The sequence below is a fragment of the Balaenoptera musculus genome, chromosome 19 (genome assembly GCF_009873245.2).
Source record: "Balaenoptera musculus isolate JJ_BM4_2016_0621 chromosome 19, mBalMus1.pri.v3, whole genome shotgun sequence".
NCBI classification, from domain to species: Eukaryota; Metazoa; Chordata; class Mammalia; order Artiodactyla; family Balaenopteridae; genus Balaenoptera; species Balaenoptera musculus.
The window spans coordinates 58,630,621-58,773,407 of record NC_045803.1 but is presented as its reverse complement, the minus strand read 5'-3'; the positions used below and the strand labels follow the sequence as shown (position 1 = coordinate 58,773,407).

The 142,787-nt window shown below is 48.4% G+C and overlaps 2 protein-coding genes across 3 annotated transcripts; one reads left to right on the top strand and one right to left on the bottom strand.

Moving 5' to 3' along the window:
- The first annotated feature begins 63,843 nt into the window (after positions 1-63,843).
- On the top strand, positions 63,844-122,848 carry ZCCHC14 (zinc finger CCHC-type containing 14). 2 transcript variants are annotated; one of them, XM_036832553.1, is made up of 13 exons: positions 63,844-64,462; positions 89,244-89,367; positions 96,468-96,541; positions 107,541-107,612; positions 110,286-110,395; positions 111,151-111,245; positions 111,327-111,381; positions 112,419-112,698; positions 114,183-114,274; positions 114,581-114,708; positions 115,967-116,107; positions 116,192-117,655; positions 118,805-122,848. In XM_036832553.1, the coding sequence occupies exons 1-13, from the start codon at positions 63,899-63,901 to the stop codon at positions 118,858-118,860; spliced, it is 3,255 nt and encodes a 1,084-aa protein (XP_036688448.1). In that variant the 5' UTR covers positions 63,844-63,898; the 3' UTR covers positions 118,861-122,848. The 2 variants fall into 2 exon arrangements, with proteins under 2 accessions (XP_036688448.1, XP_036688449.1); XM_036832554.1 differs by lacking the exon at positions 115,967-116,107.
- A 1,133-nt stretch (positions 122,849-123,981) lies between these two features.
- On the bottom strand, positions 123,982-138,203 carry MAP1LC3B (microtubule associated protein 1 light chain 3 beta). The gene is made up of 4 exons (XM_036834421.1): positions 138,050-138,203; positions 130,384-130,439; positions 126,769-126,875; positions 123,982-125,814 (listed from the first exon to the last, which is right to left on the bottom strand). The coding sequence occupies exons 1-4, from the start codon at positions 138,087-138,089 to the stop codon at positions 125,640-125,642; spliced, it is 378 nt and encodes a 125-aa protein (XP_036690316.1). The 5' UTR covers positions 138,090-138,203; the 3' UTR covers positions 123,982-125,639.
- Positions 138,204-142,787: the final 4,584 nt, after the last annotated feature.

Below are 142,787 nucleotides of genomic sequence, written 5' to 3'. Positions count from 1 at the left end.
CCTGTAAATGGGTCCTACTATTATCCTCATTTTGCAGATGAAGGAACTGAGGCTCAGAGAGGAAAGCGGTTTTCGTAAAACCACACATGTGGTAGATGGTGAGGCCGGGATGCCAAGCCAGACAGCCTGACTCCACAGCCCACACTCCGAGCCTCTAAGGCTTGTATCTGAAGATGTAAACAAGCCTCTTTTCCCTTCTGAGCCACACAGCGGAGTGACGCCTCCACCCACCACTTTTCCTTTTGTTCCGGCTCCTTTGCAGCCTAGGTGCGTATCTAGAGTGTATCTGGTCTGCATGTTCACTTTACAGTCGGGATAAGAGACTCCAGGGAGAGAACTGACTCCCCCAAGCTCACACGGCCTGAAGTGACAGGTGTGGGTCCGGACCCGCCTGGACCCTGAGGACCCAGACGGGAGGCGAGACCCCACGTGTCCTCCAAATTGCAGAACCGTCACCAAGAGCCTGCGCGAGCTCCTGTGTCCTTTCTCCGACAGCCACCAGGAGAGAGTGAGCCTCTGCCCGCAGCGTGCTGGGCCGTGTCCACTCCCCACGGCACCTCCCGCCTGACCATTCATTCTTCCGAGGGTGGTTTCCTTTTCTCCCTACTGCAAGCTTTGGTGGGAAAGAAAAAGGCTAGAGACCAAAACGCTGGGAGCGGCGCGCCCCGCAAGCAGAGGAGCTTATCACCTCCTCCCTGGCTTCTGGCCTCAAACGCTTGCTCCGGGCGGGTGGGGTCACGGGACCAGAGGAGGACGTCGCCTGTGGTGACCGCTGCCTGCGCTCCCCCCACTTGGCTGACAGACAGGCTGGCCTTGGCCAGAAATTATATGTTTTGAAGCTGTTCCTGAACCAGAAGCCCCAGGACTCTGCCTTTTTTGTGGTTAATGTTTGAATTCTCCTTGCAATTCCTTGAATTCTCCTAGCTTTTCTTTTTCCCCTTTGATTTTTTAAAAATATGTTTCATTATGGAATATATATTTGCTGTAGAAAAATGAGAAAATATAAATAAGCATAAGAAGATTTTAAAACATCCCAATTCCACTATATGGCGAGGAAATGAACCAACTTGATCTGGCACAAGGATGACCCTCACAGGCAAGAAGCCGGGCCCTCTCAGGTGCCCTGACTGACCTGTGAATTAGAAGCCAGGAGGGCGGCCAGCCTGGAGGAGGTGCCGGGCCTGGAAGGGAGGCTGGGCCTCTGCCTGCTTGGACTCTACACGGTGTTTGCACCTGTGAAAAGGCCCCAGGGTGTGCGTGTACGATGCACATGTAGGTCCAACACCACCTTTACTAAATACTTGCCCTTTCTATTCCCAAGGGATCACCACTATTAACATTTTGGGGCGTTTCCTTGCGGACATTTTCCCATGCATATACGCAATTTTACCCATAGATTTGCTAAATCTATGTTAATTTTCTGGCTAAATTTATGTTATTTTTTGTGTCCTTTTTTATTGCTTCCCTCCAGTCCCCTTATAAGGACCCATATCATTTGAGGTCATTTCAGAACAAGGAGGTTATCACGACCGTGTCCCCAGCACAGTGCCAGGCACACAGTAGGTGCACCGTGGAGGGATAGGGTGGGCGGGGGGAGGGGGAAGGGGCCAGGGAGGGGAAAAGCATGGGGCAAAAACATAAAACACATCGTGCGACCCATGTTGGGTCCTAATTGTAAGAAACTGCAGTCTAACACAACATAGTAAAGCAAATATACCCCAATAAAAATTAAGTACACAGCAGAAACTAACACAACACTGTAAAGCAATTATACTCCAATAAAGATGTTTAAAAAAATTACATAAAGATATCATTGGCGCATTGGAGAAATTTGAACACGACGTGGTTATTGATGATATTAAGGAAATACTAATCATTGTGTTATGTGTCCTAATGGTACAATGGGCACTTCTTTTTTTTTAACATCTTTATCAGAGAGCATACTAACATACTTAGGTGTGGCATGACGAAATGTCTGGAATTTGTTTTGAAATTTTTTGGGGAAAAAAAAAAAGCGGCAAGTAGCTAAAACAAGATTGGCAAAATGTTGAAATTGGGAGATGGCTCTATGGGGGGTTATTATGGTATTCTTTCTACTTTTGTGTATGATTCAGATGGTCCATAATAAAAAGTGGAAACTAATTTTTCCAAAAAAAAAAAAAAAAAGCATTGGTCAATACATTTTGGAGATCTACTGCATGACATGGTGCCTATAGTCAACAATTCTGTTTGGGCACATTAAAATTTGTTAAGAGGGTAGATTTCATGTTAAGTGCTCTTGCCACCAAAAACCCCCAAACCAAAAAACAATGACAAAGGGGCATGAGGAAACTTCTGGAGGTGATGGGTGGGTATGTCTATTACTTGATTGCAGTGATGATTTCATGGGTGTATGCAGATGTCCAAACTCATCAAATTGTATACACTAAATATATGCAGGTTTTTGTATATCAATTATACCTCGATAAAGTTGTTTTTTAAAAAAAGAGCAAGTGGCAGAGCTAGAAAAGAAAAGCAACATTGGCACAACCACTAGGGTGAGTCGACTCAGCCAAGGGCACCCAATCCAACAGACCAATGCCCTTCCTCATAGCAAACAATTTTATACCCCCATTGCTGTCCTGAAATGAAACTCGTAGAATCCTGAACAATATTTTCAACGCCACATAATGCCCCAGCTGTAATATGCAGCAGCTCTAGAAGGAATAGACATAAACATAAAATAACAGGTTTTTCAACGTGTCCATGCTCAGCCCAGCCTCCCTGGACCTCAGCTGCTTGCACTGGCGCACAGGCTCATGTGAGCACAACAGTGACAGATGGCACCTGACCCGGGTGTGACAGTGGGACCCACCTGCCAGTCACATGGCTTTCCAAAGTGGCGGAAACCTCTTGGCAAAGTTCTGAACCTGACGCAGTGTCCCCTCCATTTGCAAAACGGCTGCATTCCTGCCAACGGTGCAAACTCGTGCAAAACCATGCTTCCCACTGGTGTGTAAAATAGAGTTTGGTCCTAAACAAGCACAGTTACAAACAGGTTTTTCACCTGCATGACTGTCCCAGAGGATGTCCTAGAACCAGGTGAGATGTCAGAAACTGCTCCGGTGGTGTGTCTGAGATCCCTGCCCACACCCTTAAGTGCAGGTGGCACCCTATCACTGTGACAAACGACTTCCTTCCAGAAACTTCCAACTCGGCCTCTAGGGGAGGCAGTGCCCACTCTGCTGGGCAGTCCGCCAGGACTCAGGGGAGCCGGCTTGGATGCATCCCACGAATGGCCCACTTTTTGCCTTTCCCGGGAATGATGGCAGCCTCGAAGCAGGAGTGGGTGGGGACCACAGCGGTGACCAAGACTAGGGTCCCCCATGTGGCAGGGGCAGAGAACCAGGTGGAGCAGGCTTCTCAGGGGTGTTTTCCCAGGCGGGGAGGCAAGTGGGGACGCGGAGTGGGGCAATGCCAGGGGCTGGCAGAGGAAGGCGGAGCTCTGGAATGAGACTGCAGTGAGATCTGGGCGGCCCCACCTCGGCCTGGGTGTGCTGGTCACTGTGATCGATTGGAGGCAGGGGAGGGCAGAGGGCAGAGGGCAGAGGCCACGGCAAGGACTCACAGGTCTCGTGGGTCAGGCAGGAAAACGCCAGAGAGACCTCAGAGCGCCACTCGTCTAAATCTTTTTTTTTTTAATTAATTAAATTATTTGTTTATTTTTTTCTGCATTGGGTCTTCGTTGCTGCGCGCAGGCTTTCTCTAGTTGTGGCAAGCAAGGGCTACTCTTCGTTGCAGTGTGTGGGCTTCTCATTGCGGTGGCTTCTCCTGTTGTGGAGCACGGGCTCTAGGCGCGTGGGCTTCAGTAGTTGTGGCTTGCGGGCTTCAATAGTTGTGGCACGCGGGCTTCAGTAGTTGTGGCACGCGGGATCTAGAGCGCAGGCTCAGTAGTTGTGGTACATGGGCTTAGTTGCTCTGCGGTATGTGGGATCTTCCCAGACCAGGGCTTGAACCCGTGTCCCCTGCATTGGCAGGTGGATTCCCAACCACTGCACTCCCAGGGAGGCCCCCACTCATCTAAATCTTGAACTGAGCCATTACTGTGGGATAAGAAGGCAGTGCGGCCCCCACTCTGGGTCTCCCCCTGACAAATGACCTGGACCAGGGCTCCCCAGGCCGTCCCCCTAGCCCTGCCTCATCTGCCTTCTTCCCACAGGGGCCACTCTGCCCGCGACCGCTGCTGGTGTGCAGTGATCCTGTCCTCAGGCTTGAGGGGCCGCTTACCAAGCGGCTGGCTGTCCCCGGAGTCTGCAAAGCGGCTCATCACTCCAGGAGCAAACGACCTCCTCAAGGCCCTGCGTGTAAGTCAGAGGATAGAGGCCATGCTACCTCTGGCCTTCAGGCATGGGGAGCCAGACCCGCCCACCGCTGGGCTCTGTTTCCCGATGGCCTTGGTCACTCGTGACAACGCACGCCCCGGAGGGAGAGGCTCTCTGAGCACAGGGGAGACCCCTGCCCGCCGCCGCGCAGGCCTCACCTGCCAGGTGCGGAAGAGGAGGGGGTGGGGAGGAGCAGTGAGTTTTCCTTTGATGGCTTTGGCTGTGAACTCTCCCTGAGCAAGTCTGGGTTGGTGCTGAGAAGTGAATGGATGTCCCGTTATCAGGAAAGGGCCTTCAGGGAAGCGGGAGGGCCAGACGGGAGGCTGTGGGGTCCTTCCCGCGGATGCTCAGCTCACCCTGACTTTCTACTTCGCCCTCCACCGCATCCAGAGGTGGGCTGCTGCCTCGGCGACACGGCCTCTGCGGTGGCGGTGCGGCCTCTGTGGCCACCACTTCTGAGTAAGACTTTAATATTTTTCATTGAGAAAATAAGCAAATGAATGAATCACTCACTCACACGTATTTGTTAAATGCCCAGAGCTAAAAGCTGAGCGAATGAGAGAGAGGAAAAGCGCCTCCTGGTCGGAGCAAACCCCTGGGCTGGTCGGATTTGGAAACTCTGGGTCCCCACCAGCTGTCCCTTCTCCCTCCTCGCCACTGGGAGGCCCAAGGGCTCTGCGGACGCCGGTCTCCAGGAACTAGGCATTCCTCTGCTCCGGAATATAAACACATTCTACTCAGCCTCCGGGATAGCACGGGATTTCTTTATATATTTTGGATATTAACCCCTTATGAGACATCATTTGCAAATATCTTCTCCCATTCAGTAGGCGGCCCTTTTGTTCTGCTGATGGTTCCCTTTGCTGTGCAAAAGCTTTTTAGTTTAATGTGATCCCATTTGTTTATTGTTGCTTTCGTGGCCCTTGCCTGAGGAGACAGTCAAAAAAGTGTTGCTAAGGCCGATGTCAAAGATCGTACTGCTTATGTTTTCTTTTAGGAGTTTTATGATTTCAGGTCTTACATTTAACTCTTTAATCTATATGAGTCTGATAATATATAAAGAAAATATAGAAAGTCCAAAATATATAAACAACTCATGTGACTCAATATCAAAGAAACAAACAATCCAATTAAAAAATGGACAGAAGATCTGAACAGATATTTTTCCAATGAGGACATACAAAACAGGCACGTGAAAAGATGCTCAACATCATTAATTACCAGGGAATACAAATCAAAACCCCAGTGAGATATCATCTCACACCTGTCAGAGTGGCTATTATCAAAAAGACAGCAAATAAGTGTTGGTGAGGATGTGGAGAAAAGGGAACCCTCGTGCACTATTGGTGGGAAGGTAAATTGGAGCAGCCACTATGGAAAACAGTACAGATATTCCTCAAAAAATTAACAGTAGAACTACCATGGGATCCAGCAATTCGACTTCTGGGTATTTATCCAAAGAAAATGAAAGCACTAACTGGCAAAGACATACACACTCCCTTGTTTGTTGCAGCGCTATTCACAGTAGCAAAGGTATGGAAGCAACCTAAGTGTCCATCAATGGGTGAATGGATACAGAAGATATGGCATATATATACAATGGAATATTACTCAGCCTTAAAAAAAGAATGAAATCTTGACATCTGCGACAACGTGGATGGACCTGGAGGTATTATGCTAAGTGAAATATGCCAGAGAGAGAAAGACAAATACTGTATGATTTCACTTATATGTAGAACCCAAACAACAAAGCAAATGAGCAAACAAAATAAAACAGAAACAGACTCATAGACACAGAGAATAAACTAGTGGTTGCCAGAGGAGAGGGGGGTGGGGGAAGGGGTGAAATGGGTGAAGGGGATTAAAAGGCACAAAATTCCAGCTATAAAATAAATAAGTCACGGGAACGTAATATCCAGCCGAGTGTTGTAATAATGCTATAATAACTTTGTATGGTGACAGATGGTAACTGGACTTATTGTGGTGACCATCTCAAAATGTATGTAATCATTATGTTGTACACCTGAAACTAATGTAATATTGTAAGTCAATTATACTTTAATTTTAAAAGTCTACTAATAAAAATATGTTTAAAAAGTTAATCAAAGGAAACAACCCAAATGTCCATCAACTTGCAAATAGATAAACACCGTATGTCCCTACAACGCACTATTATCCAGCCACAGAAAGGAATAAAGGGCTGACACAGGCTATAACATGGATGGACCTTGAAAACATGCTGCGTGAAAACAGCCAGACACAGAAGATCACATATTGTCTGATTGCATTGATATGGGCTGTCCAGAGGGGGTAAATCCTTAGAGACAGAAAGCAGATTTATGGTTGCCAAGAGCTGGGAAAGGGGAAATAGGGAATGACTGCTAAAGGGAACAGGGTTTCTTTTGGGGGTGATGAAAATGTTCTGGAATTAGATGGTGGTGATGGTGTAACAATGCTGAGAATGTACTAAATGCCACTGAATTGTACACTTTAAAAGAGTTCAGTGGTGGATTTTATGTCAACAAGAGTGGTGGTATCAAGAGGCTGGCCCGGTATAAACAGAGCTGGAATCTCGAATGAACATGGCCCTGTAAACCACACCTCAGTATGTATTTTGAGTACTTGCTATGTGCCAAGATCTAGGATGAGCCCTCTTCCTACGAGATCTCATTGCATTTTCAAAACCGTCTAGGAAGCATTATCACCCCCATTTTACAGATGAGGAATTGGATGCCCCAAGAGGCCGGGCTTCCTGTCCGGTTGAGGGTGGCAGAATGGGGCTTAAGCGGTTCTGTCTAAGGCCACACTCGTAGGCAGGTAGGCGGCTGCCTCTCCCGGGCTGTGCGAGGAGCCACTACCTGAGATCTAGGCAAAGGCGGGCCGAGGTTCCTCACTCGCAGTCGGCCGGATGGGACTGGCAGGTAGGATGTTCATGGTGGAGAGAAGAGGAGGGATGTGTGGCTGGTTTAATCCTCACCGGGGAGCAGGGGCGGGGAATCACCACCTCCCCTCCCCAAGCATCCACTCTCTGGCAGGGCTGGAACTCAGAGTGGTGACACAGCCCCTAAGGCCCCAGCCTGCCCATCGGTTAAAGGGGAGTAGCAATGCCAGACCTTCAAGTATGTTGTGAGCCTGCACCAGACAACGCAGGTGCGAGGCTCAGCCAGAGAACAAGGCTGTCTGCCAGGATGGAGGCTCCTCCCGGACAGCTGTGTGACCTTGACAGAGATTTCATGTCCTGGGCTTCACTTCCTTGTCCGTGAAATGGACTACTGACACTTTGTGGGTGGTGATACCCCGCCCCCGCCCCCACCCCCCCGTGAGGATTAAACAGAACCTAACGTAGATAAAGGGAATGGTGCCCAGCCCATAGCGGGTGCTCAGCAAGCCGCATCTGGGTGTGGCTCTGTAACTGAGCCAGGGACCCGACTGTCTGAAAACCACCTGGCGCTTGTCTCAGACGGCAGGTTGCTGGGCCCCTCTGACCCACTGGCTCCTCCTCTGTGGGTGGGGGAGCCCAGGAACCGCGTGTGAAGCATATCTGTTTCCAGGTGGCAGATCTGGGAACCCTGGCTCATCACGGAGGGGTGACAAAGGACCCTGTGCACGCAGACAGGGCTGTGCCTTCTCTGCACGGGCATTGCAGGCCCGGAGCTCAGCTTCCTGGGCTGAGTAAGCTGGACGGCAGCTGGGCTCTCCACCACCAACAAAAATGGCCTGATAATGAGCTACCTCATTACCTCGAAGACTGTCACTCCCCTCAGCCACCATCTGCCACCTCACCTGTCACCTGGCATGTCCCCATCCCAGGCTGCCTTGAGCCTGCTCCCTCCATATTGTGCCTGCATCCTGCTCCCGTGGGGGGCCGAGGCCCAGGCTGTGCACATCCTCAAGAAGTGTTGGAGCTGTCTGTTTGTCCTAGACAAGTAACAGCAATCCCTAGCACATAATTTAAAAGGCACATGGGGTGCCAGCCCTGTCTCCGTGCCTCCCTTCCTTTTTCCTACCAGAGCTGCAACTTTGCCCAGGGCATCAAGGTCCGGGCTGAAAACGCCTGTGGCCCAGCCCTCCCTGCAGGTGTGGGCCCAGCACTGCCGATGGCACATGGGTGTCAGGGAGGGGCTTCTGGAAAAGCCCTTCCCACTCAGCTGGTGTCTGCCCTCCGTCCCGCCTGAAGGCCAGGATGTTGGCAGTGCAGCCGCCGTCTTGTGGCCACGAGGATAGGAGCTGGGTGAGGTCACTGTTGCCAGTGTGGAGCTGCTGCTCCAGCCAGGACGCCTGTGTCTGGATGCCTCAGGGCCCCAGGACGAAACACGCTTATTCCACGGTCTGAGTCTGGTTCTGTCCCCTGCAGCACGTGCAGTTCCCAACAGGCTCGGGGATACAATGAGAACAAAGCGAGGAGTCTCCTTCTCAGCCCTGCCCCAGCACCCAGCTTCCCTGGAGGCAGCAGCTGACCAGATTCTTGAGGTCTTCCCAGGAACATGGATGCACATACAAGCACCGTGATCACAGGTGGTTCTTTTTCCCCAAGCGGCAGCGGGGAACTCGCTGCTCTGTATGTGTCCACTCTGCAGGAAAGCTCAGCCTCCCCCAGGGACGGAGTGCGACGTCACAGGGGTGGTGCATGCATCCTTCATTGTGTGCTGTGACTTGGGGTGGCGTCACCACTCCCCCACTGATGGACACTAGGCTGTTTCAAATCCTTCCAGGCACATGCTTTGTCAGTGATCTCTAAAGATACTGTTTGCCCAGATGGTTAAGACAGTGATGGAGACACAGCGGTGGCCCCGTGAAAACCAGGCCTGCGGGACGGCTGTCAAGGAGGGCGAATTTATGTCTGCCTTCTCCATCCGGTCAACGGCCTGGCTCCGCCCCCAGACCTGGCCCCGCCCACGGTCTCCACCCCAGGCTACATGGCACCGCCCCCAGAAAGCATGGTCCCACCTCCAGGATGCCTGGCTCCACCCCCTAGGAGGTCTGGTTTCATCCCAGGAGGCCTGGCCCCACCCCCAGAAGGCCTGGCTCCGCCCTTAGGAAGTCTGCCTCACCCTCAGGAGACCTGGCCCCATCCCTGGCTTTTTCCTTTTTCTTAGTACCTGCGTCCCTGCTGCCTTCCTCCTACCCAGCCCCTCCTCTGGACATCACCACTGGGACCAGCCCTCACCATCTAGTTCCCGGGCTGCTGCAACTGCCTTCCGCCAGCCTCCCAGTCCCCTCCCTGCCCCTTTCTCACCCCCAATAGATGTGTTCACCCCCTGCTTAAAACCCTTCGGGGGGCTTGTTGCCTCCAGGGGCAAGGACCGCCCCCAGACTAGTCTCTTCTGCATCGAGAGCACCCTGCCAAGCCCCGCCACGCCTCTGCTCTTGCAAACCACGGCTCTCCTCTCCGCGGAAAATCCTTCCTTCAACCTCAGGTCGGGTGTCAGCCCCTTGCCCGCCCAGCGAGACCTGGGCACTCTCCTTTGCTGCGGCCGCCCCCGCCGACTTTCATCCCAGTTCTACTGGCTGCCGTGCCCCGTGCCTGCCGCACGTTGCTGTGCTTCTCCCGGCGCCTCTCGCTCGATCCTCAGTCCGCCTCGGGAGGTCTGGCTACAATTGCTCCTGTCTGACACGAGAGCAAACAGGGCTGTGTGTGTTAGTGTCCCCTGGGCTCCACACATGGGTTTGTCGATTGAAAGAAGGCACAAATGAGTGGGGCAAAGAGAAATAGAAGAGGCAAGATAATCCCCAGTTTCCATAGCAACAGAAAGGATGCAGCACTATGCGGGGTGGGGGGGCAGGGAACATCCTGGGAGCAGGATAAATCATGGAATTTCAAGACAGAAGGGACCTTCAAGGTCCTCTAGTCCAGGAGTTCTCAACTGGGGGCGAGTTTCCCCTGGGGGACGTTTGGCAATGGCTGGAGGCATTTTTGGTTGCTATTCTGGTTGGGTGGGAGGTGCTACTGGCATCCAGTGGACAGAGACCAGGGATGCTGCAAAGCATCCAGCAGTGCACAGGGCGCCCCACGGCAGGTATCCAGCCCAGAACATCAACAGCGCCAAGGCTGAGAAACCCTGATGTAGTTCAGCCCCTGTTGTGGGTTTGAATCCTCTCTCTGGCATCCTCCCACCCCCTCCAGAGCCGTTTCAGTCTTTGCTTAACCGCAGTGATGGGGGGCTCGCTACCTCTAAGAGCAGCTGGTCCAAGGTGATGAGCTTTGCGTCAGAACCAGAGGTAGCAGGACATCTAGGGGGAGAATTTGCACATATGTCTCCATAGCAGAAAAGCACCACTCAGCTCACGCTGAAGCCTGAGAGAAACGAGCCTCCAGTGAGCTAAGACACCAGCTCCTGTCTGTCCTCAGGTTTTCCATGGAAGAGGGTCTGCCAGGAACCAGGGGTCTGGGTGGGAATTAAGAGGGTCCTGCTGGTCCCTGGCTCAGGATCTCTCAGCCTGCGGCTGCAGGGTGAAAGTGGGGAGAAGCAAGGGGGAGGCAGGACTTGGTCATCTGCATATCCAGAAGTAAGATTAAGTTTCTGAAATATTAAAGCCTTGTTAATGATATTCATGTTGAAGTATTTAGGAAGAAATGTACATACCCTGAAATACAGAAAAGTAAGATGCATGGATGGAAGGCTGGGTGGATGGATGAGTGGATAGATGGATGGACAGACGGGGAATGGATGGATGGATGCACAGATATGTGTGAGCAAGTACAGAACACTTCTATTAAAAGTTTGATTAAATCATGTTACAGACGAGGAAACCAAGGGTTCAAAAGATTAGAGACATTACTCAAGGTCATCCAGTAAATTGTGGGGCCCAGGATTTGAACCCAGGTTAGTCTGGCCCAGAGCTGTGCTCTGTCCACCCTGTAGGACTCATCCCTTCCTCGGGAGGGCATCAAGGGGCACAGCCGCCCCAGGGTTTCTGCAGGAGAGGAGCCCTGGCAGCACCCTGACCAGAACGGGGGTGGTTCCCAGGGAGTCTGTCTATAGGGATAACGGGGTGGGGGCTGGTTAAAAGCTGTAAGTTTCCCTGAGGCACCCTTGGCGCTCCCCTGAGTGGGAGCTCACTTAGATGCTGAAATAGAGCAGTGAACTAAAGAGGCAATCCCTGCCTCGAAGAACTGGCAATTTTCCTCCTCCTCATTGTCACCATTTTCCAGGCATGCTCTAAAGCATGTTCTTAGCCTTTTTTTGTGCCATAGACCCTTTTGGCATTCTGGTGAAAGCTATGGATCCCTGTTCAGAATAATGTTTTAAAAGCACAAACTAAAATGCATAGGGTATAAGCAAAACAGTTATATAAGTGTAAAAGTATCATTTTAGATTGAGATCTAGTGATGTGTATTTCTTTATTAGCACATTAAATAACAAGCTCTAATATGACTGTCCCTCCTTCTGGGGGTGGGCCCTTGGGGGGCCACCAGCAGCTGCGGGATGGTACGTTCTGGTGCACGGGTCCAGTGCGTGAGCACTGGGGTCAGACGGACCTGGGCTTGAATCCTGATCCACTATTCACAAGCAGAACCTTGAGTAATGACGTCACCCTGCCCGTCCTCGGTTCTCTCATCTGTAAAGTGGGGATAAGGTTGGAGGTGAGGATGGTGTTGCTCTGAGATGCCTGCCCTGACTCTGGCTGATATAACCCCACCTGAGGTCTACTCCCACTGAGTCTGGGGCCTGTGTGCATCAGGGAAAGGTTGGTGAAAACAAGGATGTAATTTTTTCTTCCTGTCTAAGTTCATCGACCTCTGAAGTCCCTCCATGAGCCCCATGGGAGCCCATGGGCATTTGCCCTTGGCTGCGGCTGGCAGGGACTCTGGGCCCACCCTGTCCTCCCTGAGCAGTGGGAATTTTTTAACCTCTTGAGCCCCAGTGGCAGTGAGCAAGCATGTCGAGGCTGTCAGAGGGCCATGGCCTCTGCACCTCAAGCCTGCACCCCCCACCCGCCGGCCTGGAAACCCTTGGGCCTAAAGGTTGAGGTTTTGCTTTTTATTCCTCCTGGAAGGGAAACAAGGCCAGCCCTGAGCCAGGGACAGCCCTGTGAGGGTCACGCAGACCTTGAGCCCGCAGCCGGGCTCCCCTCTGGGCAGCTGGAGAGGAGCAAGGCGGTTTCTGTGCCTGGCATGTCCCTGGGCCCAGCCAGCCAGGAAGGCCACTCAGGGCCAGACCCCTCAGGTCACCAGCCATCCCAGCTGTGTTCCTGAAAGTCTTGGCAGGATGGGAAAGCGCCGGCCGGCCAGGAAGCAGAGACATCACCCAGCTGTGAGTAACCAGCTGCCGCGGCTGGGAGTTGGGGGCGGGTGGTGCAGCCTGAGGCCGCTGGCAGGTCTCCGTGGGTGGAAAGGGACTCTGCCCACGCAGCAGCCCAGCCACTCCTCCCCCCGGGGCAGAGTGGAGAAGTGAGGGCATTTCACGTCAGGGGCAAAGGCAGGGCAGCGGCATCCAGCAAGCACTGTGCCCTGGCCCGGGAGAAGCCCTTGCAGGAGACGGCAAGCATCATCTCGGGAGTCAGGCTCCAGGAGCCAAACCTGCTCTGCAGGAGGCCCTGGGAAGGAATGCTGGCTGCAGTTCACAGTAGAGGCCTCTGTGGCCCATCCTACAGAACCGTCTAGACCTGACCTGACCCCTCCTGTCACCTGGAAATGGAGTCCAGCTCCCTTCCTTGCCGCTGACCATCCCTGTCCTCTTTTAAAAGCCCGTTTGGGGGCTTCCCTGGTGGCGCAGTGGTTGAGAATCTGCCTGCCAGTGCAGGGGACACGGGTTCAAGCCCTGGTCTGGGAAGATCCCACATGCCGCGGAGCAGCTAGGCCCGTGAGCCACAATTACTGAGCCTGCGCGTCTGGAGCCTGTGCTCCGCAACAAGAGAGGCCGCGATAGTGAGAGGCCCGCGCACCGCGATGAAGAGTAGCCCCTGCTCGCCGCAATTAGAGAAAGCCCTCGCACAGAAACGAAGACCCAACACAACCAAAAATAAATAAATAAATAAAAATTAAAAAAAAAAAAAAAAGCCCGTTTGGTTAATTCTGGGGTATGGATCTTAAAGAAAACCTGAGCGTAGAGGAAGGGCAGAGCAGCCCCTCCCACACGGCCCCGACGGGGAAGCCCCAGGGGCCTCGTCTCCCCAGGCGGGCAGCTCTGTCTGCCGGGTTGCGGGCACACATGTGGGCAGCCGACCCTCCTCATCCACTTCACAGTGTGTCAGTAAGCAACTGGCCACGCTATTTCGTAATCCTGGTAAACACCGCTTTTCTTTGCAACATTTATTTATGCATTTATTGCAAAATTGCCATCTTTCTGGTTTTAAGAATAGTACATACTTGTTGCAAAATATTCAGAGACCAAAAAGTGTGATGAGGAGAGAGAAGATAAAAAGATCACCCTCAACCCCAATGCCTGGGGTTGTCACCGTTACCTCTGGATGCTCACTTGGCCAGATTGTGATTTAAAAAAAAAAACCTCGAGCTTCCCTGGTGGCGCAGTGGTTGAGAATCTGCCTGCCAATGCAGGGGACACGGGTTCAAACCCTGGTCTGGGAAGATCCCACGTGCCGCGGAGCGGCTGGGCCCATGAGCCACAATTACTGAGCCTGCGCGTCTGGAGCCTGTGCTCCACAACAAGAGAGGCTGCAATAGTGAGAGGCTCACGCACCGCGATGAAGAGTGGTCCCCGCTTGCCACAACTAGAGAAAGCCCTTGCACAGAAACGAAGACCCAACACAGCCATAAATTAAAAAAAAAAAAAAAAAAGATAAAGGGGCCATGTTTATCAGTTAAAATTTGTTTAAAAAAAAAAAACCTCTATATATCAATATATTTGTTCACTTACAAACTTAAGATCATACCTACATATGTGCTTGCTATTATATATATATATTTTTCATTATATACACACAGGTATTCACATATATACATATATTCATACGATGTTTTTTATTTCATTTTATAGTCTTACACCTCCACTGAGATTAGGAGAGCAAGGACACTGAAATCTACTGTATTTAGAATTTTTGAAAGTACACATATACCTTTCTTTGCGGGGTGGGGGTCGTGTTGGGTCTTCTTTGCTGCGTGCAGGCTTTCTCTAGTTGCGGCGAGCAGGGGCTACTCTTCGTTGCGGTGCGCAGGCTTCTCATTGCGGTGGCTTCTCTTGTTGCGGAGCACAGGCTCTAGGGTGCACGGGCTCAGTAGTTGTAGCACGTGGGCTTCAGTATTTGTGGCACGTGGGCTTAGTAGTCGTGGCGCACGGGCTTAGTTGCTTGTGGCACGTGGGATCTTCCCGGACCAGGGCTCGAACCCGTGTCCCTGCATTGGCAGGCGGATTCTTAAGCACTGCACCACCAGGGAAGTCCCCACATATACGTTTTTAAATGCGGTGGCCATATTTCTAACATGACTGCCGTTCCCCTGGCCCCTCCACAGCCGGCTCTGTCTGGGCAGGGGCTGCATTCCCGCCTGGAGGCCTGGGGGGCTAACAGCTACCCTGACCCAGACCAGGGTTGCTTCTGTTTCCCATGTGAATCTCCTTTAATCCCACCAGCACCTTTTACATTGTCCCTTCACTAAATTCCTTGAACTTGCTCATCTGTTTCTGACCCTAAAACTGTATTCCACTCTGTTCTATCCAAGTTCAGCAGTTTATTCAACCAAGTCTCTGTTCGGTGACAGTGGTTTCCAATTTTTCACAATAATTGTGAAACTCTGGCACACTTTCCAAGTATGTCTTTGAGATGAATTCGGGGAAGTGAAATTGCTGGATCATAGGACAGGCCCCTTTTAATATTTCTAACCCTCTTTTCTGATGATCCCATGATGTTTCATCTGGGGAAGGCAGCATCATTTATTTTGCCAGCTCCTATGATGGGACATGTCAGTTGTTTCCAGTATTTTCTATGGTAACTAACATCGAGAGGAACATCTTCATGCACAAAGCACCTTGTGTATCTGGGACTGTGCTCTTGCCTGCCTTGCCTGAGAATCTGAATCGGGTACAGAGAAGATGTACAGGGACCTTTGGGCCCATGTTTCATTTAAAACAGCCATACCCACCAAGTTGAAGTTTGAGTGAGTGACAAATCTAACAAGAATCACAGCTTTATTTTGAGAGGGCTATGTGTCCACTCACATCCAGGCTGTAGCACTCCCATTAGGAGGCAGCTCACGGAGTCCCATGGAAATACCTAACCTGAAAATAAAGCAACAAAAATCTAACCTCAACCTTCTCTCATAACCAGGGCTTCAGCTCCTTATTCCTCCTACAAATGGAAGCAAATACTTCAGGCTGCAGGGGATGCTCCAGAGGGCTGGATGGGGCAGGCCCACAATGCGGAGGGAGACCTCGGCCCCGCTGTCTCCTTTTGGCACCCTTGTCCTCAGGCCCCCAGGCCCTCTGTGCTCCCCTGCCTGCACTTGCTGTTGTGGTCCTTGTGAGTGAATTTTAAGGCAGGGAGCACTGAAAAGCGTAGCCTCTGAAGCTGGATTTCTAACCTGCGTTGCCAGAAAACCACACAATCCGATGTGTGCCTTGCATCCCACCCTATTTCAGAGATCTTCCAGGTGTATTCAAGGCCTCCGAAGCTCTCATGTTCCACCCGGGAAACTCACAGCATCTGTTCATGTGTTTCCAACACTCTTCCAGTGGAACCTCTGTTTTCCCTTAAATACCTGAGTTTTAACCCCAAAAGAGCACGGGAACTTCAGGAGTCTTTTGAGGGTGAATCTTACACATGGACGGGCTTTCTCCTCGCTGCTCTCCAGTGAAACCCTCTCTGTCTGAGTGAGGGCCCAGCCAGAGCCAAATGCTCTGACCCTCCCACCTGACCCTCCCCCAGCTTCCCCACTCCGGGGCCGGTCACTGCCCAGTGGAAACCAAGGAGTTGGCCGTCTCTTGTCTGTTCCCTCGTCCACCATTTTGAGAAGCATTTGATACTTACAGTAGCTATGGGGCATTTACTGAGCGCCTGCTATGCACGTGCTTCAGTGTCTGGTTCTGTCCTTACAACAGCATGACGAGCTGTGTGTAACCAGCCCCTTTGACGGATGAAAACACTGAGCTCAGAGGTAAAGTCCCCTGCTCACACTTATAAGGCGCAGAGGCAGGATTCCTGACCATGCCTCATCCTGGAGCACGGCGCAGGCGTGTCCTCAGAGCACACACGGGGCCAGGGAGGGAGAAGGACACACGGGACATGTGTACACAAAGCGCTGGCCAAGCGGTCTGCCCCTGAACAGAGAGCTGTGCTGAGTCTGGGGAGGAACCACCTCCCCACGCGTGGCCACTGCCCAGCAGGGCTCAGAGGACAGGCGGCCAGGCAGCCAGCCTGCCCCAGGGCTGCTGTGGGCCGGGTGCTGGGCCAGGCCTGCCCCCTTCCTGCTCCGGTGCACGCCCTCTGCACCAGCTTCCTGGGCTACCATGACAAAGGACCACAAACCACGGGGCTTAAAACAACAGAAATCTACTCTCCCACATTCTGGGGCCAGAAGCCTGAGATCGAGGTGTGGGCAGGGCCGCAGTCTCTCTGGAGGCTCCAGGGGAGGGTCCTTCCTGCCCCTCCCAGCTCCTGGTGCTGCTGGCCATCCTTGGTGCTCCTTGGCTTGTGGACGCATCCCTCCACTCTCTGCCTTGGTGTGTGTGTGTCTCTGTGTCTTTTCTTATAAGGACATTTGACGTTGGATTTGGGGCTCACCCTATGCCAGCATGCCCTCATCTTAACTTGAGGACATTTGCAAAGACCCTATTTCCAAGTAAGGCCACATCCATAAGTAATGGGGTTAGAACTCAAACACATCTTTGGGGGGACACAATTTCATGGACACTGTGCTGGGTGTGGGATGAGGGCAATGCTTCAGGGCCAGGCACTTCCCATCAGGCATACACCTGTCCCCTCTCAGGGACGCCAACTCCAGAGGGAGGCCCCAGCACAGAACAAGGGCCATGAACACGTGGCACCCACAGCAACAAACCCCCTGGTGTGGAAGGAAGATCCTGGGAGTAGGAAAACCTGCAGAGGTAGGAAGGAGAACTCAGGCCTCAGTGTCCCCAGCTTGCATACAGGGGGTTGGGAGGGGGACCCCCCCCCCCGACCCTGCTGCAAACTGCCTGGTGCCGCCACCTGCTGGACGGCAGGGGTAGTGCATGGGTGGGAACATTCCAGAAAAAGCTCTTGGCCGTGAGGTCCTCACCCCTGGGCCCCCGTCACTGTCACTGGGTTCCTCCCTCGAAGGCACAACCCCTAGGGCGACCAGAGACCTCGTTCCTCATGTGTTCCCCATTCCTGGCCTGGTGACAGGAGGGCGGCGAGGGGAGCAGAGACCTTGATGGTGACCCCGAAGTCACCTGACTCCTTCTCTTGCTGACGGAAGCTTCCAGGCTGCTTCTACTACAAGGTATTCCACTGTGAACGTTCGTGCGTCTCTACACGTTTGTGAGCATTTCCTGCGGCTGCACTTGAAAGGTCCCTGTGGGGTCTCCGGCAGGCGTGGCCTCTGCTCCTGGACACTGCACACGGGGACCTTCTCCGCAGCAAAGGACCAGCCGCCTGTGCTCTCATCCTTGGCAGCACCTGGTGTGCACGGGTTCTTTGAGTTTTGCCAACCTGCCAGCAAGGAGAGGGCCCTGCTGTGACTGGTGTGCATGCCCTGCTGCCTGGCCGGGGCCCGTGTTTTGCCCACCAGGCACGTCTCTCCTCTTCCACTTGCCTGTTCATTTTGACGTCAAAGTCAACAATCTTTTCTTCTACAGTTTGTGCTTTGGGGATTTTGTTAAAGAAATCTTTCCCAGGATTTCCCTGGTAGTGCAGGCAATCTGTCTGCCAATGCAGGGGACACGGGTTTGATCCCTGGTCCGGGAAGATCCCACATGCCGCAAAGCAACTAAGCCCATTCGCCAGAACTACTAAGCCTGTGCTCTAGAGCCTGTGAGCCACAACTACTGAGCCCATGTGCCACAACTACTGAAGCCTGTGCGCCTAGAGCCCGAGCTCCACAACAAGAGAAGCCACCGCAATGAGAAGCCCGCGCACCACAACGTAGAGTAGCCCCCGCTTGCCACAACTAGAGAAAGCCTGCACGCAGCAACGAAGACCCAACGCAGCCAAAAATAAAAATAAGTAAATTTATTAAAAAAAGAAAGAAATCCTTCCTTACTTTAATGTCATAAAGATACGGCTTTTTCCCACAAAAGTTTAATGCGTTTTGCTTTTTGCCATTATATACCTTTCTGCTGCCAAAAGCCAACCTGCTGTTAAAGAATCATCAGAGACAGTGTCCCCCACTTGGTCCCACCTGGCGTCCTGCCCTCTCACTGGTCCCTTCTCCTCTCTGCACCCTGGCTCTCCTCACTTCCCCTGCCTGGCCCACACCCCCCCAACTCTAAATTGTCCTCAGCCGATGGTGCAGAACAATTCCGCTCTCCCCAGGCCCCTGCCGCCCCCTGCTCCTGCGCGCTGTTGAAGAGCCCTGACTGACGCAGCAGCTCTGATACTTGCTCACCGTGTGATCTCGGCCACGTTTCTCAGCCTGCCACACCCACCTGCCACAGAGCTTGACAGGAATGCCCAGCCACGAATGCCTGCTCCGCCTTCAGCCTCCACACCGGAACCACGCCGCACCCTATGCGCCCTGTTCCTGCCCCAGGAGCTGGCCTGTGCTTTCAGCGGAAGGGGACACCCTTGCTCTCTGGCCTCTGGCTGCCCCCGGGGGCCTTGGTGCAGTCAGCATGAAGGTGCAGAGTGAGGGCTGCATGTTCAGTCTCTGGATCCCTTCCTGTAGGACTGCCTCGGGCCGGAGTGTCCCTGGAAGGTCAAGGCTGTGGGCTCCACACACTTCCCGCTCCCGGTTCCAGCAATGCCCGCCTTCATACTCCAAGGCCCAGCAATGGTAGCAGCTCTGCAGCTTTACTGCATCATTTACTGCATTATTCCTGCTGGCCCCCTGCCTGCCCACACCTCTGGGAATCACACCCCATCAGTGCCCTCCTCAGGTTACCCTGATGTGAGTGTGCCGTGCATCTCCTGACGGACAGACCAAGGGCCACCCTTTCTCCTTCAGAACCCCCTGAGGCCCATTAATCGAGATAGGAACCCCTGTAAAAGTCAGGAAGGCCCTGGCAGGCAAATGCGCTAGCAGGTCCCAGCGATGATCGATTTCACTGCTGAGGACTGTGTCTGGGTCAGATCACTGTTCTCCTCGAGATGAGATGTCATAAAGATTTACGATGATGGTCGGCACACTCGAGGGCCAACCTTGCTGCCGGAAAGTCAAACCGTCCCCATGTCTCCCCTGGCTCTGCCCTGAGCTCTGATGGAAGCAGCAAGGTGGAGGGAGGGGGTGGGAAGGCGAGGCGAGGCCCAGGTTTTCCCAAGCACTTTATCAAGGTCAAGGGAGGCAGCCTCCTCCCTTCCCACCCCTCCTGCTGAAAGTTAAATTCCATCAGAGAGAGGAGACAGCTGCCAATAAGGGACAGAGGGCGGCAGCGGGAAGGGCAGGTGCTTTGAAGTCAGACCCGCCTGTGCCCAGTGCCCATTTGCTAGTTGGGCGTCCGGGGCAGGTCCCTCGGCAATTCCAGAGTGAGGACAGCAATACCTCAGTATAGAACCGTTGAGAAGATTACAGAAGTGAACGGGAAACATTCCAGCTACAGCAAGTTCTCTGTTACGATTGGCTCTTGTAGCCACAGTTGGGAGCATTCGAATGATTAACACGAAAAAAGAACTGCTAAACATGTTCTTTGAATATAAGAAAAACGTGCATCAACGTTGAAGCTAATGACCATTGGCCTCTATTGCTTTGCCATCCAGATGAGGACACTGAGGCCCAGAGAAGGTGAGTGGCTTGACTGAGGTCACACAGCAGTAGCAGAACCAGGTCTGGAACCCAGGCCTCCTGAATGTGTTTTCACAACCTCGGGCTGTGGCAGACACATCCTAGGGTGGCCCCCTCCCCTGGAGTGTGGGCAGGACCTGTGACTGCTTCCAACCATGAGAATATGGGATGTTACTCTCACGGTTACGTTTCATTATACAAGAGTCTGTCTTAGCAGAGGGAGTGAGAGAGAAGGAAAGAGCCAGGCTATGAACTGCCATGGGGAGGGCCCAAGAGCAGCCTCCAGCTGACACCCAGGGACAAAGCGGGGCCCTTGGTCCTTTAGCCACGAGGAAATAAATCCTGCCGACAACCAGAGCAAGCTGGGAAGCTGAGCCCTCCCAGTCAAGCCTCTGAATGAGCACGCAGCCCGGCTGACACCTTGATTACAGCCCATGAGACCCTGAGCAGAGGCCCGGCCCCTGAGCCTGGACTCCTGACCCTCAGAAACTGCAAGACAGTACTGGGGGTTGTTTCCGGCTGCTAAGTTTGCGACAATTTATTATGCAGCACAGGAAACTAACACACACATGATCCCTCTGAGTCCTCCTGAACCATGAGAAAACACCCCCTTTTCCTACGTACAGTGGGTGGCCAGACCCTTCACCCCCCTTGGCTCGCTCAAGGATGTACTGAGCACCTGGGCTCTGGGCGGGCCGCGTCTGTGCCAGGTACTACGCTCTGCCCATCTCTCTCTCGGGCGGAGACCTCTGGCTTCCAACAGGCACGTGGCTGCCCGTAGTCAACACTGCACCTCCCGGCAGGGGGATGCAGCCATGTGAGCGAGTTCTGGCCAGGGACCTGCGAGGAGGGGAGGTGTGAAGCTTCTGAACCATGTCCTTGAAGACCAGGGCCCACCTTCCCTCCCTCCCTCCCTCCCTGCCGGCTGGAACGCAGCCCACGTGAGCCCACTAGGTACGCACTGTGTGCCTGATTGACTGTGTGTCCACCAGCCGGGCCACCCTTCTGGACTGGAGAGCTCGTACCCGCTCTTCTGGGACACAGCCTTTCCAGAAATACCCTCAGCTGAAGACAGCTGCCTTGCCTGGAGCCATACCCACTCTGGTCCAAGTGGGGACACAAAGGCCCAGCCCCTCGCTTTGCTTAGGACACCCCTGAAGGGCCACCCAGCCTCGGAGCTCCCCGTGGGGTGAGGCCTGTGGAGGCTGCATCACAGTGAGGGTCTCCCTTGGCCAGGCAGCACCGCCGGGACCCTCCTCCTGCAGATCTCCACCGGGGGACCCGACGTGTACCCGGAGAAAGGCAGCACCACAGGACAGGGGAGCCACAGGTGAGAAGGTGCCTGTACCAAGTCAGCTTGACCTTGACGTGAAAGAGACAGAAACACTTCCGGCTCTGCTATTTTGGTTTTCTTTGCTAGGGCACTGCAGTCGATACCTTAATTAATATGCCAGGCTGCACGGATGCACGGGCAGCCCAAAAGGACTGAGCCCCTATAAGCACAGGGCGCCCTTTAAACTTCCGCCACCCAGAAGGCCATGCCTTTTTAAACTTAGTCCAGATAGGGGTACCTTTCTTCTGATTTGCACAGACACCCCACGGACTGGCTCAGGTCCCACCTCCTGTGTGGGCTTGATGACTCTCTCGGGAGAAGACAATGAGGGTCCCTTCCTGCCAAAGGCGAGATCCACACGGGATTGGGAACGCAGTACAAACGGGTGGCCAAGGAAGAGTCGGAAATCCTTATGAGGAACTTCTTACAGAAACGCCTCTGGTCCGCGAAACACGTGGCTTCCGCAGGACCACACGGCCCCTTCCTGAGCTCCAGCCTCCACGTGCAGGGTGATTTACGGACCACACGAGGCAGGCCTAGGTGGGAAGCGGCAGCAAGTGATTACGAGGCTGTTAAGAGACCTCGGGTAATGTGATCTCTGCCAGCACTTACAAGGATTTTCTGCTTATCTCCCAGGCCTTGGACTTTAGTATCAAATGTCAGAATCAATTACCAAGTAATTACCAATGAACGTATTTTACGCCGACTCCATAAACAGATAAACAAGACGACCTGAGGACCAGAGTGATTTTGGCAGCAGGGCTCGGCATACAGCAAGGCTGGGCAGTGCAGCAGGCAGCCTTTTCCTGAGAATCTGCCGTGAGAATGCAGGGCCACTCCACTGATGGAAACTGGGCCCACAGGTCCGATGCTCCTGCTGGGGGCCAGGCCTCCAGGGCCCCTCACACTGTCTTGTTCACGGGGGCGCTCCATAAACGGATGATGACTTGGTCATTTATGGTCCCTAAACTAGGTAAGTGCCTTTGCATCTTGCTTTCCAGCTGCTGAGAAGCCGCCAGTCTGAACCACAGACAACGGAAGCAGCTTCGGTTTCAGCAGCGGGGCGGATACCGTCAGGATCCGCCAGGGATCTCTGGAGCCCTTGGTACCGTCTCCGTGTACCCAGAGTGCGGGTGCGCCCACACCTCCAGCAGCTGGCACCTGCGCTATGTCAGGACAACTGCCTTGGCTCTTGCAGGTCACCTGCCCGCATGAGCGAGACGCCTGCGATTTATATCACTCCAGGCAGCCCTTCACCGAGACGGTGGGCTTGGGCAGGAGTGTGAAAACCTGCTCCCTAGACATCCTCGCGTGGCCTCCGTCCCTCATGTCCAGATTCCCTCACTCCCTGTCACTTCAAAACAAATCGTCATGGTAGGTTCTGCTTCTGGGCAACCTGTCCCAGGAAACAGATCTGGGTAAACGATTCCTTAGTCATCCACACAAAGGAAACGGCACAGCTGTGGTTGGAAAAAGGAGGGAGAAGCAGCTACTGCTCCGGGGACACCTTTAGAATCGACTGTTAGATATACACACCACTATAGATAAAACACATAACCAACAAGGACCTACTGTGTAGCACAGGGAACTCTACTCAGTATTTTGTAATAACCTATAAGGGAAAAGAATCTAAAAGGGAATATATATATTATGCTATACATGTGGAATATATATATAACTGAATCACTGTGCTATACATCTGAAACTAACACAATACTGTACATCAACTATACTTCAATTAAAAAAAAGTACATGCATTTAGAGTAGAAAAAAAAAAAGAACAGACTGTTAACAGTAGATGTGGTATCCTTGTTTTCTGAAGGGGGAAGGATAAGAACGTGTATTATATACATGCTTGCATCTCCATCAAGAGGAAATACATGGGGACTTCGCTGGCGGTCCAGTGGTTAAGAATCCATCTTGCTGTGCAGGGGATGCCGGTTCGATCCCTGGTCAGGGAACTAAAATCCAACATGCTGCGGGGCAACTAAGCCTGTGCGCCACGACTAGAGAGAAGCCCGCGCACCACAACGAGACATCCCGTAGGCCACAACTAAGACCCAACGCAGCAAAAAATAAATAAATATTTAAAAATTTTAAAAAAAGAAGGAAATACATGAAAGTAATGAAAGCAGATACTCAGGGTGCAGGAAGTCACAAGCCCTCTGCATGTTTAGACTGCCGATTCCACCAATCCAGAAAATTAAACACAATTCCTGGGTCCCACCCTCCAGGGAGCCTGACGCAGCTGGCCTGGGGTGAGGAGCCAGGGTCTTGAGACGCTCCTGGCCTGACCGCAGCTCAGCCAGGCTTGCGGACGTCGTTCTGGGTGGTTTCCTCAAGACGTCTGATGAAACCCAACAGGCAGCCAGGTGGTGCTGCTTCTGGGACACGAGCCAGCCCCCATGGGACGTGCGACGGAAAACCTCCTCTCATTCCCGGGTGACCCCTGATGACACCTGCGAGCCGGGCTGCGGGGTAGACGTCAGCCGCCTTCGCCTGGCGCCCGCTCCTCATCCCGTTGCCACAGCAACAGCAGACACAATGGTTTCCGTGGAGTTCGGGTCTATAAATAATGTCTAGATCAGTCGTTGGGGTGGGAACGGGTGGACTCCGCAGGGTGGTTCGTGGTGACCAGCAGGCCAGGTCACTGTCCACCAGAAGCGTGGCCCTCGGGGAAGCGAGGTCCGTCTTAAACCTGACTCTGTCCAGTGGTAAGGGCGGTCTCCTCCGATCCTGCAGCCATTTCTGCTTCAGAGAACGGAGCTGGGAGTGTTCCATCTCTGTGAATCTGACCTGCGTGCACCCGAGCTGGCTACGCTGGGCCAGGGCTGGGCGGGCAGGTGGGCTGCAAGTCCCTTCTGGGGACTCGGAGACCGAGGAGGGTGCGGAGGGGCTGTTTCTGTGCTGGCGAAGACGGTGCCTATTTCACGTCTTGGTCTTGCTGGGTGAGCTCTGGCAGGATGGAAGGGCTGGGGTCTGAGGATCCGGATCCCAGTCTATCTGGCTCCCCTGGTGCAGGCAGAGATTCTGTCCGTGTCCTAAGGATAGCTTTTTGTGTTTTTTAATATCAGTGTTTCCAGGGAAGGCTCACATTCCCAATCCAAGGGTGAAGGAGGTGATCTGTGGTGAAGTCATTTGAAAATCAAGCCGATGGACGCCGTTGCTCTCTGACGAGGGTGAGTTCTCTGGTGGGAGGCCCGCAGGGCCCCTGGCACGTGGCGCGCTGCAAGGTGTCGGGAGAAGGGCTGGGCATTGCTCTGACACATGGTGGGCGGGCATGGGAGTGGGGCAGCCCCTTTGGAAGGCAGTGAAACGACAGTTCTCAGCACTGACAGGGCGGGTCCCTCCGTGCAGCCGTCCTGCCTCTAGGGGTTCTTTCTGACCAACGCCTGGCTTGTGTGTGCCGAGGCATATTGCATAGGCGTGCGAGGAGCCACGTTCATGCGGCTGTGTTTACTATAGCAAAGACGGGGACTGATGTCTGCCGGGAGGGTGGCTGGATGCATATGGCTTGGCACCCACATACCAACAACGAGCACACAGTCAGACAAAAAGAAGTGCTGGGTTGTCTGAACCGATGCACAACAGTCTCTAAGATAAACTGATGACAAAGAGCAAGATGTATAGATGCTCCTGCTTCTGTAAGAAATGTATGATGCACCGCAAACACGCACGTACACGTGTGTATACATGTACATGGGATACATATACATACACATATCTATGCGTGAACGGATGTGGATAGAGACTATTTCTGAAAACATACACAAGAACCAGATGACTTTGCTTAGCTCTGTGAAGGCGGGTCTGGCGCCCTGAAGAGGTAGGCTGGAGGGAGACTTACTTTCATTGCACACTTTTCTGTAGGGTTTGGGTTTGGTTTCATCATCTGCATACATTAATTTTTCAGTTAAAAACAGATGAGTGGACTCATGCCGTGGAGCCCACATGTCACAACTAGAGAGTAGAGAGCCTGCGCGCCGCAATGGAGACCCAGCGCAGCCAAAAAAAACAGATAAATGGAGGAAAAGGAAGGGAGAACGAGGAAACAAGGCAGGAGGAAGGGAGAGAGCCAGGAACGGAGGCTGGAACCTTCTCTTCTTCTAATCCTAGCGCTGCCAAGGTCAGAGGACGCAGGGACCCGGCAGAGGCAATGGAAATGCAAACCAGATTCCGGAGTGTTTTGCTCCAATGCTGCACCAACTCCTGGGAAACCCGTGAATTTGTTTTCCCGACCCAAAGGAAGGCAGGGGTTTCAAATTCTCCGAGAAGCAGCCCCCAGGGGGAAGCTTCACTGACCCTCAGCCCAGCTGCTGTCCGCCTCGTGGGCAACTGAGAAAAGGGGGAAAATGCATGAGAAGGAGCTGGGAAATAAGTTTCTCACATTTCCAAATGAATCCAGATCTCGTGCAATTGGGCCTCAAGACTCGTATCTGCAGAGGGTCGCTGTGCTAATGGTGGGGGGAGGCTGGCGCCGGTGGTGAAGGTCAAAGGGCGTCCCCCCTTAAACAGAGTGGTGGCCTGCGTGTGACATAGAGTCTCAAACAAAAAAAATGGTTTTTCGTCTCAAGGGAAGAAGACGGGAACTGCGGGCTGGGGAGTGTGGGTGTTGGTGTGGTGACTTTGACCTCCTGAATATAAGAACTCGATGTCATCAGCTATGGTGTCAGGCTCAGCAGGTGGGGTGACCTTGACTTGGGAGCCTGTGTGAGGAGGGCTGTAAGCAGGTCTTCAGTGTTTCCCCACAGTTGACTTGAGCAGTTTCTCAAACACCAAGATCATGTTTGGAAAATGCAGACACTGGGCACCCCAACGCATATATATGAAAGAAGGTCTGTTAAAAGTATGGGAAGAAACTATTATCATTTCAACTTCAGTTCACCTCATCCTTTTAAAGTTTCTCTTTGGTGTTTGATGATGTGCATTAAATGGCAGCAGCAGAGTACAGATGCAGGCTTTATACATAATCATAATAATACCTAGCTGGGACTTCCCTGTTGGCCCAGTGGTGAAGAATCCGCCTTCCAATGCAGGGGACGCGGGTTCGATCCCTGGTCAGGGAACTAACATCCCACGTGCCGAGGGGCAAGCCCGCACGTCGCAACTACTGAGCCCGTGCGCCTCAATGAGAGAGTCCGTGTGCTGCAAACTACAGAGCCCACGCGCTCTGGAGCCTGTGTGCTACAACTAGAGAGAGAAAACCCCGCACACCACAACTAGAGAGAAGTCCGAGCGCCACAATGAGAGATCCTGCATGCCTCAGCTAAGACCCGCCGCAGCCAAAAAAAAAAAAGAGAATAAATATTTAAAAATAAATAAATAAAAAGGAAGCACTTAATTTGACCTTTGATTTAAAAATAATACTAATAATAGCTAGCCCTCGTACTGCCTGTGTGCCACAACCCTGCTCCAAGCTCCTTACGGGTATTCATTCATTTACTCCTCACAGCTCTGCAAGGTACCGTTACCTCCTGCTATGGACTGAATTGTGTCTCCCCCACCAGATTCACAAGCTGATGTCCTGACCCCAAGCATGGCTGCATTTGGAACAAGGAAGTAATAAAGAGGAAATGAGGTCCTAAGGGTGGGGCCCTGGTCCCACTGGATTAGTGAGATCCCATAGGATTAGCTGGCCTCTCTCCCCTCCATGTGAGGACACAGAGAGAAGGCAGCCGTCTGCAAGCCGGAAGGAGAGTCTTCTCCAGACACCGAATCACTAGAACCTTGACCTTGGGCCTCTGGCTTCCAGAACGTTAAGACAATGTCTGTGGTTTAAACCACCGAGTCTGTGCCTGTCTGTTGAGGCCCCCACAGGAAACTACCACCCGTCTCATGCAGGTGAGGAGGTGGAGGTGTGGGGAAGTTAAAGAGTCTGGACAAGGCGGCACGGCCAGGAGGTGGGACCAGGGCTTGAATCCAGGTGTTTGGCTGCAAAGCCCAGGCCTTTCATTACGTATGTTAGGCCATGCTCTTTTTTTTTTTTTTTTTTTAACTTGTATTGGAATATGTTTGAAAAAGTCTGGAATCTACCAGATTAGAAAGAAAGGGTGAGAGTCTGGCAGAGAGGACAACAGCCCCCAATGATCTCCATGTCCTAATCCTCAGAAGCTGTATTTACCTTACCTGGCAGAAGAAACTTTGCAGATGTGATTAAGTTAAGGATGCTGAGAGGAGGAGATTACCCTGGAGTATCCAAGTGGGCCCTACGTGCAATGGCAGTGTCCTTATGGGAGGGAGGCAGGAGGTCAGAGAGGAGAGAAGATGCCGGGCCCCTGGCCTTGAAGACAGGAGAAGCTGCGAGCCAGGGATGCGGCACCTCTAGAGGCTGGAAAAAGCAAGAGGACGGGTTTGCTTCTAGAGCCTCCCGAAGGAATGCAGCCTGCAGACCATTTTAGACTTCTGACCTCAGATGATACACTTGTGCTGTTTCAAGTCACCAAGTTTGTGGTGATTTGTGACAACAGCAGTAGGAAACGGTACAGAGGAAAAAACTGCGGATTTGGGGGGTAAATTATCGAAGGAGATGATACGGTTGGCGAGCTGAGATGCAGTGGTGATGCTGTGTGACTTCTGATCTCGGTCCCGAGAGACCCTGCCGTGCCCACTCTCACCCCCTGGAGGCCGCCAAGATGCCCAACCTGTCCACCGAGGATGAGGCCACGCGGAGCAGAGAAGAGCCACGCCAGCTGCACTCACAGTTGGCACCGACCGCGGAACAGCCCTGCTCCCCACCCTCCCATGCCTTCCCTCCAACCAGCTGGAACCACAGAGCTACGCCTGGGCTCCGACCCACCCACATTCCTGAACCAGCTCTGTCCTTGGGCAGAACCTCTCCTGGGGACCAGCGGCTCTGTGATGGGCTCAGCTCGTGCAGATAGAACCCTGTGCCTCTCACCTGTCATGCGCCCTGTTGCTCTGTTTGTACCCTGGGCTCTTAGATCTTAATTTTCAATGACTGGACATTACCTTGCTAAACTCTTTTTTCATTCCTAATAATTTTTTCTGTAGATTCTAGTTTTTCAGTGTAGTCATATTATCTGAGAGGCAATGATAGTTTTGTTCCTTCCCTTCCAGCCCTGATAAATATTACTTTTCCTATTTTCCTATGCTGGTAGCTCCTCCAATACAATGTTAAACAGAAGCAAAGAGACACCCATCCTTGCCTTGTTCCTGATTTTAAAGACACTATTTTGGGCTTCCCTGGTGGTGCAGTGATTAAGAATCCGCCTGCCAATGCAGGGGACACGGGTTCGAGCCCTGGTCCAGGAAGATCCCACATGCCGCGAGGCAACTAAGCCCATGCACCCCAACTACTGAGCCTGTGTTCTAGAGCCCAAGAGTCACAACTACTGAGCCTGTGAGCCACAACTACTGAAGCCCACGTGCCTAGGGCCCATGCTCTGCAACAATGAGAAGCCCACACACCGCAACGAAGAGTAGCCCCCGCTCGCCAGAACTAGAGAAAGCCTGCGCGCAGCAATAAAGACCCAACAAAGCCAAAAATAAATAAATTTTTTAAAAATGTAAGAAAAAAAACAAAACTATTTTGTGCACCATTAAGAATTATATGGGGCTTCCCTGGTGGCACAGTGGTTGAGAATCTGCCTGCCAATGCAGGGGACACGGGTTCGAGCCCTGGTCTGGGAAGATCCCACATGCCACGGAGCAACTAGGCCCGTGAGCCACAATTACTGAGCCTGCGCGTCTGGAGCCTGTGCTCCGCAACAAGAGAGGCCGCGATAGTGAGAGGCCCGCGCACCGCGATGAAGACTGGCCCCCACTTGCCGCAACTAGAGAAAGCCCTCGCACAGAAACGAAGACCCAACACAGCCATAAGTAAATAAATAAATAAATAAAAATTTAAAAAAAAATTATATGTACTGTAACATTTTGGTAGATAGGCTTAAGATATTAAGAAAATTTAATTTTGTTCTTTTTAAAAAAATTTATTTAATTTTTCGCTGCTTTGGGTCTTCGTTGCTGTGCGCGGGCTTTCTCTAGTTGCGGCGAGTGGGGGCTACTCGTCGTTGCGGTGCGCGGGCTTCTCATTGTGGTGGCTTCTCCTGTTGCGGAGCATGGGCTCTAGGCGCATGGGCTTCAGTAGCTGTGGCACACGGGCCTAGCTGCTCCGCAGCATGTGAGATCTTCCAGGACCAGGGCTCGAACCCGTGTCCCCTGCACTGGCAGGCGGATTCCTAACCACTGCACCACCAGGGAAGCCCTTAATTTTGTTCTTAATCTTTCAAGACTTCTTATAATAAAAGGATGCTGAGTTTTAGCCATTGCTCTTTCTGCATCTGTGTGAATGATGGAACGGTTTTTCTCCTTTGACCTGTTAATGTGATGAATGACATTTATAGATTCTCTAATGTTATATCACTCCTGTATTCCTGGCATAAATTTACATTTGTCATGATACATTATTTTTTTATATATTGAAGATTGGGTTTGCTAATATTATGTGTAAGATTTTAGGGTCTATTTTTACGGGTGATTTTGACCTATAACTTTCTGTTCTCACACTACTCTCGTCAGGTTTCACATCAAGATTATACGGGCCCTACAGAATGAGTCTGGAACTATTTCTTTTTTTTGTATTTCTTGGAAGAGTTTTGTGAGACTAGACTGAGAGACTTTAAATATTTGGTAGCACTCTTCCGTAAAACTCACTGGGACTGGTGTTTTCTTTGTGGGAAGATTTTAAATTACTGTTCAATTTCATTATTGGTTGTAGAACTGTTCAGACTTTCTGTTTCTTTGGGGACCAGTTTTAGTCAATTACATTTTTTCCTAAGAATTTTCCTGTTTCTCTGCCACTCCTTGAATTGGAAAAATCCTTACCTGCTCCCCCGAGGTTTCTACCTTGTAAATCTTAGGCAGATCACTCTGAATTTGCCCTCATCTCTGAAATTCCAGCCTTCTCCTATGTTGGCATCTGTATCAGTACTGTTTGGGCTGCAGGTAGTAGAATATGTGACCAAAAATGGCTTAAACAGCAAAGTATTTTTACCAATGCTTGTGAGCAGTCCAAAGGCAGGCAGTTCCAGGGCTGGTCCAGCGGCACAATGATGTCACTGGGGACCCAAACTCTCTCTTCCTGCTCCTCCCATCCTCAGCACATTGGCCTGCTTTTTACATGATCACTGCTGTAGTTCCAGGCATCCGTGTGTGGACATGAAAGCTCCCAGGAATAGGGACATCTCATACTTTGCATCACTTTTTAAAAAAAATTTAACTATAGTTGAGTTACAATACTGTGTTAGTTTCAGGTGTACAGCTTCAGATTCTTTTCCATTATAGGTTATTACAAGATACTGAATATAGTTCTCTGTGCTATACAGTAAATCCTTGTTGTTTATCTGTTTTATTTATACAGTAGTGTGTATCTGTTAATCCCAAACTCCTAATTTATCCCTCTCTTCTCCTTTCCCCTTTGGCAACCATAAGTTTGTTTTCTATGTCTTTGAGTCTGCTTCAGTTTTGTAAATAAGTTGATTTGTAATTTTTTTTAGATTCCACACATAAGTGATAGCATATAATATTTGTCTTTCTCTGACTTACTTAGTATGATAATCTCTAGGTCCATCCATGTTGCTGCAAATGGCATTATTTCATTTCTTATGACTGAGTAGTATTCCATTGTGTGTGTGTGTGTGTGTATTTATACCACATCTTCTTTATCCATTCATTTGTTGATGGACATTTAGGTTGCTTCCAAGTCTTGGCTACTGTAAATAGTGCTGCAATGAACATTGGGGTGCATGTGTCTCTCTGAAGTAGAGTTTTCTCTGGATATATGCCCAGGAGTGGAATTGCAGGATCATATGATAACTCTATTTTTAGTTTTTTAAGGAATCTTCATACTGTTCTCCATAGTCGCTACACCAGTTTACATTCCCACCAACAGTGTATGAGGGTTCCCTTTTCTCCACACCCTCTCCAGCATTTATTATTTGTAGACTTTTTGATGATGGCCATTCTGACCAGTGTGAGGTGATACCTCATTGCAGTTTTGTTTTTCTCTAATAATTAGCAATGTTGAGCATCTTTTCATGTGCCTGTTGGCCATCTGTATATCTTCTCTGGAGAAATGTCTATTTAGGTCTTCATTTTTGGATTAAGTTTTGCATTCCTTTTTACTGGGGAGGAAAGCTTTCCCAGAAGTACACCTCACACACCCAACAGACCTTCCCCCAGGTGCTGTTGGCTGTGCTGGGCTCCAGGGAAATTCTGGGGCGGTGAGGATGTGGAGTTCTCACCCTCTGTAGTGGGTGGCAGCCCTGCAGGAGTGGGCAGGGCTGGAGTGCAGAAAACCACGTCAGCTCCAGCACCTTAGGGTTTAAGCCCTGATTGTCCCATCTGACTCCCTCCTGATCTCTCTGGCCTGTTGCCACCCAGGCCAGCTTGACAGAAAGTACTAGAACCTGTGGTGTGCTTGTTAATGTTAATAGCAGGCTCTCAGGTTGGGGGAAGCCCTGATTTGAAGGTTTGATTTCCAGGGTGTAAATACTCCCATTTTGGTTGATTTCAAGCTATCAACATGACATCATTGACTACAGAGCTGGGAGGAGACTCGCAAGGCAGGCTCTCACGAGCCAGCACAAGCCAGCTCCCACGCAGCCCAGACCAGAACCCACTAAATCCTGTTAATTAAGGCATCAAGGGACTTCCTTTGTGCCTCAGTGGTTAAGAATCCACCTGCCAATGCAGGGGACACGGGTTTGAGCCTTGGTCCGGGAAGATCCCACATGCCGCGGAGCAACTAAGCCCGTGCGCCACAACTACTGAGCCTGCACTCTAGAGCCCACGAGCCACAACTACTGAGCCCGCATGCCACAACTACTGAAGCCCACGTGCCTAGAGCCCATTCTCTGCAACAAGAGAAGCTACCGCAATGAGAAGCTCGCGCACCGCAACAAAGACCCAACGCAGCTAAATTAATTAATTAATTTAAAATAAAGGCATTACACAGGCTAGCTGGGATGATGGAGAGAGGGTTGATGTACAAACACTATCCTGATTCCTCATGACCATCCACTTGCATAGTGAGGAAACTGAAATTCAGAGAGGCTAAGGCACACAGTGACTTATGTGGAATCAGAAGCCAAATCCAGCCTGTCTTGTTCATGTCCTTTCATTCAAAACAAGGCCCAGATGCAGAATAGATTCCATTAGCTCTCATTCCGCACCTACGATGTGCCAGGGGCTGGCCGGTGCCCTAAAAGTGGAGCATTACTCATAACGCCAAAAAGTGGGAAAAAACCAAATGTCCATCAATGGAAAAATGAATAAGTAAACTGCGGTCCATCCAAACAGTGGAATATTATTTCTCCATCGAAAGGAATGAAGTCCTGCTACATGCTACGGTATAGATGAGCCTCGAAAACATCATGCTAAGCGAAAGCAGTTACTCACAGAGGACCATATTATATAATTCCACTTATGTGAATGTCCAGAATGGGCAAATCTCCAGTGACAGGGTTGCCAGGGCCTGAAGGGAGGAGGGAACGGGGAGTGATCGCTAACGGGTAGGGGCTTCTTTTTGGGGCTGATAAAAATGTTCTGGAACTAGGTAGTGATGAGGGTTGCCTAACTCTGTGAATATCCTACAAAGCACTGAATTGTAAAACAAAACAACAACAACAACAACAAAAGTGGAGAATTAATTGAAAAGGGATTTTCTTTGCTCTCCTCTCCCCCAGGCTGAGGCCTTCGTATAAATGTCTCATCATCATTGAGCAGGACTTTTCAGGTCACCATGTACTGTGCTAAGTGAGCATTTTATATGCATCTTTCTTATTAAGTACTCTCAACCACCTGATAATGGGGTCGTATTACTAACCCTATATTTACAGATGAGAAAACTAAGGCTCAGAGAGCAATTAAGCAACTGGCCGAGAGCACACAGTCAGTTGACGGCAGAGCCAGGACTTGGATGCAGGTCCATCTGACCCCAAAGCATGTGCTCTAAACCCTCCGCTGTCAAGTGAGGTCCAGGTCACTGGAGGCTTCCTTTTCCTCCCTCCAGGATGCAAGGTCAGGTGACTCTGCAGCTCGTAGGGCTACTTAGCCTAGAAGCTTCTGTCTTCCAGTCCCCACCCTCCCTCAGCAGGTGAGAGCTGGGGCTGGGAGGGCAGGCAGCCCTGCGCTAAGGCAACAGGGTCCCCGTGCTGTGCATCAACCTCCCCGCCTCAGTGCTCAGTTCTGTGGCTGCACAGCTGTGTGACACACACAGGCCCCTTGCATCTCTCAGCCTCATTCTGTTTACCTTAAAAATGGAGGGGCCCTGAAAATCTGGGGTCCTCAACAGGGACAGTGCTGCCCCCTAGGGGGTGTTCTGAAAATTCGCAGGCATTCCACAAGTGGCACAGTCCCCCAAAATGAAGAATTCCTCCAATCCCTCCACTTTGCGATGTCCCACCAGACCTTCATGTAAATGAAAAGTCCTCTGGTAATTTACGGGTCTAGAACCAGCTCTGTTTTCTGTTTATGTGTCTTTAGCAGAGCTGGAATATACATTGAAAGCTCTGGGAAGGCAACTATAATATCATGTGGTCAAGGGCAGATGGTCATTTCCTCTGTTCAGAGCTTGACTGAAAGTTGTTCACCATTTTGGAAAATCCCATCACCAGCAGCGATGGCTTCACGGTGTCTGAGCCTCCATAAGATGCACCTGTGTCACTGTGATTCCCTCTCTGGGCCAAGCGTCTACCACTTCACTGTGTCATCCAGGATGCTCAGACCTGAACGTTTACCTTTTGAAATCCACATTGTTTTATTTTAAATGACTTTTCCTTTATGTTGCAGTTAGGGCATTATATTAATTATTATTATTATTTTTTTTTTGCAATTGGTGTGTAGGTAGGTTACAATTTCTACGAATTTCATTTCGGAATAAGAAAAGGAGCGTTACAAAATATCTGTTATCTTCTTTAAAAGGTGTTAATTAGGGCTGATAGAGGTCTGGGAACCACTGAGCTACATCATTTCTGCAGATCCCTTCCAGATTTTAAATAATTAAACCTGACCTCCGAAAACTTTTTCCATAATCCTAATGAAACCAAGTGCACAGTGCCTTTAAAATAATCCCAAAAGCATCATTGCACCACGGTGGCCCAAGGGCAGCCAGCGGCTGATTTCAACAAGCTGGGCCTGTGGACTCTTAAGAGGCTGCCTTCTGACCCTGGTAGAAAAACCACCTGGCTTGTAACATGACACTTGCCTTGTTTATTTCCTTTTCACCTCAAAAAAAAGAGAAAAGTCGACACCCCAAACGAAAAATCTTCCTTATGCCATCTCTTTGTGTTTTGACAAGTTCAGTGCTTACCTAGAACGTTTTACTGAAGGGGAGAAAATAAGTGGAGCGCTGAGGAAGTCTATGGTAACAAATTTTGATGTGCTTGAGTGAGGTCACGCCATGTGACATTCCTTCCTGTTAATTATTTCTCCCAGGCTTATCTTCCCTCATCTTCTCGAACTTATTATATTTTAACGGCAGCTAGCGGAACGGTTGGGGCACTGCCTTCCCCATCTGTGTGGAACAGAATGTCCAAAACGGTCGGAATCAGGGATGCTGCATGGAACTGGCAGATGTGCCAGGGAGTGAAAAAACGGCAAAAAAAAAAGAGCAGCATCACGCAAAGCCAGAGAGGGAACAGACTGCAGTGAGGGATGTTCTGCATTGAACAGTGCCCCGCAGAGAGTCACATCCCCCTCAAACCTCAGAACACGCCCTGACGCGTAAAGAACAGGGTCTTCGCAGGTATCCAGGTAGGTTATGAGGAGGTCATCTAGCATTAGGGTGGGCCCTCTTCTTGTAAAGAAAGGACAGGATCCAGAGAGACACAGAGGGGAAGGCCACGTGACAACGGAGGCAGAGGCTGGAGTGATGTACCACCGGAAGAGGCAGGAAGGACCCGCCTCTCGAGCCTCCCGAGGGAGCACGCACCTGCCCACACCTTGATTTCAGACTTCTGGCTTCTGGAACGGTGAGAGAATACATTTCTATTCTCTTAAGCCCTCCAGTTTGTGGCAGTTTGTTATGGCAGCCCCAGGGCTTATGAAGGAAAAACTGAGAAGGTAAGTGTTAGGGACTGAATGTTTGTGTCCTGCCCAAAATTCGTATGTTGAAACTCTACCCCTAATATGATGGTATTAGGAGGTGGAGCCTTTGGGAGGCGATTAGGATTAGTGGAGGGCTCGGGGTGGAGCCCCCATGAATGGGATCAGGGTCCTTCTAGGGAGCTGGCTGCCCGGGCTCTGCTCTCTGACACGTGAGGATACAATGAGAAGTTGGCAGCCCACGACCCGGAAGAGGGCTCTCACCAGAACCCGACCACGCTGCACCCTGATCTCGGACTCCAGCCTCCAGAGCCGTGAGAAATACATTTCTGCTGTCTACAAGCCCCCCCCTACCCCCCCAGTTCATGGTATTTTGTTATAGCATCTTAAGCTAAGACAGTAAGTGAGCTGGTCCCCACCCCTTCCCACATAACCCCCATCCCCACCATGCAGCCATCAGTTGCAAAATTGATTTTAAAATCAGTGGTGCGTGGGATGAAGGACCTGCCTGTCTCCTGTCTTGACGACAGCTGGGTGGTTTATACTCTCTGAGCCCTGGGTATTATTTTAGCCCCTGCAGAATGAGCCACTTCCTTCTACCTTCTGAAGACCCTGGCATTTATTGAGTTCTTACTATGATCCTGGAACTATTCAAGTGGAAAACATCAGTGTAAACATTCTATATATTCTATTTATAATTCTATTAATAAATATGTATATTCCATATTTTATCCTCAAAACAATTATATTTCATTGAATATTAGACACTACTAGTTGTAAGAGAGACCATTATGTTATACACTATTAAGAATGAAAAAAAATGGGAATTCCCTGGCAGTCCAGTGGTTAGGACTCCACACTTCCACTGCAGGGGGCAGGGGTTCCAACCCTGGTCAGGGAACTAAGATCCTGCAAGCTGTGCAGTGCAGCCAAAACAAAAAAAGAAAAAAAAAAAGAACGATAAAAACTGTCATTACTTGTAAACACATCCCAACGTGTGCATCTTAGAATCAATGAAATATAGTTTTATCATCATCCCTATTTTATGGGTAAGAAAATTGAGGCTAACATCACTTCGCTATTAAAGGGTAGAACCGAGATAAAATCCTCTGGAAGCTTGCTTGGGGCCTGAGCTCTTAATCAGTGTACACACTGCCTCTCTCATTAGGAATACCGCTTCGAGTGTTTTAGGCCAAGACTGCTGGTTATCACCCAATACCCATTCTCCCCTTTCTTTCTTTAGCAATACAACCCTTGAGTTTCAGTGGGCACATGGTTGCCGGCTAGAAACTACATTTCCCAGCAACCCTTGCAGCTAGATGTGGCCATGTGACTAAGTTCTGGCCAATGGGATGTAAGCAGAAGAGAGGGCTAACACTTCTGGGCCAGTCCTTACAAGGAGGAAGCGGCACCCTGCGTCTTCTCTTCCCTTCTTGCCCTGGCTGGAATGCAGATGTGCTGGCAGGAGCTGGAGCAGCCATCTTAGATCTGAAGATGGAAGTCACATATTGGGGTTGGCAGAACACCAAGATCTTATATTTATAAGAGCAGCTAGAATTGCCACATGGGCCTTATTTGCTTAATCTTGGGCAATTGTGAGAGAAAAAAAGAAACTCCTATTTCCTTTAAACCACTGTTATTTTGGCCTTTGTTACAGCAGCCAAGATGTAATCCTAATTAAAACACACTATTACATGCCAGATACTGCCCTGGAGGCTCAGTTCCTCCCCTCCAAGAGTACAAGCTCATTCAGTGAGAATGCATATAAAACACCCAATGCAATGCTGGGCACAGAATATTAGTTCCTCACACAGACAAGGGTAACTCAGGCATTAGTTGCCTGCATATCTTGACATTCTCCTGTTTTCTCCAAATCCTACCCATGCATGGCAGGAAAAACAACATGAACGTTATTTTTCTGGGTTCCTTTTCCCAACTCCCCATCACCTCTGCCTTAACAAATCAAACATTTTCTTGATTGGTAGAGCAATTCACAAGTCAGCTTGGACCTGCCTTTACAGGCTAGAATGGTTCCTCCTTCATCTAACAGCTCCATCCCCATTTTCCTTGCTGGGGTCCTGACCAGCTTGGCTATCTCTGTCCCCACTCTTCACCAGGCCAGACCATGACTCATGGTCCAGCCTAACCAGCCAGAGTTTTCCATCCCTTTGGCCACAAGAAGTGGTTTAGAGATAAGACTCACCCATGCTAAACTGATCTGCATCTTTACTAAGAACTGATGATGTGGATGTTGGGAGAATGAAGATCTATCTCCTCAACAAACATTTTCAGCTGTAGGGATCACGAAATCTATCGCAGTTGCTAAGGCTGTATAACAAATTACCCCAAAACCTAGGGACAGAAAACAGACATATACTATGCTTACAGATTCTGTGGGCCAGGCCAAGACAAGGGCACGGTGTAGATAACCTTTCTGCTCTACACTGTCTGGGGCCTCAGCTGGAAGACCCCAAAGCTGGAGGTTGATGCTGGCTGTCAGCAAAGGGCCTCTGTTCCTCTTCAAGTGGGCCGTCTCTCTGCACAGGCCAGCTTGGGCTTCCTTATAGCATGGTTGCTGGCTTCCAAGTGTCCAGAAAGAGAACAGGCCAGGCAGCAGCTGTATGCCTTTTAAGACCTAGCCTTGGAAGCTACCTAACATCATTTCTACAATTTTCTATTTGTTGAGGCGGTTCCAAAGGGCATTCAAGGTCAAGAGGAAAGAACATAAACCCTCCCTATCTTTTTAAAAAATTTTATTTATTTATTTTTGGCTGAGTTGGGTCTTCGTTGCTCCACGCGGGCTTTCTCTAGTTGTGGTGAGTGGGGGCTACTCTTCGTTGTGGTGCACGGGCTTCTCATTGTGGTGGCTTCTCTTGTTGCAGAGCACGGCCTCTAGAGTGCAGGCTCAGTAGTTGTGGGTCGCGGGCTCTAGAACGCAGGCTTAGTAGTTGCCGCACATGGGCTTAGTTGCTCCGCGGCATGTGGGATCTTCCCGGACCAGGATTCGAACCCGTGCCCCCTGCATTGGCAGGCGGATTCTTAACCACTGCGCCACCAGGAAAGCCCAAACCCTCCCTTTTGTTGGGAGTATGTCGACATTACATTTTAGAAGAGCATGTGGGATGGGACACATGTAGATGTGGCCAAATTTGGAATATACAACCTGACACAGAAACCTAGAGTTACCATCACCCTTCGTCAAACAAATGAGGGTATCTACAAAATGAGGCCAACACACAGAAGAAAGCAGAACAAAGAGAAGGAAAGACACCATTTGAGCCCCTGGATACAGCTGTACCCGAAGCTAGGCACACCTATAGATTCTGTTCTCCACTTAGTGAACCAATAAATATTATTTTTACTCTAGAGATTTGGGTTGAATGTCTGTCATTCGCAGCGAAAAGAGTCCTGAGTAACACAAGGTCACTAAGATGCTCGGGTAAGCCAGGACTCCAGCAGTTAGCAGCACGAAGCACTAGCTGGGGCTCTGGAATGCCACGTTTTCCTCTGCTCTTGGCTAACCAGAATCCCGAGGCCAGCATCCCCGGTATGATTTGCCACTTTTGAAGGCAAGAACTGATGACAGTGAGTTTTTTGTGTGGCTTGGTTTTAAGCAGCCAGAATGTTCCCTTCTGCCACGAGGACAGTACAGGGTAGCATTTGGGAAGTGCTACAAAAACGACCCAGATCAAGGTGAGAGGCAGCACAAGGGAGAGCGACCCTGCGGCCTGGAACATTCCTCCAGCCTGGGTCCCAGAGGGAGATGCCGGGCCTTGGAATGAGAATAACAGCCATCATCTCTAGGATCTGTTGTGTGCCAGACTTCGGCGTTTGCACACCCTACCCCTCATCTTTACAGTAACCTTGCAGGGGAGGTCTTATCTTCACGTTACAAAGGAGGAAACTGACGTGGAGACAAGCTAGGCAACTTGCTCAAGATCCACACCAGGAAGCTGTGATGGCAGCGTGGTTTTCTGACTGCAGAGCCCGAATTCTTTCACACGCCAAGTTAGTGGGCTGGGAGGAACACGGTGCAGGGCATGGGGGGGGGGCGGTGGCCTTCCGGGTGAGGTGATAATGGGTGGGGAGGGGGTAGGGATGGGTGAGATGTCTGGTGTGTCTGGAGCCCGAAAGGCGGGACTCGTCATGGCAGCGGACGCCGACGGGGTGGGCTTGCTGGTGGTCGGAGAGGCAGGGCCTGGAATCTTGCCAAGGCCGTGCTTCTGTGGCCTCTGCAGACTGAGGCCACCCTGAGCAGGATGCCGGCAGCTGGTTAGTGGCTGCGCACCGGCTCGTGCTGGCCAGCCTCCCCATTTGGAGCTTGGCTGGGTAGGCAGAAATGAGTCACACCCGGGTCCTGCCTGAGCCCCCCTCCCTCTGCCTGGGGCACAGCCTGCCCGCCAATCCCAAATAAGCAACGCCCAGGGGTCAGGATCCAGGAGGGCAGGCAGCCCTGGAATAAGCACTCCCTTTGCCGGAAGGACCTGCTGGCTTTGGATTTCTTTGGGGACCTGTGCTGGTCCCACCGCACCATGTCAGGGGTCTGAGCTCAGGGCTGGCTGTGCCTCCAATGAGCCACATGACCCTGGGCAAGTCCCCTCCCCTCTGACTTCCCGATTGTAAAATGGAGCAAATTGAGCGCCCCCTGCCCCCAGGCTGCTTGTTAACCGTGCCTCTCCCACATCCCTGGTGCTGTGCCTCTCCTCTCTCTCCTGTAATCTGCTGTCCATCTTTCCTCTCTGTTCTGTAAACTAGCTCACCTCCTTCCAGTAACCCCCTCCCCCAACCACTTCTGTTGCTTGCAACCCCAAAACCCTGGCTGCAAGTGACCAGGCTGGGCCTCACACCCTGCCTGTGAGCCCGCCCCACACAACCGCCGACATTCCAAAGGGGACAGGCGTCCTCCCGTCAAAGAGCCTGCGGTACAAAGTGCTTTATCAGCTTCTCGTGGCGGCCCAGGGCCCACCCAGCCTCCAGAGCCAGCAGCAGGATCCGTGGGGGCGGGGGGAGGGACCCAACAGTGGAAGCGTGGCCAAGAAGCACCCTTAGAGTCTGAGCAGAGCTTTCCAGAAGCGGGGTGTGGCCTCCTGTGTCAGAGCTGCTGGGGAAGGCAAGGCAGGATGTGATTAATGTCGGCAGTGGGTGTGACAGCCCGCCAACCCCAGCCCCATTGTTAGCACAGCACACAGGCAGCGCCCCCTTGCCCACCCCTGCACGGTGTCAATCCCCTCTCCTCCCTTCCCATGTACAAATCCACAGAGCCAGGCGCTTAAGAATAGCATCCTACCCAAGACGCAGGCATGAGCCAGAACTCCAGAAAAGGAGAAAGCATCTCCGCTCTTGCCTCGGAGCATGTGGGCTCCCCAGTCTGCGCCTGGCGCTGGCGGGGGCCGCGCTCGGTTTGCACCTTCTGTTCCACGGGAAGGGAAAGCCCGTGCGGTAAGCTCCCAGCCTAAAGCCGGTGCCTCGATTCACCAGGGCAGATGTGCGCTGGGCATCATGTCTGCACATCTGGGGCGCCTCCCCACGGTGCCCGGGGGGCTGACCTGAAGAACTGTGCCCCCCTTCCTCACCAGCAGGGAGCCCTGGCATGAGATTGGAGGGAGGAAGGAAGGAGAAGGGGGCCGTTACTTATCTCCCACCTTCCTCCCTACAAGGTCACCACAGGGTGGCTGTGCCCTTGACCTCTCCACCCACCTCGTCCCACTGGGTCAGCGACCCACCAGACTGTACTTCCTGCCATACGTTTTCTTTGGCAGCGTTGTTGATGATAGTTAAAAAGAAAAAAAAAAAAAGGAAGGAGCTGAAATGTCCAAAATTAGAAGTGGGTTACGTTAATTATGGCAAAGGCACCCAAGAATACTATATGGTTTTTAAGAAGTGTTTTTCTGAAAGCGCCGTTATTTTGAGTCTGAGATACCATCATTCCATACGTGTAACACCCATTTCATAACCCCCTTTTCAGGGGAAAAAGAGAAAGAGAAGAAATAGCTGGCATGTTTCTTTTGACATTGATTCTAAAACACATCTTTATTTCAGAAACATCAAAGTGTGGGAAAATATGCAATATGGTAAAATGTAATGATTTGGAGAAAATGTTCTCGATATATTTTTAAGTTTAAAAAAAGTGGGTTAAGAAACATCATGCCTGGAATTAAGAAAAGTTAGCCTGTATATATGTATGTAAGCTGTACTCATTCCACAGTGAGCTGAGTCTATGAAATACACATGCATAGAAAATAGACTGGAAATCAACTATATTTCAATGAAAAAAAAAAAAGAAAGAAAATAGACTGAACGGCAACCTAACCACAGGCCAGCAGTGTTTGCTTCCAGAGCATGGGGTCACGAGTGCTTTTGGTTTTCTTCTTTGACATTTTTTGTGTTTTGCCACTTTCCGATTTTATAATCAGACAACTGAAATAACACTAGCTACCCCTTGTGACCTCCTTTCCACGTGTCTGCACTTACCTATACTGAACGCTTTATTACGATGACCACATTCAGGTGTCGGAACCACCCATTGTGGTGAGAATGCTTGTTATTGCCATTTTGCAGATTAGAAAACTGAGGCTCAGAAGGATGGAGTAATTTTCCCAAGGCCACACAGCTCTTCAGTGGTGGAGCCAGGATTCAAACCCTGGTCGATGTGATTCCAGAACTGAGGCCCTTAACCATTATGTGATCAGCACGAACCTTGCCAAGAGCCCTGCTTCTTCACGCAAGAGGGCACCTAAGGACGGGAAGGGATGCCGAGATGTCGACCACAGAGAGGGCCCCTCACATTGCCTAAAGGCTGAAAGCTGGAGTTGAGGACCAGTCTCTTTGGTCTGAGACATCAGTGAGTTTTGTGACATGAAACGACCATGATTGAGCCAAGAAAGCCAGTGTCTCCAGCCCCGCTAACAGCCTCTCTTGGAGGCATTGTTGGCCGAGGTAGAACAAAGGAAACGGATATTCCCAGAGTGCCACGCTAGGACGCTTTGGCAAGCCCCCCTGCACCCCTCCTGTGGTTTCTGCTTGTTCTGCTAAAAGGTGCTCTTCCGCTTCCTCAAGAGATGAACATTCCCAACACCACTTTTTCTCAGCTGGGGGGCCAAGGGAGCAGCTGGGAGACCTCCAAGCGGGGACAGCGTGTTTGTTTTCTGGAACTCGGCTGAGAATCTTTTCTCCAGGAGACCCCAGGAACTTGTTCCAAACAAACGAAACGGCTGCTGGGGAACCTGGTAGCCAGGAACCCAGGGAGGCCAGCGCAGCCCTGGGGAGCAGGACAGGGTCAGCAGAGGCTGGTGTTGCTGGTACTGGACATCACTGCTCTGCGTGTCCATGGCAACAACTGGGGGTGGGGGGTGCGGGCAGGATTGTCCCATCGTCCAGATGAGGAAAGCAGAGGCTCAGAGAGGTGACGTGACGGTCCCGTGGCCAGAACCCAGCCTGAGCTCAGACCGATGTTTTCCCAACTCTTGCCAACCTCCCTTGGGTCTCGGGCTTATCTGGGAATATGGTGAAAGTTATGGACCCTTTGCGGTAAAAAGTGGGTACAGGTATTTACATGAAAATGTTGTGTATAATTTCAGGGAGGTCAAGTTCTCCTTGAAAGTCTTGGGTAAGAGTCCCTACCAACCATCCAAATGCATATGTCTCCACACTCCATCTCCAAGCCAGGCATGGGCTCTGGGTGAAGGGGGAGAGGGACACTGGTCTCCACTTCCTGCCCCAGCCTTGAAGGGGAGAAAGATCCACAACTGTGTTTTCTCTGTAAGGTCCTGTGCACTTAGGACTGGCACCCACGTACGGTAGGGGAGCCAGAGCCGTCCCCCCATTTCTGGCTGTTAGATGCTCTAGCCTCCCTGCCACCCAACCCTCACTCTGCTGAGAAGTAAGAACAACACGGAGTGGGGAAGGGGCTCCTTAGTCCAGTTCTAATAAATCAGTAAACAAACAAACAAACAGACAAAATCCTCTAGCAAACACCTTCTCTGTACAGCAGGCTCTCCCCAACAATAAAAAACACATCTAGGCCCTCACAATTAGCCTGTAGCCATCCCCGTTACAGAATTCTCGATTACATAGTGCATAAAGCTAAAATGTTTCCTACAATCAGTCACTGTTTGATATGGGGTTTTGGTTTCCGTTTTTGTTTTGACAGCTAATAGACATGAATTCTTTAGGGCAAAAACTTTCCAGCACAATATACGTGTGTTTTAAAATTTATGAATTATACACATGCGCCTCTGTTCTCATATTTTATGCAAAAATCATAAGACCCATATCAACAGGGAAATTTGGGGGGCGTGGCACGTACCGTGTGGCTTGTGGGACTGACCAGGGATTGAACCCTGGCGAGTCCTAACCATTGGACCACCAGGGAATTCCCTCAACAGGGAATTTTTTAAGGGCTGAGTAAAAGGTGAAATGATGTTTTTTAATGTCCTGCTAATTGTCAGCTTCTATCATCACTGACTCAAGGCAGAAAGATGCCTTTGGGTGAGGATTTTTGCCAATGATCATGGGTTTTTGAATATGTGTTTCAAATAGACTTCTTGATCATCTGGAATCTGGGGCTGTCTTTGAGGTCAGATTGGATGATCGTCTTTGTTTTCTCCATGGGACAGGTCTGATAAAGAGCTTGGGCAGGAATAGGACAGCTGCCTCTGCCGCTTTCTGGCTCTCACTTGTGTTCAAGTTTCGTAGTATTTGCTTCAATCCTCAGTTTCTTTGCAGGAATCTTTCTAAGGCACGTGTTTAATTTAGTTAGGACTAGACGAGGTGGGTATAGAACCTGCAAATCCACTTTGCGAAGCCAACATGTCACAACTTTATGTTGCAGTAGGCTAAGAGCTAGCAAACCAGCCAACGGGACTTTGTGGGGGAATTCTCGCTCTTCCCAAAGGATACGCGTTGGGAGATGGGTGAGGAGTGACCACGTGCAGCATCACCCCTCCGGGGGCCGAGCCTGTGTTGCCCTCTGCTACTGCATGTTACCTCTCTGCCTCTCCAGCCTTCCACACCTGTTCCACCAGTGCCCTGTGTTGAATTCTCCTGCCAAAAGAGCTGGGGTGGTCTGTTTTCCTGTCTGGACTCTCGTGGATACAGAGGGCCAATGTCAATCCGGAGCCAGATCTCTTAGTCTTCAGAAGTGACCTAGGATCTCTTCCTGGTGCTCAGCAGATGGTTTCACCCCAGGAGGGTGGTCACCGCCTGCAGCATTGAGCACACTGCCCTTTTTTTTTTTTTTTGATGTGGACCGTTTTTAAAGTCTTTACTAAATTTGTTACAGTATTGCTTCTGTCTTACGTTTTGGTTTTTTGGCAGCAAGACATGTGGGATCTTAGCTCCCCGACCAGGGATCGAACCCTCACCCCCTACATTGGAAGGCGAAGTCTTAACCACTGGACGGCCAGGGAAGTCCCGAGCACATTGCACTTTTAATGCACGTGTTTTAAACTTGTAAGACTAATTTCAGGGACTTCCCTGGCGGTCCAGTGGGTAAGACTCCACACTCCCAATTCAGGGGCCCAGGTTCGATCACTGGTCGGGGAACTAGATCGCACATGCATGCTGCAACTAAGACACGGCACAGCCTAAATAAATAAAAAAATAATAAATATTTTTAAAAAGACTAATTTCAGACTTCTGACCTCCAGAACTGTAAGATAATAAACACATGTTAAGGTACCAAGCAGCCAGAGGGAGCTGGTACACTCACCCGGAAGGAAACAAATCCATGGAATGTTTCTTTCGGAGTTCCCTGGACAAAGCGAGGAAGCTCACGAGACTTTGAAGTCTGCCTTCATAGGAAAATTTAAACTCTCATTTCAGAGTATGCCAAGATGTCAGGTGACTACCGGCTCAATTCACTTCATTTGAATCCAACTCGGCCACACCCAAGTGTGGTAAGAAATTGGCCCATAGTTTATAAAACTCAACAGTTTCATGTAGGAGCCCTGATTCATCCCAAGTTTTACTGGCCCGAGTCCAGTGATAATGGCACTCGTGGCTGCTGCTCCTGGGTGCCAGCCATTTGTCAAGTTTCAGTATCCTTGGTCCCTGAGCTACATAGCAGCCCTGCAATGCGGCGCCCCATTACACAGATAAGAAAACTGCGGTACAGAGGGAATAAGTGGCACGCCCAAAGCCAAGTTAGGAAAGACAGAACCCAAGTTTCCAAAGCTCTGGGCTTTCCCAGCTGTCCCGCTTCTGACGTCGCTAACTGTTCATGAACCCAGATGGCAGGAAGAAGGTCTTAGCCCCGATCAGCTCAGGACCAAGGCAGGGCACAGCCCGTTTCCATGCTAGTGACGTGCAGCGCCGTGCGAGTGTCGAGTGAGAGATGAGGACAAGGAGCCTGTTGCCGAGGCGCCCACTCCCCCCTTAGCCAGGGCAGCGGACCATAGATGGGTTAGACAGCAAGTCCAGGGATGCTCCAGCCTCATGACGCACAGCCACTCGAACCTCCTCCCTCGTCAAACTTCCCAGGGATGCTAATGAGTGATGCAGGCAGACACAACAACTTCCTTCCCAGTCCTAGCATGGCGCTCATTCGGAGAACTAGCTGAGGGCTGGACAAGGAGGAAGGAAGCGCGAGAGGCTGCAGAGTCCATCTCCAGAGAAGTGGAGGTGATTAAGCTGGCAGACTTGACCTTCACACAATGTTGGAATGAGCTATGGGATTATCTGGGGCTAGACTGTATCTGCCCAGCTATAAGAATAATGATTACGGAGCACCCACACACTCACAAGCTGGCTCTAATGGAGTATGATGGTCACTGTGATTATGACCGTAAAAAAGGTAATAACAGCCCTGTAATGATATAAGCCCTTCCCTATCCAACCTTGCCACCTCGTGTAAAGCACCAGTGTAGTCTGGTGGAGAGAGATTTGGGGCCAGACAGATCTGCATTAGAAATCTGGCATACAGTATACCAGATGTGACCTCCTGCAAGTTATATAACCTCTGTGAGCCCCAGTGTCCTCATTTGCAAGCAGAGCCCTGACATTGTTCTGGCTTCCACACTCTCTGCACATCCATGGGCTTCAGGAGAGGCTGGCTCCAGCCCCAGAAGGCATATCCTGATTGGTCAAGGTCACCATGATGACTCTCTTCCTCTTGTCTGTGATTAATTTAAGCATGGGCATATGATACAACCTAAGTTAAGGGGCTTCAGTAAAAGATTTTTGTTTTGTTTGTTTTTATTTTTTTGCCCTTAAAATTGTTACACAAAGAAAGATAATCTTTCTTCTTCTTCTGGATGCCAGATGTGATGCCTGGAACAGCTGCAGCCACTTGTGAGCATGAGGAGAGCCAAACTAAGGTCAAGGCTGACACACTGAGGAGGGCAGAAGCAGCTTGGGTCCTCAACGGTGTCCTTGAGCCAATACATTCACCAACTCTAGAATCTTCACACCTCAGGACTTTTTGACAATGAATTTCTTTTTCGTTTAAGCCCCTTTGAGTTGGATTTTCCAGTACATGTAGTCAAGAGCATCCATTCTATTGCAGGGCCTTGCTGAGAATTAAATATATAAAGTGCCCACTATAATCCCTGGCAGCCGGCAGCTTTCATTGCCTTGTGAGGTGATAATATAAGAAGCAAGCACACCTCCATGATTCCGAGGGCTTTCTTCATTCATGTGTGTACATTATGCTCCCTGGCTAGAGATGTAAACTCCCTAAGAGAGACAGTGCCTTGGACCTCTGTGCTATGCTCCAGTGTCTGCTTAATAAATGCTCTCCTACTACCCCAGGGGTAAACAATGAGGTTTGCCTGCTGTATCAGGTAACCATGGTCCCAACAATGCTGAATAAAATGTCATCACAAACAGCAATCAATGTTGATCACAGGGTACAAACATTCAGTTACAAGATGAATAAGTTCTGGGGATCTAATATACAGCATGGTGACTAGCGTTAATACTGTATAGTGCCCCTGAAATTTGCTAAGAGAGTAGACTTCTAAGTATTCTCATCACAGACCAAAAAAGGTAACTATAAGACACTGATGAAAGAAATTAAAGACAATACAAACAAATGGAAAGATTTGCAGTACTCATGGATAGGAAGAATTAATGTTGCTGAAATGACCATACTCCCTGAAGCAGTCTACAAATTCAATATAATCTCTATCAAAATACCAATGGCATTTTTCACAGAACTAGAACAAATAATTCTGAAATTTGTATGTAAACACAAAAGACCCCAAATAGGCAAAACAATCTTGAGAAAGAAGAACAAAGCTGGAGGCATCGTACTTCCTGACTTTAGACTATACTACAAAGCTACAGTGATCAAAACAGTATGGTACTGGCACAAAACCAGACACATAGATAAATGCAACAGAATAGAGAGCCCAGAAATAAACCCACACACATATGGTCAATTAATCTACGACAAAGGAGGCAAGAATATACAATGTGGGAAAGACAGCTTCTTCAATAAATGGTGTTGGGAAAACTGGACAGCTACATGTGAAAGAATCAAACTGGACTACTTTCTTAACCATATATAAAAATAAACTCAAAATGGATTAAAGACTTACATTTAAGACCTGAAACCATAAAAATCCTCGAAGAAAACATAGGCAGTACATTCTTTTGACAGTGGTTTTAGCAGTATTTTCTTTTTTTTTTGTATTTGTCTCCTCAGGCAAGGGACAAATGCAAAAATAAACAAATGGTACTATATCAAGCTAAAAATCTTTTGTACAGCAAAGGAAACTATCAACAAAACGAAAAGGCAGCCTACTGAATGGGAGAAAGATATTTGCAAATGAGATTTCTGATAAGAGGTTAATATACAAAGCACTCATACAACTCAACATTAAAAAAAAAAAAACCCACTTGAAAAATGGGCAGAGGATCTGAATAGACATTTTTCCAGGCAGACATACAGATGGCCAACATTACATGAAAAGATGCACAACATCACTAATCATCAGGGAAATACAAATCAAAACCACAATGAGAGATCACCTCACACCTGTCAGAATGGCTATTATCAAAAAAACAACAAATAATAAGTATTGGCGAGGATGTGGAGAAAAAGGAACCCTCGTACACTGTTGGTGGGAATGTAAATTGGTGCAGCCACTCTGAAAACAACATGGAGCTTCCTTTAAAAATTAAAAATAGAACTACCGTATGATCCAGCAATTCCACTTCTGGGTATTTTTCTGAAGAACACAAAAACATTAATTCGAAAAGATATATGCACCCCTATGTTCCCTGCAGCATTATTTACAATAGCCAAGATAGTGAAGCAACCCAACTGTTCATTGCTGGATAAATGGATAAAGAAAATGTGGTATGCATAGTCAAAGACTGTTAGTCAGCTGTAATAAAGAATGAAATCTTGCCATCTGTGACAACATGGATGGACCTGGAGGGTATTATTCTGAGTGAAGTAAGTCAGGCAGAGAAAGACAAATATCATGATTTCACTTATATGTGGAATCTAAAAAACCAAACAAATGAATAAACATAACAAAACAGGAACAGACTTATACACGGTTGCCAGAGGGGATGGGGGTGGGAGGAATGAGTGAAATAGGTGAGGGAGATTAACAGGTACAAACTTCCAGTTACAAAATAAATGAGTCATGGGGATGGAATTGGACAGCATGGGGAATACAGCCAATAATATTATAGTAACTTTGTATGGTGACAGATGCTAACTAGACTTATAGTGGGGACCATTTTGTTATGTATAGAAACACTGAGTCACTATGTTGTGCACCTGGAACCAACGTAGTGTCGTAGGTCAATTATACTTCAATTAATAAAAAAAAAAAGAAGGTAACTGTGTGAGGTGATGGAAATGTTAATTAGCTTGATTGCGGTAATCACTTCACAGTGTATGTGTACATCAAATCATCGGGTTGTACACCTTAAATGTATTTAATTTTATTTGTCAGTTATACCTCAAAAAGATGGGGAAAACTGACACATGCTACAACATGGATGAACCTTGTAAACATCATGCTAACTTAAAGCAGTCAGTGGCAAAAGACCAAATATTGTACAATTGCATCTCTATGAAATGTCCAGAAGAGGCAAATCCACAGAGGTGGAAAATAGATCAGTGGTTGCCAGGGCTGGGGTTGTCGTGGATAACTGAGGAGTGATAGTAATGGGTACAGGGTTTCTTTTGGGGTGGTTAACATGTTCTAAAATTGTAGTGATGGTTGTGCATGGTTGTACTCTTTTAATTTTTAACTAAAAACTATTGAATTGTACACTGCTGATTTCTTCCCTTCCTCCGATTTTCCTGCATTTAGTGTAGGATGTGATGCCTAGAGCTGTGGCAGCCATATTGATACCATGAGGAAAGGCCAAAAAGAATCACAGATGCAGTCCCTGACGTCACTGAGCATCATTGCTGGAGCAGCACCACCAACACTACCCATCTCTGGATTTATTGTCATGTGAGAAAAACAAACCCTAAATGTTTAACATCACTGTCCATTGCAACCAAAAATATTTCTCACTAAAACCCAGCAGCGATTAGACAGGATGGTCTAGGATGCCTGCCGAGTGGGCCATCAGACTTAATGAGAAAGTCATATGCAACATTTCAATCCAAGTTCCAGCAATCATTCAGTCGATTACCTCACATGTACTAGTCACCGTGAGCAAGCAGAGCTGCTCTTGGGAGCCGCTAGTTAGCAAGGAACATGGATGAAGTCAAATCTGATGTCAGAAGCATGGATCGATAGTGACTAGCACATGTTATTGCAAAATGTTAACACATATGAAAAACAGAGAAATTTGGTCAAACATGTAGTTGATCCGGACTTCCCTGGTGGTGCAGTGGTTAAGAATCCGCCTGCCAATGCAGGTTTGAGCTCAAACCCAACACGGGTTTGAGCCCCGGTCTGGGAAGATCCCACATGCCGCAGAGCAACTAAGCCCGTGCGCCACAACTACTGAGCCTGCGCTCTACAGCCTGCGATCCACAACTACTGAGGCCACGTGCCACAACTACTGAAGCCCACAGGCCTAGAGCCCGTGCTCCGCAGCAAGAGAAGCCACCACAATGAGAAGCCCACGCACCACAACGAAGAGTAGTAGCTCCTGCTCGCCACAACTACAGAAAGCCCACGTGCAACAATGAAGACCCAATGCAGCCAAATAAATAAATAAATAAAATTATAAAAAAACCCACAACATGTAGTTGATCAAAAATCTGAAAAGGTTGTAAATCACATCAATTACTTTCTGCACCAGCAATCACTCCCCAACGCGGGTGATAAGTGGGTTGACTGGGTGATCCCTGGTAGCCCTTTACCTCTTTTCTTCATCTGCTAGTTAAGAAGTTAACCTGCCTGACTGCTAAATTCTCTTTCAGCTCAAGTCTTTCCCATCCTGGGATTGATGCTATGTTATAAGGAAATATCAACAATATTTTGGAAAACATTCCACTTTGCAAGCACTTGGGTAGAACCATAATTATACACAAGAGATCATAATTGATAGACAAGCTATCCCACTAATTGGAGAAATTAGCACAGTACCATGATCTTTACAGAAGAAAATGTTTCTGTTTGGGAGAAGCATCACAAAAACTTATTTGGGAATTCAGAATGACCGTCTCAAACATTTAATAAACACCTACTATGTACAAGGCAACTGTCTAGAGCTGGAAACCCAAAGTGACAGAAAAGTATCAGACCTGGTCCCTGCTCTCAGGGAACTCAGAATTTAATTAAGCCACCAGCACATGTGTTTTGACAGTACTAACCTTTACCTGGGACATGTCAGCATGGCCTTGCTGTATACTGTAGCCAGGAACGGTTCTGACGGCTCTGTCCAGAAGTTCTTGAGGAATACTGTCCCTGCAGGAAAGAAAATAAGTCTCATTACCAAGAATCACACGTGTGATATGTGGACCATTGGTTAAAAACATTAGCCACAGGACATCCTCTTCAAACAAAATCTTAAGCAGAAGCCAAATACATATTAATATATAAACATACATCATACATACGTATCAGACCGGCTCTGGTTAAAACGCCGGGCAAAGGTCCCTACTTGGTCAGGAAACCCCCATGGTGATTAGCGTCAGATAGTGGGGAGGATATGGGGTCTGTCCTTGCTGGCTGTCTACATGGGCAAGTGGCCTCTCTGAGCCTCTTTGAGTCCAAAGAGAGCCGAGCGAGATGACGATGCAAAGCACCCAGCCTCCAGTAGGTCTCGACAGGTGTTAGCTCCTTGACACCACGGTCACCTGAGCCCCAGTGACCCTCCTCGCCCACAGAGGTGTCATCCTGGCCCGGGCTTGATCTTCAGCCTTTCTGGAGGGCACAGGGCAGTAGGATTTGGGGTCAGGAATCTTTTGTTCTAGGGTGAGCTCCGCCACTATCTGTTCTCCTTCCCCCAGGCCTGATCGCCTCCTTTACCAGGTGAGGATAATGATCTATTGATTTCAAAGCATGTCACAAGGCTAAATGAGGCGTGAAAGTGCTTTGTCCCCTGGCATTTCTGCCCTTCCTGCTCTCAGTGCCAAAACCCTTAGCTTGGCCGGAGGCACCAGGAGCTGCCGGCCTTGAGGCCTAGCTGCCACTTGCTGTCTGTCCTCTGGCAGGTGACTTCCCGCGCCGTGCCCTGTGCACAGAACCCACGCCCTCAGTGGCAACGACCATGATGATACAGGGCCGTTCTTGTTCTCTGACGCGGGTGTCTGTGATGTAAACACGCACACGCACTGAGGTAAGGGGACCCATACGGTGTCAAGTGCTGGTTCAAAGTCCTGGTGAGACGGGCCAGTCCTCGCCCTGGCCCTGCCTACAGCATTTCCAGTGCTGAGGCTTTTGTGGAGCCCCTACGTACATCAGAACCTGGGGCTGAAGATGCTCCTGGAAACGGTGGTAGCCGCTACAGAGCATCTGCCAAGCACCTGCATTATCTTAACTATCTAGCCATCTTCCCAAGTCGATATCTTTATCTCCATGTTGAGAGGGCTGAGGCGCTGGGAGGAGGGGGTGAATTGCAAGCTGGGGGTGAGGGAGCCGCGGTTAGAGTTTGCTCGTCTGACATCCGGAGCGCCCGCCCTTACCCCTCTGGTCCACCAGAGGGAAGACGGGTTTGGGAAGGCTCCCAGGGGCAGACCACGGTATTGAGGAAGGCATGCATTCAGCAGCAGGTAGCAGAAAGCCCGAGTAACCTGAACAAATGTGGTTTATTTTTCTTGTGGGAGAAGCTGAGTTGAGCACCTGCGTGATGCCCCAGCACCACTGGCAGCACGGTCCCCAGTGCCATGGCCCCTACGCCGCGGCCGTGCTGTGCTCAAGGAAGCCCCGACGGGGAGGGTAAAGAGGGATGCCTGACACACTTCTTCTATTAAAGAAGCAGAAGTGTTCTAGAAACCTCTCGGCAGACGTACTTGGGTCTTGCTGGCCAGAACGGGACCATACAGTGACTCCTGGATGCAAGGGAAGCTGGGCACATAAAAATCTGTTTTCCCACCTTTGTAGTCTGAGACAGCGAGACAGAACAGGTTGGGATGGCTCTCAGGTGGATGATGGGCAGTGTTGCACATTCGCCGATCGGCCATCCCCGCCCCGGCCTTGGAGACTGGATCAGTGTCCTGGGGCGGCCACAACAAAGGACCATGAACTGGGGGCGGGGGTGGGGGCGTTACAACAACAGCAATGGATTCTCTCACAGTTTGGAGACCTAAAGTCTGAAGTCCATGTGGGGGCAGGGCCGTGCTTCCTCTTGGGGGCTCTAGGGAGGGTCCTTCCTGCCTCTTCCAGTTTCTGGGGGTCCAGGTGTCCTTGGCTTGTGGCTGCCTCCCCCCAGTCTCTGCCTCGGTCTTCACATGGCCTCTCCCCTTTGCGTTTCCTCTTCGTATAAGGACACCAGGCCTACTGGATTAAGATCCACCCTAACGACTTTATCTCAACCTGATGATATCTGCAAAGACCCTATTTCCAAATAAGGCCACATTCCCATGTAACGGGGGTCAGGACTTCAACATATCTTCTGGGAGGAAGCAATTCAGCTCAGAACAGAGACCACATCGGCCTTCTGTCTTCTTCGGGAGGGGAGGTAAGGGCCACACCTGTGCCATCTTCCTCCAAGATCAGACCCCCTACCCCTGCTCCCATGCCTGGGGTCATTCTTGCCTGAGCAAGGGCCGTCCCCAACCCCCTCTCCTGCCTCACGCCCGCCTCCTCAGGGAACCTTCCAGCGTCCTCTGATTGCTCCTCCTCACGCGTGAGGGTTGTCTCGGACATGCCAGAGACAACGGTTTTCAAAGCCCTAACTCCCCGCTCGGCACTGACCCCTCCTCCCACCCACAGCTGACACTGCCGTTCAGTGATGCGCGGGGGTCCGGGTCATCTTCCCAGGCAGAGGCTCAGCTCCTCCCTAGCCCAGGGGATGCTCCGGTGCAGGCAGGGCTGCAAGTCCCCCCTCTAGTGTCACCTTTGTGACGGGACGGGGAGACCTGCCCTGGGTCGCGCAGCTTCACAACAGTGATACCCAGGATGGGTGGTGCAATCAGCCTTCCACCTGAGGGCCATCATCCCAACTGCTAACGTTAACTGAGCATCTGCCGGACGCCAAGTGCTCCACACCTACCACCTCAACTCTACGAGGGAGGAGAGTAGCAAGGCGCAGCGTACCCAGAGCTGTGACATGCCCAACACTCGGCCGCTTACTTATTTTTTGTTTTTTCGGTGGGGGGACGGGAATGCAATTTTCTGGGATGTTACCCTAAAGGGGGAATTGACTGTGTTAAGGGACTTTATCAAGATTCCTTGGTTCTAGGAAGGTCTAAAACACCCGGATAAAATGTGGTTAGACTCACCTGGTTCCCGGGTCTTCAGTAACTGGTTGACCACAAGAGGGGCACTTGGCTGTTTTCCATCAAACTCTGGAGCAGAGGACCCTCACAGCCAGCTCATCGTGGTGTCTCTACGTCACGTGCAGGGGCCAGGAGCTCTGGTAGATCCCATGGATGAACACAGGATGGAGGTGCGCCAGCGGAAGAGATGGAATTGCCTGACCCCAATCTCCGCGTCCTCCCCGACCTGCATCAAGAGCAGAGGCGGGTTAGCATCTCCTGCTGCACAACAAGTTACCACAAACCTAGTGGCTTAAAATAACACCCACTTATCACCTGACAGTTCCGTGGGCCAGAAATCTGAACAGGCTCCACTGGGTTCTCTGTTCAGGTCTCACAGCCGAAAAGCCCTGTGTCCCCCAGCTGGGCTCCCATCTGCGGGAGAATCTGCTTCCCCGAGGCTGTGGGTCTGAGGTCCCGTGTCCTTGCTGGCTGTGGGCTGGGGCCATGCTCTGCCCCGGAGGCCACCCACATTCTTTCCCACGTGGCCCCAGCGGTCTGCAGAGCAGAAACAGCGTGTCACGGCCTCCTGATCCTTCTAACATCTCTGTCAGCCCCCTCGACCTCCAGCCAGAGAAAACGCTCTGCTTTTACAAGATTCACCTGAATGAGTCAGGGCTGCCCAGATAATCTGCGTACCTTAAGATCACCTGACCTGGGACTTTAATCTGCAAAAAATCACTTCACAGCAGCACCTGGGTTACTGTTTGGATAACGAGGGACTGGGGCCGGGGTGGAGGCTGGGGGCATCCTTAGAATTCTACCTACCTTGGGGGAGTCTTTAGAGGGGATTAGCTGCAAAGACAGCCCTCCCCTGGATCTCCGGGTGGAGACACCACCCCTTTCCTTCTCTGGTACAAAATGGGCTGACTTTTGGCACAGAGGGATTTATAATATGAATTCACCCCTTACATTGAAGGAAAAAGCATAACAGAGGCCTGGCCTCCAGGGGGAAACCCAAATATTTATACCGAACAAGCCTGTCTTCTGTAAGGCTGTGGGGCAGGCCAACTATTCGTTCACACTTAGGAGAGTTGGCCTCTGGTTTCTTTTTCCTTTTCTCAGAACATTTTATTTATTTATTTAAAATTTTTTTATAATTAATTTATTTTTATTATTTATTTATTTATTTTTGGCTGCGTTGGGTCATCGTTGCTGGGCGCGGGCTTTCTCTAGTTGCGGCGAGCGGGGGCTACTCTTCGTTGCGGTGCGCGGGCTTCTCATTGTGGTGGCTTCTCTTGTTGTAGAGCACAGGCTCTAGGCGTGTGGGCTTCAGTAGTTGTGGCACATGGGCTCAGTAGTTGTGGCTCGTGGGCTTAGTTGCTCTGTGGCATGTGGGATCTTCCCGGACCAGGGATCGAACCCGTGTCCCCTGCATTGGCAGGCAGATTCTTAACCACTGGACCACCAGGGAAGTCCCTTTCTCAGAACATTTTAAAGTGACCACCTGTCAGTGCTTCTCAAAACTGATTCTCAGAGTAACATCTGATGAGTTTCCCAATTCAGCAGACTCTTTGTCACTCCTGAACGACTTCAACAGCAGCATAAGGCATCCATGGAGGGCCCCCAGGCTCTCAGCACACAGGCTGCAGGGGCTCCGGGCAGTTCTGCTTTTCCCTCTCTGTCCCCCCAGAATTCATGTCTACCTGGAACCTATGAAGGAGACCTTATTTGGAAATAGGGTCTTTGGAGGTGTAATCAAGTTAAACGGGGTCGTCCTGGATAAGGGTGGTCCCTGAATCCAATTGGTGTCCTCGTGAAAAGAGGGAAGTCTGGACACAGACACACAGGGAAGAAGCCATGTGAAGACAGAGGCAGAGATTGGAGTGATGTGGCCAGGAGGCAAGGAAAGCCAGGGATTGCTGTGAATCACAGAAGCTGGGAGAGCGGCCTGGACCAGTTCTCCCTCAGAGGCATCAGAAGGAACCAACCCTGCAGACACCTTGATTTCAAACTTCTGGCCTCCAGAACTGTGAGAGAATAAATTTCTGTTGTTTTAAGCCACCGAGTTTGTGATCATTTGTTTCTGGCAGCCCTAGGAAACTTATATACCCACTGAGTGGTTGTGTTTTTTAAATGTAATCTCTGGTTGGCTGTAGACCTCACCACTCCCTATTTTATTCTACCATCTAGCTTTGCTCATTAGCTTTCTGCCTGGCTCTTGAAAGCATTTTAATTTGCAACCCCAGGTTTAATGAATACATCTAATAGAGCTGGGTTTCAAAAGCAAATGCCTCATATTTTACATAAGCGTAAACTCCAAACAGATCAGGGATCTAAATATGACAAAATGAAACCGTATACATAGTAGAAGAAAACATGGGTCAATTTCTTTATAACCTGGGTGTAAGGAAAGGTTTTCTAACCACAATTCCAAATCCCCATGCAATAAGAGATGAATAAATTTAACTACATAAAAATAAAAGAAATCTTTTCAAGGTTAAAACACCATAAACGAAGTCAAAGGCAATTGACAAATTGAGAGAGAGTATTTACAACATAAATCACAGATAAAGAGCTAATATCCCTAATATACTAAAAAAAAATCTTAAAAATGGACAGAAACAAAGACCCAAAACTTGATAGAAAAATAGGCAAAAAACATGAACAGGCTAATTCATGTACAAAAAGACACAAGAATGGCATCCACACCTGGTTCTCCGACCCTGCCAGATTGTCACTTCTCTGTTATAATTTAATAAATCTGTTTCTGCTCAAACTAGGTATAGCAAATTCTGTGTTTGCAATTTATTTGGTGAACACAGGCTATTTCCAGATCTCAATGCACCTAGAAGCATAAAGACTTTTCAGCCTACAGTACATCCAAACATTATTTACACAAGACTCTGGAGACAGTTTTAAAAGAGTTCATGGATGTATTTTCAAGCAATCACAGTTTTCTTTCAATAAGAAGACTGCATTCCGGGGTGACTACTTTGAAGGAGGGAGAGTTACTGTGTTGGGTGAGCTCTGGTATGATTGTTTGAAAAGAAACTTTCCGTATTTTAGAGTTACACCTTGTCACCCAAACAACACGTTCTCTCCCTTTGGAATGTGGTTTTCACCCACACTTGGGTCTGGGTGTGTCTTGTGTCTTGAGACTTCAAACCAAGAACTGAAGACTTGGTTGGGGTGGCCCTGGGAACTACCCAGTGCCTCTGTCTCTGTCCCTGCCTGACACTTCTCAGAAACCCACGCAGGATCTAGAGGAGGCGGGTCAGGCTTCAGCCTAGTGCAAAGTCCAGGAGAAGCAGAACTGCCTTTTGAAACTCAGCAGATCACAGAAACAACCTGAATGCCTGACAATAGGGGATTAGTTGAATAAATCATGATACATTCAAACAAGATTCTGGGCCGCCCTTGAAAATCACGATTTGGAAGACATTCCACGACATGGATAGACATCTGGGGTACACTGTTAGGTGGAAAAAACAGATGGTAAAATGGGGAGCACAGTCCTAATTTCGAGAAATATACCATTTCTGTAAAAATAGGTGTGCATGTGTATATATGAATACAAAAGTGTCTAGAAAAATATATTTTAACATGTTAATGTTGGTTATGATTGAGAAGTGACATTATTTGACTTTTAGGTTGTTTTTCAGTGAGATATAATAATCTCTTTACAAGGAGCACATATTATCTCACAATCAGACAAAATAAGTGTTTTTTTCATATATATATAATCCCCAATTTATTTGCTTTAAAATACTTCAGAAAGAAAATATATGTATTTCTCCCACTCCAGGGAGAAATAGATGAAATAAAAGTGGTAAAATGTCATCTCTGTTGGACCTGGGCCATAGGGATGTGGGGAACGACTACGCTATTCTCTCGACTTTTGGGTATGTTTGAAAACTTCCATTGTAAAAAGGTAAACAAAAGAAACCCAAAACACTCAAAACCGAGAGCAGCAGTGAACAGTTAGCTTTCAGAGGATATCATTCTTTCGGCGTAAGAAACATAGAAATGTGAATACCAAGCAAATATACAACAGAAATAAGGCTGTAGAACTTAATGATGAGAATTCACTATTCATTGGCTGTGTGGCCTCTTTAAGCCTCAGTCTCCCCACCTGTAAAACAGGGAGATCCAGGACTTCCCTGGCGGTCCAGTGGTTAAGACTCCGTGTTCCCAATGCAGGGGGCACCGGTTCCATCCCTGGTCGGGGAACTAAGATCCCACATGCTGCACAGTGCAGCCAAAATAAAAGTAAAATAAAAAATAAAATAAAATAAAATAAAATAGGGAGATCCTTGCAGAATGGTAGGCCTGTAACACAGACTTCACTCTGATTATGACTGCAGTTGTCGACCCAGGGTAGCACTAGAAGCCTGAGAGCAAGAACGCCTTGCGCCTTGCCCGAGGGGAGTCGTCCAACTTCGGTGTGCCCCAGGGAGCTCGCCACATGCAGATTCCAAGGCCCCGCCCCATGCAGATTCCAAGGCCCCGCCCCACAGAGTCTGACTCAACACCTGAGGTCGGGTTTGGGAATCTGCATCTTAAGTAAGAGCCCAGGTAACTCCCACTGGGGAAACACTGCATCCAGCGCAAGGTCAAAGACACCCTGGAAAGCAGGTCTGCCCTGGAGGAGAACGTGTGGTCATGCAGAAACAGGGCTGGCTGTGGCTGGGGTCAATTGCCCATTTATGACCCCAGGTGGACTTTGTCAGCAGTCACGGCTAGGAAGAAGTGGCATGCCACAGATACCTTTGGAATCTCCAGTTTGCAGAAATAGTGAATAATGACTTGTCACCTTTGTGCTTTCCTCCCTGAGGGACAGAGTCCTGGCAGCTGATTTAGGCCAGGATCTCGTTCCAACATGTCTGAACCGCGTGCCCCCAGGCCCACAACTGACCGCTCTGCATCTGTAAAATGGGAACAACGACAGCACCATCAGGATTCCTCGCACCGGCTCGTGGCCGTCACTTGAGGCTATCAGGAGCCGAGGCACAGAGCAAGGATCCCGCAGTAGGATTAGGGAGGCACTTCTTAAGTCCTGCACATTAGGGGTCCCTTTCCTTTCTCAATCACAGGAAGGCAGGGCCTAGGACAAACAAAAACATCTAAGTGGAGCCCACACACATCCTGGCCATACATCTCAGGGAAAAATAAGCGGTGGGTCCAGGCACGGAGCCTATGCTTTTAAGGCACCCTCGTCTTAATCGGAGTCTCAATCTTAATTCTGTTTTCATTTTCCTAACCACAACCTGGCCTCCACGCTCTTCCTCTCTGGCCGGGATTCTAAGTGAGAGGAGAAGCAAGGCCATGGGGTGGGGGAGATGGAGAGCCACACTCCAGCTGGCTGATCTCGTCTCAGCCTGGTCCCTGCCTACTCAAGTAATTCAACAGTGTCACTGATTCAGACACAACAAGTCATCCCTCGCACATCACAGCTTCATTGCAAAATCATTTGGGGAGTTTCGGGTGAACCCCAAATCTTTCTCTTTCTCAAAAGTAATATTAAAGTGGCACAGTGGTTAAGAATCCGCCTGCCAACGCAGGGGACACAGGTTCGAGCCCTGGTCCGGGAAGATCCCACATGCCGTGGAGCAACTAAGCCCTTGCGCCACAACTACTGAGCCTGTGCTCTAGGACCCGCGAGCCACAACTACTGAAGCCCGTGTGCCTAGAGCCCATGCTCCGCAACAAGAGAAGCCACTGCAATGAGAAGCCCGTGCACTGCAAAGGAGAGTAGCCCCCACTCGCCGCAACTAGAGAAAGGCCCGCGCGCAGCAACGAAGACCCAACACAGCCAAAAAATAAATAAATAAAATAAATTTATATATTAAAAAATAATAATAATATTAAAGTAATTTCTGCTCCACCCCAGCTCTATGGAAAATGCAGACAGACACATTGTCCTACTGTAGACCGAGAGCTCTCCTAGACCGCACTGTCATCCCTGGGCCCTGTGTCAGGCACGTGGCAGGTATGGCCCAAAGGAGCGAGTGAGCCTGCTGTCCTTCTCAGCGTTGTGTGGGGAATGTCTCCCTGCTGAACACACAGCCCCACCTCCCTGTTACCTGCAGCCCCCTTTCTCTCACATGGAGGGATGCCCCTTCAATCTCCTCCCATGGGTCCCCGGCCCCTCCACTTTGTAGCAGCTGGAGAAACACTCAAGTCCCAGTGGAAGTAGAGCAAGGGAAAGTGAGAAGCTCCAAATAGCCCAGGGCTGGAGGCTGTTTCAGGGAAGGATCCCCGGGTGGCAGGGAGAGCAAGCAGAGCAGAGAAAACAGAGAAAACTGCAGCCTCAGGGCCGGCTGGGAGTCAGTGCCCACCCTCTCCCCTCCCCGGAGGCCCCTGGGGAAGGGAACAGTGTGCGGAAGGGAAAGCTCCCTCGTGGACTGGTGCCCGTCTGCTTCACAGCAGGGAGTCCAGGCCGTCAGTTCCTTAGAGTCAGGGGGCCTGGGTCTCAATTCTCCTTAGAAGCCCCAAACCCCTAGTGGGGTCTGGTCCAGCAGGGCAGGGATTTAATATCTGTTGAATTAAATTGAGCTAGACTGAAGCTGAGGGGGAAACAACACTGTATGAGTTTCCTGGGGCTGCTGTAACAAACAACCACATACTTGGTGGCTTAACACAACAGAAATGTATTATTTTACAGTTCTGGAGGCCAGAAGTTCAAAGTCAAGGTGTCGGCAGGGCCATGCTCCCTCTGAAGGCTCCAGGGGAGGGTCCTTCCTGCCTCTTCCAGTTCCTGGTGTCTCCAGGTGTCCCTTGGCTCCAAAGCTCTGCCTCTGTCTTTGCATGGCTTTTTCTTCCCGAGTCTCTGTTTTTTTTCTGTCTCTTACAAGGACACTCTCCTTTAGGACCCACTCTAGTCCATGATCTCATCTTGATTCTCATCTGAATTATAATTACAAAGACCCTTTTTCCAAATAAAGTCACAGTCTGAGGTTCTGGGTGAACAGGACCTTTTGGGGGACACTCTTCACCCCAGTGCATACATTAAATAGCAAATAGCACAGGCAGAAGTGACAAGAAGGCGGCTGGGAGCTGGGAGACCTTGATCCAGTTACTTGTGGCTCAGTTGTCCCAGCTGTCAAGGGCTCCCATTAGCATCTCTGACCTCAACTGCCAGCTGGGAGGCGGGGTTCCCGGCTGCCTTTTACAAATGAGGAAACTGAGGCTCGGAGGGGTTGAACGTACGGGCAAGGTCACATAGCCGGCTAGAGCTGGGAGTAGAACCCAGGTCGACTGGCACCGGAGCTTAGGGATTTCACAGCCAGGAAGGGCTGGGTTTGAGGAAACCCCCAGCACCGATAAGGTCCCAAGATCTTTCCACTCCAAGGAACTTAATTTATCAAAAGAAAGCAAAGGTGAACTGTCTTGGTTTTCATGTTCCTTCACTTCCTCATGTCGTAGATTTTGGAATGCGGCTACTTCCCTGGAATCACTTGAGAAAGTGAGGTCAAAGAGAACAAGGATTAATTAAATTATTCCTAGAAATTAGTCTGTACTGGGGAAGTAAGGTGCAGAGACCCAGCTGGACCCAGCCTTGCCCCTGTTGCCTATGAGGACCTAATACACTTGGGAAGCTACGCTGACCTTCACCTGGATGCCTGCTCCTTCCCACACTGGCCAAAAACACCAGGTGGTTCAGGAAAGATTTGCCCCAGGAGTGGAGGGGGTGGGGGATTGGGAAGCAAATCTTCTCCCCCCACCCCAAGTATGGCTCTGCAGTGTCTGTTCAACTTTGAAGTCCAGAGGTTGCAGAACGTCTTGTTAGGAAGTTTCTAGTACCTTGGACCATGTTCTGAAGAAATGCATTCATTTATTCAATCAATCTCTATTGTGTACTGCCCAAGACCAGGTTGTCAGCTCCAAAGGCGGGAGGGCAGGCTTTGTTCGCAAGGGGCCCCCCAGGGTTCAGAACCTGGCGTCCACCAGGCCCCCGTTGAGCTGCTGAACAAATGCAGGAACAGGCCCTGTCCTAGACCACAGGACGTCAGAAGAAAGGTTCTACTGAAAGGGCAGGGAAGAATGAATTTCTTGCTTCCGGGCCTCGGTTTCCTTATCTGGAGATGGCGGACCGCTGCCTGAAGTTGTAGGGTTATAGGTGGCTGGGCCACCAGCTTCTCCCCCGCCTGTCCCCAACCCACAATCCGTGCCAGTGCAAATGCTCCCTGACCCTGGCCGGTGTGCTTGCATCCTCTCGGTTCCCGGAGCTGAGGAAGTAACCCGCTGAAAGGAGGCCGACTTAATGGCTCCATTTGGATGAGGTTTTCGCACAGAGCTTGTTCCCGTCACATCTCAAGGCAGGCCAGCCGCCTCAGAGGTGCGGGCGCCCGGCCTCTGTGAACTCACGACCTTCTCACGGGCCCCGGGGGCGGTTATCAGCACCCTCATTTTCGGGGGTGGCGCCCAGGGCTCAGAGAGGCCAAGCCACTCGCCCAAGGTCACACAGCTTCGCAGAGACAGAGGGGGAATGGGGACGCGGGTCTCTCGAGCCCCGCTCCAGCGGCTTTTCGAAGACACTCGCTACCTTCCTATTGTGACGCTCAGGAATAAAACGGGAAGCCCGGACGCCCGCTTTCACCTAAAACAATGCTCCACGCAGATCTGTGTGAACAAAAGCAACCAGAAATCCGCCTCGGGTTTTCGGCCCGCCCGGCCCGCCGGCCAATTGACTCCGCCGGCCGCCGCGGGGCGGGCCGGGGCGGTTCCAACGTGATCGACAGCCCCGGGGAGGCGTGGCCGCGGCAGGGGCGAATCGGATTGGGGACCCGGAACAATCATGGGCCGAGAAGGCGCAGCCCGAGCCAATCAGCTCGGGGGGCGGGCCCGGCCGCCTGGCTGTCGTGAGAGGCGGCCTCCCCGCCCACTTGCGCCTCGTCCCGGCGCCCGTCAGCTGCGAACGCGGCGCTCGGTCCGGATCCGTCCGCGGCGCTGGAAGCAAAGGCGCGAGGCCGTGGCAAGTGCCGGCGCAGATCCCTCCGCCGCCCGCTCCCGAGTTCGCTCCGAGCGCCGCTCCCGAGCCGCCGCGGCCTCCGTCCCGGGTAACGGCCGTCGGCCCAGCGCGGCGGCGCGGCGGCATGGCCCGGGCGGCTCCGTCGGGGGGCGGCCCGCAGTGACAGACCCTGCGGCGCGGGGGGAGATGGGGGCGGCCGCCTCCCGGGCGACGACGACGACGACGAGGAGCAGCCGCCGCCGCCGCCGCGCACCGGCCGCCGCCGGGGACGGGCGCGGGCCAGGAGCCCGCCCGTGAGCGGGGGGCCCGAGGCCGATCGCCGCCCCCGGCCGCCCCGGCCGCCCCGGGCCCCCCCGGCGCCCCGCGCGCGCCCGCCCGCCGGCCCCTGGCGGGGGTCTCGCCCGCGCCGCGCGCCCCCGGCCCCGGCGCGGCCCTCGGCTCCCGGCCGCCCTCGCCCTCGCCCGGCCCCGGCCGCGCCCCCGCCCGCGCCCGCCCGCGCCCCCGGCCCCGGCCTCGGCCCCGGGCGGCGGCCCCCGGCCCCGCGTGGCGGCGCGGCGCGGGCGGCAGCATGGTGGAGAAGCGCTGCCCGCTGCAGAGGGACGGCGTGTACCGCTGGTTCTCGGAGCTGCCGTCGCCGCAGCGCGTGGAGTTCCTGTGCGGCCTGCTGGACCTGTGCATCCCGCTCGAGCTGCGCTTCCTCGGCTCGTGCCTCGAGGACCTGGCCCGCAAGGACTACCACTCGCTGCGCGACTCGGAGATCAAGGCCAACAACCCGGCCGACCTGGGCAGCCTCACCAACCTGACAGACGAGGTGGTGCGCAGCAAACTGCTCGTGTCGCTGGCGCTGCTAGGCTCGGAGCAGCGCGAGGCGGCGGGCGTGCTCTACCGCACGCTCACGCACATCGACTCCATCATCCACAACTACGGGCTGCAGCTCAACGAGGGCCGCACGGGCGATGAGTTCCTGCTGCTTTTCACCATGGCCTCCAACCACCCGGCCTTCAGCTTCCACCAGAAGCAGGTGCTGCGCCAGGAGCTCACGCAGATCCAGAGCAGCCTGAGCGGCGGCGGCGGCGGCGGCGGGGGCCCCGGGGGCAAGAGCGCGCTGCCCACATGCCCGGCCTGCCACAAGGTGCGTGCCCGCGCCCCAAGCTCTCACCCCGGGCCCCAAGCCCCCGCCGGAACCCCAAACCTCACACTTAGCTCTCCAAGCCCCCACTGGCACCCCACATCACCGCAAACCCCTGCGCGCACCCCAGGCTTCCGACCCACCGACTCCTCGCCACCCCAAGCTTCCACTCCGCACTTCACTCCGTGTCCCACGCCTCCCTCCTGCACTTCAGACCCCACCCTCACCTCAACCCCCTATTCCCTCCTTGCACTCCAAACCCGCACCCCTAGACCCCGCCCGGCACCCCACGCCCCCTGGGGCCCATCGCACCCGCCTTACTCGGGGCCCGGGGGAGGGGGCTCCGGGACTGGGGAAGGACGCCCCGGGCAGAGTTCGCGGCCCGCCGGGCCTTCGGTACACGTCTTCCGCGGGAAGCTGGAACCGAGATAAGGCCTTTGTCCCCTTCATCGGGCTGTTGGGCGACAGATAACCGTTACACATTGTGTCCTCTTGGTTTCTCCAAATCTGGTGTTTATTATCAGAAAAGGAAGCCGCTAGTGAGGTGGAGATTAGAAGGCGCTGGAACGATAGGAGACGTTCGCGGGGTGCTGTGCTGGGGCTCCCACGGCTTAGGTGTCCATTTCCCGGGAGTGGTGGGGTCGGCGTCGCCCCAAGGAGGTTAGGGTCGGCGTGGGCCGCAGGCCGCCATGGGCCGCAGGCCGCCGTGTGCACGTGTGTCAGTGTGTGCGTGTACGTGAGTACACGTCTGCTTGAGTGTATGTGCATTGTGTGTATACGTGAGTGTGTGCGCACGTATATATGTGTATAGAGTGTATATGTGTATTTCTGAATGTGTACGTGTGTCTGTATTTATACTGTGTGTAAGAACCGGGCTGTTTTAACAGACCGAAAAGCAGGTTTGGAGCCTTCAACGCATGTGAAACAGTTATTTCTCCGTGACCCGCCTTCCTTTTTAGAAACAAATCCCAGGCTGATTGAGAGTCCAACTAGGATTAGTTAAAAGATCTCCTGTCTCCAAATTAAACAGGAAGGGCAGAGTGGTCATTCAGTTAGAAATGTGAACTTTTGTCTAAATGTTTAAAAACTATTTAAACACAAAGCATTTGGGGCTCAAACGTCTTTTTAACAGCCCCCTGGGACCCTGTGCCAGAATTGTGCTCCAAGCAAAAGGATTTATTTTTGACCACGTGTGTTGTGTGTTTTGGGATTAAAACTGACTTTCTTTGGGAAGTAAAAGATTGCAATCATACCAGTAGTCTGAGTGCTTTTTGATAGTGTCTGCGCTGTCGGAAACTAAAACTTTGTTTCTCTGGTTTGCTAGTGGTGGTTTTTAAGCTCTTTCAACTGTGGATTGTGGCTTTTAATGATTTCCTTTGAGACGTGGTTGTGATACCTACATTGGTTGTTTTTTTTTTTAGCTGCATTGGGTCTTCGTTGCTGTGCACAGTCTTTCTCTAGTTTCCGCAAGCAGGGGCTACTCTTCCTTGTGGTGCGTGGGCTTCTCATTGGGGTGTCTGGTGGAGCACAGGCTCTAGGCGCACAGGCTTCAGTAGTTGTGGCATGCAGGCTCAGTAGTTGTGGCTCTCAGGCTCTAGACTGCAGGCTCAGTAGTTGTGGCGCACGGGCTTAGTTGCTCCACGGCATGTGGGATCTTCCCGGACCAGGGCTCGAACCCATATCCCCTGCATTGGCAGGCAGATTCTTAAACACTGTGCCACCAGGGAAGCCCCCCCCACATTGGTTTTTAACTTGTCGTATCTTTTTTGAGATATGAACCACCTCTGAGACTTTGGTTTCCTTTTTTAAGCGTGTGTTCAAATCCCATCCTAAAAATGTTTTTCCAGCTACAACGAAGGGAAAGCAGGGTCCCATAAAATGTGGTTGTCCATAGGGCACTCAGTAGGCTCTGGGGTGCTGGTGTTCATGGGCTTCCAGTCCCTGGTGGCCAGTTTCATGAGCTCTCAGTCCTCTGTTCGTGTTAGTAAACACTGGTCGTGTCTGTGGCTGTTACACCAGTCATATTCACCTCTTGAAGGGGATTCCTTTGTGTGTACAGATGCATCACTTTATAAGAGCAGAAGATGGCGATTATTTTGGCGGGGCAGCGAGCTAAAGCTAGAACAAAAATACCTTTTATAAGAGAGACTTTTTGTCAAGCCAGAAACCCCTTTGATGAGATGCAGGGGCTCGGAATTGACCAGCTGTGTGACCTTGGCCAGAATCCTCTCTCGTCCTGGTTTTCCCTTTGGGGGTGGAAAGCACGTTACCTGTCTCATGGGCTCGTTTGGAGGGTTCCATGAGGTCCCATGTGAAGCGCCCAGGAGATGTTCTGTGAGAGCTCTCTTGGCCTTGTCCTCTCTGGCTTTCCATAGAGGAGCGCTAACTTTTTTTTTGGCTGCAGTGCTGGGCTTGTGGGATCTTAGTTCCCCGACCAGGGATGGAACCCCGACCCCTGACAGTGAGAACGCCAAGTCCTAATAACCACTGGACTGCCAGGGAATTCCCTAGGAGTACTAACTTAAACAAGGCACGTTGTCAGGGAGTGAAATATTTATGTTTTGGAGTTTTGGTGTTTTCTAAATTGATTTTTGAATATGTAGTTACTTGGAGCTGGCTTTTTTGTTGTTGTTGTTGTTCTGTTCATCTGTGGGAAATTGGAGAATTTTGCCTGACATTTAATAATGAGGTTATAATGAGTAACCTTGGGGCCATTGCTTCCATGTTTCAGAAGCAATCATGGTGTCTGGTTTTACCTAGTACATCCCCTGTGTCACTGCTGAACTTAACTTCACTCATATTCACTTAACTTTCTGTTCCTTAGCTGCTTTCAAATTCATGCCTGACACTGATACACAAGTCCTATGAAATCTAACAAGTAAGCCTTTTGCCTTGTTAGTATCCCTAAATCTAATATTTAGTGCAGTCCTGAAAAAGCAGCCCCTTAAAGCTCTGTTTGCATTTCTTTTGTAAGACGTTGTGTTTTGTTTTGAACTCTTTGAGCTTAGAGACTTTGTGTTTATCTTTTAAAGATAAAGACATTAATTGTTTTTTATTCTTTATCCTATTTAAAGGAACATACTTCTTGTAACTAAATTTTCTGATATAGTCAGTATTTGCAATTCCTTCTCTAAAGTCTCACTGGGTTATTTTAAAATTCTTCTTGCTCCAAGGACTTGTAGAAGAAGTTGAAAAGTGTGAAGAATGTAAAATAGACATTTTTACTTTCAGAAAGGAAGGTGTTCGTAGGCTGGAGGAAGAGTGGGGTGGCTTCTCTGTGCTCAGTAGCTAGGCACTGTAGGTGTGCAGTGCGAAAAACTGTCTTTCCATTTTATTTAATTATAAAGCCATAGTTTTGGGAAAAGTTTAAATTTATCTTTTGCCATCTTTTCTCTGTATGAGTGATAAAGTGCTGTGGCATATGCTTATTTATTTATTGAGATTTAATTCGTATGTCATGAAATTCACTCCTCTAAAGTGTATAGTTCAGTGGTTTCTAGTATATTCACAGAGTTGTGCAGCCATCACCACTGTCTGATTCCCGAACATTTTCATCACCCCTAAAAGAAACCTGTACCTATTTGCAGTCACTTCCCATTCACCCTCCCCCAGCCGTGACAACCACTAATCTACTTTCTGTCTGTGGATTTGCCTGTTGTGGGCATTTCATGTGAATGGGATCACACGCTAGGTGGCCTTTCGTGGTTGGCTGCTTTCACTCAGCGTACTGTTCTCAAGGTTCACTCATGTCCTGTGTAGCCTGTGTCAGCACTTCACTCCTTTCAGGCTGAATAATTTCTGTTGTGTGGCTCTACCCCGTTTTGTTTGTCCATCCGTCAGTTGATGGGTTTGTGAGTTGTCTCCGGTGCTTGCTTCTAGACTTTTTCATTCACGGCTAGTAGGCTCGTGTCTTAATCCCTTCCACCTAACACTTGCTCAGTCGTCTCCGGAGTGTCGCCCGCACACGGCCGTCCGGAGGGACCCGGCTCTCAACGGTAAGAGCGCACCTGGCGGGTTGCTGGGCGTCGGCGCAGCGCCCGGCAGGTCTGTCCCTGGGCTCCCAGCGGAACTGCGGTGAGAGGTGGCAGAGGCCACTCTGCTCTCAGGGCTGCCGGTCAGCTCCGTGGTCACGCTGTGAGCCGGGGAGCTGTGAGCCCCTCCTGCCCTCGCGTTCCGGAATCCTCGTGATGAGGATCCTCACGGACCCACTTCGAGAGGGTGTCGAAACTGCTTGTAAAGTGCTTAGTGCAGGAGTGTGGTGGGTGGCGGCCCTCCTCTGGGTGTGTGTCCTGTGGTACAGCTCCGGAGTCCTCCTCTGTGGGCTGAGTGCCCGAGAAACTTGGGGTCCACGCAGATACGGTGAACAAACCTGCTAATAATCTCTTGCCCAAGGCAAGCAAGAGCTTGCTTTGTCTCGTTGCTTTTCGTAAGCTGTTGGAAATCATTGCAGTTCAGAGGTGAGACACCTGGTAGTTTGTCATGTGCGGTAGAAATGGCTTCCTCTGGTTTCTCCTTTAACCCTAAACCCTGGACTGTTGGAGCTGAAAGTAGTCTGAAACCACAGGAAGGGACTTTGCCTGGAGCTGCTGTTTTCCCGCTCAGGTTAGAGGAAGAGCTGTGCCTGGAAGGCCAGTGCGGCTCCCTGTTCACACTTGCTCCAGGCAGCTGAGGTCCAAGGTCACCAGTCTCTAAGCAAGTCTGGCTTCCTTCATCACACTGCAGGAGAGGGTGTCCTGAGATAGATTGGATTTTTTTTTTTTGGCCAGCTTTTATAGGTCCCAAAGAGTGTCCTCTTTTTGTAGTGAAGTACATGATAAGGAATTGAGACATCCTGGGGTACGGTTTTAATTGCTTTTCTGCTGCTGGTATATTCGTTGAAAATGAAAACCCCTCACATCTCCTTGGAGTCTCAGTCCTGCTGTTTTTCTCCTGTATAATGGCTCAGATTATGTGGCACTTTAATTACTGTCTTTTGCCCTCAGGTTAATTTAAGGCTATTTACTTTGACACGAGCTAGTTCGCATTTGCTTTATTTAACTCAACAAACATTTTTGAGTTCCTATTCCACATGTGTTCTGGAGTATAGTTGTAGAAGCTGGAAGTTTCATGTCATATTAGGGTGTGATGAGCGATGGGGTAGCATTACTGATACAAGTTAGAACGTAATTGCAGATAAACATCAACATTAGCCTTTTTTCTACAGTTTTTGAAGTTCATTGTTTACTTAGGCTTTATTTTACCCATTTTTCTTCTCAGTCCTGTATACTTTATTTACCTTGCTTTTGGATTGAGGACATTTTGGATTAATATACATATTTTCCCAACAAATTCACTTATGAGTTTTACAACTTGAAAGGAAGCTAGGAGGAGGGACCCGAGCTGGTACCATCCTTTCTGTTTGCTAAATTGTTGACTGCTGACCTCCTTAGAGACTGTTAGTAAATCAAAGGAAAAATTTTAACACATCTAGGAAAAATAGTCTCTACTTCAGTATTCTTTTTATTTTTTCCTGCCTTAGATGGATTGGAGTTTAGAAGAAAAGATCTTTTGGGTATCTTTTTTTTTTTGAGATCCCGCCTCAGAACACCGCTTCTCTCATTAGTTTGAGTAGGAGCTGTTGCCCCAAGTTCACTAACTGGTTTACAGGTTATTGAAGGGTTTCTGATTTTTGACTTTACCCTTGAAATATACAGTTTAGAAATCAGTTTCAACCAGGCAGCGGTTTTGTAGGAGCCTCCCTATTTATAATAGCCACTCTATTTTATGGCTGCCCTGTGAGACCTAACATATTATAGCAACGTTTCCTGTCAAAAGCGAAAAGCAATTATCGAGAACTAATGAAATATTTGGTTAATTCTTAAGCAGTTTGTTTTGTTGTGGGTTAGAAGGCCTGAAGTTATTTAGAGTGAAGAGAAGACAAAGGCAAGACAGACTGTCTTTCAAATAATAGCTAATTTCACATAATCTCTTTGACGCAGTATACGGCCAGGACCTCAGAGGCAGGGCCAGCAGACTCGCCTCTGGGGGGTTGGAACTTGGGGTGGGTGTTTTGCAGGTTATCTGTACCCGTCCTGTCCTTAGTCTCTCGTTTCGGGGCAGAGGTTGCCTTTCTGTCCCAGGCAGTCCCTCTGTCTCTGTTCTGGTCACATCTGCCTGTTTCCTCAGGGACATTGTTAGGTCACGTGCTGCGCTTTGCTATTTCCTGACCTCCCCACCTCCCCACACCAACCTTTGACCTCCACTGTTTTCCCACTTGGAGCATCAGCACTTTTGTGGAAGCAGCAAGACCCTTCCTTCCACGTGTCCCCTCAGCCATCCACTCACGTCTTGGTTCCTTTGTGACCAAGTCCTGCCCCAGAGCAGCCAGCAGGCCTGCTCTCCAGGGAGAGCCCATTTTTAACAGTTTGGTGTGAATCCTTCTGAGGTTCTAATGCCTATATAAATATATACTTATGTATTCTTTGAAAACATCATATATGCATAATTAAATACAAATAGGATCTCCCATACATGCTATTCTGCCCGCGTGTGCGTGCGCGCGCACGCACACACACAGACACACACACACACACACACACACACCCCCAAACCCAAACCCAGTGATACAGAATACAGCCAGCCTCCTGGAACCTGGCTTCTGCCCCCAGCCTCTTCAACTAGAACAGTTTTTATTAAAGGGAACCCAATAAATCTTTTAAATTAAAAATATTTTAATAGATAATGAGAGGTAATAAAAAAAACTGAAAAGCTACAAAAGAATATTCAATGAAACATCCCTTTCTTTCCCCTCCCCCATCCCCCATGCAATCAGGGAAGGACACACAGGACGTTTCAAGGTTCCTTTCCTTTACCTGCTGGTTGATACCTTTTATTTCATATTAAAAAAAACAAGTTTTTGTTTTTTTGTTTTTTTTTACCCAGGAACCCATGCAGTTCCGTTCCCCTCTTTGTTCCTTGTAGAACCTTCCAGAAAGACTCTCTGTCTTTACAAATAGGTAACTGGTGTCTTGCTGCACGTACAGGTCTGTCCCTTGTTTGCTTCTCTTGGCGTCTTTCTTGATGAGCGTTCATGTCAGTGCACAGAGCGGCTTCATTCTATTTTGTGGCTGCCCTGTGTGTCTCTGTTGATGAGCACTGTTCCCATCTTACTGTTACAGACAATGTCCGTCACTTCCATGTCATGTACACGTCACCTGCATATGGCCTTTCACATGTTGGTAAGTGTGTCTCCAGAGCCGCAGCCTGGACGTGGGGTTGGTGGCAGGTCACGTGGTCTGCGCTTATGTAGTTCTTTGGGGTGTCGCCGAGCTGCACCTGTGGGACCTCCAGAGCATGTGTGAGCGCCTGTCTGCGTCCCTCCCCTCCCGCTGGGCGTCGGCGCACCACTGGCTGCTGCCGGGCACTTAGGGAGGAATGCTGCTCAGTGCAGGGACGTGTTTGCAGGTGATCCATTTTATTTATTTTTGTTGAGCTCTCCGTATCCTTTGCCCCTTTCTGTTGGGTTGTTGATCTTTTCTTTATTGTTTTTTAGGAGCTCTTTAAGTTTCAAGGAAATTATCCTTTTGTCTTTAGTGGAAGTTGTAGATATTTGTTTTCCGGGTTTGGATTTTTTCCAAGAGACTTTACCATGCAGTTTTTGTTTGTTTGTTTGTTTGTTTGTTTTAATGTCATTCTTATCAGTCTCGTTTGGCTTCTGGGTGTTGTGTCACAATTAGAAATGCAGTATACATTATGCATCGTACATATTACTATACATGTGCATAGATTGTGCTCATGTACACATCATGCATTATACATGATAACCATTCCCTGTGGTGTCTTCTTACAAAACTTGTGTGGTTTCTCATTTTACATTTAGCAGATCCATCTGGAATTTATTTGGTATAAGGTACAAAGCTGGTTTTATATTTTCCAGATGACCACCTAGTTGTCCCAGTGCCACTTGTTGAATAATGCATCCTTTCCCTCTCAGATTTAAAGTGCTGTCTGTTACGGTATGGCGTATTTCCCAAGTATGTTTCGGTTTACTTCTAGACTCTCCATTGGGTCTCACTGATGTCTTTATCTTGATGACCTCTTATTTGCCAGATTCACTGGCTACTTTTCAGCCCTTATCCTTCTCATCTCTCATTTGTTCTGTGGGTTCCCTGCGCAGTGAAATTCCGCGGGGGATGGTGTTATTGATTTTTTTTTAAACAAATGGGGCCGCTGAGATGCTGGGTTAAAGGGTCTGGGCGGGGCCTGGTCACCCGCTGCCTGGGAGCCGGGCCCCCTCCCTTACTTCTCTGGCACCGCTGACTTCCTCCTGCTTCTATGAGCGTTTGTTTTCCGTTTCTCTCCTGCTTTCCTGCCCTTTTGATGATGGTATTCCTCAGGCTTCTCTCCTCCTTTCTCTTCTCTTGTTACTTTATAATTCATGACATCTTCAGCTGTGATTTTGCCGCTCTCTCTGGTTACCCCCAAATCTCTAACTAACTGGGACTGAGCTACAGCTGGATGTCCCAGGGAGCTCAGTGTGTACAGAGGCAAGGTCCTCTCTTCCCATCCTTTATTGCTGCGCCCTTGTCCTGATCCCTAGCCAGGAGCCCACGCCTGCTTTCTCATTTTCAACCAGCTTGTTCTCAGGTCCCAAGCATCTCCATAGACTTACTGTTCTCCATCGGCACTGCCGCAGCCCGGTTCAGCGTTGGTTCTGTCTGTCTGTCTGTCCCTCGCTCTCTCCCCCCTCACCTCTCCCTAACACACTTGGCATGATGGTTACATCTGTGGGACACTCCTTAGTAGGTGGATTTGGGGTAGTTTATCAGGGATTCAGGGCACAGATTAAAGCTGTCTTCTGGGGACAAGCACAGCCCTAGCCCCGCGCGGCCCTGCCTCATCGCAAGTCAAGAAGCAGACTGGAATGTGAGTGACGACCTCTTTGTAGAATTAACTGATGCCATTGTTTTAAGTCTACAAGAGGCAACTTTATAACTTCTCTCTTTTGTTTTTTGATTAAATTTAAAACAGAAATTTCGGTACCTTAACTCCTTTTAGAAATAACAGTGACATGTTCAGGTGCCGACTTTAACCTGGTTGTAGTCTAGTACCACACCTACTCGTCTCCCTGGCCTGGGTCTGTGTACTGTAACAGCCCGTAGTCTCCCTGGGCCCCTCTTAGCCTCTAACAGCAGTTCCCAGGGTGGCACAGAAACGGTCCTGGTAAGATGCCCGCAGGAGGGTTATTCTCTGGCGTGCAGTTCTTAGCATGGTGTGCTGCGTCCTTTGTGATCTGCCCCTTGCCCGGCTATATTCAGCTTTTATATTGCTCCTGTTCACTGTGTTGCCACGTTGCCCTGAGCCTTTGCAGATGCTGTTCTCTCAGATGGGACACCTGCTGCCTGGGGCATCCCAACCCCTACTTCCTGGTGCACACATATTAAATAAGACTTCTTCTGGCTCCTTCTGTCCTAGCCCTTACCCTACTGTAGTAGGGTTCTTTAAGTTTTCATCACCAAACTTTGCCTTATTGGAGGGCAGAGACTGTGTCTCTGTCTTTCAATCCCAGAGGCCAGCGGTCCCTGCCACCTAGTAGGGGCTGTGTCCTGAGCGTCTGTGAAAACCCAGTGGAAGGGACATGTTGGTGTTTATGAAAGGCCCCCTCAGTGAAAACCTTTTCTTCCTTAGTGCTTTTCTTCTCTACGGCCCTATTAGTAATATCTGTTACCAACTCACACTCTCCATAGCCTTTATCCCATGGCTGTTTCTCTTATGCATTACACAGCCGTAGATTCTAGTGAATTTTAACATCTGTATCCTACTTACTTATTTTTCAAAAGCCGGCGTGCAAAAGCTTCTGTTGGGAGAAACTCTCTGAATAGGATGGTTTGGCTTTATATTACGCTGTGACAAAACCAAGTTTATGGACAAGTACACCCAGAGCTGGGGAGGAGGTGAGAGCTGGGGACAGGGCGTGTGGTCTTCCGGTGCTCTGGTGGGCTGGTCACCTGTGGCGCCAGGCACGTGGATCAGGTCGTCTTGGAGAGGTAGCTTAGAGCTTGTATCTCTAAACATAAGACTCTTTCACTATATTCCTTTAGTGTTTGCAGAATTGTAAATCATGGTAAGCCTAGATGTTTTAACGTGCCGTAGAACGGCAGTAAACCGAGCGACTGTTATCACCCCAGTTGTTAGTTTATATGTCTTTTATACTTTAAACATTGACATCAGATTCATTATAAGAAGGGAGCATTATAGCATCATTTCGTAGTTATTTGGGACTTTTACATAAGAACTTCAGTAGAATTACTAGAAAGAAATTGTATCCTCAATTTTCTTACTGATTCACAGTGAATCTAATTAAAACATGTATATGTAGGAACTATTTCTAGAAATATTATAGTCTAGACTAGAAAAAATAACTTTGAAAAAGGAGGAGAATTAATTTGTGGGGAAGAAAAACAGTCCCTTCTCCCATCACATTTGGGCATTTTAATAAAAATTAAAAGCTTGGGAATAATGGTAACGACCTAGCTATAACAAAGTCAGTTAAATTAATGAGATACTTTGAATGTACTGGGTGTTGGGGCTGCGTGGGAGGCACTGCGCGGTGCGTGTACTCCGCCTGGACGCGATCAAGTATTAAAATACTCTTCGGAACTCCGCTCCTCCCTGTGGGAGGGCGATCCTCCTGTCGCCAGCTTCCCAACAGAGTATGTTTCTGGTACGGGTACTTTGCAGGGTGGGATTTTTCTGAAAACACTTATTTTGTGTGGGTTTTTTCCTGTACTTTAAAGACTAGGTATGAAGCTCGTGAACCAGTGTGCTGTTCATATTCGTGCTGGGGAGGCTGATTGAGCAATCACAAGGATGCTTTTTCTTTCAGAATTGTTAGTGAAGAGATGAGTAGAGGACAGGTAGCACGCACACAAGAGGGGTCCGTGCCCTGCGCGGGGCGCTCTGCCGGGTGCTTCTGACGTGTGTGCGCGGTCTTCCCGGTGAGCCTGTGAGGGACGTTCCGTCCCATCCCGTCCTGTCCCCATTCTGGCAGCAGGGAGACAGACACAGGGCTTAAGGATGAGGAACTTCAGAGGTGACATGAGTAAGGGGCTGTGTGTATTATGTGACACCAAAATTATGTTAAAAGTGGTGGTTTTTTTTGTTTTTTTACTTCATCATTAAAAGTGAGAGGAAAACCCTGAAGAATATGGAATGAGAAGACAAAGGAGGCTAAACTCTGTGGCTCGTGGAGTAGGAAGTGGGAGGCACTGGCAGTTGTGTGAGCTGCGGGCGCCCAGCCACCTCTGGGCGGCTCTGATTGTTCCTCGGAACCTTTTGTCGTAGTGACGTGGTTCCTCTCCCAGCCACCCCACCCCTACTCATTCATTTTTATTTTTTCAGTAACCTTTCGTTGATATCCTCAGTATTACAGCTCAGTGTATGTATAGTTTAGTTTAAAGGTAAAACTTACATTCTGTGACTTGCACACTTTTTTTTGTTTTAACCATTTTTTAATTTAATTTAATTAATTTATTTTTTATCATCTTTACTGGAGTATAGTTGCTTTACAATGCTGTGTTAGTTTCTGCTGTATAACAAAGTGGATCAGCTATACGCATACATATATCCCCATATCCCCTTCCTCTTGTGTCTCCCTGCCACCCTCCCTATCCCATTCCTCTAGGTTGTCACAAAGCACCGAGCTGATCTCCCTGTGCTATGCGGCTGCTTCCCACTAGCTAGCTATTTTACATTTGTTAACGATTTTTTAAAATTGGAGTATAGTTAATGGACAATGTTTTGTTAGTTTCAGGTGTACAGCATAGCGATTCACTTATACATACACATATGTATTCTTTTTCAGATTCTTTTCCATTATAGATTATTGCAAGATACTGAATATAGTTCCCTGTGCTATACAGTAGGCCCTTGTTGTTTACCTGTTTTATATATAGTAGTGTGTGTATGTTAATCCCAACCTCCTACTTTATCTATACCGTCCCCCTGCCCCCCCGCCCCGCTATCCCCTTTAGTAATCATAAGTCTATTTCTGTTTTGTAAGTAAGTTCATTTGTACCATTTTTTAGATTCCACATATAAGTGATATCATATGATGTTTGTCTTTCTTTGTCTGACTTCACTTAGTGTGATAATCTCTAGGTCCATCCATGTTGCTGCACGTGGCATTATTTCATTCTTTTTTATGGCTGAATAATACTCCATTGTGTGTATATACCATATCTTCTTTACCCATTCATCTGTTGATGGACATTCCATGTCTTGGGTATTGTAAATAGTGCTGCTATGAACATTGTGGTGCATGTATCTTTTTGAATTAGAGTTTTCATCTTTTCTGGATATATGCCCAGGAGTGGGATTGCTGGATCATATGGTAGCTCTGTTTTTAGTTTTTAAGGAACCTCCATACTGTTCTGCATAGTGGCTGCACCAATTTACATTCCCACCAACAGTGTAGGAGGGTTCCCTTTTCTCCACACCCTCTCCAGCATTTGTTATTTGTAGACTTTTTGATGATGACCATTCTGATGGGTGTGAGATGATACCTCATTGTAGTTTTGTTTTGCATTTCTCTAATAATTAGTGATGTGGAGCATCTTTTCATGTGCCCGTTGGCCATCTGTATATCTTCTTTGGAGAAATGCTTATTTAGGTTTTCTGCCCATTTTAAAAAAAAATAAATTTATTTATTTTATTTATTTTTGGCTGTGTTGGGTCTTCGTTGCTTCACGCGGGCTTTCTCTGAGCTGTGGTGAGCAGGGGCTACTCTTCGTTGCAGTGTGTGGGCTTCTCATTGCAGTGGCTTCTCTTGTTGCGGAGCACAGGCTCTCAGGTGCACGGGCTTCAGTAGTTGTGGCACGCGGGCTTAGTTGCTCGGCAGCATGTGGGATCTTCCCGGACCAGGGCTCGAACCTGTGTCCCCTGCATTGGCGGGTGGATTCTTAACCACTGCGCCACCAGGGGAGTCCTTCTGCCCATTTTTTTGATTAGGTTGTTTGCTTTTTGGATATTAAGCCACATGAGCTGTTTGTATATTTTGGAAATTCATCCCTTATTGGTCGCATTGTTTGCAGATATTTTCTTCCATTCCATAGGTTGTCTTTTCTTTTTGTTTATGGTTTTCTGTGCTGTGTAAAAAGCTTTTAAGTTTAATTAAGTCCCATTTGTTTATTTTTGTTTTTATTTCCATTATTCTAGGAGACAGATAAAAAAAAAATACTGCTACAATTTATGTCAAAGAGTGTTTTGCCTGTGTTTTCCTCTAGGAGTTTTATAGTATCCAGTCTTACATTTAGGTCTTTAATCTATTTTGAGTTTATTTTTGTATATGGTGTTAGAGAATGTTCTAATTTCATTCTTTTACATGTAGTTGTCCAGTTTTCCCAGCACCACTTATTTAAGAGACTGTCTTTTCTCCATTGTATATTCTTGCCTCCTGACTATAAGTGTGTGGGTTTATTTCTGGGCTTTCTGTTCTGTTCTGTTGATCTGTATTTCTATTTTTGTGCTAATACCATTACTGTTTTGATTACTGTAGTTTTGTAGTATACTCTGAAGTCAGGGATTCCTCCAGCTGCATTCTTCTTTCTCAAGGTTGTTTTGGCTATTGAGGGTCTTTTTTGCTTCCATACAAATTAAAAAGTGAACAGTTCTATTTCTGTGAAAAATGCCATTGGTAATTTGATAGGGATTGCATTGAATCTATAGATTGCCTTGGGTAGTGTGGTCATTTTAACAATGTTAATCCTTCCAATCTAAGAACATGGTATATGCTTCCACCTGTTTGTGTTGACTTCAGTTTCTTTCATCTTGTAATTTTCAGAGGACAGGTCTTTTGCCTCCTTTGGTAGGTTTATTCCTAGGTATTTTGTTCTTTGTGATGAGATGGTAGATGAGATCGTTTCCTTAATTTCTCTTTCTGATATTTCATTGTTAGTGTATAGAAATGCAACAGATTTCTGTGTATTAATTTTGTATCCAGCAGCTTTACCAAATTCATTCATAAGCTCTAGCAGTTTCCTGGTAGCATCTTTAGGATTCTCTATGTATAGTATCATGTCATCTGCAAACAGTGACAGCTTTACTTCTTTTTCAATTTGGATTCCTTTTATTTCTTTTTCGTCTCTGATTGCCGTGGCTGGGACTTCCAAAACTACATTGAATAAAAGTGGCGAGAGTGGGCATCCTTGTCTTACTCCCGATCTTAGAGGAAACGCTTTCAGCTTTTCCCTGTTGAGAATGATGTTGGCTGTGGGTTTGTCATCTTTTGTCTTTATTATGTTGAGGTATATTCCTTCTTTGCCCACTTTCTGAACAGTTTTTATCATAAATGGATGTTGAATTTTATCAAAAACTTTTTCTGCATCTATTGAGATGATAATATGGTTTTTTTTTTAATTATTAGCACCTTTAATTATTATTTATTTGGCTGTGTTGGGTCTCCGTTTCTGTGCGAGGGCTTCCTCTAACTGCGGCAAGTGGGGGCCACTCTTCATCGTGGTGCGCGGGCCTCTCACTGTCGTGGCCTCTCTTGTTGAGGAGCACAGACTCCAGACGCGCAGGCTCAGTAGTTGTGGCTCACGGGCCTAGTTGCTCCGCGGCACGTGGGATCTTCCCAGACCAGGGCTCGAACCCGTGTCCCCTGCATTAGCAGGCAGATTCTCAACCACTGCGCCACCAGGGAAGCCCCCGATAATATGGTTTTTATTCTTCAATTTGTTAATGTGGTGTATCACAAAATGCACACATTTTAAGTGTATCATGTGAGTGAGTGAGTGTTTTTCACCACTTGAGTTTTGGTAAATGAATGAACCCCTACCAAGATACAGAACATTACTATCACCCCAGAAAATTTCCTCATTCTGTTTTGGGTCAGTTCCCACCTTTACCGCCACCAAACCCTGCTCTCTCCTACCTCCTGCCTTTTTTCTTTTTTTTCTCTTCTACTTTTCCCCCACCATTGGTTAGTTCCACCTTTTCTGGAACTTCATTTAAGGGGACTCACAGACTCCATTTGAGCTATGGGCTTGCTTCGTTGCACTGTTTTTAGTGGCTGGTCTAGGGGTTACTGAAGTTTCACAGTCTGCCTTCCTGAGTTCATGTGGAGTGTGAGAATCTTGCAATGGTATTGTACCCATAAGGTTTCTCTGTCCTTCATGCTGTGCTTAAATATGTATTGCTTCTATATATGCTGTTTAGTCCTACAATATGTTTTTTGCTTTAATAGGAATATATTTTTTTAAAGTTAAAATAAAATATAGTCTTTTATGTTTACTCATGTATTTGCCATTTCTTACAGAAGAACCAGTTTGTTACCGTATCCCTTCAGTCTGGATGGAAATCTTTTCTTCAGCATGTTTTGGAGTGCAGGGCTGATGGCAAGAAAGTCTCTGTTTTCTTTTATCCAAAAATGCTTTGTTTTGCCCTGTATTGTTAAAGGGTGTTTTCACTGGATGTAGGATTCTTTGTTGACTGTTCTTTTTCTTCTAGCTTTTAAAAGAGTTGAGACATGTCTTCTGGCCATCATTCATTTTATGGTTCTGTATCCAAAGTGCTGTTTTCCTCTGGCTGGTTTCAAGATCATCTCTGGCTTTGGTATTGGAACAGCTTGACTGTGTTGTTTTCTTGAATTTATCTTGTTTGCTGTTCTTTGAACTTACTGGATCTGTAAATTTTTTTATGTCTTTCACTAAATTGGGGAGATTTTCAGCCATAATTTCTCCATGGTTTTTCCTGTCTCCATCTCTCTTTCCTTCTGGAACTCTAGCTGCAGGTATGTTAAACCTTTTGATATTATTCCACAGGTCCTGGAAGCTTTGTACTTCTTTTTTATTTTTCCCCAAAATATTTCTCTCTCTCTGTGTTTTGGATTGGACGCTTTCTGCTGATCTGTCTTGAAATTCACTGACTCTTCTATTAATTCCAAACTGCTGTTAAGGCCACCCAGTGGATTTTTTATTTCAGAAATAGCATTTTTTGTTTTAGAATTTCCATTAAAACTTGTTTTGTTATTTTAGGACAGGTTTTTAGAGCACTTTTAGGTTCCCAGAAAAATTGATCATAATCACCCAAAGTCCACAGTTTACATTAGGGCTCACTCTTGGTGTTGTATATTTTATAGGTCTGGACAAATGTGTAATGACATATATCCACTGTTACAGTATTACAGAGTATTTTCACTGTCATTAAAATCCTCTGTGCTCTACCCATTCACCGCCCGCCCCCCCACCCCCCCCGCAACCCCTGGCCACCACTGATCTTTTGACTGTCTCCATAGTTTTGCCTTTTCCAAATGTCACATGGTTGGGATCAGATGGTCTTCTTCACTTAGGAACATGGATTTAAGCTTCCCCCACGTCTTTTCATGGCTGGAGAGCTCATTTCTCTACAGAGCTGGGTCATAGTTCATTGTATGGAAGTTCACAGTTTATTTATCCATTCACTTACTGAAGGACATTGGTTGCTTCCTGAATTTCCATTTTTAGAAACAATTTCTGTTTCTCTACTGAGATCTCTTCTTGGTTCGTATACCATGGGCATACTTTCCCTCCCGTCCTGGAGCCTCGTTACGGCAGCCGCTTATCGCCCCTTGCCTCGGGCCCCAGCTGCGGCTCAGCTTGTGCCTGCCCTCCTTTTCTCTCTGTGTGGGTCTCGTTTTCGTTTCTTTATGTGTCTAGTAATTACGGATCGCTTCTTGGACATTGTGTGTGAGGCATTGTAGAAACTCTGGATTTTGTTCTGTCCTCCTGAAGGGTGTTGGCACCCAGTTGTGTTTGTTTGGTGTAGTGGACCTGGCTGGGCTCCTCCCAGGCCCCTCTCCGGTGTCCGCCGGCTGCTGCGGTCTGTGCGGCTGATTGGTCTTGGGGTGACCACCAGGAGCCTGCCCTTGGCGCCTGGCTCAGGGCTCACGCGGTGTGTGGGCAGGAGTCACGTGCAGAATTTGCTGTTCCCCTTCCGGGCGCTCTCCTTTCGGGGTTTCCCTCTCACTTTCCAGCGGCTGGAGTCCACCAGCGTTCCGATCTCTGGCTTTCCGAGTTGGTGAGGCTTGGGGGCCCTCCCTGAGCTTCAGCTGCTCTCCTCTCTGGCGAGGCCTGGGCCTGCTGGACATGAGCTCACCCGTGCACGTCTCACTTCCAAGCTGAGACCTCCCCCTGGTTTCTCCTGTGTTTGGTTGTGTCGGTTCATTGTTTTATATGCTTTGTCCAGAGCTTATGGTTATCTACAAAATATTGCTCTGACTACTCAGCCATTATTGATGGAGAACCACCTGTGTTTTGTAATCCAAGTGTTGTGGTCAGTGTAGACCACGTGTCCAAGAAGGAGTAATGCTCACCAAGGAAGTATAGCTGTGAAGGAGTGCTTCCTGCTTGCTGTGACTCGCGTCACTGTAAAGGTGAAGCTCTGGGCAGAGGCGGAGAAATGGGCTGGCCCGGTGCCTTGAGATTAGCGTGTCCTTTGGAGACTGCACGTAAGGTGCTTGTTGAAATGTTCTGGCACTCAGGGTGCCGAGGAGGGTCTGGTGTGTGAAAGGGCAGGCTCAGCGCCCATACCCGCGTACCTCTCACGGGCAGGGTCTGCTGACATCTGCGGCTGGAGGTGCATCTTGAATTCCTTGACCTGAGTGTCTTCTCTGATCACGCGTTGGGCCCTTTCCGGCCTGATCTTTCCCTGAACGGCTCCCTGGCCCTGAGGAACTCTGAGCAGCTCAGCCGTGCTCGTAACAGGCGTCTGCTCAAGTGGCTCCTATAGAAAGAAATCCCCAGGGCCTCTTTTACTCATACTTTCTGGACCTTTGCTACGTCCTTGTCTTCAGCTGGGTGGCTCCTGCTCATTTCCAGCTGCTCTGGGTGCCTGTTGTCCCCCATCCTGGATGCCCCAGGGTTCTGGACTGAACCCGTATCGTGGCTTGCACCCCGGGGGATCGTACAGCAACCACTGGAACATGTGCTGCTCTGCGAGGTTCATCTCTGGTGCTTGAATATTACGTCAAGAACCAAAATGGTCATTAGAGCCCAGTTTACTCATTATGACTAGACTTTGAGTCATGTTCTCAAAGAAAACCCCAGTATTTAAGCACACTTCTGGCCAAAATGTGCACGCTAACAATATGGTGTGTAGTATGCACTTAATGTCAAAAGTCCTGAGGGTAAAAAGGAGCGACTTTGACTGTGATGTCCACGAGAAGAAACTCTACCTGAAATTGACGTTGCCGTGCAGAGGACCACAGCCCTGCATTTGAAGTGGTTTCCACGAGTACACCGGTCACATGCCTTACGTTTTTCCTAAAGGGGGAGGGGCTGCCTTCCTGAATGTATTTTACATTCAGTGTTGTCTTCAGAGTTTATTGAGATCCCACGTGGCTGTGCCTTTTGAAGTTCTGGGTTTAATAATACTCCTGCGTGACCCTGTGTGACCCCTTGCGTCATTCGTGGTCCTCACCACTAACATTGCACCTTTCTCTCGACACCACTGTTTTTAATGCTCCCCCGCCCCCGCCTTAAATTTGCTGCCTGTTGTCTGCTCAGTTTTAGGAGAATACACCTAAGCTGTTGACATTATTTAAGATAAACCTCTGAATGAGAGGCTGGCAGTGCGGCTGTTCAGACGAAGCCTGTCCTGCTACGCCCTGCGCCTCGGCCACGTCACCAGCTGGACGATGGTGGCCCCTGCTAGGTGACAGGCTCCGGGCGCCTTCCCCCACCGCCGGGCTCTGGTTTAACCGCCGGCTGCCGGCTGCAGGGTGGCCTGGAGTTGAATTTCTGAGCTTCCCGGCGTGCACAGAGGCTGGGTGTGCGGTGGGGCTGCACCGCCCTGAAGGCTGCTTGGGAAGAGCATGGCTTTCGAGCCGCTTTGCTGGAACTCATCTGGTTACGTACTTGGTACCTTGTGCTGAGATTTTTGAGCAGTAATCGTTTTTTGCTCCCTCCTTTTCTCTTTTTTAATGAGCAGAGCCCTAGGGTAAGAAATATTAAAAGCAGTGTTTTTATGTGGAAAACGGTTTTTGGTTAGCTCTGGCTTCCGCTTGTCCTAAGTCAGCAAATAGCTTTCACTATTAAACTATCTATTTTCTTGTTCTGGGTTTTAGAGACACATAATCACTATTTTAGTAAAATGCTTACAAATCACTTTTCTTTTTGATTTTATGTATTTTTTTCCCATTGACTTAGAAATATTTAACATGTTGTTCTTTCCGGTATAGAGGTGGTACTTGGAAAACATGTTGAAAATCAGGGACTCTGTTTGTAGATGCTGGAGTTCATGCTTGTGCTTGGAGGTCCCTGGCGTTCATGAGCTTCAGCCAAGGAGGCCTTCCTGCCCAGCTCTTGGAGACTCGGGGCCCCCACCCATCTGTCCCTGCTCCTGGAAGCCCTTGCTGCAGGTGTTTGCTTGGCTGACTCCTGGTCCCACGAGGCCTCAGCTCCGCCGTCCTCCCTGGACCGCAGGGTTTCCTGTCCTGCTGGTGTCGCTCAGCACCTCCGACAGCTCCCAGACGCGCCAGGCCCGGGGGAGACAGGACAGCCGTGCAAGGGATGAGCAGTTGCGGTTTTAGAACTTGCTTTTGTTGGACTTTTTCGTGCTGTTTGCGTCTTGTAGGAAGGTGCTCTCATTTAGACGTAGTATCTTTAACTTTTCCCTTAATTCTAATAGTGATTGTTCCTTCCAGAAAAATTGAAAAACAGAAAAGTATATTTTAATCACTCAGGTAGTAAATACTATTAAAATTGTGGCATGTTTTCTTCTTTTTTCAATGCCTGTAATATATGTATCTATACGATTTATATATTACGAAATTCACATATCTAAGTGTGAGTGTTCTCCATGCCTTTCATTTTCTGAAATTATTTTTTAAAGGCTGCATAATATTTAATCATATGGATGTAAATTTATTTATTTATTTATTTATTTGGCTGCGTTGGGTCTTCGTTGCTGCGTGCGGGCTTTCTCTAGTTGTGGTGTGCGGGGGCTACTCTTCGTTGCGGTGCGCGGGCTTCTCATTGTGGTGGCTTCTCTTGTTGCGGAGCACGGGCTCTATGTGTGAGGGCTTCTGTAGTTGTGGCTCGTGGGCTTTAGAGCTCAGGCTCAGTAGTTGTGGTTCGCGGGCTCTAGAGCGCAGGCTTAGTAGCTGTGGCTCGCGGGCTTAGTTGCTCCACGGCATGTAGGATCTTCCCGGACCAGGGCTCAAACCCGTGTCCCCTGCATTGGCAGGCAGATTCTCAACCACTGCGCCACCAGGGAAGCCCCTGGATGTAAGTTTATTTACGTACTTAAATATTAATCTTGCTGGATATTTATGTCATTTTTTTTTTTTTTTCGGCCGTGCTGCATGGCTTGCAGGATCTTAGTTTACCAGGGATTGAACCCATGCCCTCAGCGGTGAAAGCTCGAAGTCCTAACCCCTGGACTGCCAGGGAATTCCCTGTTTTTGTCTTTTTAAAGCTAAGATGAACCTTCTTGCCCACAAACCTTTGTATCGCTGGCTATATTCTTAGGATAGATTCCTCCCAGCGGGATTAGTGGGTCCAAAGGTACAGATGTAATAAAAGTTTGTTACATACACCTAATTGCTGTTGAGACACTTGCACCGAATTGCGCTTGCTGGTTGGGGGTGAGATTGCTTGCCTGTGACATGTGAGCATTGCTCGTAAGGGCATTTGTCTACCTGTAGTTGCAGTGTGCTGATCGCTTGTCACGGAAGAGCCCACCTGTAGGTGGAGTGTCTATTTAGAGGGGGAGGCAGCCCCCAGATTCCAGGGACGGGGATGTGGAAACCGTGGGGCTGCCTGGACCTGGACCCTGGGCGTGGTCAGCAGGGCAGCTTTGCGTGCTGCACTTGGGGTGTGGGTAGTGGGGTTGAGCACAGACCCTGCCCCCGGATTCGAGGCCGCCCAGGGGAGCTTCCCTGCGGGACCTCGTGGGCACGTGCCCCCTCCACGTGTCCTCACAGCGCCGCGTGTTGGCACTTGAGGCTGTGTAATGGCCTTCATGGCTGGCTGACACGTGCAATGGTCATAGCAGCCGCTAACATCTCACTGAGTCCTGGCTGTTTTTCCAGCACACTAACTACGTTAAATGCTTTTCATTTAATTCTCACAAAAACCCTACGAACTAGGTGCAGTGGAGGAAGCTGAACGTTTGCCAGACGAAGTTTTGGCCGTGGTGGCATGGTCAGCGGGCTGCGGCCGCGGCTGTGGAGCCGGAGCCGTGCACGAGATGGGGTCGAGGGGCTCCCGGCTGAGGGCACAGCTGGGGCAAAGGCCTCCCGGCCGTCGGTCCCGCCCCCGGTGGCCGCAGTGGATGGAGCGGAGGGGAGCTGAGGGGGATGTCACGGCGGTGACAGGAGCCAGACCCCGTGGGCCGTAGGAGAGGCCCGCTGTGAAGGTGAAACGGGAGGTTCACCTTCCCGGCCGGCAAGCACGTCCGGCGTCGTTTAGAAACAGAGCCGGCTGCTTGCAGGAAAAGGGACTTTGAGCCTAATGGGAAACATCCGTCAAGGTTGAGCTGGGCTCTGTCATTGGAGAGCATCTTCTCAGCGCCTTCCCCGCAGCAGTGGAAGGCGACACTGGGAACGGAGCGGGTCTTTATTCTCGCGTCCACCAAGCTGCTGACTGGCCCTGCTTGTGAGCCTGAGTCAGAGAGCACTTGAGCTGAACTGCGTAGGTCACGTGGGGCAAATTAACTTGACCAAAAATAACCCCAAACAGCATTTCTGGGAAACGCAAGTGAAGACAGCTTTCAATGTAAACAAAGGAGCAAAGTAAAGATAAAGGCTTGGTTGGAAAAAGTGAACATTTGGAAGACTAGGAAGAAATACTTTGGGGAAAAAGTACCGAGGAAAACAAATATTATTTTTCCAGTAGTTACAGTTTTAAAGAGTTTTCTTTCATGTATTTATGTCAGATGCAGTGCATACATTTTGATGGGGAACTCACAGATTTTCCCTTTCTGTTTGTAGCCACGGCACATTGACCTACACCCTGTAGCTTTTCCTGTGAATCCAGGGAAGGAGCTCGCTGTTCTCCTCTGGAGACAGTCAGACATCTGGACGTGGGGCCCTGGGAGCTTCACGCACAAAACAAAAGAAACACACCAGCGTCCCGGCCGCAGTCCAGAAGTCCTGGTTGGCTTGGCGTGGTGTTGGCCTGCATTCTTTTAGCACCCCGGGGTTCCGCGTGCAGTCAGGGCTGAGAACCCCGTGCGGGTCTGCTTCCCCTGCTTCACGAGCTGCGTTCTCCAACCACAGTGTTAACCAGAGGGGCTGGAGGGCACTTGGTCCACTCTTGCACCCCCTCCCCACAGGCTGAGAGTCTGGAGGAGGGCGTTGTGCTCTGGCCGTTTGGGCCGTTGCAGGGTGGGCAGGGGCACGTGTGTCTGTGCTCGGGGCAGGGAGGTTCCTCGCTGGCCAGCAGGCCCAGTGTTTCCGTTGTCGGTTGTTGAGACAGCCCAGCCTCTCTCTCCTTAGGGCCAGGACTTAGAATTACTTGCCAGGGCAGCTAAGAGAACACAGGGGTTCCTAGGAGTCAGATCAGATGGGGGGAGTCTGTTGCCGTTATGTTCAGTGTGTAGCTGAAAATGGGAACCTCCTGAGTTGTTTCCCAAAGTAATATTTACTGTTTGGAATTTAAAATCGTGCTCTTTGAGTAATTACTTGTACCTATTAGTGCTGTTATCTTATTTAATAGGAGAGAAGTTCATTTCTGGAATACTCTGACCATTGAATGATGAAAGAAACTTTGCCACACCTAAAGGAAATAATCCAATTTAGTTAAATTATAAATATAAGTAACTGAAAAATGTAGCTGTCTTGATAACATCTTGGTAAATGGTATCAAATGAATTGACCTTTTGGAGGAATACTGGGTGGGGAGGAGCTCTTTCCTTGAGCTACATAAACTTGCAGACTCACCAGACGTGCGGTGAGTTGCTGTCCTTGCGTGGGGTCCTTGCGTGGGGTCCCTGTGTGGCACCGTGCGCAGCAGGGCGCCTTCCTGGCCGGAGGCTGACAGGTGGAGCAGGCGGAGTTTGTTGCGGGCAGCCTGCGGTCTCGCTGCGGCTCCGTCTGTGAAGGTTTGGGCGTCCTGTCTCCGAGGTGGCAGGTACAGGCCTGCCCTGCAGGAGTGGTGCCACCTCCACCTGCTCCACTCCCTCTGCCTCTGCCTGATGCCCCAGGCCCGGGGTTGACACAGCAGGGGACGGGGCCGTGCTGCCGCCCACCTGCTGTCCAGGTAGCGAGGAGGACCAGGGACAGTGAAGGCCAGAGAGCTTCCTGACACGGGTCAGGGTTGGGACCAGAAGTCATGCTCCACTTTTTCCCAAATCTTCTCCTTTGTTGTGTATGTAGGATGGTGTTTCTCCACCGTTTTTGTTTTTTAATTAATTAATTTATTTATTTTTGGCTGCGTTGGGTCTTTGTTGCTGGGCGTGGGCTTTCTCTAGTTGCGGGTGAGCGGGGGCTACTCTTCGTTGCGGTGCGCGGGCTTCTCATTGCGGTGGCTTCTCTTGTTGTGGAGCGCGGGCTGTAGGCGCACGGGCTTCAGTAGTTGTGGCGCGCGGGCTCAGTAGTTGTGGCTCGTGGGCTCCAGAGCGCAGGCTCAGTAGTTGTGGCACACGGGCTTAGTTGCTCCACGGCATGTGGGATCTTCCCGGACCAGGGCTCGAACCCCTGTCCCCTGCATTGGCAGGCGGATTCTTAACCACTGCGCCACCAGGGAAGCCCCTCTCCACCTTTTAAAACTCACCTCTTTTGATAAACTTTAAAATTTAAATTTTCTCTACTGTCCTTTGAAATTTTGATGTACATTAAATTGTGAATATGAAGACGTTAAAGCATTGGTCATTTTTATTCTTCTAAATCCTACAAGTAGTAAATATATTTGGCTATAAAATTTTCAAATACTCGTCATTATTAAGGGGAAAAAAAGAAAGTTATTGCACCCTCCCTACCCTGCCCAAGAAAGCCTCCTCTCATTTCTTGAAGTCACTTAACGGTTACCAGTTTGCCGTATCCTTCCGGGCCCTGTTTATTTACACATGGACACGTTCACTGTAACCCTGAGACGGGAGGGGGCACGGGACACTCCTTCTGGCTTGTTTTGGACACTTGGTCTAGGTGAGCTTTTCTTGCCGTGCAGAGTGGGGATCTGTGGGCGGCAGTCCTTTGTTTATTGGGTCTCTATCAGTAGCTGTTAAGGTGTTTTCAGTATCGTACTATTACCAACGCTGCGGTGAGCGTCCCGCCCCACATCTTTCTCACGTGTAAGTACTTCGTATGAAAATTCCCAGAAATGGAATTGTAATGTAATTTTAGAATCTGCTTTTTTAAAATGTACTCCCAAATAGATCAAGTTGTATTCTGTTCTTTACTGGGTTTTTTTAAGGGCATTTTATTATTTTTTTTCAAGATTTATAGAAGGACTGTATTAAGTCCTGCTGTGTAATTAATATTATAGGAAACTCTATGATTTGAAGAAATAGAAAATCAGGTTGTGCCTCAGATATAGGTATATGATTCCTGATGGCTTGGTTAACAGTTTCTATCCAGCGAGTGAACCACTGGCACAAGACTTCCACGTTTGCTCAAACTTGGGATGTTTTTAAGTTTCAGTGATGAGAGTGGGTTGGTGAAATTTTTGTCTTTTGCCGGAAGTGCTTTATAGTTGCACTAGTAATACACATTTTATAGAAAAGTTTGAAGCTACAATAAACTTAAATGTCTTTTAAATAAAAATGGAAATCATTCCATATGAACTACATGGAAGAAAATAAGATGTTTCTATTTTTGTCCCCTGAGGTCACTCCCAGGACGGAGACCCCCGTCAGCAGTGTCGGTAACAGTTTGGAGAATGCCCTGCACACATCCGCCCATTCCACTGAGGAGTCGCTGCCCAAGAGGCCTGGAGGGAAGCACTCCAGAGGTGAGCCCTTGGTCCGCAGGGTCAGAGGGAGGAGCGTCGGATGTAGGAGGAGACGTTCGCAGTGGCGTTTGGTTAAATGCTCTCAGATCTTTGGGGATGCTAGTCTTAGTAAGATGTACTATTTTTCTAAATTCTGCAAGTTACACACGAGTGGATCTCGGCTGTAAACATCTCACATCTTGATGTTTATTAAGGGGGAAAAAGTGAAAGTTGTTGCGCCTCTCCCCGCCCAACACCGCAGTGGGTCCTGAATTCTAGGGCAGCGCCGTCCTGTAGCGCTCTGTGCAGTAACAGTATGTTCTCTCTGCACTGACGCGGTCGCCACCAGCCACGCGTGCCTTCCAAGCCTGGAAAATGTGGCTCACGCGAGTAAGGGCCTGAACTTTTAGATTTATTTCATGCAGTTGCACTAGCTCAGCGTGGACAGTGCGGCTCTGGAGATGGCAGGGCACGTCTGGGAGGAGGCCGAGCTCCCTGGTTCTTGAACGTCTGGCTTTGTGCAGCCGCACTAGACAGAGTCGGGCTGGCTGTCCCCCGGCCAGCTGTGTGGGGTTTGGGGGGCTCGCTGGGGAGAGACAGGGCTCTCTGGGCCTCCTGGTCTAGAGCCGGGCATGGGTGCCTGGAAACGCGCTCGGTGTCGGTGGGGGGAAGATCGCCCTCCTAGCAGCCCTGGGAGCGCATGGTCGGCTCACTTCTGGCTTAGCTGGAGGCTCAGTCTTTCTGAAGACACAGCAGGACCTCAGTTTCCGGGTGGGTGGTTGTCACTCACTCGCTCAGGGGGACTTCTTCCTTGCATGTGTCGTCCAGGGAGGAGCGCCTCCCGATGGGGCGTTGCTTCCTTTGTCCCCAGCCTGTCCCCCGCACCTTTGGAGCCTGTGTCCTGCAGTCTTAAGGGGAAGACCTTTCCTTCACCATTGTGCTTTTTCCTGTAGGCACAATTATCAAGACCCCCCTCGTTCCTGTTTTTTAATATAATTGCCAGTTGAACGGCTGTGTCTGTCACTCTCTTGCCGATGTGCCTGGGTGCGGGAAGGCAGAACTGTGGTAGGACCGCTATTGTCTGCTCTCAGACATCATAATGCTTAGAGAATAGTCAGCCAGACCTTGCTAATTATCTACGGTATTCTCCAGCCAGTGGTCATGGGGATGATGGTCTCCTCCGCCCAGAAATTGACCAGCAAGTAAACCTGGTTTTGTTGTTTGCACTTTCCCCAGTGCCCTGTTACTGCTCTTCGCAAAGTCTGAAGCCACTCTGAGTGTTACTAAAGTTTTCTTGCTGTCTTTTCTGTATCCCACTTCTGTTGTGGGTTGTCTCTGCTTCTTAGAAGTTTTCAGTGACACAATTTAACTTGTAAAGAGGTCAGACTTTTGTATTTCTTCAGTTCTGAAGCTCAGGGGACAGCAGTAAGGACAGTCTGACACCGACTGCTCTTGTCAGGTGGTGTCCAAGCTCGTTACATACATTAACTCATCTGATCTTCCTAAGAACCTGTGGGGCTCAGGTATAAGCTGGTTCATTCTAACAACAGCCCCCATTTCACAGACAGGAGAACTGAGTCACAGATAAGCAGCGTTCCTAAGATAAGCTGGGATCCCAACCCTGAGATCCCAACACTTGTGTTAGAAGAGAATAGAAAAGGAAACTCAAGTACACATGAAGTGAAAGCGTTACCTTTTTCTCTGTACTATTGATTGCGAAGATTTTCAGGTACAGCCTTCCTTGGGAAGCCGCTTGGAGTTTGTGGAAGCCCGCCAGGTGATGCCGCAGTCCCACGGAGCTCGTTTTGTTCAGGGATTAAATAACTGCGCCCAAGGTCACGGAGCTGGAAAGTGTCACGTTTCAGACAGCCTGTATGACTGCAGAGCCCCTGGGCTTCCCTGGCCCTGCCGAGTGGGTTGTGGGCCTGTCCTCTCTGCCCTGGCCTCCTGTCACCCGTCTCCGCCACCACACAGCTTCGTCCAGCACAGGTGCTGTCATACCTGGGCCTTGACCGCTGTGTCGCTTTGCCCGCTGGGCCCTTCCCTTTGAGGTCTAGCCCCACAGCACTGCTGTGAACTGTGTCATTTTTCCATCACTTCCGGCTGCTCCTGTGCCTCGTGCGTACTAAGGCTGAATAAAACATTTGCCTTAACACATAAACAAGTGACTTCCTCAGGCCCCTAGGTTCAAGTGCCGTATCACCAACCATTCCAATGGAGTGTGTGTTCATTTCCTATTTTTGCTACTTTAGAAATATGTTTTATCAGCTTTATGTTTTCTGGATCAGGTACTGCTTTTGTTTCTATATTTCTGGAGAACTAACAAATTAATGCAAGGTAGCTAGATGATAAAAAATAAAAGAAAAATAAGTTACAGAGTTCTTAAATATAACATGACCTGAAAAGATGTAGGAAAGAGGATCAGTTTAATCAGCATAGTAGTGAATGTTCGAATTTTAAGGACAGTTAAAAGAAGCAGCGTTTTAAAAAATTATTCCCATTAACACAGACAACTAAATGAAAGTGAGAAAGTAACTTGATATTTCAGGAACATCATTATTCAACTGAGACTTTTAAGAATACAGGTTTTCAATTTTTAGATGAAAACTAGCTTTCAATAATAACAGTTGTAAAGCTGGAGGCATCTCAAATATTAGTCTGGTTCAGTTTCTCTAAGTATGAAGACACTGAGTTCTGTTGTATAGCACTTGAGAGAAGAAGGTGTTGTGCTGGAACATGATTGTTTTCATCTTTGGCTTTACTCATGAATAATACCCTCTTTACTGTGCTTTCTTTTGGCACAGTTTTGGTAATTTTTGGTTTCTTGTTATTGAGTGTACAGAATTAAGCTATTTAATAAAGATACTTTGAAATCAAGTAAAACACATAATTGGCAGAAAACTACCAACCACCCAGTTTTTTCCAGAAGACTTTAGGGAAAATGTTCCAAAAGAGTGCCGCATTCTTGGGACGTATTAAAGCCATCATCTCTAGGTGTCGTGTTCTCTCGGGATGAGGTGGCCATCAGCTCCTGGAGACCGTTTGAAGGCCCTCGGTGGCCCTTAGGCTGTGGCGGTTAGGCTGAGCGAAGGTGGCCCTTAGGCTGTGGCGGTTAGGCTGAGCGAAGGTGGCCCTTAGGCTGTGGCGGTTAGGCTGAGCGAAGGTGGCCCTTAGGCTGTGGCGGTTTTAGCAGGAGCTCCACGGGCTGAGGTCCGGGGAGTGGTTTTCTGGTCCTGGCGGTGTGGCTGCTGGAAGTCGTCTGTGACTCCGCCAGACCCCGCTCAGGCCTTTCAGGATGCTTGTCTGGGCTGTTACTACGGGGCCTTTTGCGGTCTCTTCTACGCACATCTCCCTCCCTCCCTCCTTTTTCAGTTACGTTAGTGTTCTGGTTTTTAAATTAGGCATTGATCCAATTATAAAAATGGTAGTTCAGTGCAATTACACATCTTAGTGAAGGCGGTGTGCTCTAACTTGTAAGATTTGAGGAGAATTCCTAGTGTACATTGTGAATAAGAAAAGAAGAAAGGTTTGAACACACGAAATGTTAAAAGCAAACAGCACACCACCTTGCTCTTTGCATCTCTACGTGAGAGCAGGCTGGTGGCCTCAAGTCCCGGGGTCCCAGCCCTGGGTGCCCTGCCCTGAGCCTCTGCACAGTCTGGACCCCAGCGAGGCTCACGTCCTTCCCAGCCCCCTAGCGCTCTTCCCACCGCGCCCCTTTGGGCTCGGGGTCTTTCCAGTCGGTGCTAATCCTGTCTTTGGATGTGTTCTCTCCCTGCAGGTGATGGTTTGGTATCTAGCCCCTAAAGTTGACACAAGTTTGCTGGCACTTTTCAGAAAGTACTGGGACTTCGTGTGTGACAGATGACACAAGTCTACAGGGCTCATGAGGGTGTTGGGAGGGAAGGAGGCCGCATTATCTACCAGTAGACTTTAAGTGGGTTGTCAACAAATTTGTATGCGTGTAGGTAAACACTCTAAAATTATGAAACCACATTACAGAAATTTGGCAGGGAAACTACCCATAATTCCACAACCAAACACAATTAACCCTATCATTTTTGATAATTTATTTTTAGTCAATCTTTCTTTAACATTTTAAACAACTATAATCATGTTATACATACAGTTTATAATTTTTCAGGTAATATTATAAGCATTTTCCATGTTTTTATTTTTATAAACATAGCCTTTAGTAGTTCCAAAATCGAGAGTATGCTTGCACACCTTTGAAGCCCAGTTCAACACCCCCAGCCGCCCCTTGTGTTAGCCACCGTCAGCTCTCTCATCTGCTACCGAAGTCCCTCTGCACGTTCTCTCCGCCCCCCACCCCCCCGCCCCCGCCCCAGCAGGCCGTCCTCCCACCCTCAGAGCCCCGTGTGGCCACACAGTGGGCGTGGCACCAAGAGAAAAGCAGCAGAACTCGTCGGCCGGCCATGTATCTGGTCCGGAGCCATCCTGGCAGTGCGGGGGCCGCTGCAGCTGCCTGCAGAGGGCCAATGGCGCGGACACAGAGCACCGAGTCAGGTGGGCTGGTGACTCTGAAGAGGTCTCGCAAACGTTTCAGTCCTGTGGTCCAAAATGCCTCTTTCATTTGAGAACAGCTGAGTAACATTCATCTGCTTTTCACATTTTCCTGTCCAGATATGAGTCACTTCCCGCTTTCAGTCCAGTTGGGGTTTTTTCTTTTTACTTTTTTTCCCATAAATGCTCATACTCAGTCCTGGAACTTTTAGGTACACGTTGGTGTTCTGTGGCCTGGGAAAATGCCGAATAACGTTTTTCTGTTTTCATTGACTTTGTATATTCTGTTGTTTAAAAAAGTAAAGGATCTGGATTAGGGTGAGGTCATTGTGGGTAGGTTTTTAAAAATAGTGATTGGGAAAACATAAGAGCTGTTTATTTGCTGACAATCTGACTGGGGAAGTCAGACAGGAACAGTGAGTAGTTTCACCGAGTGAGGTCGGGCAGTGCACAGCTGCTAAATGGAGTGTTTTCTTTGTTTTGCCAGAAAGGAAGAAAACGTTCTTATTTTTTTCTTTAGAGTAATTCCTTCCTGTGAGATGCTATTTTAAGCTTAAAATACTCTAAACCAAATGGGTTCTAGTGTCTCCCAAGATCCATATCAACCCTGACGCAACTTTATAAAATTAGGGAGACTCGTGAGAAAAATTCAGGGCGTGAAAGGTCTTTTCCCCAACAGGCCGTAACCTCTGTGAGCGCGAGAACCCATCGACGGCGCTGGTCGCTGTGTGCCCAGCCCTTGGAAAATGGCCCGGGACACAGCAGGAGCTTTGTAAGACGAGTTGGTGAATGAACAGTTGTTGGTTTAGGGCAGGGATTGGCACCCTTTTTTTCTGCAGAGATCCAGAAAGTCAGTATTTCTGGCTCTGGGAAGCGTGCGGAGTCTGGGGCCGGGCTCTGCCGTCGTGGGGTGGAGAGCACCCACTGACGATACGTCTGCCCACAGCGTGGTTGTGCGCCCCGGAGCCCGTTTACACAGACAGACAGGCCGAGGGCAGCCTGCAGCCTGCCTGCCCCTCGCTTAGAACAGTGCCGCCCGGTAGAGCTCCCTGGGATGACCGGGCTTCTGCGTCTGCTGCAGTATGGTAGCTGCTAGCCACGTGTGGGAGCGCTTAAAATGTGGTGAGTGCAACCGAGGAGTGAGATTTTTAATTTTCTTCAATTGTAATTAATACCAACTTAAGCGGTCCCGTGTGGTCAGTGGCTGCAGCAGTGGGCCGTGCAGCGTTAGAACCTTCCCAGAAGCCCGGTGCACAGAGCTGCTCGTTGCTCCCTGGGGTGCTCAGACATGTTAGGGGAGGAGAGAGTTCTGTGGCCAAAGAAATTGAGAAATTATGGTTTAAAAATGTAGATTTATTTGTTGCAGGACTTCTCAGAGCCTTTAATCTGCTAATGTACGTGGGCAGCCTACAAAAAAGGAGTTTCTCAGATTTTCCCTCCAAACTTTTGAGCACAAAGCTTTCTGGGGGTGGCCCGGAGAAAACTATGGAAGGTGTGGCCGACCAGGAGATGGGGAGTCTGCAGAAAGTGTAACTTAATAGCTTTAATAAGTTATGTTGAGTGTGTCATGCTAGACAGGTTTTGAAGATTTGTAGAAATCCCCATGGTGCACAGCCAAGGGACCTCTGGAAATATTGGGGAAAAATAGTGCAAGAAGGTGTGTGTGCTGTTCAGAAAGTAAAGCCTCCCTCATTTGCCAGGGTCTTTGCATAAGAGCTGACTGCCCGTGCCTGCCCAAGGTTCATAAGCTTGAAGAATCAGTTAACTCGATACTTGAGAAACTTTAGTATTTGAATCAGAAATAGGACATACGTACCTTAATGTGGTTTGGGAGTTTGGAAACTACATCATGTTTGATAAGTGCTGTTTTATTTTCAACAAATATTTGTGCTCAAATATTTGCATCTTAAAGCTTAAGGGCTTAGAAGCTTAATTGTATCGGTTTCTTTCTGAGGAGAAAAAAAAATGCACCCTTGCCTGTGAAAAGGGAGGTACGCAGAGGGGATGGCTCTGGAACTCTCCAACGGCGACGGCCCTTTCTCATCCCTGTCCAACTGTGCAGCTGCGGCCTCTGCCCATCCTTGCTCTGTTTTGCAGAGGCAGTGCTAGGGGTCTGCAGGGTCTCCTCCGCAGCTGCTCTCCTCACACCTCCAGCCTGGCTTTGTCCTAGAAGGAGGAGACGAGGAGATGCCAGTGAGAGGTTCTGGGCAGCTGTGTCTCCGAACAATCTCAGTGGAAAACGTTGAGCATTAGTTTTTCAGAAATGAGAACAGATCATAACTAATCTTCAGTTATAATTATGGTCTGTGCCCTTGTGCATTTTCAAGCTCCGATCTCTTTCTTTTCTATGATTTGTTTTTATTTTTTGCCTGTTTCTTCTGTGTCACTTTCAACTTCGCCCTCCATTCCCGAGCGAGCTGCCTCCTCGTTCCTGGCGAGCTCACCCACCGCAGAGGAGACGGGGCCGGGCGTTGGGAGCCGGACTGTGAAAAGTTGCTAATGTATCGATGCAAACTAATCATGTGTACTTCAAGCTCTTACTTCATTTTTATAATTTTGTTTGTTGTTGTTTTGTTTTGTTTTGTTTACCTTTACAGTGAGTGTTGAAAAGATAGACCTGAAGGGATTATCACACAAAAAAAATGAAAGAAATGTTGAATGTTCCTTTGAGGTAAGATGCTAAGTTTTTTTTCCCTTTTCTCCTCTAAGGGATAGGAAGGAAACATTTACCATGAAGTGGTACTTTTATTTCTCTAAATAAAAGACGAGTCGTTTGCAAAGCACTGTGCCACTGCTGCGGGAGATAGAAGTGGGGACTGGGCCCTGTGGGTGGACCGTCTCCACGGTGGGCTTGTTGGGCCTGGGGGGCTGCTCTCCCTGGACCTCAGCAGGCTCCACGAGGGGGAGGGGCTGGGCTCGGGCACAGCCTGGAGTTCGCAGTCCTGTTGTGTCCCTGTTCGCCGTGTGACTGAGGACAATGCTGGACTTCTCTGTGCCCCAGCACCTCCATTCAGTCAAACAGGATGGAGTTTGGGGGAGAATTAAATGAGACAGTTCATTCAAAGCGCTCAGTACAGGGTCTGGATATAGTAAGTGCCTGCAAAGATGAGCTGGTGTTCTTCTGTACCTCCTGGATGACAGAAACTCCTTGGTGTGTGTGGGGAGCATTCTCTAGACTGACATGCTCAGCTGCTGGTGGCTGGTCACCAGAGTTGGCTAAAGTAGAGAATTGTGAAAATTGAGGCATACTGTTTATTAGAATTTCAGATCTACGATAACAGTGGCTTAAACAACATCGGAGTGTACAAGGAGTCGGCCCCGGGGCTGGAATGGCAGCTGTGCTCCATAAAATACGTAGGGAGCCAGGCTCCCTCCAGTTGACTGCTTTGACATCTCTGGGAGGTGGCCCTTAGCCTCACGGTCCAAGATGGCAGCTAGGACTCCAGCCCTCACGTTTTCATTCCAGGCAGCAGGACATGGGATGAAGAGGAGAGTGAAAGGTTACTTCTACCTCTTTTTCATGGAGCATTCTTAAAAACAGCCACTAGAGGGACTTCCCTGGCAGTCCAGTGGTTAGGGCTCCTTGCTTCCACTGCCAGGAGCGCGGGTTCGATCCCTGGTCGGGGAACTAAGATCCCAGATGCCGCGAGGTGTGGCAAAAAAAGCCACTAGACACTTCCACTTATGTCTTACTGGCCAGACTTAGTTTCCTGGTCTCGCTTAGCTGCGTGTGCGTGGCTGGCTGTGTCACCAGGGTTCTGTTACTACTCCATCGTTGTGCGAGGTTCTCCTTTGACCACATGCATCGTTGGAAACTGATTGATAAGGAAAATCTGCTTCCAGCTTTACTGGGAAGTGTTCTCAGGCATAGCAGCTTCTGGTTAGTATCTAGTACTTACACTGTGCAGCTTACTAACTTTTCAAAGAGTGTAGCTACATCAGAATACTTCAAGTACTTTTAATACCACAAGGATAAAACCCTCATTTGATTTGGGAAGTCCTGCATTGTGCAAATCAGTTGTTACTCCATAGATGTGTCTTTTCAAAATGTATGGGAAAGGCTTCCCTTCGGTTTTGGAGGTTGTCAGAGCTTGCGACCAGCACCCAAGTGTCAGCAATCAGAGAACCTCAGGACCCCAGCATCTTCAAGGCCTGCTTGAGTTGGGGAGCCCAGCGAGTCCCTGAAACGCTGGGTGTGTTGGCTCCTCTCCTCTGCAGTCGGCCTCTGGCTGGCGGATATCCCCTGAGGGGCTGGTGGCGGGCGTGGTCCCCCTGCACAGGGCCTGCCTGTGTGGGAACTGCTGAGCATCAAGCCCTTCAGATCCCACACACAGATCCCACTCACAGCCCGTCTGATCAAACTGGGCTTGGACTCGGCCCCGGTCCGCAGCCTCTCTGCAAAGAAATGAGCTTTGGCAGGGTAGACACTTGGCCTCTCGTGGCCCTTCCCCAGAGGAGGGCCTTGTGATCAGGGTGGGGAGGCGGCAGGCTGGCAGGATGGGGCGCCGTGAGTCTTCTGAAAGCAGAGCGGACAGCTGCAAAAGGCGCCTGGAGGCCGGTCGCAGCTCTGAGATAACTGTCCCACGGGTTAACGGGTTCAGTTTAAGACGTTTCTAACCCCAAATGGTTAAGCTGAATGAAGTGTTTTGGTACTTAAAAAGCTTTGGTTATCAGAAAAGCTTGCTTTTTCTGATGTGATAACGGATAAAAGGATTCTGGTGTTTAGGGAAGTGATAATGCTTCACTAGCCAGCAGTCCCAACTCATTTTCTTTTGGGATACTAACTTGATATGCCCTAAGGGATTTACTGCCCACACTACATTTGTTGATGGTAATTTGAGGCACAAAGGAAAGATACAAGGAAGATTTTTAAAAAACACAACTATCTTCTTATTTATAAAGTACACTGTTCATTTGCACAGCTTAAACTGTGTGCTTGTTCTCTGCAGGTGAGTTGCGCCTCCTACTTGTAAATAAGTGGCTGCTTGTAGGATACGAATGTGTGATGTGCATGTGCTTAGGTTTGGGACTCCTGTCACAAAAGTGAAGCGCCTTGTAGTTACATAGCTTCGGGCGTTTAACCGCGGTCTCTCTAGCTCGCTGTGGTCAGGACTACAATTCTGTAAGAGGGAGAACCTGTGGACAGCGGGAGAACATCACTCCATGTACCTTTAAACTTACAAACTTTCTGTCATCTTACATGACCGCCCGGCAAAAGTAAGTCCCAGTAGCATTTTTCTGTTTTAGAAATCAACAAGACGAGGGGCTTCCCTGGTGGCGCAGTGGTTGAGAATCTGCCTGCCAATGCAGGGGATACGGGTTTGAGCCCTGGTCTGGGAAGATCCCACATGCCGCGGAGCAACTAGGCCCGTGAGCCACAACTACTGAGCCTGCGCGTCTGGAGCCTGTGCTCCGCAACAAGAGAGGCCGCGACAGTGAGAGGCCCGCGCACCGCGATGAAGAGTGGCCCCCACTCGCCGCAACTAGAGAAAGCCCTCGCCCAGAAACGAAGACCCAACACAGCCAAAAATAAATAAATAAATAAATTTTTTTAAAAAAAAGAAAAGAAATCAACAAGACGATTCTAAAATTTATATGGAGGGAATTCCCTGGTGGTCCAGTGTTTAGAACTCCGCGCTTTCATTGCCGAGGGCGCGGGTTCAGTCCCTGGTCAGGGAGTTAAGATTCCTCAAGCCTCACAGCGCAGCCTGAGTAAATAAATAAATAGTAAATAAAATAAAATAAAATTTATATGGAGAGAACTATAGAGCAGTCCAAACAATTCTGAAACGAAGAAAACACGGAAGACGCACAGTACCTGATTTCAACACCTCGTGTTAAAGGTGCTGCTGAGAGGGAGGAGACGCCGTGCCCCGGGGCAGTGGGGCCCGAACTAGACTCACATGTAAACTCTCGGTTGTTCTGAAGACTTTAGGAGAATATCCTTGATGGCATTTTTAAAGATTAGATGGTTTTAAAATTTTCTAATTGACTTTCTTCTTTACACCTCTGATGAGATAGATTTCACATACCATAAAATTCATCCATTTAAACTGTTCAGTGGCTTTTTTTATTTATTCAGAATTTTGTAACCATCACCACGATTTAATTTTAATATTTCCATCATCCCAGGAAGAAGCCCCATACCCATTAGCAGTCATTCCCCACTTCTCCTCCCCAAGTTCCTGGCAAATACTAACCTGCTTTCTGCCTCAGTGGATTTGCCTATGCTGAATATTTCACATAAATGGAATCATACAATATGTGATCTTTGGTGATTGGTTTCTTTCATGCAAATAATGTTTTCAAGGCTTCTCTATGTTATATCATGTATTAGTGCTTCCCTTTTTATGGCTGAGTGATATTCCACCGTGTGGATGGACCACATTTAGTTCACCCACTCAGCAGTTAGTTGATGCACTTCTGGGTTGTTTCCACTTTTTGCCTCTTATGAGTAATGCTGCTATGAACATTTATGTACAAGTTTTTGTGTGGACAAATGCTTTCATTTCTCTTGGATACACACCTAGGACTGGACTTAACTGGGCCATGTGGCTTGCAGATATTTTCTTCCATCGGGTGGGAATTTTCTTCATTTTCTTGATGCTGTCCTTTGACACACAAAAGTTTTTCATTTTGATGAAGTCCAGTTTACCTACTTTTTCTTTCATTCCTTGTGCTTTTGGTATTATATTTAAGAAATCGTTGCCTAAGCCAAGGTCACAAAGATTCACTCCTGTGTTTTCTGATAAGAATTTTATTGTTTTTGCTTTTACATTTAGGTCTTTGATTCATTTTGAATTAATTTCTTGTGTATGGTGTGAGGTAGGTGTTCAAATGCATACTTTTGCATGTGGACGTCCTGTTGTCCAGCACCATTTGTTTGTTTGTTTGTTTATTTTACAATTTTTTTTTAACATCTTTAATGGACAGCACCATTTGTTGAAAAGACCATTCTTTCCCCCACTGAAGGGTCTTCACACCATTGTTGAGAATCAGTTGAGCGAATTGTGAGGGGTTGTTTCTGGACTCTCAGTTCCATTCATCTCTGTTGTTGTCAGGCCAGCACTGCTCTGTCTTGAGCACTGTGGCTTTGACGTTGAAGTTGGGAAGTGTGAGTCCTCTTAGGTTTGGTCTTCTTTTTCAGGATTGTCTTGGCTGTTGTGGGGATGCTGCATTTCCATGTGAGTTTTAGGAGCAGCTTGTCAGTTTTGGTGCCAGCACCGGCAGCAACTCAGGCTCCCGCTGCCTGCGGCTCCTTGCAGGGTGGCCCTGGGTGGGCTCGGGGACTGGCGGTGGCGACTGCTCTGTCCCGCGGGCCGGGCCTCTACTGCTTCGGGCTAAGGGCCCCGGACGCCACACCACCCTGGTCAACTGATTGTTGACAAAGGTATAAAGGCAGTTCAGTGAAGAAAAGATGGTCTTTTCAACAAATGGTTCAGGAGCAGATAACCATACGCAAAAAAAAGGAACCTTCATCAAACCTTACCCTTTATATAGAAATTAACTCAAAACTGATCACAGACCTAAATGTAAAACCTAAAACTATAAAACTTCTACAAGAAAGCATAGGAGAAAAGTTTGTGCCTTAAACAGGCAAAGATTTCTTAGGTAGGATACCAAAAACATGAGCCATAAAAGACAAAATGAATTAAACTTCATCAGAGTTTAAAACTTGCTCTTTGACAGGCACTGTGGAGAAAATTAAGACAAGCCACAGAACTAGGAGAAAAATATTTGTAAATTACATGTCTGATAGAGGATTTGTATTCAAACTATAAAAAGAACTCTCAAAACTCAATGATGAGAAAATAACCCAATAAAAAAATGAACATTTTACCAAGAAATATGTATGGATGGTAAATAGCACACGTGAACAGATGTTCAGCATCATTAGCCATTAGGAAAACACCGATTAAAACCACTGTGAGCTAATACTACACGCCCATCACAGCAGCTGAAGTTGACAGGATGACCACACCAGCTGCTGGCAGGTGTGTGGAAGGACTGCCATGGAAGTGTAAAATGGTGAGATTACTTTGGAAGACAGCTTGGCAGTTTTTTAAAAAGTCAAACATATCCCTAAAATCTGATTCATCAGTCCCACTTCTAGGTCAATAACCAAAGGAAATGAAAGTACATGTTCATACAAAGGTTTGTACACGAATGTTTATAACAGCTTTATTTGTAACGCCCCAAATATCCATTATCAGGAGGCTGGATATACACTGTGGTACTGTAGCCACACAGTTCAGCGTTCAGAATAGCGGAGTGAATTACTGATACACTTGGCAATATGGAGGAAACTGCGTAATTGTGCTGTGTGAAAGAAACCAGAAAAAAAGAGCATACACTGTATGAGTTTGTTTATATAAATTTAGAAAATGCAAAATAATCTGCAGTGACAGAAGGCAGATCAATAGCTTCCTGGGGAGAAAGTGATGGATGTGTTCATTATATTGATTGGAGTAATGGTTTCATGGGTGTATACATATGTCCAAACTGATCAGATTGTACACTTTAAATATGTGCATTTCATTGTCAGTTATACTCAATAAAACCTTTAAAAAAATTACCTGAGGATTGGGACTTCCCTGGTGGCGCAGTGGTTAAGAATTCGCCTGCCAGGGCTTCCCTGGTGGCGCAGTGGTTAGGAATCCTCCTGCCAGTGCAGGGGACACGGGTTCGAGCCCTGGTCCGGGAAGATCCCACGTGCCGCAAAGCAGCTAAGCCCATGCACCTCAACTACTGAGCCTGTGCTCTAGAGCCCACGAGCCACAACTACTGAGCCTGCGTGCCACAACTACTGAAGCCCATGCGCCTAGAGCCCGTGCTCCACAATAAGAGAAGCCACCACAATGAGAAGCCCGCGCACCGCAGTGAAGAGTAGCCCCCGTTCGCCGCAACTAGAGAAAAGCCCGCACACAGCAACGAAGACCCAATGCCGCGAAAAAAAAAAAAAAAATTTACCTGAGGATTAATTTTTGTCCACAGAGCCCTAAATAATTAGAATAAATTGTCCTTTAAATAGGTTGTCTTTTGAACATGGATATAAATAGCTGTTGTACTGTGGCCAGAACAATAAAGAACTTTATTAGGCGTGTCTGCCTTACCATGGTGAGATGTACCCTCTATTGCTAACAGTATAGGAAGACTCGAGAAGCGGTTTTTTCTGAAACCTTTCACTTATTCAAGGAGAAGTCAGCGACTTCCCCCCCCTCCCCTTTTTCTCAGCTTTGTTTATCTCTGCTTTTAGTTTTTATGTGTCATTGTTTTCCAGGATACAAATGAAAGGTTATTCTTTTATAGGAAGACATAAGTAATAAAGGGACTAGAAGCAGGAGTTTGAGTTTCCTGTTCTTTCTTTTCATGGAGTTGGTTTTGTTTTTGCTGAAGTTGTAATTACTAGTTACTGAGGAGAGCAAATACAGGAAGCAGATGACAGAAGCTTTTAAAATATAAAATTATCTTATATCTATGTACATGTGAAATGTCCAAATTTTACCAGCTTTCCCAAATTCACTGTTGAATAACTAAAACTTTTTTAAAGTACACTTATTACACACGAAGGACAGGGTGGGAAGAATACATCAGAAGATTACCCAAACGCTTGCAATGCCTGTACACGGGAGAGTTGTGTTGACTTAAAAGGAACTGTGGAGCAGTACTAATTAAAACACCCATTCTCTTTATGCCAATCTTTGTTAAGAACCCAGACATTACATTTTATTTTAGTGCTATATCTTTTCTTTAAAAGTTTTCCATCTTGAAACAATCTTAACTGCTCTGAATATTTTATCACTATTAGCTAAGGATGAGTCTTGACAACTATTTTTTTTAATTTAGTTTTTGTTTTCATCAGCTTTGTGTGTGCAGAGAGTCCAGTAATTCTGCCCACATCACCCGGAGGAGCAGGGAACTGTTTCTTGTGATGATACACCTCATTGCTCGTATGATAATTAGCCTGACTGTGTGAAGGTTGTTGCTACCCAAGCCATGTGGTATATGCTTAGTACCTTTCCTTTCCGATACTTTATTCTACCTGGAGTTAATTGTCTCTTTTTGTTTGTTTGTTGCTTGTGAACAAGTACTTAGAAAACAACTTCACCCCTAAAGTTTTCCCTGGTTGTGTTCATATGCGTCCGGCATTCCATAGGTTTCATCTCTGGAGCTACGGCCCTGCTCCGACCTGGACTTGGCCTGGTGCAGTCTCATGGCGGGGCCCCCGTACCATCACCCGCGGGGTCCCTTCCTCCCTCCCGGCTCTGATACCCTGTTCTCAGCTCTTAGCTCATCTATTGTCTTGGGTTAGTTCTGGGTTTTAGTAGTTGTTCTAGTAGCTTCTCAGAAAGGGTCCCGGGGAGGTACAGTTTCTGACTGTCATGTTTGGCATTGTCTTCATCCGTCTGACCTGACATGTGACTGGGAATACAGTTCTAGACCAGGCGTCATTTTTCCTTAGGAACTCGGAAGCGCTTCTTATTTACTGTCTTGCAGTGTTGCTGTTGAGAAGCATGGATCTGTTCTGACTCCTGATCCAGTGTTGGCCCTGTTTTATCATTTCTAAAGGTTTTAGGATCTTCTCTCAGTCCCAAGCGTTTGCACATTTCTCAGAGCCAGGCTTGGGTGTAGGTTGTCATCCGCTGTGCTGAGACGCAAGTCAGCCCTTTCAACTTAAGTCCATTAATTTGAGTTCCTTTTTCTTCAGTCATTCCTTTTGGTTTCCTCTGTCCTGTTCTTCTCAGTTTTCTTGTTTTGGAACTCCTGCTGTCTGCCTGTTGGACCTCAAGACTGGTCCTCTGTTTTATTTTTTTTTCCTCTATTTTCTTTCCCTTGGACTTGTTTGATCTATCCTATGGAAGATTCCCTCATCTTCCATCTCTTGAATTGAATTTTTCACTTCTGCGGTCCTGTTGTTAACAGCGAAGACCTCTTGTCCCCTGGCAGTTCTTTGTTCACAGCGTCCTCTTCTTGGCGATGCTTTCTGCCCTTAGTTCACTGAGAATATCGCTGATAGTTTTTAGTTTTAAAAACGAGTTTTGAGTGCATGGTCCGTGCCACCTCCAGGCTGCCTTGTTCTTTGTGACTGCTTTGCCTGTCCTTGTATTCGGCTTCAGAGCTCCTCAGAGGTCTGGTGGCAGGTCTGGTGGCGCTGGGCTGCTTGCTCACGTGAGGGCTGTGGCCTGAGCTACTGCCTGTGTGAGTGAAGAAAACGCTGCTCCCCCTTCTCCAGAGGGTGCGAGAGCTGAGACGGACAGTGGGTCAGAGGAGTTAGACTCTGAGTGTGAAGAAATCCTCAGTACCCTTATCAACTCTGTGCATACCGTGCTTTTTTTTTTTTTTTTTTGGCTGCGTTGGGTCTTTGTTGCGGTGCGCGGGCTTCTCATGGCAGTGGCTTCTCTTGTTGCAGAGCACAGGCTCTAGGCGTGTGGGCTTCAGTAGTTGTGGCGCGCGGGCTCAGTAGTGGTGGCTCGCGGTCTCTAGAGCGCAGGCTCAGCAGTTGTGGCGCACGGGCTTAGTTGCTCAGCGGCGTGTGGGTCTTCCCAGACCAGGGCTCGAACCCGTGTCCCCTGCATTGGCAGGCGGATTCTTAACCACTGTGCCACAGGGAAGTCCCCATGCTTTTTTGTGTATGTTTAAGATACATTAAAATCCGTCTTAGCAGGTCTCAGTGGCTCTTTGAGCGACTATGGGTGGTAGAAAAATACTGTGCCATCATTTGATTGGCAGTGTTTCTTCTTGGTGGTACATCAGCAGTGGGGTAGCTTATGGTCGATGTTGTCTTGGACGTGGTAGATCACGTGTCTCTAGCCCGTGGCCCAATGCGAGGCTGCTCTCGTGTCCGTGCCCCTCCAGGGGCCCGCCCTCTCCTCTGCCTCAGGGGACCGGGTCAGGCCAACCTGCGTCACCTGCAGAGCGGAGTGCTGCTGAAGCCTGCTGGTTTCCAGTCCTTGCCCTTGGTTGGAGCAGCGAGTCCTTTTGGAAGTCAAAGAAAAATATACCAGGAGCAGACAACCTAGAATAGTTGTGCCTATTTAAAATATATAATTGTCGGGGAAGCAGGTTGTCTGTTTCAGCATAGAATGGTGTGTCCATGCTGCGCTCACAATTTGGGTATTGGACTTCATGCTTTAGTTGGGTTAGGGTGCGTTCGTGCCACGTGACATGCGGCATATTTTACTTTGAAAGCCACCATGTCAGCAGTACTTTGGGTCATACATCTAATGCTAGAAAGTTCTCACCTTTAATCATGGATGTTACTGGTGTTTTATGTGGGTAGCAGCTCACTCTCCCCCAAACTTCTTTTTGGTGTTGTTAAAAGATTTAATTATTTCAGACAGAAAAAATGGTGTAGGTACTTTCATTTTAGTATAGGTAGATTTTGGATGGCACAGCGCATTCATTCAAAAATGCCAGCACTTGCCGTGATAAATTCTGGGAGGCATAGGGAATTCAGAGATGAAGAAGAGAGGAGGTCCCTTTCCTTGATTGGCTTGTATTTTGTGGGGGCTTGAAAGACATACTTTAGTAATTGTTATGTGATGTGACAACCACCAGAACAGAGAGGAGCTCATGTGAATTTCAACGGAGAGGAGAGGCGGCCAGCCCTTCAGGCCCCAGAGACCGTCAGCAAACGCCATGGGCTGTTTCTCGGAAGATGAAGGCCAGCGCGGGGTGGGAGGAGAGCGTGAGAGTTGTTTGGTGTCTCCAACCTCTGTTTTCTCTAAATCAGTGTACATACAGTGCTTTCCTATTGGTGATAAAATACACTCAGTCGTTTTATTTCCCGACTTGAAATCCTCCAACGCTTCTCCTGGATTTTAGGGTAACCGTCTTCGTTCGTGGTTTAGCCCTTCTTGTTCTGGGCCCGGCTTCCCTCCCGTCTCGTCGTGTCCCCTCTGTCCTTCTCGCGCCTTCTGAGTTCAGCTCACACTTTCCTCGGGGCAGGAAAGCCCTCTGCCCCGGGGAACTTACAGTCCGTCTGTGGAGTCGTGAACTAAAACTGCCTGCTGTCGTAGGTGCAGGAAGGAAAAAGAGACACACCGGGCTTTGTAGAACATCCAGAAAGACCCTTCTGATGTTTTCTCCCTGAATTCTTCCCCCGCCCCCTGTGATGGAGGATGTCCCCCGCTCTTCTGGTACTGACTGCCCTGGCCTGTGTCACCCCCCAGTTCTGTCAGATTCCTGAGGGCTGGGACCCGGCCTCCTCCCGCCAGCACGCCCCTAGCACTGACACTGAGCACGTGTGGAGTACTTACTGTTTGGACGAGCTCATTTCTGGGAATTTCTTGATTCCGCATCCACGGTCGCAGTAGACTGACCTGAACAGAGGAGGTCCACGTGAGGATCACGTGCTCACACACACGCTCGCAGTCGAGGTCGTCAGGGGCTTCCTGACGCCTAGAGGAGCAGCCTTAGGCTCCACGCTTGAGTGATACACTGATCTTTGAATAATTGCGCAAAACAGGAAGTTAAGCTTTAATGGACTTGAGTTACGTGAACGTTCTTTCTGTAACAAGCCGAGGGGTATATGAACGCTCCATGCAAGAGGCGCACTAGGGCTTGTCCCACTACCGCGCCTGTACCGGCCACGAATCCCTGGACGAGTGTGTTGGGAATTAAGTATGTGGCATCTGTTTTTAAGGTTTGTTTGTTTATTTGTTTTTAAGGTCTTGTGGTCTGATTCTTCAATAACATCAGTAACCAAATCTTCCTCTGAAGTGACTGAATTTATTTCAAAGGTAAGGTGATTTAAGGGCTCTTACAAAAATTAAAAGGGTCTCATTCCCCACGGTCCACTGGACTGCCAAGTAATTTCCATGGTTGCAGCCTTCAGTGGGTGCAGTGTGTGCAGTGCCGGGGATTCGTGCTCCGACAGCGCGAGTGGTCCTCAGGGCCACGGTCCACACTCCTTCCGGTTGCGGAGAACGAGATGGGACAGAAAGATGCGAGTGCGAAGGTGCCCAAGGGGTGTTTGGCTGGTGGTGGTTTGTTACTGCTCAGCCGAGGCTGAGGGAGGGGCTCACGTGGCACGGCAGTGGGCAGACACTTCACCTTTTTCCACCTTACTCCGTTTACATATTGAATTTTCCTGTTTGCTTTTATTTTTTAAAATTGAAATACAGATGATGTACAACCTGTTTGGTTTTAAATTGATTCAACAAATATCGTTTGAACAACAAGCTGCACTACTAAAGAATTACCTCTTTACCCCCATGTACACGTGTTACATACGTACACACCTGCGTGTCTAAAGTCCCCTGGCCTGGCCTGTGCCGGAGCAGTGAACCACTGTCTTTGCCACAGTTGTGCAGCTGAAGTAGTCACCTTTGTTGTGTGGAATAACATAGCTGAAGTGTCTCCAAAGTGTGGCTTGCAATTTGATTATAAAATTAAGGATATAATCCTGTAGGAGAAAATCGAGTTGATGGATCCTGTTTGAGAAGCTTGGGGAGAAGTTGTTTGAGTGTGCCTCTTATTTAGGCCTGCCATACACTGAAGGATGCCACAGTGCCGTGCTTTCTAGGATTGATTATTGATCCTCCCCGGGGGTTCCCTGTTTCCTCTGCACCACTTACAACACTGAATTTCCTCTCCTTTGTGCCTATCCTCTTGTCTTGTGAAAAAGCACTTCTCTGGACTCCGCTGACGCTGGCAGACCTTGCCACTCTTCTGTCTGGGTGTTTGCAGTGGCTGATATTCACCTGGCTTTGGGTTCTCTGCCCTTCCTGGTATCTGCCTTGCTGTCTTTCAGTAATTTTGGAAAATTCTTGTCCATTATCTCTTCAAATATTTCTTCTGCCCCACTCTCTCTTCTCCTGGGCCTTGAGTTACGTGTACTTGACCCTGTCTTCAGGTTCACTTATGTTTCTCCTCAGCTCTGTCCAGGTTGCTGATGAGCTGAATTCTTCATCTCTAGTACCATGGTTTTGGGGTTTTTTGTTCTTTTGTTTTCTGTAGCTTTTCCGTTTGCTACATCTTTTAGTAAAGTTTCCATCTCTCTGATGAAATTTCCCACTCGTTCATGCATGTTGTTCATTTTTTTAAACTAAGTCCTTTAGTATGTTAAGCATGGTTATTTTCAAGTCCTTGTCTGATAGTGCCAACATCTGGGTTATTTTCCAGTCTGGTTCCGATGATTATCTTGACAATAGATTCCCCCCTCTTTTTTATCTTATAATTTTTGACTAAACGTTAGACGTCATGTCTAGAAACGAGCCTGGAAACGGGCCTGCTGCTGAGTCTGTCGGACCAGCGGTGGGGCTTCAGGTTGATCTCATCAGGAGCAGAGCTGGGTTTGGGTTTTGCTGTTGCACCACAGGCCTCAGTTGCCTCCAGGGAGGCCTGCTGGTCCCTTGAGCCTTGAGAGGAGCCTGGAGTGGTCTGGCTTCACCTGTGGCACAGAGGGGGTCTCCCTCCTCCGTTGACTCCTCCCTCCCTGGGCAGACTGCTGTTACTTGTTGCCTGGTGATGGATGTACGGTGAGGGTCGGGGCGGCTCCCCATCCTCCTGGTGCAGCCTCAGCTCTAGCCACAGGGTCATGGGGGGCCTTTCTCAGCATCCCTGCCCCTTCCTTCCCCAGCAGCAGCTGACTCGGCTCAGGAGGGCTTCCTGCCCCTTCCTTGGGGCCAGAGGGGTTTTGTTTTTATCTTCCCCGAGAAGCAGGGTATCTCTGCCCATGACCTGGTGCCGGGAGGACTTTCTCCTCCTCCTGCAGAGGCATGAAGGCATTCTGCCTCACCCCCCAGAGACATGGGGTTTTGCTTGAGCTCTGGGAGCAGGAGCAATCTGGTCCCTCCCCCAGCGGGTTGCGGGCTTTTTGCTTTGGATTGAGAGCAGGCTGCAGGGAAAGGCACGGGGTTTCCAGCCTCACCCCCAGGGGCAGCTGCCCCCCACCCCCCAACCGTGCCACCTGTGCAGACTCTCTCCAGCCTCTCGCCTGTGGAAGGGAGCTCGGGAATGAGGACACAGGCCCCCTGTGTCTGGGCTCCTGGCTGACTGCTGTCTGACGCACACTTAGCCTGTGGGGATGTGTTCATCCCAGCCGACCTCTTCTACCTGCTGGTATGGCAGCCATCTCTCCCTCGTGCTCTGCCACGGCTGAGACAGTTCACGTGCCCTGTCTCCTCAGAGGGGCAGGTCCCTCTTGGAATTCGGTTCACATGGTGGCCTTGCAGCTCAGCCCTCTGGTGGGCTCCAGAGCAGGCACAGCTGTGTGGGGTGTTGATCTTCTTCTTGATGTTGTGGTGGGTTGTTGCCTTCTGCGTCCCAAGTGGACGCAGAACCCCAGATGGCCCCAGAACCATAGCAGCAGGTGTCAGCAGCCAGTGCCTGCCCAAGTGTTTCCCACAGTGAGGAGTTCTGGTTCTGTAAGACGAATTTTGACATACTTCCTGTGCCTTTTCGTCTTTCAGTTATCTCAGCTGTATCCTGAAGAAAATTTGGAGAAATTCATTCCTTGCTTAGCTGGCCCAGATTCATTTTATGTAGAGCGGAACCACATGGATCTGGAAGCGGACCTGAGGTAATTAATGCTCCTCACCCCACCCAAGGCCACGGGGAGCAGCCCCCCTGCGGCGCTGCGGCGACTGCCGGCCCTCTGCAGTGTGGGCGGGCCCGGGCGGGGCCAGACGTGAGCTGCCGAGTCATCTGAGGGGCCCCTCAGGCGACACGTGGTCTGCATGGTTTGGGTCTCCTGTTTGCCTCTAGGGATTTTCATCAGTTATGGAGAATTTGAAGCATCTTAATAATCTAGGCATGATTTTGAGAATATATAAGTGAAGGAATTTCAAAGTGTATGCCACCATTTAATGTAATTTTGACAGTCTTATGAAATAAAATCTGCTTCTGTCCTATAGTTGAAAGGATAAAATGAGGACCTAATAAAAAGTCTCCTGGGCCCAGTGGCTCTGGACCCTTGATGACGTCCTGGCGCGTTGGTCTTGTACATGCGCACAGAGGGCCCCGGGGACTGGGGCCAACATCGGAGTGCCACACAGCAGCTGTGACGGCACCAGCTGTGCTCATGGCCCGGGTGGTGGGCCCTGAAAGACTCGATTCATGCAGTGTAATACAGTGTGAATAAGGAAAGGGGCACCAGGAAACAGTATGAATCATACCAAGAATGAAACTGAATAAAGCAGGAAGAATATAGGTTAAGGCACTTCTGTTTAGTTTTTCTCTGATATATATATCTCTTAATTGAAAATTAAAATTTCTCTCCCATTTACTTTTTGGTAACACGTTTTAATGCTGATAAAACCACTCTTTCATTTCTAGGTATTTGGCTTCATTACCTTCTCACATATTAAAAAATGACCATGTTAAGAAATTTTTCAGCACTTCATCTCCCACCCAACAGCTTCAAAGTCCAAGTGAGTTTGTAAAATGTAATTCAATAAAAGTAGAAACATTTTTATGGTCTGTAAATAAATTATATCTATTTTAACTTGTAGGTCCTGGCAACCCTTCCCTGTCTAAAGTCGGTACCATGATGGGCGTGTCTGGAAGGTGAGACTTCTACCATGTAACCAACACATTTCCAGTCAGCCTTGTTACAGAGCTTACTTTTCATTTTGTGTAAATAGTTGTTTCTAGAGTTAAGTCATTCTTGACCTTAGTCTTGAATAATAATATTGAGAGAAGAATTGGATAGAGATAATCCACTTTTTGATTTCTTTAAAAAAAAAAAAAAAAAGTAGTTCTCTGAGCCCCTGGAATTAGAATTCCCAAAGACCCTTATTGCAAATGCCAGTTTCTGGGCCCTGCACATTCTAGGAAACCAAAATTTCTGAGAATCTTCATTTCTACAAGCTCCTGGGGAGTGATTAAGCCCATGAAGGGCCAGAGTTGCTACTCTAGAGGCCCCTCTGCCAGCACGGGGCCCGACACTGATGGTGGCAGTGCTCGGGTGACAGACAGCCTGCACATCTGGACTGACAGCCAACATTAAAATGGGCTAACATCACAGACGGTGTGTACACGCACGCGCACACACACACGCACACACACACGGTTCTGTGAGCTCTAGTCAGGTAATGAGGTCTTTGAAGGTGCCGACTCTCTTCACCCTCTGCCTGGAGTGTGTAAACATGTAATATGTCAGTTTGCAGATTCGTGTGGAAGGGGCAGGGACAGAGAGTGATGCTTTTGCTCCTTCCAGCTTTCTAGAATTTACTTTTCAAAAAAAAAAAATTAATTTGAATATTAAAGATTTTGGAGTTAGTTTTAATATATGATTATCAGTATCATCCTGTGATAGAAGCAACAGAAAGAAACTAGGCAGCAAAGCCAAAAGTCTGGTGGTGACACACAGACGTGTACATATACATAATATGTACACACGTACTCAAGCGCAGCATCTAGATGGGTACATACACGTCCGTGCACGCACACGTCCACGCCTACAGATGTTCACCCCAGGGTGATGGTGGCAGTAGCTCTGGCCCCAGCAGTGGACATGGCTGCAGATGCAGTCCAGGCTGTAGGAGCTGGTCCTCGGTGGAGGCCGTGGTCTTTTGAAAACTACCTGTCTGCTGTCCTCGCAGGCCTGTGTGCGGAGTGGCCGGCATCCCGTCCTCTCAGGGCGGCGCCCAGCATCACGTGCAGCACTCGGCCAGTGCGTCCGCCTTGCCCCACTGCTCGCACGCGGGGGGTGCAGGCTCAGCTCTGGCCTACCGGACCCCGATGGACAGCTCGCCCGCCATCTTGATGCCTTCCAGCCTGCAGGCCCCGCAGAGCCAGGAGCAAAATGGGATTTTAGACTGGCTTCGGAAACTGCGTTTGCACAAGTACTACCCCGTCTTTAAACAGCTCACGATGGAGAAGGTACGTTGGTTACTAGCCGGCAGGGAGAATGTGCTGCTTGTCTCAGGTAACCCATCATTCTTTGGACCTCATTCCTAGAGGAACTGAGTTGGGTTTCTGCAGCATGTGTGTCGTGGAGGTCATACCACCTGGTCCTTAACACCTGCGGATGTGCGTCCCCACAAGTCCCGTGAGCTCGCTGGAGGGGCCGTGGATTTGAATTTGGAGGCTACCTGCAGCTGAAGCAAAAACTGGATCACAGTTGTTTGTAAACAAACAGCTTTCTTAAGATAGCTTGGGGTCTTCCCAAACGAGACACTCACTGTCTGTGACTGAGGGCTGTGTCTCCAGCAGCCCTTCAGTGGGTAGAGGTAGTGAATTGTGGGCCCCGCGTCCCCCTTTCTTAGACGCCCCTCAGCATAGCCTTTTACAAGAGCCCAGTGCAAGAGGGTTGTCTGATTAGCTGCCTTCATGGAGGCTCCTAGAGCTAAAGGAATAGATGAATTTTATGTCTTTCAAGCAATCCTACATAGCAGTTATCTTTTACAATACAGTTTTTACAAGGAGCATTTTTTCACTGTTAAAAAAAAATTCTAAAATTTCTTAAGTTTCAGTGTCACTGGTAAAAGTAAATTGGACCTGAATGTGATGTTTGAACTCTGAGCTCCCCCTGCTGGATGAAGTGACTTGGTGCCTTTTATCTCTGCAAACGTTTCGTTTGTCCAAAAATCTGCAATTGAAGAATCTAGAAATCAAGCTTTTACTGCTAATAAAGAACACATTTTAAGTAACTTTTCAATACTCTCAGTTTAGGATTCACAAGTCTTAAAAACAACAGATTTTACTAACCTTGGTCATGATCAGTTTAAAAAGTTTTAGTGTAATGTATGAGTTGAAAAGGCTAAGATCACAAATCATGTTATGGACCGTTGTGAGAACCAAGTATCATCTTTTTTCTTAGGATGAGGCCAGTGGGTTAGGTCGCCGTTCAGTTTGGATGGCATCTACTTTTCTGGATCACTGGCTACCCAACAAAGTTGCTGTTGTCCCTAAAATGACCATGATCTCAAGAAAAAAGAGCCACTAAAGAAGACTGCTCCTGTCTGTTGGAGGGAGAGCCCCGGGAGGGGAGACACTTCCACCAGCTGCATCTCTGCAGCAGTTGAGACGCAGAACACTGTCTCAGTCTCCTGCCCGCATAGCACGGACCTTCCAGGTGCCCAGTCTTCACCCAGCTGTCACTCGGACGCCTGTGCTGAAGGCTCAGTGGACACAGCCTGTGACCCTCAGACGCACAATGAGCGTCTTATATTTTGGACCCTGGACACCAAGTCATTTAGCAAGTAAATGTTTCACAGTGTTCCCCAGTCTTTTATTATCTAGTTAAGTTTGATCTGTTTACATATCCTAGAGGTAGAATACGTTTATGAAATTAAACTCCAAGTTCTTTGTTTTCAGAATCCTAATTAATTCTCAAACTTTGTAATTTGTTTCTTCTGTGGAAGTTTCTGAGCCTTACGGAAGAAGATCTAAATAAATTTGAATCCCTCACCATGGGAGCAAAGAAAAAACTCAAGACTCAACTGGAGCTGGAAAAGTGAGTGTGAGATTGTTTATGAAATGTGTCTTCATTTTAGTTTCTAACATGCGGAACAGATGCTAGGACTTATTACTGCTGATTGCTTATCAAACCTTAATTAATGCTCTTAAAATTCTACAAATGTGGCTTTGGTTTGCTAGGAAGGACCCTTTAGAGTGAATCTGACAAGTCAGAATGCGTTATCTTCCACCCTGGAGATTATTTTGGTGGAAATCACCCTTCTTAAGTAGAGACTGTGAAACACGGAGAGGCTCTACAGCAGAACTGAACGCTCGCTTGTTGGTGTGCTTTCCTGTCGCACAGGGAGAAGTCAGAGAAACGGTGCCTGAACCCCTCGGCCCCTCCCCCAGTCAGCAGCAGCGGAGTGGCCCGCGTTCCCCCTACCAGCCACGTGGGGCCTGTGCAGCCGGTGCGAAGCAGCCATGCTGCAGGTGGGTGGGGCCGGGCGCGCCTGGACCCGGGACCCTTCGGAGGAGGGCCAGGCCACAGGTCACGCCCCTTTTCCCTTTCTGTTTTCTAGTGCTTAGAGTTACTTTTCACTATTTTAGTTTATTTTATTTTTAAATTAATTAATTAATTTATTTATTTATTTAACTTTTGGCTGCGTTGGGTCTTCGTTGCTGCGCATGGGCTTTCTCTAGTTGCGGCGAGCGGGGAGCCACTCTTCGTTGTGGTGCGCGGGCTTCTCATTGCGGTGGCTTTTCTCGTTGCAGAGCACGGGCTCTAGGTTCGTGGGCTCAGTAGTTGTGGCGCATGGGCTTAGTTGCTCCGCGCCATGTGGGATCTTAGTTCCCTGACCAGGGCTTGAACCCGTGTCCCCTGCACTGGCAGGTGGATTCTTAACCACTGAGCCACCACGAAAGTCCCCAGATTGGGACTTTTCCGTTTCCATTTTCTCGTACTTAAGAGTTACTTTTCTTTATTTTAGCTTTTATAGTTCCTGCGACAGGAAAATAGAAGGGACGTTTGGGTTAGAAGCTGGAGACTGGTGACTCGCCTGAAGTGGTTTGGGCAAAAGCATTAGACCCAGAAACTGCTCTGGTGAAAGGGAAAGAGTAGGAAGTATGCGAAATAGATGAAAACCTCTCCCCCGACCATGGCAGGTGTGGAGAGGTGGCTTTAGGCCGTTGCCCTGCAGGTCCGTCCTGAAGTCCTCGATGCCAAACCACCAGCCTTCCTCCTCTTCTCCCTGCCGTCCTCTCCTCGGTAGGAGGTGGAGGACCACGGTAACAGCTGCTCTGCTGTTTTCCTCATGCACTAGAAACATCAAGAGTGACAGTAAACCAGGAAGAAAAAATGTCAGTGCATCTTTTCAGTGCTTATTTGACTGAAAAGGTCTTAGGTCCCTGGGCCTCAGAAAACGGAGGTCTCTGTTTGTGGAGGGCGGCTGCTGTAGCACCCGGTGGCTTGGGGGTCCTTTTCCTGTCCTGCAGCGTTTGCTTGGGGAGGCTGAGAGCACGGCCACGTGTGCGTCTGCCGCCTGGCGAGCTTGTGAGCCTCAGCCCTGTACGAACAGGGACAGGATGGGACCTGGCTCCTTGGGATGGCTGTGAAGATGAGCACGATAGGCATGCATGCGGGTGGGAGAGGAGGGCGCAGTCGACGCTGGCTGGCACAGCCCCCGTCGGCGTCCCGTGGCTCGGGGACCTCGGTGCCGCCTTTGGACTGTCACCTGTCGCTTGTCCGCAGCGCTGCGGGTGGAGGTGGAGCAGCCCCCTCACCAGACGGCCCGGGAAGGCAGCTCCTCCGAGTGCTCCAGCTCCTCGCCCAGCCCGATGGGCGTGCAGGCCCGGGAGGAGAGCTCGGACAGCGCGGAGGAGAGCGACAGGCGTAAGGACGCCCCGCGTGGCTCGCGCTCTGCTGCCCCCGCCCTGGCCTGGGAAAGCTGTGCTGACGCTGTTCCCACCCCTCTAGGTGTGGAGATCCACTTGGAGGGCTCTGACAAGGAGAAGCCTGTGATGCTGCTGAACCACTTCACTTCAAGTTCCGCCAGGCCCACAGCCCAGGTCCTCCCCGTGCAGAACGAAGCAGGCTCCAACCCGTCGGGCCACCACCCGCTGCCCCCGCAGATGATGACGGCGGCCTCGCACATCGCGCCCATCCGGATGCTGAACTCTGTGCACAAGGCGGAAAGGGGGGCCGCGGACATGAAGCTCCTCTCGTCCTCTGTGCACTCGCTGCTGTCTCTCGAGGAGCGCAGTAAAGTCTCTGGACCAAGAAGCGGCATCAAAGTGGACAAGAGCTTTGGCAGCACCATGATGGACGTGCTACCCGCGTCCACCCCCCATCAGCCCGTGCAGGTCCTTTCTGGACTCACCGAGAGCAGCTCTGTGTCGCCCACCGTCTCCTTTGGTCCCCGCACCAAAGTCGTCCACGCGTCCGCCCTCGACAGGGTGATGAAGCCGGCACAGCAGCCGGCCCTGGTGGTGGAGACCAGCACTGCTGCCGCAGGGACGTCCAGCACCGTCTTCCATGTGGCTCGGCCACCCATCAAACTTCTGGTGTCTTCATCTGTCCCTGCAGATTCTGCCATCTCTGGGCAAACCTCCTGTTCTGGCAACGTGCAAATAAGTGTGCCCCCTGCCATAATAAACCCTCGGACTGCTCTGTACACAGCCAACACCAAAGCTGCCTTCTCTGCGATGAGCGGTGTGCCCGTGGGCCCCCTGCAGGGCAGCTTCTGCGCAAACAGCAACACTGCCTCTGCCAGTAGCCACCCTGCCACGTCCTTTGCAAACATGGCCACCGTGCCCAGCTGCCCCGCCCCCAGCTCCAGCCCCGCGCTCTCCTCGGTCCCCGAAAGCAGCTTCTACAGCAGCAGTGGCGGCGGCGGCGGCTCCCCCGGGAACCTCCCCGCCTCGGCCCAGAACCACCACCACCACCACCACCATCAGCAGCAGCCGGCGGCACCCCAGCAGCCTGCGCCCGCCCCGCCCCCCGGCTGCGTCGTGTGCACGTCCTGCGGCTGCAGTGGGAGCTGCGGCTCGAGCGGCCTAACTGTCAGCTACGCCAACTACTTCCAGCACCCGTTCTCGGGGCCGTCCGTCTTCCCCTTCCCGTTCCTGCCCTTCAGCCCCATGTGCGGCAGCGGCTACGTGGGCGCCCAGCAGTACGGCGGCGGTGCCTTCCCGGTCGTGCACTCGCCCTACGGCAGCGGCGTGGGCCCCGAGCCCGTGCTGGGCGGCCAGTCGGCCTTCACCGTCCCGCCCGTGCAGAACTTCATGGGGGCGGCGGGTGTCTACCAGGCTCAGGGCTTGGTGGGCAGTAGCAACGGCTCCGGTCACAAGAAGAGCGGGCATCTGTCGTGCTACAACTGTGGGGCCACGGGTCACCGCGCTCAGGACTGCAAGCAGCCGTCCATGGACTCCAACCGGCAAGGTAAAGGCCCCCGAGGCGGAGGGCTCCCGGCACGCGTGTCCTTTCTCTGAAAGGAATAGTCAACTTCCTTCCTTTTTTTTTTTTAAAGCAAGCAAGAAGTGGTTTTTCAAATGCTCTCTGAAAAAGCACGAAACTCCTGATGGGCTGTGCAGCCCCCAGAAGGGCTGCTTTGGTTCTGAGACTGTCTTTGTGATCTCAGCCTGTGCCTCATTTTAGAGTGTGGCTAGCTGGCTGCGGCCCAGTGGCTCCTTGGTCTGTTATCTTGTGCCACGTGACTGGGGAGCAAGCCTGGGTGATGTAGTGCCACCGCCGGTGTTTAACTGAGAACCGAGGGCGTGGCATGTGAGTTCAGGCGCTACAGGTGGAACTCGCTGTCCCCGCTTCTCTTCCCCCGTCTAGAGTGGCAGTGGCCGTGGCCGTGGGTGTTGTGTGGCGGCTACGTGGTGTCCTCACTCCCTGTGCTGCATCTTCTTCCTTCCCCCTTTGCTACTCTTTCTTGTCTCCTTTAGTCAAGTGTGTGTCTGCTGTCGTTACCACACCAGGTTTGTTCTTGCTGTTTTTCTTGGAAAGGTTAGTCTGGGCATTGGGAAAACTGGTCCCAGCCCGCAGCTGCTCACGGTGCGACCTTGGATAGTCAGCCACTTGCTTTCTGGAGACTTTTGAGGGTTGTTCCAGACCTGCCTGTGCCCCTTAGTCACCTGGAGAGCTTTACAGACAACTTGGAATCAGGTCTGGTGGCAGGTGGAGTGACTGTGGGCTGTGCCGCCCCCCCCCCCCCCGCCCCCGCATTGATAGAGGTGGTGCTGCATCTCCTGACGCAGCGAGCCCAGAGGCCCGTGGTGGCGGCCAGGCCTCCCTTGCCCTGTCCCAAGGAAGGGGGCCAATTCTGTGCTGTCTGAGCTCCCAAAGAATGAAGAAACAGACTGGGAACTCTTCAGTCTTTTTCACCCCTTCTCTGATTTGATAAACTTGTTAAGATAACGTCCAGTTTGTGGGGTGGAGCCAGGGGAGTTGGGAGTGGTCAGAACAGGTGGTCTAGATTTCCAGCACCCACATCTTGACCAGTGACTCTGGAAATAACTTTGGACAGATCATGGCAGTAATTCTATGGTGATTCAAATTTGATCTCTTTTTTTTCCCCCTCTCTAGGTACTTTTAGGTTGAAATATGCCCCTCCAGCAGAAAGTCTGGACTCCACAGATTGATATTTTTCTCTGGCAACAGAACACTATTAAGCCATGGAGACCTAAGGAAAATTAAATACAAAACTGAGAAGTCTAGTTGCTGTTGAGCTCAATATTTTTAATCCAAAGGTGCTTTACTTTACTAGACTGGATAGAAAACCTAGCGTAGGAATGCATCAAACTCAGTTTTATTGCCAAAATCCTAGACGGGAGCTTGATGTCAGGACTGGCCTAGTGGGTATCTCCACTGTGGGTGAAAATTGGCCACCTCCACCCTTGGTTGCAATGCAGAGACCTCCCGTCTCCTGAAGAGCATTGCCGTAATTGGTCCTTCTAGGCTCACACGTAATTCCAGGGCAGCTACGTGAGGTTGGATTCGAGAACTGAAGGTCGGAGTTCTCCAAGTGGAGTTCTACCAGTCGGACTCTTGACACCCCTGGTGAGGGAAAATGTCGCCTTTGTTTTGTTCTGTTCTGTTCTGTTTTGTTCTTAAAGTGGTTAGGCACTAATCTCTGGGCTTTTTAAGGATTGCACTACCGAAGAATGTAAACTGATGTCAATCTCTGCAGTTCTGGGAGACAAACTCCCTGAGACCAGTCAGTGCAAGACGCTCAGAGAATCCGTTTTTAGAGTCCGCACCAGCAGGCTACATGATTTAGTACACAACAGAGATTTTAGTATTTCCTTCCCTCCTTAAAAGCACTTGTAGCAGTTTCAGGGTTGTCTTTTTTTTTTTTCCTGCAAATAAATTTAAACTACATTATTAAGTAGAAATAGCTACTTGCAACAACTTAATTTCTAAAAGGGTCCAAGTCCCAGAGAATCCCTAGTAGTCAAAGCTTTGAGGACACCTTCCTTCCCAGCCCTTCAGAGCTTTGAGTCCTGTCGTCTTCCACCACGAAGGAACTCTGGCAGAGACGCGATAGCAGCGCACCTCGTGAGCGGCACTGACGGATGCTGCACATCCTTAGCCAAGTTTGCAAGTTCTTTTATCTCCCATGGACCCCAAGGACCCCAAGGACCCCAAGGCTCACTGCTAATGGATTCACACTTGAGACAGACATTTCAACAACAATAATACAGTCCTGTAATCTCTGAGCAAACGATTTGAAATTTTCTCCTGTCAACTTCTTTTGTATTAGGCTGTGTATCAATAGTTAGTTCCGTTAAAAATTACCTGGAAAACTACAATAGAAAGTGGTAAGACTCTGAAAGAGAATACACTGACAGGACAGAGCTACAAGATCTGCAGAAGTCTAGTTTTACCAAGGTGGGAAATAAAGTCCACCACACAGCTCTCAATTTCACCCCATTGCAATGAGAGCTTTTGGTCCGAAAGTTAGGGACTTAAAGCTTCAAGGCTAAAGGGAATTTTCTGCTCAAACAATATTGTTTTAAATGCTAAAGCCTTCAATATTTAAAATATTGATTGGTAAGGTCTTGCCCAGGGATTTTCCAGTTGAATATTTATTTAAAAAAAGAAAATCTCAATACTCAGACCACTCTTAAAATGGGACAATCAGCCTCATGGAAAATTGGTGTAATCAAAATACCCTAGAATTTGAGGCATTGTGATGTAAGGCTTCAAATTTTGAGATCCGTTTCCTGCTTCATGGAAACTAAAGCAGAAAGTTGTTACATTTTTTTATGAAGGCTTTTAGTAGAGTTTTAAGAGTTTATTTTAGTAGAGTTTTATTTCTATGCAATGCAGAATTGACAGACCTCTGTATTCTTCTCTCTCTTCCTGGTACACAGTATTACATACAGTTTTGAAGTAATGATGATGCTTACAACAGCATTTTGGGGGAGTGGTTACATTGATCTCTTAAATTATAACACTACAAAATGTCAAAATTACGAGAACTGACACAACTTTGCCTTAAAGAGTACTAGACTGGAACTTGTCATATTATGTTTAAGGAAGACTTAGAGTGTTCATTGATGTTTACGATTTTAATATTTCTGAGGGCCGTTACAGTGGCCTGGATATGTGCTAGAAAGCCAAACTTTTAAAATTTTTTGGTTTTTTAAACAAAGAACTATTTTAAATAATCCTATTTCAACACAGTGAAATTGTGTGAAAACTGTCTCATAACAAAAGAAAAAAATCATATTTAGGTTTTTTGTTTTAGTGCTCAGTATTGGGGAATGAAAGTGTGTCTGTTGTTACCCTTATAACTGTTCTGATAAATATTAGAGGTTAGCGTTAAATACGACAAAAAATTAAAACGAACTTCAATTTGAAGTATGACATTCAAATTGAGGGAAGTAAGTTCAGACATCGTGTGGCTGTGTTCCAGTCATCAGAGGTCTTAGAGAAACTTCCAGCTGTCTTTGAAAGTGCATGTGCAGAGTGACGTCTCCAGTGAGGCCATTCCGAGTTGAGAATGGTAAAACGTAAATGTGAGACACCAGGACACAAAGCATTCAGCTGCCGCTCCGTGAGACCTCTTCCCAAGTGAATCCCATACTTGAACTTGGGAATATTTGCTAGCAGTATTCTCTGATGAAATTTCTCTCCAGAAGCAACCACAGTCAGTGAGCCTAAAGACCATTTGGCATTTCCTCAGAGGACGTCCTCATCAGCTAGAAACAACAGATCAGACTGACCCTTTCAACTACTTAACTATTTTCCCTGAAATTGTGGGCTCCGTTTCCAAATGCTGTGGCAACCAGGTAGGTGTGGCACCAGCCACTTGCTCTGTGTAGTCTGTCATATTTTAAAGTTTCTAACCCAATTTTTATCTCCAAGAATGGGGAAAGTGGAATGTACAGATTGAAGTAGAATACAACGTTGGGATAAAACACTAATCTTTTTTTTTTTTTTAAAGCAGAACATCAATTTTCTACCTTATTTTCTAATTTTTATTTTATGATAATATTGAACATTGGAAAGTGTATAAATGTTAAAAACTTCTAATTGCTAAAGAGCACTGAGGAAAATGGGAGCTAGCACTTAGAATAATAAAGACAAAGCTATTTTCTTGAAAGCGGACAACGTGATTGGGTATTTTAAAAACCAGCATCATTTATAACCTCCAAAAATTACATACACGAGTCACCTTGTTAATATAGTAGTTAGTAGGTCAGTATTTTAATCACTATTAGAATTCTAGGTCCTTAATCGCAAGAAGTCCACCTAGTTAGTTTACACTGCACACTGCGTATGGAGATGCATAGCGGGTAGTAACTTTGCCTGACGTTATGCAGCTGTAATGCGGTCCTGTGTGAGCACAGGCTGACCGAGGCTTACATCTATCCACTCACTGCAGTGTTGCTAGCGAGCACTTGCTGAGCAGGAAGTGGGTGGCACCCTCCTCGCTCCCTGTCGTCGTCCCTCTTCCTGCTTCCGTGGTGGCTTATTTGATGCCTTGCTAATTTTACACACTGATAACTGATGGCGTTACATGTTTAAGTCTTAAAGGTTGTAAGGTAAACCGTGACCCTGCTCAGCTCGACCACCCGTCCCAGTGGATGGGCCTGTGGAACCTGAGCGGGTTGGCCGTCCTTTCCAAAGTGCAGATGACTCCCGAAGAATGAGGCAGGGGACATTTAAAGCCATGGGTTCTGAAGAGGCTCAATTACTGAAAAGTCCCGAGGTTCTGAATCAAAGTGAGTTATCTTTAATCAACACTCGCAAACTACGTACTGTGCTGGTTGAGGCCAAAGGTCAATGTTACTACACTGTTATTGGATGGAGGGGCGCGCCTGCCAGGTCACCCCGGTGTTAAGAAGCCCCTCACATGCGTAAAGTTCTTAGATGCACAAAGACAGGCTTTGGTACTGAAACTGAAGACCTCGTGTACACTCAAGAATCTTCACAGCTTCTATTGGACATATTTTCTTTTTAGGAATGAAGGAAAATTCTCCCATTTTTGAGCCATTCTTTTATGTCAATTCTACAAAATTGCATGTAACTTTATAAATATTTTTAAAAGATATAGTTTTGTAAATATTTAATATTCTGCTAATTTGATTTTGAATTGTAAATGTCAAGTATTCTGTTTTTGGGGTTTTTATGTTTATTATACTTTGTTAAAAGGAAAATTGTACATTTTTAGAATGTTTTTATGAGTCAATTTAATGTACTGAAAATAAAAATGAAAAAAAAAGAGCAGTTTCTTTTTACTAGGTCTTTGTCTCATAGAGGATGAAGCACACATCCTTTCAAATCACGATCCTCCAAACTAGGGAGTCCGTCCTTTCCGCCTTCTTCCCAGCATTACAAAAGGGACACCTGGTCTTAAATCCATTTTCTATCAATCAAGTTTCCTAGGTTTTTAAAAAATGTCCTTGCTGTGAATAGAAATGTGAATTGATTTGGGGTTGGATTAAAGATGTTCCAGCTCTCAGGTACCCGTGAACAATCAAGGTTATTAGCATTACTAGATCAAGTATCCTTTGGATGTTTCCTAACTCGTGGTGAATGTGCCCTGCCATCTAAGGCCACGTCCTCTCTGGACTTGGGCTGGTGCTCTGCTCGCCCAGGACTGCGGTGCTATCCTGAGCAGTGCCAGGCCCCAGAGGGAGAATTCTGGGGCTTTTTCCCCAGCAGGAGTCCCCATTTTCTCTTGGTCTTGTCGTCAGACCTGTGGTTACCCGGAGGAAAACGTGCACATGGTTCTCGGACTGGTCAGGGCCCCTGTCAGGTAAGTAGCATCAGGAGACACAGCTGGCCACTCCTGGCACCTGCTAGCAGCCCCTCTGTTTGGTCACTTCCAGGGCCTCTGAGGGTGGAGGGCATGTGCGCATCTGCTGTTTGTACTGTACGCGGCTCCCCACATGGCCACCTCAGGTACCACGTGCCGCATAACGCCCCACACACTCTCAGTACTTCTCGTGTTACACTCTTGTTCATTTAGAGCAGGTTTTCAAGTGCCTGTTCCCACAAAACAGGTAGGTCGCTCCCCCGTCCCTTCTCCCCATACTTTGTGGCACATCTGTACCTTTAAGAGAACTGAGTTTTTTGAAGGCAGGACCTTGACCAATGCGAGCCAGGCACTCATGACAAGGCAGAGACCTTCAGAGGTGGGTGTCCCTCCACCCTGGCACAGTGAAACCAGCCTCAGCACTCCTCATTAGAAAGGATATTACCCACTTGGCTTTGGATGGTGTAGACTGCAAGTCTCAAATACTAATCCATTAAACTGAACTTTGATGACAGTTTTTAATTGTGCCTTTATTCACCTTAGTTCGTTAAAAATGTACTTGTTTTAAAGATCCTATAAATAGGGTAACCACCCACTAATGTGGGATATAAGTAAGTCACCCCTCTCAGCGTGGTACTTTGTCTTTAAAAAGCAGAGTTTCTTAAAGGAATCTTACCGATCACATAGTAGTTACAAGAATGTCATATAATGATGTATACAATCTAAACAAGACAGGCTAATTAAGAATTTACATAATGTAAAAATATACATATTAAAAGTTAGCCACGTAGACAGATGCATGCTGACTGGGGTTGAGGGCCCGTATGCAGTAATACTGCTTTTTCTTCCTCAGTTACAATAAATAACTGCCACTCACAGATACAAGTTTTCCACACACATCTAAATACACCAGGGTAAATAAATGGTGGCCTGCCACATGCACAGTCTCAGGTGGGTCTGTGATCCTTCTGTGATAGCTCTCACAAAAACAGTGTATAGTGAACCCCATGCAGGTAGTAGGAAGCACTGGTTATTTATTCTAGTTGGACTTTGAAAATGCTTAACGTTTGACATTAATATCTGTAAAGAACATGTTTCCTTTTGCTACTTTCAAAACTGACATGCACATGGAGTGGGGGAATTTTGAGGACTGCTTGACCTCACAGTGATAACTGAAATACCCTTAAAGATGCTTTTTAATAACATATTTTAGTCACACACTTAACATAAAACACGGATCATCTACAGCTTTAAGCCAAAAGGTTGAGGAAGTGTATCTGAATTTTAATGCTTTTTGTTTCAGTATCCTGTAGCTTTCTACCTTTGTCCCAAAGAATGAAACCCATGTAACTGCTTGTTTATTTACCAAAGCAGGCACTATTTTGAGCTCTTAAGAGAATAGTCAAAACAAAAAAAATGTCATTCTCTTTCTCTAGGTCTTTTGAGAAACCTGACCAAAATTATAAATTATTCAAGGTTCCTGTTGAGCAGTGGTATTTTTCTGCATTACTGTCTAGAGAACAAACCAAATGAAGACTTCATGACAAGAGCACTGATGTGAAATACGCCTATTAGCAATCAGGAGCCCTGGGCAGCAGCTCCGCTTGCTTATTTCCTATCACCCCCGGCCACCCTGCTTTCTGCCAGCTGTTACGGCAAATGGGCTGGGGGTGCGGGGTGGCTGTGCCTGACAATTTAGGCTTAAAGATGCTCTTAAGGAGATTTCTCTAGTTGAGTAGAAACCCTTCTATAAAAAGCTGGCAGGTTCTGTGAACCCAGAGAGAAGACTGAATGTCTCTCTGAATGCTCAAATTGCAAGTTCCTTTTGGGGGAAAAACATTAAAATAACTTGAAGGTCTATTTTATTGGCAACTTAGAATGCAAAGTATTTTATTTTTAAACTTCTAAATTTGAAAACAAGACAGCCTAGGTTAAATAATGAAGTTTCCCAAAGCTGAATGTGCTCATGTGGAGCTCAGTTTTTCTGCCTGAAGTACAAAAAAACAACTTCCTAAAAACTCCTAGGCAGGAACACTACTACTGTTTTGATGATCTGTGATTAGGTGAACTGATCAATCTCAGTTGGTAACATCCCTTTTTTATTCCTTGGTAAGGGTTTAAATTCTAGAACAGACACATTTTTTTTTAGTCTTACACAGACAGTTTCATTCCAAAAGTCTCCTGAGAGGCGTATACCATATACAGGAATCCATCTTCATCCTTCTCGCTTTCATACACTTCACAAATTGGCGTGGACACACTCACCATGCTATGTCCATTCACTAACAGGAAGAAGGCTTGATTAGCGTTGAGCTGTAAGCGCCTTCTGTTGAAAGAAAACATGTGAAGAAATAGTGATACATCAATACCTAGGGAGAATGTGTAAAAAATATCACCCACCCGGAATCAATATAAAAGTATAAAGATTTTGTAAACGCTACTTCTGGCAAAATGAAATATATGCCTCACTGACGATGACTTGAATATTTCTTCTCATAAAACACAGGATGTTTTCTACGACTATATGCGTGGTAAGTATTAATGATAATCCTTGCTAGATCATTCTTACTACTTTCCTGAGGCCAGTTTTATTTATTTGTTTATTTTGCTAATTATTTATTTGTTTTTGGCTGCGTTGGGTCTTTGTTGTGGTGCGCGGGGCTTCTCGTCGCGGTGGCTTCTCTTGTTGCGGAGCACGGGCTCTAGGCACACGGGCTTCAGTAGTTGTGGTGCACGGGCTCAGTAGTTGTGGCTCGTGGGCTCTAGAGCGCGGGCTCAGTAGTGGTGGTGCACGGGCTTAGTTGCTCCGCGGCATGTGGGATCTTCCCGGACCAGGGCTTGAACCCGTGTCCCCTGCACTGGCAGGCGGATTCTTAACCACTGCGCCACCTGGGAAGTCCTGAGGCCAGTTTTAAAACTAGTATGCTATCTGAGTAGCCACCAGTGTCTAATGTGATAAAAATAGTTCAAAATATAATTTACAAACAAAGATCTAAGCTGATGCAATTTATTACCATTGGACCACATCTACATTCTCTTAACTTATTTTCCTATATAAAACTTTTCTAATTAAGAGACATCTACATAGATGTTATGATGAAAGGATCAGAAGGGACTTGAGATCCAGCAGGTATGAAATAGAAAAACTCAGAAATGAAATGTCTTACAGTTTTATTAAGTTGCATAGATTTTTATCAGAGCTAGACTGAAGATTTATCTGTAAGCCTGATCAAGAATGAGAAGTTACCCAAAGAAATAAAGTAAAAAGATGATTAAATACCTAATTATCTTGATGAGCTCACTCATGTTGACATGATCAGGCACCAGGAACTTTGTTTTATCCAGGACTGGCAGCTGCTTCTCACCTTTGTATCGTTCTATTATTACCTAGAAAAGAAGCCAGAAAAGTGATTTTTAAAATAGCCGTTAAGGGCTTCCCTGGTGGCGCAGTGGTTGAGAGTCTGCCTGCCAATGCAGGGGACACGGGTTCGAGCCCTGGTCTGGGAAGATCCCACATGCCGCGGAGCAACTAGGCCCGTGAGCCATAGCTACTGAGCCTGCGCGTCTCGAGCCTGTGCTCCGCAACAAGAGAGGCCGCGATAGTGAGAGGCCCGTGCACCGCGATGAAGAGTGGCCCCCACTTGCCGCAACTGGAGAAAGCCCTTGCACAGAAACGAAGACCCAACACAGCCATAAAATATAAAAATAAATAAATAAATAAAATTAAAAAAAAAAAAAAAAGAGTTGATGATTATCATTATAAAAAAAAATAGCCGTTGACAATGAAAAACCGATAAAATACTTCCTATGTTGTAGCTGGCACATGCCAAAATGGGGTTTAAAACAGCACTTTTGTTCCTTATGAAATATGGTGCACAAGACAACATGGCTGCCATCAGGGAGGGGCAAGGTAGCCCTGAGGTGGGGAAGAAAACTTTGCTATAAATTCTGTTATTGGAACCATGAAAATATACTACCTAGTCAGAAAAAGACCACCAAGCCTTATAACAGCAGAGACGCTGGGTACCAGCTTTAAGTGTAAAGATCTGAATCTATGCCAATACTACTATCACCCATTTCTGTGACATGACAAGAGCCTTTTAATAAACTTTTATTAAAAGTGTAAGTAAGATCTTAACTCTGGGGCTTCCCTGGTGGCGCAGCTGTTGAGAATCTGCCTGCCAATTGCAGGGGACACGGGTTCGAGCCCTGGTCTGGGAAGATCCCACATGCCACGGAGCAACTAGGCCCGTGAGCCACAACTGCTGAGCCCTGCGCGTCTGGAGCCTGTGCTCCGCAAACAAGAGAGGCAGCGATAGTGAGAGGCCTGCGCACCGCAATGAAGAGTGGCCCCCGCTTGCCACAACTAGAGAAAGCCCTCACACAGAAGGCGGAGACCCAACACAGCCAAAACTAAAATAAATAATAAATTAAAAAAAAAAAATCTTAACTCTGGTAATAGACTCAAATCCTAAGTAAATATTTGAGAAGCAGAGACCATGATTAGCTGGTCTGGAGATACTTTTTTTTTTCTGCAGAAGTCTCGAAGATCCTGCCATTTTGATAAAATATCCTTGATATTTTTAAAATGAGTTTTAAAAGAATCTTGAACTATGCAGGGAACAAAAATAGTTCCACATTATGACTTGAAATAAATCCATTAGCTCCTTGCCATACTTCCTCCTTTCCATAAAGGAAAAATTTTTTTCTAGTTCTAAGCCACTTTATGTAGGCTCTGACAGCAAACTGGTGACTGCCCTTGAGCCTCAATACTACCTATTTACTGAGCACCACAGACATCCTTCTCCACATATACCAATTCTTTACCCTGTCATGACAATGAGAAGTTGTAAGAGAGGAATGGAAAATCTTTAGAAGAGGGAAAAATGCTTATATGTACATTGTTGCACTGCATGGGGCCTACATGAGGTTCTGTGTAAGGCCAAGTCAAGCTGTCATCACCTTCCTTGGTAAGATCAATAGCTTTATCTATGAGGTGTGTTCAGAATATGGTATCTACAAGTATGAATGTGACTTCTGTAAAAAACCTAAAACTACTAGCAGAAAAGATGGCTGTAAATATACGCAGATATTCACATTTCAGAAGGAGGCTATGGAACAAATACTGGCCAACTGTTGGGCTGGCTATCTGTTTCCAGTGACTGACGAGCACCTGCTAGCAGACACACACAGCAGGTACTCAAAAGTGAAGAAGAACCTTAAAATTAAGGAAATTACCCAGAAGCCTCATCCCCAGGCCGTATGTTGGCCCTGAGTGTGAAGACAGACTGAAATTTCCAACCAGTCCAAGAAACATACCTTCTAACTACAGAATCCTACAGTCATGACACTGCTGAGCAGACCCATCCTATTCTCCCTTCTGTGCACCTCACAACCCCAACCCACAGATCTTCCCATCTTCTTTCCCCCCACTTTGGTATGAGATGATCAATCAGAAAGCCAACCATGAAAGCTTCTGCAGAATTTAGCAGTGGAGTTTCTTTGGAAGTGGTCTGTAAGAGGTAACAATCATGTCCCCAGAATTATGCAAAATTTTCCAACCACACGGGATGGGATTCTCTTCCCATTCTATACATGAGGATATGGCAGCTCCTCTCAGAATTTTAGTAATTAGCCCAAGATCACTTAGTAACCTTGAACCTAGGGCCTGAACTCAGCCACTGTCTGAAGCCAGAAGCTCCTTGACCATTTCTCTCTAGACCTAGTGCCTCAGCAGAAACCTATTTAAGGTCCACGACCAAAGGACCCAGGGCACAGGACACTGTTGGCATCTGAGGTCCCTACACATGATAGGAGCAGCATCTTTCCTCCATCTCCTGCAAAGAAATAAAATATAAAGAGAGACTTCTTTCTCTGGGGCATCAAAGTCAGGCAGCCTGGAATGCGCAGTCACATTTAAATCTTGAGGGCTACTGATTTTCCCACAGCAGTAGTCTCTGCTTGCTTCAAAAGAAGGTGGATACCAACTTTCACTGATAAAATACCAACAGATCTAGCCCCTCTATCCCTTCCCCCGCAAGTAAAATACCCTTGATTTGTGAAGTGTGTAACATTAACACAGTAAACTCAGACTTAGGAGGAAACAGAATGTGATTAGATTAAACTGTAGATTAAGGTATCTCCATTCTAGGTCATGAAACTGACACACCAGTTGCATAGCTGAGGATTCCTATAGAAACCCATCAGGTAGGGACTTCCCTGGTGGCGCGGTGGTTGAGAATCTGCCTGCCAATGCTGGGGACACGGGTTCGAGCCCTGGTCTGGGAAGATCCCACATGCCGCGGAGCAACAAGGCCCATGAGCCACAGTTACTGAGCCTGCGCGTCTGGAGTCTGTGCTCCGCAACAAGAGAGGCCACGATAGTGAGAGGCCCGCGCACCGCGATGAAGAGTGGCCCCCACTTGCCACAACTAGAGAAAGCCCTTACACAGAAACGAAGATCCAACACAACCATAAATAATAAATAAATAAATAAATAAAAAAGAATCTGCCTGCCAATGCAGGGGACACGGGTTCGATCCCCAGTCCAGGAAGATCCCACATGCCATGGAGCGACTAAGCCCGTGCGCCACAACTACTGAGCCTGTGTGCCTAGAGCCTGTGCTCCACAACGAGAAGCCACCGCATGAGAAGCCCACACACCTCAACGAAGAGCAGCGCCCCCTCGCCGCAACTAGAGAAAGCCTGCGTGCAGCAACGAAGACCCAACACAGCCAAAAATAATCAAACAAACAAATAAATAAAAAATAAATAAATATAAATTTAAAAAAGAAACCCGTCAGGTAGTCGCACATAGCAGCACTGTACTAAAGTTGTATTTAAGCCGTGCTCTCTTAGGCGTACATTAATAACAACTGAAACAGAGACTACCTACCGGGATTTTGGTAGGATGCTGCTCTCGGATAAGTCGGACATCTTCTACTCTTTGTTCTGCAAAGGAAAGGAAGAAACACAGGCATTATTAAGGGCCAAAAATGCAGCTTCTTTCCTGCATTTTTACTGGTGACTTCCATATCTGAATCCCCCTATCCTTAGCTATGGCAGAGCAAAGCAGTAAAGACACCTTCCCTAAAACTGAGAGAAACCAAACACTAATACTTCATACCTGGCAAAGGTTGGTATACAAGATTAACATACAGAAATTGGTTGCATTTCTTTACATTAACAATGAGATATCAGAAAAGGAATGTAAAAAAACTACCTTTTAAAATCACACCAGGGACTTTCCTGGTGGCTCAGTGGTTAAGAATCCACCTGCCAGTGCAGGAGACACGGGTTCGGGCCCTGGTCCGGGAAGATCCCACATGCCGCGGAGCAACTAAGCCCGTGCACCGCAACTACCGAGCCCACGTACCTAGAGCCCGTGCTCTGCAACAAGAGAAGCCACCGCAATAAGCCCACGTGCTGCAACGAAGAGTAGCCCCCGCTCGCCACAACTAGAGAAAGCCTGTGCGCAGCAACGAAGACCCAACGCAGCCAGAAAATAAAAAACAAAAAAACACACCTTAGGAATAAAGCTGACCAGGAGGTGAAAGACTTATACACTGAGAACTATAAAACATTAATAAAAGAAATTAAAGATGATTCAAAAAAACAGAAAGATATCCCATGCCCTTCGATTAGAAGAATATTGGTTTTTTTTTTTTTCCTTTGGCTGCACAGCATGTGGGATCTTAGCTCCCCGACCAGGGACTGAATGCGCACCCCCTGTATTGGAAGGGCAGAGTCTTAACCACTGGACCGCCAGGGAAGCCCCTGGAAAAATATTGTTAAAGTGGCCATACTACACAAAGCGATCTACAGATTAAATGTGATCCCTATCAAATTACCCATGACATTTTTCACAGAACTAGAACAAATAATCTTAAAATTTATATGGAACCATAAAAGACCCAGAATTGCCAAAGCAATCCTGAGGAAAAAGAGCAAAGCAGGAGGCATAACCCTCCTAGACTTCAGACAATACTACAAAGCTACAGTAACCAAAAGTGTGGTACTGGCACAAAAACAGACATATGGATCAATGGAACAGAGCAGAGAGCCCAGAAATAAACCCACACATCTATGGTCAATTAATCTTCAACACAGGAGGCAAGAATATACAATGGAAAAACGACAGTCTCTTCAGCAAGTGGTTCTGGGAAAGTGGGACAGCTGCATGTAAGTCAATGAAGTTAGAACACAACCCTCACACCATGCACAAAATAAACTCAAAATGGCTTAAAAGGGCTAAATGTAAGAGAGGACAACCATAAAACTCCTAGCTAGAAGAGAGCAGAGGTAAAACATTCTTTGACGTAAATCACTGCAATGTTTTCATAGGTCAGTCTCCCAAGGCAATAAAAATAAAAAGCAAAAATAACAAATGGGACCTAATCAACTTACAAGCTTTTGCACAGCAAAGGAAACATTAAACAAACCCCCGAAAAGACACCTATAGAATGGGAGAAAATACTTGCAAATGATGCGACCGACAAGGGCTTAATTGCCAAAATATACAAACAGGTCATACAACTCAACAAAACAAAGAACCCAATCAAAAAATGGGCAGAAGACCTAAACAGACATTTCTCCATAGAAGACATCCAATAGGCACATAAAAAGATGCTCAACATCACTAATTATTAGGGAAATGCAAATCAAAACTACAATGAGGTATCATCTCACACCCGTCAGAATGGCCATCATTAAAAAGTCTACAAATAACAAATGCTGGAGAGGGTGTGGAGAAAAAGGAACCCTCCTACACTGTTGGTGGGAATGTTAGCTAGTGCAGCTGCTATGGAGAACAGTACGGAGCTTCCTCAAAAAGCTAAAAATAGAGCTACCATATGATCCAGCAATTCCACTCCTGGGCATATATCCGAAGAAAACTCTAACTTGAAAAGATACGTGGGGCTTCCCTGGTGGCGCAGCGGTTGAGAATCCGCCTGCCAATGCAGGCGACACGGGTTCGAGCCCTGGTCTGGGAAGATCCCACGTGCCGCGGAGCGACTGGGCCCGTGAGCCGCAATTACTGAGCCTGCGCGTCTGGAGCTTGTGCTCCACAACGAAAGGCTGCGATAGTGAGAGGCCCGCGCACCACGATGAAGAGTGGCCCCCACTCGCCGTAACTAGAGAAAGCCCTCGTGCAGAAATGAAGACCCAACACAGCCATAATAATAAATAAACAAATACTTTGAAAAAAAAAAAAAAAGAAAAGATACGTGTACCCCTATGTTCGCAGCAGCACTATTCACAATAACCAAGGCATGGAAGCAACCTAAATGTCCATCGACAGAGGAATGGATAAAGAAGATGTGTTACATGCATACAATGGAATACTACTCAGCCAAAAAGAAGAATGAAATAATGCCATTTGCAGCTACATGCATGGACCTAGAGATTATCATACAAAGCAAAATAAGTCAGAAAGAGAAAGACAAACACCATATGGTATCAGTTATATATGGAATCTAAAATATGACACAAATGAACTTATCTACGAAACAGAAATAGACTAACAGACGTAGAGAACAGACTTCTGGTTGCCAAGGTGGAGCAGGGTGGGGAGTGCTGGATTGGGAGTTTGGGACTAACAGATGCAAACTACTATATACAGAATGGATAAACAACAAGGTCCTATTTTATAGCACAGGGAACTATATTCAATATTCTGTAATAAACCATAATGGAAAAGAAAAAAGATTCAGTGAGAATGCTGGTACGCCCCTTGCAAATATCTGGCACATAGTAAATGCTTAATAAATGCTAGCTGTTATTAAATAAAAAATGAAATAATGCCATTTGCAACAACATGGATGGACCTAGAGATTATCATACTAAGTCAAGTCAGACAGAGAAAGACAAATATCATATACGGTATCACATGTAAAATCTAAAAAATAATACAAACGAACTTATTTACAAAGGGTCTGGAGAGCTTCCAGGTGGCAGGAGAGTGCAATCACCAAACTCCATGGAGACAGAAGCTCCTGTGCTCAGCACTCTTCCGGACCTTACCACCGCTATGCTTTAATATCCTTTGCAATAATCTGATAATCTAGTAATTAAAGGCTTTTCCTGAGCTCTGGGAGCCACTCTAGTAATTTAATCAAACACAAGGTGATCTTGGGAAACTGATTTATAGCTAGTCAGAGCAACGACCTGTACGTGCAATTAGCCTTTGGTGGGGGGCGGGGGGGGGGGCTAGCAGGCGGGACGGAGCCCTTAACCTGCTGGATCTGAGGCTATCACCAGGTAGTGCTAGAATTGAGTTGAACTGGATGACAACTAGCTGAATTGCTTGTCTGGTGTCAGAAGTGAGCCGCAGTGTTTATGGAGTACTGCAGAGTAGAGAGGACACAAAGGAAGAGTTTTCCTTTCTATCATCCTTAGAACCCCTCTCTGTTTCTAGGGGTGTCATGGATACTTCATTTCTCTCAGCTCTAAGACCTGTCCCTGTGTGGGTCCTGCCCAAGAAAAGATGCTCTACCATCTACACTTAGCTATCAGCCATCTTCACAACAAAAACCTCCATCTTGTCAGAGTAGATTTCACGAGCAAGGGGAAATCACAATTTAATTAATTCACTGTAGCCAATAAATAATAAGTTTAATATACCCTGGAATGTTTCACATTTAAAAGTTCATCCAAAAAAAATGTAAAAGGTACAAGGAATCATTCAGGCATAAGGGGGAGAGAATATTTTATGCAAGGAAAACAGGTTTATTTTGGTAAGTGGAGCAGGAAAAGACAAAATGGTCTCTAAACGTGGGGCTTCAAAGTCAAACTATAGTGTCAAAAGTTTTCTTTATCTTGATTTATCCCCAAAATATGGTCCAAAAAGGAAGGCAAAAATGATTATTTTCATTAAAGGTGGGACAACAGAGGAAGACAAGTGACTTCCCTAAGGTGAGAAGAGTAGTACCAAAGTCCTGTAGGAATGTCTTTAGCGTCCTGGCCAGTTGTAATGAAAATCCAGTGGTGAGCCCAAAGTGATTAAATAAATATGGTATATGCTGACGCCTAACTCTGAATAGAAGGCTGTTTTCAGAAGCCGACAGTATATTTAACAAAAGCATTACCAACGCCACTGGATCAAAGGCACATGAGAGCACTTCTTTTACTCAATTATTTTCTTAATGCTGTGATGATCTGTTTATCATTTGCCTTTCTCAACAGACTGCCCCTGGCAGTCAGGGATCCAGCTCTAGTCATGTCTGTATTCCCCCAGGGCTCAGGCTTGTACATGGATGATATACTTCCCCAGATTCCTCTTCCTGTCTCTAAGAACGCTTATAAGCCTTACAAAAATAGAGACTAGGAGTCTAAGGTGTCTTACTTGCAAAGATGCTTTGAGATAGATTCCCTAGGGCATTTAAAGTAAGGCTTATATATATTTTCCAGGATTTAGTTCACTGAAGTGGAAGCATAAATATTTTCCCCAATATGCCTATAAATAAAAAACATAAAATGCCATCCATCAGTGAGTGACACAGCTTAAGAGCAGGGAGTGTTACCTAGGTGTTGGCATAAATCTCCTTCTCCAGTCTCCCTGTTACGTAGTTGGAGCTATTTATTCTAGACCATCACATGAACTTCCGAGACATGCAGACCTTTTGTTATTGATGGTGAAGCTTAAGATCTAGGTTTAACATTGAATCTCAGCAGAATGATGTCTAGGAGACAGATGTGTTATTAAACAAACCAGGGCAACCCTAGAAGAAAATGGAGTGAGATTATGACATTTGAGAAGACTGAATCCGAAAATATTTGCTCAAATACAACTTCTGAAGTTCATAAAAGTCTTCAAAACATTTGTAAAGAAACACTATTGCCTCTTGACTCAGAGTGTTGGTCCACGTCATGTACTGGAAATGATGGCTACCTACTGGAGGACAGAAGAATTCCTATCAGAAGGGTACGAGTCCAGACTCTGCCACTAGGTGGACCATGATTTCCACCTCTCAGGGCCCCACCCAGTTTCTCTGGCCACAAAAGGAAGTGGTTGTTTTGGGCGAGCCCTAAGAGTCATCTCAACCCTTTCAACCCTGGTAGAATATATCACAGCAGAGCTAGACTCAATTTTTAATTAACCTAAACTCACTCACTTGGGAAGAGTACTGCTCAAGCTAACTGGGGCTGGTCTTAGGTTCTATAAAAACATATCTCCAAACAACTTATTCCCCTCATTTACCGTGTTACAAATCTCTGAAAATCGTCAGCGCTGATTACCATAATCAGTAGCAAGGAAAGGCAGTAGCCATTAAATGATGTGATATTTTTCTGCAAAATGACTGTTTTTTAAAAAATTATTTTTATTTATTTATTTAGTTGGCTGCGTTGGGTCTTCATTGCCGTGCGTGGGCTTTCTCTAGTTGCGGCGAGCAGAGGCTACTCTTCGTTGAGGTGCGGGGGCTTCTCACTGTGGTGGCTTCTTGTTGCGGACCACAGGCTTTAGGCACGCGGGCCTCGGTAGTTGTGGCACGTAGGCTCAGTAGTTGTGGGTCGCGGGCTCTAGAGCACAGGCTCAGTAGTTGTGGGGCACGGGCTTAGCTGCTCCGCGACATGTGGGATCTTCCTGGACCAGGGGTCGAACCCATGTCCCCTGCATTGGCAGGCGGATTCTTAACCACTGTGCCACCAGGGAAGCCCTGCAAAATGACTATTAAAGAGCCCTTTTAAAAAAGGGGGGGGGAGGGGGGTAATCCTAGGAGTTCTTGTCACAAGGAGAAAATTTTCCTTTTTTATTTTATGTATGAGAAGATGCATGTTAGCTGAACCTATTATGGTAATCATTTTACAATACATGTAAACCAAGCCATCATGCTGAATACCTTAAATTTATACAGTGATGAATGTCATTTCTCAATAAAAGTAGAAAAAAAAGAATCAGAGTCAGGAGACTAGGGACAAAAAAAGGAGGAGTGGGAGTAAAGGTGAACAAAGAGGAAAGCCCACAAATACACTAATGGAGAAAAAAATGAGGCATACCTGCTGGTTTACCCTCAAGGCCACAGGCACCAGGGGAATTCCTTCTAATTCGCTATTTTATTCTCATTTATTCTCACTTTTATTCTAGTTATTCCTCACCTTTCCTACTCTTACCACCTACTCTTCTTGAGCGATTTTTCTAGATAACCTAAAAATACTCTAAGCAAAAAGAAAGTAACTATAGTATTGGTCATGAGAAAATGAGCATCTTTCCCATACAAATGTCCCCAGTTAGCTTTCAATGCCAGAGTCTGTAAGGACAGAAGCTAGATACAATGGCAAATCTGCTCTAAATGCTGTTCTCATGGCTGCATAAAAAGTAAGCAATATTCATGAGTATCAACTTGAGTTCATGAAAGTCACTAAAGAGAAAATTTCTTAAAAAAAAAAAAACAAAAAGACACGTCTAAGTTTTGCTAACCAACCACTTCAAGAGGCTGAAAGGACATGCTCCACAGGTCAACGTGAATTTCATCTACTGGAGCTTCCAAGGCACAAGAAACAATTATCAATAACGAGATCTACAAAACCATATCCTAGCTCAAGTGAACGCTCGGCTCTTTCTAGACTCCAGGAAACTAGACAAAAGTAGACGAAAGTGATACAGCTCAAGCGCCTAAAGATTAGGGCAGGAAGGAACGCTGGTCCCGCCCTACCCCACCTGGCCTTCCAGGGCTGAGATAAACAAGCCCTACACAGCGATGTGCAAGGAGGCCACGTTGTTATTGCAGAACCGTCTTGCTTAAAGGGAGCACCAATCACTTCCTTCCGTCGGTTTTGTGGAGGAGTAAATATTGTGAGGGTGTCACCTCCAGTTTCAACCAAATGCCAGCAAGCTAAGTGGGGATTCTAGCCTGAACTGGGAGAGAACGGATTCGCCGCTGCTGTCCAAGAATGCTGTCGCAAGCCGGTTAGAAGAGCCACCCACCCTAGCTCCTGTGCCACAAATAGGACCAAGACGTCCCGGCCACGCGGGGCTGCAGGGGAAGGGGCAGGCGTGAGGAGGCGCGGCCTCGGAGTCACTCCTCTCCGCGGAGGTCCTGACGCGTGAAGGGACCATGTGTGACCCGGACGACGCACCAGAAGACGACTGCCTTGCACCCCCGGGGCCACCACTTCGGAGAACCTGTCCCAGCCCTGCGCTCGGGCCAGCCTCCCCTACAAGGAGGGCACCCCCTGCGCAGCTCGCGCTCGTCTCTTCGTGGGGACCTAACACCCCAGGCCTGGAGGGCTGACGGGCCCCGAGCCCACAGCCCGCCCGGCCTCCCGGGGCCAAAAGGTGATTCAGCAGCTCCGCGCCAGTGCGCCCTCGGCCCCTCGGCCCCCGCACTCCGGCCCCTCGGGCCCGCAGCCCCCTGGGCCCGGCAGCCCTCGGCCCGTCAGGCCCCCGCCTCGGCCCTTCGGCCACCCGGGCCCGGCCCTCCCGCAGCCGCCGCCTCAGCCCCTCAGCCCTCGGCACCTCGGCCCGTCCGACCTCTCCGGAGCCCCTCCGCCAGGGCCGGCCCCGCCGCCTCGGCCCCTCAGCCTCCCGGCCCTCCGTCAGCGGCCGGCCCCGCGGCACCCACCGAAGGTTCGGCGCTGTTTGAAGGTCTTCTCCGATGGCATGGCGCGGCAGGCTGGGCGGGGGCGGCGAGGTGCAGAGTCCCGGCGGCCCCAGGCGGTGGCTGAGACGGCTCCGACTGTGGCGACAGCGACGGCTCTTGTGTTTTCTCAGCCCGCAGCCGCGTCAGGTGACCGGCGCGGCGTCCCGGGAGGCGGGGCCAGGAGCGGGCCGCCGCCGCCGCCATGGCGGGCGTGGCGGAAGCAGGACGAGCGCAGCGCCCGGGGCGGGGTCGGGGCTGGCGGGAGTGGGGGAGGCCCGCGGCCCGCGTGGGGAGTGCGAGCCCCGAACCAGGCTGTGACCGGCGGAAACACGCCGCGCAGACACGCACGGTGCTGCCCCCGCGGCCGAGCTGCCGCGACTCGGCCTCGCTCCTGTTCCCGGTGCCGGTTCTGATGCCTGGTGATGTTTGCACCTGAAAATAAAGGGGTGGTGTGCCCCTGCCTCCTTTGGAGCTGCTGGTGCTTTTCCGCCGGCGGCTTTTTGTGTCTTTGTTTCCGTTGGCTTCCACGTCAAGTATGTCTCAGTTTTCTTTTCTTTTTTAAGGAAACTGTCCACTGGTAACTTCCGGCACACATTGTCCCAACTCGGAAAAGAACCGCAAGTGTATTATTTCAGGTTATGGTCGGTAGAGTCCGGCCCTGGAGAAAGTCCGTGCCCTGGGCTCGGCATCCGGCCTCAGGTAACTCAGGTGGTCGAATGAGCCTGGGCATCACCTGCGCTGACAGGGCGCGGGCCTGCCCACACCTGGCAGGGTTCACTGCCTTTCATTCGTCTCTGCTGGTCTCAGATACGGAGTCTTACCCGTGTTCAGACCCCTCAGTCTTTCAAACACTAACCAGCTGAGCTACCTTGAATACGTAACCATTTTTCTCAGTCTCCGACTCGTGTGTAAGAGCGCAATACTATTTTAGAACTCCAAGTGTTTTCTGAGGAGCAAATGAAAGGGGCCTGGTAGAATCTAGATCACTATGCAACGTTTAGTTATCAAGTCAGTTATTGCCCAACTCAAACATCTGATAAACATGTATCTGAATGAACAGCACGTGATTCTTCGGCTGTTTTTGCTCTTTAATATTTAATACTTTGTAAGTATTTTCCCCTTTTTGAGTTTGTAAAAGCCTTTCTTATAATGTCTGTTTCATAAAGTAATTGGATTGTGCTAATATACAGTTATTATACAAACATACAAAACCTACTAAAATATATTTCTCAAAGGGGTTCCAATGCACCTGGAATTTCTTTCTTTACAGAGTAGCCAAGTATCTTGTATAATTATCTGCCAGAACAATGATGTTAGTTGTAGCTCTGTACTGTGCCACTATTTACAAAAGAAAAGTGCATTTGTGTATGTCACTTTCCCAGGTTTTTTTTTTCTCCTCTTTCTGTCACAGTTCTTTACCTTGAAAAATCTCTAATAGTGTACAGTTAATAAAGATGACTTAAACATTCTGTCTGCTTTCCAATGTTCCAAAGGAAGGTTTTAAGCTCCAAGTGTACTATCTTGGTTGTTTTTTATTTATTCTGTGAAGATGGGGGGGAGAAAAATCCAGTAAGTGTACCTACCTTCTGCCAGACACAAAATGATCAGTTTCGAAGTCTTAAATGAGAGTGTGGACTGTGTATTGCTTTCTTTTCTGGGTTTTTATGATATTGAGTATTGACTGGTGAGTGCTTTTTTGGCTTAATTGCTAGTTTGTAAGAAATGGACTTTTTGTTCCCTTGCTGGACAACTGTTCCAAATGCAAGAGGACTGAAAAAAAAATCGATATCAGGCATATGGAGCTGGGGGGAGGGGAAGGAGAGTTTCATATTTTCCTAGTCCCTTAGGCATCCATAAAGCTTTACCAAATAACCTCAGGCCTTGGGTTCACTGCCCCAGGGATTACCTCAAGGGCTGTGATAGAGATGGGACAGGATTACTCTTTGTTATTTTCAAGTACTGAAGTCCACATTTACAATGATTGCTATGCTCTTATCTTCACTTCCTACTTGAATCTAAAACCACACTTCCCTATAGGTGTCTCAGAAAATCATCCAAAGCAGTTGGTGTGTAAAGGTGTCTCATGAGCATGTAAGAACAACATATTGAAATAAAATATAAATTATATTTAAAGTTTACTAATTTAGTCATATGCAAATAAATATCAATTAAGAAGTACCGTAACTTCGTGTAAAATTTGAAAACAAGTGTGCTTGAGTGTATGTGAAAAATTTCATGTGCCCCCAGATTGCAGTTTTGTTTTTGTTTATTTTTGGCTGCGCCATGTGGCATGAGGGATCTTAGTTCCCTGACCAGGGATGGAACCCGTGCCCCCTGCAGTGGAACCGCAGAGTCTTAACCACTGGACCACCAGGGAAATCCCCCCAGATTGCAGTTTAATATACGTTCGACATAGTAAATGATATTCAGAGTGGTAAATTAATATCATCATGATCTATTTTAAGCTAGTTAATATAGAATAGTACGATTTATTTTTAAACGATTAACAAATATTACTCTTCTTTGAAATAATCCACATAAAGTAGAAAAGACCACATCTGTCATGTGAATTTATGCAGTGTTTTCTCCAGAAATCTCATGGTACTTTTAAGCTATTAAATAATCATTCTAGAAAGCCAAGCAGTGTCAGTTTTAAGTAACTCTTGCCCTATTTCTTTCTATAAGGTAACAGCTAGAAATTGAATATGATGTCCCAGCATTAGTGAAGTAACATGCTGTAAATCGTGCTGTCTCGCTATTTCTAAGAATCTGTTAAACGAGGCATGAAAAAAAACAAAACAAAACAGAAGGCATGAAACATTAACCGGCAGTGCAGAACATGTTAGGGTTATTTTGCCACACTCAGTATGGAGGGCAAGTCACACTGAGAGTTAGTTCAGCTCTTCAGGCCTGCCCGGCCTGTCCTGCCTCTCTTCTTTCTGATTGGGAAAGATATTCCACCCTCCTTGTTGTCTGGGACACTATTGGCCGGTGGTCCAATCAGTCTTGTGTCACCTCTACTGTTTAGCTAAAGTAAACAAACAAGTATTGCTCAAGAGCAGTGTTCCCGCTATTCTAGGAAAGGACTCAGCCAGGAGGGTTTTGCAGTTGATGCTCCATAGCTTGCAGTCTTTAGGAGCGTCTTCACCGGGTCCAGGAGGGATTGTCCGAAGCGAGAAAGGCACCATGTGGGAGTGCTTCCTCTCCCAGGATGCTCTGGCTCTGGTGTACAACTTCAGAAACCAGCACACTGGTACATGCAGGAAAGTGATCTCAAATCACTCCTAAAACCTAACATTGTCTCTTAAGTGAGTGTGTAACAACTAATGGAGCTGGCAGGCATTCCACAGGGTTTTTTCTCTTTTGTAGTTTTTTGCTTGTTTAATTCCAAACAAATTCTGAAGGATTGCTATTTTTCCAGCTTTTTGCCCATGTATGGGACTAAAGGATGTAATCATTGAGACTCTTATTTCGCACCTCAAACCTCTTGTTTAGCCTTTGAATATTTTCCCTTCTTTCCATTCACCTTGACTGTTTTTTTTTTTTGATGTACTTTTTTAAAAATTTTTTAATTTAATTTAATTTAGTTTTATTTATTTATTTATGGCTGTGTTGGGTCTTCGTTTCTGTGCAAGGGCTTTCTCTAATTGCAGCAAGTGGGGGCCACTCTTCATCGTGGTGCGCGGGCCTCTCACTATCGCGGCCTCTCTTGTTGCGGAGCACAAGCTCCAGACGCGCAGGCTCAGTAATTGTGGCTCACAGGCCTAGTTGCTCCGCGGCATGTGGGATCTTCCCAGACCAGGGCTCGAACCCGTGTCCCCTGCATTGGCAGGCAGATTCTCAACCACTGCACCACCAGGGAAGCCCAACTGTTTCTTCTGAGCAGTGGACAAGATGCCATTTTTTCACATCTGGATTCTGAGAACCAGCATGGGGAAAGTTAACAGGGTTTTCTTAAGTTCAAGAACTACTACTTTCAGGGGCAACTTGAAAGAACTACTACTTTTGAGGCAACCAATTGAAAAATGCTTCGTCCTGTACTCTACTAATTTCCTTAGTTGTTATCAGTTCTCACTAACAAAGAGTTCATTCTTATATTCCTGACATAGTGTTAAAACAAATGATCTCTTGGTGCAGCTGCTGTGGAGGACAGTATGGAGGTTTCTCAAAAAATTAAAAATAGAACTACCATATGACCCAGCAGTTCCACTCCTGGATATATGTCTGAAAAAACCCCACTAATTCGAAAAGATATATGCACCCCAATGTTCATAGCAGCATTATTTACAAATGCCAAGATATGGAAGCAACCTAAATGTCCATCAAGAGATGAACGGATAAAGATGTGATATATATATGTATATATATATGTGTATATATATGTATACACACACACACACACACACACACACACACACAATGGAATACTACTCAGCCATAAAAAAGAGCAAAATTTTGCCATTTGCAGCAACATAGATGGATTGGAGGGCATTATGCTAAGTGAAATAAGCCAAAGACAAATACCGTATGATATCACTTACACGTGGTATAAGTAAAAAATACAACAAACTAGGCAGCTACTCACCTGAGTCTGCCCACTCTCCCACTGAGATGGTACTTTCGCTTAGTAAATCCTCACTTTGCTTTCTTGAAAAAAAATAATTAAATTAAAAATACAACAAACTAGGCAGCTACTCACCTGAGTCTGCCCACTCTCCCA

Excerpts from the sequence above, each read along its gene's own strand:
- ZCCHC14 (XM_036832553.1), top strand. The coding sequence starts at position 63,899 with ATGGTGGAGAAGCGCTGCCCGCTGCAGAGGGACGGCGTGTACCGCTGG. Across the intron at positions 111,382-112,418 it reads ATGATGGGCGTGTCTGGAAG|GCCTGTGTGCGGAGTGGCCG; the intron begins GTGAGACTTCTA and ends CTGTCCTCGCAG. Across the intron at positions 116,108-116,191 it reads CGCGGAGGAGAGCGACAGGC|GTGTGGAGATCCACTTGGAG; the intron begins GTAAGGACGCCC and ends CCACCCCTCTAG.
- MAP1LC3B (XM_036834421.1), bottom strand. The coding sequence starts at position 138,089 with ATGCCATCGGAGAAGACCTTCAAACAGCGCCGAACCTTCG. Across the intron at positions 130,440-138,049 it reads CAAACAGCGCCGAACCTTCG|AACAAAGAGTAGAAGATGTC; the intron begins GTGGGTGCCGCG and ends TTTCCTTTGCAG. Across the intron at positions 126,876-130,383 it reads AGCATCCTACCAAAATCCCG|GTAATAATAGAACGATACAA; the intron begins GTAGGTAGTCTC and ends CTTCTTTTCTAG.